This window comes from Macaca mulatta, chromosome 11 (genome assembly GCF_049350105.2).
Source record: "Macaca mulatta isolate MMU2019108-1 chromosome 11, T2T-MMU8v2.0, whole genome shotgun sequence".
Lineage (NCBI taxonomy): Eukaryota > Metazoa > Chordata > Mammalia > Primates > Cercopithecidae > Macaca > Macaca mulatta.
This window is the reverse complement of record NC_133416.1, coordinates 53,481,993-53,626,171: the sequence shown is the minus strand read 5'-3', so window position 1 is coordinate 53,626,171 and position 144,179 is coordinate 53,481,993. Positions and strand designations below refer to the sequence as shown.

At 38.7% G+C, this 144,179-nt stretch overlaps 2 long non-coding RNA genes across 2 annotated transcripts; one reads left to right on the top strand and one right to left on the bottom strand.

The window, feature by feature from the left end:
* Positions 1–61,104: 61,104 nt before the first annotated feature.
* Positions 61,105–143,455, top strand: LOC107000841 (uncharacterized). Its single transcript, XR_013400970.1, has 3 exons — positions 61,105–61,343; positions 110,663–110,738; positions 142,751–143,455. It is a non-coding gene; the product is annotated as an uncharacterized LOC107000841 (long non-coding RNA).
* LOC144332824 (uncharacterized) lies at positions 63,749–88,671 on the bottom strand. Its single transcript, XR_013400971.1, has 4 exons — positions 88,009–88,671; positions 77,207–77,256; positions 65,906–65,993; positions 63,749–65,738 (listed from the first exon to the last, which is right to left on the bottom strand). It is a non-coding gene; the product is annotated as an uncharacterized LOC144332824 (long non-coding RNA).
* Positions 143,456–144,179: the final 724 nt, after the last annotated feature.

Below are 144,179 nucleotides of genomic sequence, written 5' to 3'. Positions count from 1 at the left end.
AATGGTGCAAACTCGGCTCACTGCAAGCTCCGCCTCCTGGGTTCATGCTTTTCTCCTGCCTCAGCCTCCAGAGTAGCGGGGACTACAGGCATGTGCCACCACACCCGGCTAATATTTTTTGTATTTTTAGTATAGACGAGGTTTCACCATGTTAGCCAGGATGTTCTTGAGCTCCTGACCTCATGATCCACCCGCCTCAGCCTCCCAAAGTATTACAGGCTTGAGCCACCATGCCCAGCCCATCGTCCACTTTCTAAAGTCAGAGGTAACTAGCTGTTTGACCCAGGGGCCTAGTTGTTAACTAGTTTCCATTTCCATTTTCATCTCAAAACCCTCTCTCAGTTAACATTTTATAATACTCAGAAAATGATCCCAAGGGACTTGTAATGTTCTTAACTATTGAAAACAGCTTTCCCCTGTGCTATCCTTTTGATGCAAGAAAATAAACTTATTTTAGAAAGTTTTTCAACAAAAACAAAAGCCAAATGTTTTCTGCTTAAACTTAAGCTGACTAAAAAATTAAATAAGGCTAAACAAAAAGCAGCAGAAACCTCAGCAGAGGTAAATGCCCCTGACAGCTTTGAAGAGAGCAGTGGATCTCCCAGCATGGAGGTTGAGATCTAAGAATGGACAGACTGCCTGCTCAAGTGGGTACCTGACCTCTGAGTAGCCTAACTGGGAGACATCCCCCACTAAGTGCAGACCGACACCTCACACCTCACACGGTGGGGTACACCCCTGAGACGAAGCTTCCAGAGCAAGAATCAGACAGCAACACATGCTCTTCAGCAATATTCTATCTTCTGCAGCCTCCATTGCTGATACCCAGGCAAACAGGGTCTGGAGTGGACCTCAAGCAAACTCCAACAGACCTACAACTGAGAGTCTTGACTGTTAGAAGGAAAACTAACAAACAGAAAGGGTACCCACACCAAAACCCCATCAGTACACCACCATCATCAAAGACCAAAGGCAGATAAAACCACAAAGATGGGGAAAAAGCAGTGCAGAAAAGCCGGAAATTCAAAAAATCAAAGGGCATCTGCCCCTCCAAAGGAACACAGCTTATTGCCAGCAATGGAACAAAGCTGGGTGGAGAATGACTTTGACAAGTTGAGAGAAGAAGGCTTCAGTCGATCAAACTTCTCAGAGCTAAAGGAAGAACTACATAACCAGTGCAAATAAATTAAAAACCTTGAAAAAAGAATGGATGAATGGAAAACTAGAATAATCATGCAGAGAAGACCTCAAAAGAACTGATAGAGATGAAAACCATAACATGAGAACTACATGACAAATGCACAAACTTCAGTAACCAACTTGATCAACTGGAAGAAAGAGTATCAGAGATGGAAGATCAAATGAATGAAATGAAGCAAGAAGAGAAGTGTAGAGAAAAAAGAGTAAAAGGAAATGAACAAAGCCTCCAAGAAGTATGGGATTATGTGAAAAGACCAAATCTATGTCTCATTGGTGTACCTGAAAGTTACAGGGAAGTTGGAACCAAGTTGGAAAACACTCTGCAGGATATCATCCAGGAGAACTTCCCCAACCTAGTAAGGCAGGCCAACATTCAAATTCAGGAAATACAGAGAATGCCACAAAGATACTCCTCAAGAAGAGCAACTCCAAGACACAAAATGGTCACATTCACCAAAGTTGAAATGAAGGAAAAAATGTTAAGGGCAGCCAGAGAGAAAGGTCGGGTTACACACAAAGGGAAGCCCATCAGACTAACAGCAGATCTCTCAGCAGAAACTCTCCAAGCCAGAAGAGAATGGGGGCCAATATTCAACATTCTTAAAGAAAAGAATTTTCAACCCAGAATTTCATATCCAGCCAAACTAAGTTTCATAAGTGAAGGAGAAATAAAATCCTTTACAGACAAGTAAATGCTTAGAGATTTTGTCTCCACCATGCCTGCCTTTCAAGAATCCTGAAGGAAGTACTAAACATGGAAAGGAACAACAGGTACCGGCCATTGCAAAAACATGTCAACATGTAAAGTCCATTGATGCAGGAAGAAACTGCATCAACTAACGAGCAAAATAACCAGCTAATATCATAATGACAGGATCAAGTTCAGACATAACAATACTAACCTTAAATGTAAATGGACTAAATGGTCCAATTAAAAGACACAGACTGGCAAATTGGATAAAGAGTCAAGACCCATCAGTTTGCTGTATTCAGGAGACCCATCTCACATGCAGAGACACACATAGGCTCAAAATAAAGCGATGGAGGAAGATCTACCAAGCAAATGGAAAAGCAAGGGTTGCAATCCTAGTCTCTGATAAAACAGACTTTAAACTATCAAAGATCAAAAGAGACAAAGAAGTCCATTACATAATGGTAAAGGGATCAATTCATCAGGAAAAGCTAACTATCCTAAATGTATATGCACCCAATACAGGAGCACCCAGATTCATGAAGCAAGTCCTTAGAGACTTACAAAGAGACTTAGACTCCCATACAATAATAATTGAGAGACTTTAACATCCCACTCTCAACATTAGACAGATCAACGAGACAGAAAGTTAACAAGGATATCCAGAAATTGAACTCAATCTGCACCAAGCAGACCTAATAGACATCTACAGAACTCTCCACCCCAAATCAACAGAATATACATTCTTCTCAGAACCACATCGCACCTATTCCAAAATTGACCACATAGTTGGAAGTAAAGCACTCCTCAGCAAATGCAAAAGAACAGAAATTATAACAAACTGTCTCTCAGACCACAGTGCAATCAAACTAGAACTCAGGACTAAGAAACTCAATCAAAACTGCTCAACTACATGGAAACTGAACAACCTGCTCCTGAATCACTACTGGGTACATAACGAAATGAAGGCAGAAATAAAGATGTTCTTTGAAACCAATGAGAACAAAGATACAACATACCAGAATCTCTGGGACACATTTAAAGCAGTGTGGAGAGGGAAATTTATAGCACTAAATGCCCACAAGAGAAAGCAGGAAAGATCTAAAATTGACACCCTAACATCACAATTAAAAGAACTAGAGAAGCAAGAGCAAACACATTCAAAAGCTAACAGAAGGCAAGAAATAACTAAGATCGACCGGGCGTGGTGGCTCAAGCCTGTAATCCCAGCACTTTGGGAGGCCGAGACGGGCGGATCATGAGGTCAGGAGATCGAGACCATCCTGGCTAATATGGTGAAACCCCGTCTCTACTAAAAAATACAAAAAACTAGCCGGGCGAAGTGGCGGGTGCCTGTAGTCCCAGCTACTCGGGAGGCTGAGGCAGGAGAATGGCGTGAACCCGAGAGGAGGAGCTTGCAGTGAGCTGAGATCCGGCCACTGCACTCCAGCCTGGGTGACAGAGCAAGACTCCGTCTCAAAAAAAAAAAAAAAAAGAAATAACTAAGATCAGAACAGAACTGAAGGAGATAGAGACACAAAAAACCCTCCAAAAAATCAATGAATCCAGGCGCTGGTTTTTTGAAAAGATCAAAAAAATTGATAGACCACTAGAAAGACTAATAAAGAAGAGAGAAGAATCAAATAGATGCAATAAAACATGATAAAGGGGATATCAATACCGACCCCACAGAAATACAAACTACCATCAGAGAATGCTATAAACACCTCTACACAAATAAACTAGAAAACCTAGAAGAAATGGATAATTTCCTGGACACTTACACTCTCCCAAGACTAAACCAGGAAGAAGTTGAATCCCTGAATAGATCAATAGCAGGCTCTGAAATTGAGGCAATAATTAATAGCCTATCAACCAAAAAGAGTCCAGGACCAGACGAATTCACAGCAGAATTCTACCAGAGGTACAAGGAAGAGTTGGTACCATTCCTTCTGAAACTATTCCAATCAATAGAAAAAGAGGGAATTCTCCCTAACTCATTTTACGAGGCCAACATCATCCTGATACCAAAGCCTGACAGAGATACAACAAAAAAAGAGAATTTTAGACCAATATCCCTGATGAACATCGATGCAAAAATCCTCAATAAAATACTGGCAAACTGAATCCAGCAGCACATCAAAAAGCTTATCCACCATGATCAAGGGGGCTTCATCCCTGGGATGCAAGGCTGGTTCAACATATGCAAATCAATAAACATAATCCAGCATACAAACAGAACCAAAGACAAAAACCACCTGATTATCTCAATAGATGCAGAAAAGGCCTTTGACAAATGCTAAAAACTCTCAATAAATTCGGTATTGATGGAACATACCTCAAAATAATAAGAGCTATTTATGACAAACCCACAGCCAATATCATACTGAATGGGCAAAAACTGAAAGCATTCCCTTTGAAAACTGGCACAAGACAGGGATGCCCTCTCTCACCACTCCTATTCAACATAGTGTTGGAAGTTCTGGCTAGGGCAATCAGGCAAGAGAAAGAAATACAGGGTATTCTGTAAGGTAAAGAAGAAATCAAATTGTCCCTCTTTGCAGATGACATGATTGTATATTTAGAAAACCCCATTGTCTCAGCCCAAAATCTCCTTAAGCTGATAAGCAACTTCAGCAAAGTCTCAAGATACAAAATCAATGTGCAAAAATCACAAGCATTCTTATACACCAGTAACAGACAAACAGAGAGCCAAATCATGAATGAACTCCCGTTCACAATAGCTTCAAAGAGAATAAAATACCTACGAATCCAACTTACAAGGGATGTAAAGGACCTCTTCAAGGAGAACTACAAACCACTGCTCAGTGAAATAAAAGAGGACACAAACAAATGGAAGAACATACCATGCTCATGGATAGGAGGAATCAATATTGTGGAAATGACCATACTGCCCAAGGTAATTTATAGATTCAATGCCATTCCCATTAAGCTACCAATGACTTTCTTTGCAGAATTGGAATAAACTGCTTTAACGTTCATATGGAACCAAAAAAGACCCTGCATTGCCAAGACAATCTTAAGCCAAAACAACAAAGCTGGAGGCATCATGCTACCTGACTTCAAACTATACTACAAGACTACAGTAACCAAAACAGCATGGTACTGGTACCAAAACAGAGATATAGACCAATGGAACAGAACAGAGCCCTCAGAAATAATACCACACATCTACAGCCATCTGATCTTTGACAAATCTGACAAAAACAAGAAATGGGAAAAGGATTCCCTATTTAATAAATGGTGCTGGGAAAATTGGCTAGTCATAAGTAGAAAGCTGAAACTGGGTCCTTTCCTTACTCCTTATATGAAAATTAACTCAAGATGGATTAGAGACTTAAATGTTAGACCTAAAACCATAAAAACCCTAGAAGAATATCTAAGTAATACCATTCAGGACATAGGCATGGGCAAGGAATTCATGTCTAAAACACCAAAAGCAATGGCAACAAAAGCCAAAATTGACAAATGGGATCTCATTAAACTAAAGAGCTTCTCTGCACAGCAAAAGAAACTACCATCAGAGTGAACAGGCAACCTACAGAATGGGAGAAAATTTTTGCATCTGACAAAGGGCTAATATCCAGAACCCATAAAGAACTCAATCAGGTTTACAAGAAAAAAACAAACAACCCATCAAAAAGTGGGTAAAGGATATGAACAAACCCTTCTCAAAAGAAGACATTCATATAGCCAACAGACACATGAAAATTGCTCATCATTACTCACCATCAGAGAAATGCAAATCAAAACCACAATGAGATACCATCTCACACCAGTTAGAATGGCAATCATTAAAAACTCAGGAAACAACAGGTGCTGGAGAGGATGTGGAGAAATAAGAACACTTTTACACTGTTGGTGAGACTGTAAACTATTTCAACCATTGTGGAAAACAGTGTGGCAATTCCTCAAGGATCTAGAACTAGAAATACCATTTGACCCAGCCATCCCATTACTGGGGATATACCCAAAGGATTATAAGTCATGCTGTTATAAAGACACATGCACCTGTATGTTTATTGTGGCACTATTCACAATAGCAAAGCCTTGGAATCAATCCAAATGTCCACCAGTGACAGACTGGATTAAGAAAATGTGGCACATATACCCCATGGTATACTATGCAGCCATAAAAAAGGATGAGTTTATGTCATTTGTAGGAACATGGATGCAGCTGGAAACCATCATTCTCAGCAAACTATCACAAGAACAGAAAACCAAACACCGCATGTTCTCACTCATAGGTGGGAATTGAACAATGAGATCACTTGGACACAGGAAGGGGAACATCACACACTGGGTCCTATTGTGGGTAGGGGCGGGGGTGAGTGATAGCATTAGGAGATATACCTAATGTAAATGATGAGTTAATGGGTGCAGCACACCAACATGGCACATGGATACATATGTAACAAACCTGCACGTTGTGCACATGTACCCTAGAACTTAAAGTATAATTTAAAAAATTAAATAAAAGTTAAGTCTTCATTCCCCAAATATTTCAGTTAATCATGGTTTTCTAGAATCTTCATGCAGCATGGAAGCTGAGTGAAACAAGAAGTCAGCTTATCCAACAGACAATTATATCCCCATCTTGACATAACTAACTGAAGATAGTTGTGCTTGGCATAATAATAATGATCCAAAATTGTCTAGCATTAAATTCCCATTCCAGTGATACAGAACATTATTCTAATGACCTAATTTGATTTTTAAAAATTACCAACCTGCACCTTGTGCACATGTACCCTAGAACTTAAAGTATAATTTAAAAAAAAATTGGTTTGGCTATGCTTCTGGTTTATACTTTAGAGGAAAACCTCTCTCAGATTTCATGGGAGTTGGATTTTGTAGAGAGTAGGTGTTCAAAGAATCCTGTTTTAGGAACTAAATCATATCCACATGTTCTAAGAGTAGCAAAAAAGCAAGAACATTTATGTCTGTAATATGTTCATGTGACTCAGAGCAAAATCAGAGAGGAATGTCTAAATGTCAAAGAGGACGTTGGACAGAGTCTGACTTACAAATTTGTTGGGAGCTGCTTTACAGGAAACAAGCTTTAGGATCTGATTTGAAGACAAGGCAACAGGAAAATTACTAATAACAATAATAATAATAATAATGGCAATAGGGGATTATTGATAGAATTGAGCTCCAGAATTTTAATTTCCCCAAAATAGTTTCCAGATGGTGAAAACTATCTTTCTATGTACGATATTTTCAGGCACTAAATAAAACATTATTTATTTAGTAAATAAATTAAAAGTTATACATTTGCCTACATGTTAATTTTTCAGTAAGATAGCACATTAATTTTAAATACTGTCACTGTTGATACTAACCATTTGATGCTCAAGACACCTACCTGTCTGGGGGTGAGCAGTATGTTCTAATTTCATCAGAGCTTCAGATTTGTCACCACCCCTGGGATGCAGGACTTTGAGTCATGAGGATATAACAAACCTGTGCTTTAATATCCACTTTCCTCCCAGAAGGAGAGTCCTAACTAACTGAAGATGCTCTCCCTTCTTCTTTCTGCATCTATAGGATGCAAGTTATGAAACTATTGCAGGGGAAAAGAAAGGAAAACTACTAATGAGGGAAATAAGGTGGCATTTACTGATTCTCCAAATCCTTTGTCATCTTACCAGAAGCAGACCCAAACTGGGACTCAGAAGACTGGAGACTCCTCCTCAAGTCTGCCTCTCTGCTAAGTTAATGAGCTGCTTTTTACTCTGTCAGTCTTCTACTTTCTTAATAGAAATTTACTAAGAGTATGAACAACCCTATTAAGTACAGGTGAACTTATTAAGAGACTATTATATAAAAACATTGACTTGCAAAAGATCATTTTTATTACCAAGTCATGTACTTATTCATTCATTCATTTGACAATTATGTTTGAATGCCTACTATATATCAGAGAATGGGTGCTGGAATTTAATAATGATGGAAGCACAGTCCCTATCCTTGTGGAATTTAAAGTCTAATAATGAAGACAAGGGTTGATTGAATAACCACAAAACAGAAAATTACAAACTGAAAAATATAGAATTATAATACATAATTATCATGATCCAGAAAATACTGTATTTTCACTATTGAATGCTATAGTTTGTTCTCTAATTTGTATATCAGTTCATTTTAATCATCATGGGATTCCTGAAAAATACTTTTGCCAGTATAGCATGCTATTTGTAAGTTGAGGCTTTTAGAGAATGATTAGAATTGAGATTTACAGATGAAACTCAGTCCTGATTTTGTGAAATAGAAGAAATGTTGGTACAAATTTAAAACCAGAAGATAGGAAGGCAAGACCTAAAGGACTTTTCCTAGAAAGACATGGGACATATTTACAGGAAAACCGTCTTTCAGTCCTTTTAATATGAAGATCCTACATCTAACCTGAAGGACATAGCATTAAGTGAAATTAGCCAGGAAGAGAAATACAAATACTGCATAACCTCTGCTTATATTTGGAATCTAAAATAGTCAAACACAGAAGCAGAAAGTAGAATGGTGGTTACCAGGAGCTGGAGGCAGGAGTGAGGGGAAGATTCAGGAGATGTTAGCCAAAAGATACAAAATTTCAGTTAGACAGGAAAAATATGTTCCAGAGCTCTATTGTACAACATGGTGATGATAGTTAATAGCAACATATTGTACACTTGAGAGAGATTTTGTGTTCCCACCACAAAAAATAAAGGATACGTAGCTGAGGTAATATTAACTTGCTCAATTTAGCCTTCCCACAATGTGTACATATCCCAAAACATCATGTTGTACACCATAAATATATACCACTTTTATTCATCAATTAAATAAATAATCCTATATCTGTGGTGATAGTAACAGCTTACCCATTACATATGCCAAGATAATGTACCAAGCACTTTATAAATATTAACTTGTGTAATCATTGCAATAACCCTCTGAGATAGGTAGTGTTAGTGGTAGTGAAATTATCACCATGTTACAGATGAGGAAATTGAGGTACACAGAGATTACACATAGCCAGATTCTGGAGCAGATCCTGGATGCAAACCCAGTCTGTGCTCTTATCCACCGTGTTCTATGGCCTCTTATTCATACAACTGTTCTGCTGAAACATGTCAAAAATTATGGTTTTTTGGTTCAATGAACTAGAGAGCATATTGCAAATATATCATATATCTCTACCTCTTTTCATATTCTACGAATAAATTCTACTTGATAATTCCTGATGGGAGTGATATTCAAAACAAAGCAAAATAAAACCTTCAATTATTTTCAATGAGAAATTTAGTCTACTTGGATTTAAAAAAAAAAAAAAAGATGATTTCTTAACTACTTTTCAAAAACAAGAGGCTCAGTTCCTCATGCTTTAGCAAAAGGCTTCTTTATTATTGCAGACTACGTTGCACATAGGTTTGATAAACATTCTACTGTGAAGGAAATGATTCTCCTAAAATTGGTACAGCACTATGTGAAATGGTGCCATTAGTCTAAAGTTTAGAATATAGATTAATGTGGAAAATCAGACCAGAACTGGCCCTGCTCTATCTGCATGTCATTTTGAAGCTAGAAATGCATCTACAGAAGGTGTGTTGATGACTAAACCCTTGTCATCTCAAATCATGCTGCTTCCTGGGTTTCAATCATTCCAGAAGATTTCAAGGAAGGAAGAAAAAGAAACAAAGCAAAAGAGACACCAATTTAGTGTGAAGAATGCCTTTTGATTTTTTTGATGGTAGAAAGATTATTTTTGAGATGAAGATTAAGAAATGATTAGGAATAAAAGTCCTTATTTGATTTGAGAATTAGCACAGAGACTATTTTTGGAAATTAAAATATCAGAAGCCCATATTGAAATAAAGAATTACTACAAATACTGTCAACCATTGATACGCTTGATACTGCTTATCAAACAGACAAAATAAGCATCTTTGGGGTAATTGCTATCAAGCTGTGTTTGAGAGCAAGAGTTTTACTACTAGACAGGAAATCGAATAGATAGAAAATTGCATATACTTGTTAAGATACGTCACCAGCTGAAACAAAAGTAACAGCTAGAATTTTATAAAGACTTTTCTTCTGGGTAGATATTATTCGTTGGGTCCATGAAATACATCGAGTGCAGTGATTATTCCTCATTTTGTAGATGAGGAAAAAACACTTAATTCAAAAATGACAAGTTAATACTTCAGGAAAATGAGTATAGTGGAATATGTGAATATACAGTTATTCCTTAACATAGAACTCTTACTTGCACCTCCTAAACTTGTTAGGAAAACGTTAGCTTTAAGCAGGTGCATCCTTCTCAGGAAGGGGAAGGAGCAGGCTAAGCAATGGCGATTGGCTGTCAGCAAGCCATATGTAAATGAGGCAGATAAAAGGAGGAGCCAGCACTCTGTTCCTCTACCTCATTATCACCTTAAATATAAGTGTCTTCAGATAGGTCAGAGTTGCAACTGCTGGACTATGGGTGATATTCAGGCCACCTTACATGTCCTTCACCCTACTCTATAGTACCGTACCATAAAGAACTTAAAATGCTCTAAGCAGGATACACTAAGTTTTTTGTTTTGTTTTGTTTTGTTGTTTGTTTGTTTGTTTGTTTGTTTGAGACAGAGTCTTGCTCTGTCACCCAGGCTGGAGTGCAGTGGCACAATCTCGGCTCACTGCAAGCTCTGCCTCCTGGGTTCACGCCATTCTTCTGCCTCAGCCTCCCATGTAGATGGGATTACAGGCACCTGCCACCACTCCCGGCTAATTTTTTTTTGTTTTTAGTAAAGACAGGGTTTCACCGTGTTAGCCAGGATGGTCTCGATCTCCTGACCTCATGATCCACCCTCCTTGGCCTCCCAAAGTGCTGGGATTACAGGCGTGAGCCACCGCACCTGGCCCAACACACTCCTTTTCATGAAGGCAAAGCTGTTTGCCCAAGTGTTTGTTCGTTTGTTTCTTTCTTTCTTTTTAGAGTTAAGGTACTGAGGTTAGAGCAACATAAAAGACTCAGCTTTTCTCAGCCGAAAAGGGGATAGGGATGATGTAGGAATTAAAAGGATACCAAAGCTACTTATTCTATTTTGTCGACGTATAACTAAGTTTAAAGGTCTTAGAACACAGAAATCTAGTGAGTAGGTTTCAATTTGAAGAGAAAAATTATTTAGAATGAAATGCAGTCAGTCACTGCATTAAACGATTGACAGTCCATTGAGGGAGACCTCCATCTTTTAACAGAAGACCTAGGAAGTGATACAAAATAAATAAAAGTTCCCATCTTTATGCTAGAGGAGCTTATCAATTGTCTGGGAACTGCCCACGAAATAGTCACAAAAATTTTCAAAGCAGTAAACCATAAAAAGCAAGTGCATATGGCTTCATTAAACTGGGTAATGAATCACAGCCAGTATTTGTCAAATGTCAGGTACTGTATGATGTGCTTTATGTACATTTCATCCCCATTTCACAGGTGAACAAATTGAGGCTCTAAAGGGCTTATTTACCTTGTGCAAGGTTACACATATGTTGGCTACAAATTCTACTCTCTCCCTCTCTCTACTATCACTCACTACCCATAAATAGTGTACTACCCTTACTGAAAATGAAGGTAGTATAGTGGTGTAGAAAGTTACAAAATATTGTTAAATGAAAAAAAATCATACAAGTTGTATACATCACAACCATGAAAAGTTTATATGCAGGTAGGATAGACTTGGAAGGAAACAGAGAAGTTTAAGAAGTTGTGTTAAGGTGGTAGGATTATGGAGGACATTTAGAAAGTTCTTTCTATCTTGTTGCAAAATTAGGTAAAGTGTATTTAAATTAGATAGAAAGGTGTTGATATCCATCAGGGAAGACTTCCTGGATAAAGGCACTTTTCATCACTGTTTCAGAAGGAAGGAGGGTTTCATGTTGGCTATGAGGAGAAAGAAGTCGTCAGAGCAGTGACAAGACAGTTAATTCAGCATTTCAAAGTATGCACAATAGTTACCTCCTTATTCTCAGTTTCAGTCACCCAGGATCAACTGCAGTGTGAAAATAGTAAATGGAAAATGTATAAACAATTAATAAGTTTTAAATTGCATGCCATTCTGAGTAGTGTGATGAAATCTTATGTCATCCTATTCCATCCCTCTCAGGAAATGAATCATCCCTTTGTCCAGTGCACCCATGCTGTACCGTACGTATGTACAGGAAAAAGCACAGTATATATAGGATTCGGTACTAACTGCAGTTTCAGGCATCCACTGGGGGCCTTGGAACATATCTTTGTGGTCCCAGAGAGATTCATGTCAAACAAGTCTGCCATAACACAAAGATAGTTGTCAGGAAGGGTAAGCTGAGCTGTCTGAATTTTAAAAGTTAGAAAATGAGGAGTAACATGATGAAAGGATGTGAGAAACTTTATTCTAACTGCTGTGGAGCATGGTTGAGAGGAAAGAGAGAACAGAACAGGGAGCCCACGAGAAGACAGTGAAATGAGAATGAGAAAGACGTTTGGATGTGGTGTGAGCTGAGCATCAGAGCACAGCTATCTCAACTACCCCACAAATAGTCTCAGATAAATGTACCCACTGCTCAAAATTTCCATCCCCTCTCCCCCGCTTTTTTTTTTTTTTTTTTTTTTTTTTTTGAGACAGAGCCTCACACTGTCACCCAGGCTGGAGTGCAATGGCACAATCTCAGCTCACTGCAACCTCCGCCTCCCAGGTTCATGCGATTCTCCTGACTCAGCCTCCCAAGTAACTGGGATTACAGGCACACACCACAACACCCAGCTAACTTTTTATATTTTTAATAGAGATGGGGTTTCACTATGTTGGCCAGACTGGTCTGGAACTCCTGACCTTGTGATCCACCCACCTTGGCCTCCCAAAGTGCTGGGATTATAGGCATGAGCCACCGCACCCGGCAAAACTTCCCCTTCTTTAAAGTGAGGGTAGGGAACCTACAACCTTGGTAATCCCATGAGGCTGTTACCATATTACACCAAGGTTGTCATAGGCATAAAGCTCTACAGGTACACAAATAATATGAAGAGAGAATACTCAGAGTACTTAAGTGTTGCCTTCCCTCTGCTCTTGAGGAACCCAGGAAGATTTCGAATGAGTCTTATATGAGTGGGCATGCATGCCACACCTGTTAAACCAACAATATAGTTAAAGTGAAATGCTCTGACTTGCATTTCACCAGTCATCAGCAGATAAAGCAGAGCTATCAGTTTGTCTTCCTAGGATGGTGGGCAAACTGTAAGAGGTAAATATATTAAAAAAAAAAAAAGCTGCTATTTTAGAATCACACAACATAAGGGCTTTGTACATTCCCTTTTGTGTGACTTCAGACCATGGAATAAACACATACTTCAGGAAGACGTGCTCTTGTTCTAATTATGGAAATGACTGAACTGATCAAATTACTGGCAGCATATCTTGCGTTACACCAAAGAAACGATTCCAACAAAGGGCTTTGATTTGATGATTGAAAATTGCCAGCCTTTTCTGTGGGACTTTGAAGAAATGGAAAGCTCAACTGATGAGAAAAGCATAAACAAGGGCAGTGGAAGGTCATTTAACCTTTATTATCACTGTGCTGGTGGTTGTTTTAGCTTTAGTTACCACTGCCTAATTCAAAGAAAAATAACTATTAAGAAAAGGAGTTCTGTTAATTCTCTGTAAACTTTGAACAGAAATCCTGATTTTTTTTTCTGATTATTCTTCTAATAGTTGGATGTTCGATTTGTATCATATTTACTAGATTTTAAAACAAGCACTTTTCCCAATTAAAAAGATTGAGGGAGAGGGACAAGGGAAAAAAAAATGGCCTGATGCTGATAATCTGATTGGCTCGTTCCCTGTGTCCCATTTCCTGCCAATAACAACAAAAGATTCACTCTTTGCCTAGATTGGAGAATAAAAGGCGAATTGCCTGTGGGTGTTTGGTTGAGGGAGGTGGTTAGTAAAGCAACCAGATAAGGCAACCCCTCAATCATTCTTGAAGCAGAAATGCTTGGTATTTTTTCCGGGAAATAGAATGAGACTTCTGGGAGTGCCTAGGGGCATGAAATAGAGAACTCAGCAGCCCAATGAATATAATACACATTCTTGTCGTTTCATGTTCTAGACAAGGTAATTAAAATATGCATAAGATTTTCTGCTCCCCAGTTATTTTTACTTCCAGGTAGATTGAACAGGCAGCTGATTCATCTTGTTGGGCAATGCCCATTCATTCTTGACACTCTCCTATTCCCCATCCTGTCCATAATCCCTCCTCACACACGAGCACATGCCAAAAGGTGAGATAGCAAAAGTAATAATATGTCCATTTAGCACTAGTATGCCTCTAGAGATGTTGAATTTTCAGTGGCAGATCTACAAACTATCCAGTTTTTCCCAAAGGGGTAGCTTCTGTCAAGTGCAGAAGGACACCAGGAAGTCACATCTCTGAATATGTTTTTCTTTTTGCCCTTTCTGACTGGCCTATATGACAAAGAATGATGAAAAAATTCATAAATTAAATTTCTATTTGTCAGTACGTTACTGAGAAACCTGTACTGACGTGCATGAAAACGGCATATTGGTTAACCCTCATCAGTTAGTTTGTATATTCCTGCCTTCCAGGCCAGCCTTCTTCGTCTCTCTGCTGACAGAAATTTCATTCCTTCCCTGCCCTACTCTCAAAATGTGTTCACAAGATAGAACCCAAAAGACTGATTCTTCTTCAGGGAAGAAATAATTAATGGGACTTTAAGTGGGTTCTTCTTTAGCATAAAGGACTTCATTTTGAAGGGGCAGAATGAATCTATGATTGTAGAATTTCAGGTTTAAAAAAAATTAAAAAGCTGAATTTGGGGGAAAGGTCTTCCTAGTGCCTCTGAAATCATGCCCTCTTTACCCAAGAGTTCACATTCATTCTGGAATTGACTCAGGTGCCTAATACCCCAAGAACTGACAGCAGTTCATCACTTGTATTTTATTTGCATCTGCTCCACTGATACTTACTGGTTGTGTGGGCGTGTGTTTTTTTGCTGTGAGTTCAGCAGTTACAGGAAGCTTACGGGGTTAATGTGCTTAACCATGAGATGAGATGTAAGCTGCCTGTCCACCTCTATGGAACCCTGAGCTTCCTTGTCTGTGGCTTCAGACACTGGGTCCCTTTCTCTCTTGGCATTCCCACTAAAGCTAGAAACGCTGACCTAAAGAACCCTGCTCCTTTATATCTCCTTTATCAGCAACTACTCTGGAAAGGGCAGGAGAGAAACACCATGAGGTCAACAGGATGCTTGTAAAGGGTACCTTCTCGGCTCCCTCTTCACCTCCCACCCCTCCCACCCCGCCAATTCCTCCAGATAAGAAGGAAGGAAGCACTGCTACTCCCATGCATTTTCATGCAAGCAAAACCCAAAATAGTTGGATATTAGAACACATAATACTATGTGATCACCATCTCCTCCCTTCCCTCTCCAAACCTCTTCCTGTGGTGTTCAACACAGGAAGTGCCTGTGTGTGTGTCATAGTAATTGTTGACATGGGCTTGGGAGCCTGCACAAATCTCAACACCACCGCTTACTCCATATGAGACACTAGGCAGGCTTCCTAATTGCTCTGAGCTTCACCTTCTTCATCTATAAAATGGAGAAAATAACTATTTTGCAGATTGATATGAGGATGAAATAGAATAATGCATGCAAAGCACTTAGCAGTATGCCAGGTACATAATGAGCACTCAGTAAATGGTACCTATTATTATTAATGGAGCCACCATATATCTAGTTGCTCAAAATTGTCAGCTACCTTAGACATCATTCCTCCTTTTTTTCCCTGTAGCCAACCCGATCTTAAGTCCAGTGAATTCTACCACCTAAACACAGCTGAACTCGTTTCCTCCTCTCTCTCACTGCCTTAATAGCTCAGGCCCATATATTTCCCTCCCTGAACTACCATTATAACCTTTTAACTCTACTGGTATATCCAGCCTCTTCCTATTCCACCATTCTGCACATTTCCCAAATGTGAATTTTTGAAAATAGAAATGTGCTCCCAACACTCAGTTAAGATCACTCAGGGACTCCACACCTTATTTCTGCAAACCCAATTCCTCAGCACAACTTTCAAGGCCCTGCACCCCATTTCCATTCACTATGCACTTTTTTCTCCCAGTGCCATCTGAGCTTCTTAAAACAGCCCTCTTGTCCACATGTCTTTGAACATGCGAATTTCCTTCCTTTCTTTACATTACTGACTCTCACTCATTCTCTAAGACTCAGCTCTCAGAGTTCTTTTCCAAGAAATCTTCTTGACTCCTCATTCATGTTCTACATTGTTTCATTTTTTATATACTTATCCTTCTCCTTCTGTTTAGAACTGAGTTTCTTGAAGTGAGAAACTGTACCCGGCTGCATTGCAAGTGGTTAACATAAATGCTGATTCAATTTGTTCAACAAACATTTACTGAGCACCCATTCCGTGCAGTACACTGAGCTGGGAGTTAGATGCACATGGGCCATCAGTGCACGGTCCCCTGCTGTTTTGTGATATTGGTGTCATGGGAAATTGGGAGCAGAGTCTGACTACTTTAGGTAGAAATACTTGTGTATAAATGTCATCTAAATTTATTCTCACAACTACCTTGTAACATAGATGTTATCTCAGTTTTGCCCATGAGAAATGCAAAGCTCAGGGAGATTTAATGACTTGCCCACATCATCCAGCTGGTGATTGGCATTAGGTATTAGGGGAGGCAGTGTTGCCTGTTGGTTATGAGCTAGCTTTTGGAGTAAGACCAACTTGGGTTCAAATCCCAGCCTTTTCACATATGACCCATGTAATGTTACCAAAATTACTTCACATGTTTGAGCTCAGTTTCCCTTCCTAGAAAGAGGAGGAAAATAATACCCACTTTCTTAATCACTCTGTGGTCCTTATATTCTGAGAAAGCATTGGGACTGATTGAAGAAAAGTAGATTCTCTCTGAAATTGCACAGGGAGCCTAAGGCTCAGACTGAGAATGCCCTTGTTTCTAGCAGTCAAAGACACCAAGAAAATCGCCTGTGTGTCAACTACATTGTAGATATTCCCTAGAGAATTCAGATCTTGCCAGCCATCAAATAATGAGACTTTGAGAAATGTGAAAGTGCTTTGAAAAATGCAAATAGGCAGTATTATTTTTATTGCTAACTGTCTAAGATGGGACTCTGTGTGACTCCAGTGAACTTGTCAGCTTGCCTAAAAAATCATTTCCTTCTTTCAACATTTCTTTGGCTATTATAATCATGATTTTGTAGTCTCTTGAACGCATGCTATATCTAGTATGTTATTAATTCTTTAGAGTACTTTGATCCCATTTTGCAAAAATAAGGTAATCCAATACAGATGTGACAAAATGGAATAAAATTTGCACAATTATAATAATAATGGGCAATTATTAAATAGTAGACAGTAGTAATCATATTAGGTGTTAGGTACTGGGGTTTAAAAAATACACTAATTTATTTAATGGAAGAAACCCAGTAAGAAATCTGAGATTTAAAGGGGCTTAAACTCCTTGCCTCAGGCAGGTCACATGCTGTGAGCACAGAGCAGGAATCAAACTTGTCAGAAGCCAACTCCTCATCAGCCATCCTGTACTGAGCAGCTACTATATAGAAGACCCTGGACTATCAGAAACCAATGTGAACAACACAGTGCCCCATCCTCCAGGGACTTATCATGTAACTCCAACATAAACTCCATCTTGCACAAGATGGGGGATAAGAAAATACATGGGTAGATGTAACGGAGTAGTCAGTCACTAGATGTAGTCTTTCCTTGCTGAGTCCGCTGGCACAGTCCTGCAATCAGATGATAAAAAGTCATGTTCTGGAAGTTCTTGACTTCTAGACCTATAACATATTGATGGCTATACATCAAATATTATTCAAAGTGAGTAAATTGCTGCCTGAAGTGAAAGATAAATGAAGTAAGAATGAAAATCACAGCTGGAGAACCAGGAAAGACCCTGTGAAAAACATGACATCTGAGATTGCGTAGACCTTGCTAGCCATGTCTTAGCTCCCAGCATCACTCTGCTATTCTCATTAGAGTTTCCATTCTATTAATAATTTTGACCTAAGTCCCAGCACCTGTTGGAACTTTATCTCACAATCAAAGTAAGAAGATCTGGCTTGCCTTTCTGTCTTCATTTTTGCAAGTTTGTTCCCTCTGAAACATTACTGCGCCTTACCCTTGACATTGTGTGACTGCCACCAGGGTCCACAGGTCCATAGCTTACTGAGTCTGAGCCACAAAGACGTTTCATGTGAGGGCAAAAGGGACAGCAAGAGCTCTTGGATTCAGTAGGATTTGTCTTCCTTCTGAAAACAATGGGGACCTTAGATCAGTGTGTCTTTTGGGTTCAAACATAAAACCATTTTGTGAAACTGCCTCTAAAACACAGGCTTCATGTTGAGACCAAGGTTTTAGTAAAGTTAAAGCCTATCATTTGGTGCCTTTGAAAGTGACCTTTAAAAATACCAACATTATGATTCAGTAATAGGATAGCAATTACTTTTGACTCGAGTTTAACAAAATTTTACCTTATTATTAGTTCTTGTGCTGATGGGCTATTCAAATGAGTTAATAATATCAATATGTTCAATAGGAATATACAAACAAGAGCACTTATGCATAATCCTATCTAACTTATCCAAGACTTAGATCATTGCATTCCCTGATGCTAACAGGTCTTCCTGGCTTTGAGTTACAGTTTAAAAAACAAACATCTGAAATGCAGACACAAGAAAATATCTGCATGAGGTTCTTGCAAGCTATAGAGACACAGGTTTTACACAGTCCTCTTTGTAGGGTACTCTCAAGCACTAGGACGTGCCCAGAAACACGAGATGGTCAAAACTGTGCACCGCTGCCCCGTGATCAGTCTCTATGCACTCCCTCCCACCAATCCATAAACTTCACGGTGACCAGGGCCATCTCTCAATAATACAAATGTGGTCAGGTCCCTTCCCTGGTTAGGACTTCCCTATTGCTTACAGAATCAAGTCTTAACTCCCTAAAGAAGAGGGTCTTCCACAGTGTTTCAGCCTGAGTTTCAGCCTCAAGCCCCATGCAAACTCTTTCTTATGCCTGCGCCCTCTGCTCAGTGATATGGTTTGACTCTGTATCTCCAGTCATATCTCATGTTCAATTGTAATCCCCAGTGTTGGAGGTGGGGCCTAGTGGGAGGTGATTGGATCATGGGGGCGGTTTCTCATGGTTTAACACCATCCCCCCTTGGTGCTGTCATCACAATAGTGAATTCCAGTGAGATCTGGTTGCTTAAAAGCATGTAGCACCCTCTCCATGCGCATGGTCCTGCTCCTGCCGTGTAAGATGCCTCACTTCCCCTTTGCCTTCCGCCATGATTGTGAGTTTCTCAACACCTCCTCAGAAGCCCAGCAGATGCTACCTTGCTTCCTGTACAGCCTGCAGAATCATGAGCCAATTAAATCTCTTTTCTTTATAAATTACCCAGTCTCAGGTATTTCTTTATAGCATTGTGAGAACAGACTAATACAACTGGGCTGCCTCTCAGTCAATGCCCTTTGCCCAGGCTGTCTCTCAGCCTACAGTGGCTTCTCATCTGGGTAAACATTCCTATTTATGTTTTAAGAACAAATTCGGACATCACCATCTCGGGATGGCTCCCTGTGACCCTGCCACACACACATCCTCCTCTGGGATCCTCCCCTTCTCGTTGCCTGCTCCATCTGTGATACTTCTTACATAGTGCCGTTACTACCTGTTGACAGGGTAGTCTCCCCTACAGTCAGAACTTCCAGAAGCCCAATTATTTCTTCCCCGGCCCTTAACAAAGTGCTTCACACACAGTAGATTCTCAATAAATATTTGTCTAATAAAGATATGAACCAAATAGGTAAAATTTATCTGTAGGCTTCCGCTCATCATCAGCTGCCTTTTCTCAGCCTTCCCTCCCTCTTCCCCCCATTGACCCCACCACTGTTAATTCCCTGTCTCCAGCCCTAGCTGTCCAGTTTTATCCTAATCATCAACATGAAATGCTGCTCCCAGGAAAGGTTTTGATAAACTCACAAGGCTGACTCTCACACAGGGTTTTTACAATTTACTAGTTGACAAAATCATAAGCCAAAATAATAGATCTCTGATTGTGGGATTTCTTTAGCCTTGTAAGAGGCCCTGTCACAGTCCCTCTGTTTACACTTTGGCATTTTGTGTAGGGCTGCCTTTTCGTGATTATTAGAGGCGCCAGAATCTCTATAAACCCTTGTCTGTATGATCTGGGTTCCTAGTAAATCTGTCTGCTTCAAACTGAACGGTCCAGCCAATCTCCAAGAACTGCCAAAGTATTTTGCTTTTATATTGAAACTGCTTGAAAAAAATATATCTTTCTGATAAGGCTTCACATCTGACATATAAGGAAGCCTTTACCTACTAAACGATTTAAACTCAGCAGATGTAATTTAAACACTGATTGATTTTATCTTTCTTATTTGGTTAACTATTTAACATGCAGTTATTAACAATTCCTAACGGGGTAAGTAAGAAAGACATCATTAAAACCCGAATAGGAACTGAGCAAAGAATTCTTTCCAGTAGTCTTTCAGGAGATAACCAGTCAAATGCTGACAGTGAAAAAAGATGATCTCAGAAAAGTAACAGAGTTCAATAAACATCCAGCTCAGTTTCCTAGGAATTCTGCAAGCTCCCGCTGAGTGTTTTGTAAGAGACCTTTTTAGGAAGATGAAGGATAGATGGTGAGTTCTATGGTGCCTGCACATCAGAAGAGGGAGTGACCCACTTGGGAGTGACACACACTGCCCAATTTTCTTACACGGAGATGAAATAACTCATGTTTAAAATACATAAACAGGATTCTGCCTGCCCAGCTACCCTCATGACAGAATGGCCCTGTGAATCCCTGCTGCCAAGCAGAGACAGAGAAAGAATCATCTAGCCATTAGGCTATGAAAGTTTTCAGTCTGCTAAGGCAGAACTGACAATAAGTCAGTAGATTTTACCTTTTCTGGCTGAGTCAGCTTCATGGTGGTACAGCCGTGCACTTAGATGGTACAAAATCATGTTCTGGAAGTTCTTATCTTCCAGACCATAGCAATATGATACCATATTGAAGACTAGAAATCAAACGATACGATGGGTGAGGGGACACCTTTAAAACCCCGAACACTTTATATCAGATGGTGGCATTACTATGTGGGGGTACACAATGCCCTTGACTGATAAAGTTGATCTGCTACATTGTCAAACCCAGGACAAACCAATATAAGCCACCTCTTCCCCTACCCAACTCAAACAGACTATGATTCAAGAAAACAATGTTATGTATTTTAATAGCTAGCAGACATTTGGGCCACCAGAAAAGGCCACTTAAGTCATCTGATTATAATATATGTTATACTAGATTATGTATTGATTTGGAATGGAAAATGGTTCTGAGTTCCAACTCAGGATCTTGAGTTTGTCTACACACCCCTTTTAGTGAGGATAAGATTCCTTTGCTTCCTGACTTCCCCATTTCCCCAGAGTGAAACAAAGGTCTGGAAGCCGAGACATATTTCCTGAGATATTTAATGCTGGAAGAAAGATGAGGAGTCTTCTAGTCCAATTCTCTGATGCAGTGTAGTAAAAATTAAGAGAGCTCATACATGTAGAGCCTGTAGCACAATAACTAGCATACACTAAGCCCTCAGTAAAAGTTGCTATTAATAGTACCAACAGTAATATCTCAGAGCTGTTTAGTGCAACTGGAACCTGTCTGTCTAGATGCTCAACCTTTGCAATAAACCCAGTGGCCTCCCACTGTGAAAGGACTACCTAGAGGGTGAGGCTTTGAAAACCTGCTTTAGAAGAGCCAATTATTTCCAAGCAATTTATTTTATTGTAAATCCCACCATTTTTATGCTCAGATAGTCCAGTCTAACAGTATCAACAGATAAAGTCTGATTTATTTTAGATTCCCAAATTATTTTCCCATTTCCTTTAATAAAAGGAGTCCAGACATACAAAGCAAATGTGCTAAAGAAAATCCCTAAATGATTGCTTTCATTAAAATTGTGTTTACTTGAAAATTAGACAATAAACCCTCATATCTCAGGGCTCCAGCCATACAATTTGACAAAAAACGGCACCTACAGATATATTTCAGCAAACACACTCCCACAAGATGCTTCAGGCTTTACAAAATGCCATGGCTGCTGGGAAACAACTTGGAACCAATGACCTTCTAAGCCTTATCCAAAAACAAAGGAAAACAAAATGAGGAAATTACTCCATCCCCCAACACAAGAACAGTAAAATATTTTCCTGTTTCCTGCCTAAAGCAATGGAGGACCTATCCAACATAGTTACTTTTACTTTACTCAGTCATTAAACAAATTGAATGGTTTGAATCTACCAAACCAGAAAAGTTAAGTGTGGCTTCATAATCTCTCTGCTTAAAGGGCATCATTATTGCCTGAAATAAATCAAACATTGACGTTTAAATTTAAGTGGCAATAATAATAACAATAATAATGATAATGGCCAGGACTACAGAGAGGGATATTGTTGGGGGAAAAAAGGTTCCACAGTCAAAATAAGTTTCAAAAACTCTTATTCAAATGTAGTTAAACCGATAAAATTGGCCACGTTTCTTTACCACAGTATACTCCAAGGCTTCAGTTCCCTAATGTGAATTATTTCACCAGGAAAGTAAAATATTATGCAGCAATTTGCAAACATTTCTTTGCAGAGAATCAGATGGAGCTGGTATTTCCTACAGCCCATTGTGGAATACTCTTAGATTACAGGCAGGCATTGAAAAGCGCCTTCTAATATCAAAGTAACCATACTGTATGGAGTAAATTCTCACATTAGATCTTTAATACCTACCAGTTATATAATGTTAAAATATATATTGCTAACCATTGTCTATAGAAATTGAATTCACATTAAAAGTGAAAAGAAAATTCACCGCTTCTTACCAGAAAGATTATAGCTTGTTTACCACATACATTTAATTATTTTAAAAGGTTTTCAATATTTGGCATGAAGAAAATAAACACTTTTTCCTTCTTCAGGTCACTGCAATTAAAGTTGACCTTGTTGAGCTAATGTAAGCATCAGTATAGATTTTTAAGTGTATTTTTAAGTTATTTTCTTATGAAAGTGCCTATCTACTTATTACAGAAAGTTTAGCAAATGCAGAAAATATTTTTTAAACAAAATAGTAACTGATCACTAATAATTTCACAGCCTAGAAATAAACCTTGGTATGTTTTCTTTCACAGTTTTGTCTTTTAATTTTTTCACATACTGAGCATTTTCCCTTGACATTAAAAACTATATAGATTTGAAAGTATGTTATCCATGGCTAAACACGGTGGACTGAAATCATGCATTCATCTTCTTTGTCTCCTATTAAAAATTGAAAAGTTACAAAGAGAATTTTAGAGTAGGCAATGCCATTTTTTTTTTTTTTCAAGATGAAAAGTAGATGAAAGCATGGTGATTGCCTTAGTAGAACAGAAAAAAACTGAAACTCAGTCTCTACGGCTGGGGATTTTATCTAGATACAAAAAAATTCACTCCAGAATCTTATCCAAAGAGTTCCACAGAAAGTGGAGATGAGATATGGAGCAGAAAAGGACTGGCTTCAAATCTGCATGGGATTAGATGCCCAATCCCCACTGACTATTCCTTCTCACCCACCAAAACATAGATGGTTCATTCTTTGGAGAAAATAAACCAGAGAACCTCCTAGACAAGGAATTGCCCAGCCCAGAAAAGGTCAAGACAGAGACTAAAGATGATCCAAGAGACTAAAAGTGGGAGGTTGAGTGAAAGTCTGTAAATAAAAAGAAGAGACCCCACCACCATCAACCCCCATCAGAACACTGGCAACTAAGCTGATACCTGCAAGGTAACAAATTGGAGAATCCTTCTATGAATAAACAAAACTAAATAAACCCACATACTTACAAAGCCATTTTTACTAGTATTTGTGGCCCAACTAACAGAAAAGCTAACTCTCTGTCCTATTGTTACGGGATCTTTGGGTCATCACTTTTCTGGCTGGAAACCTCTGTGCAGCTGCTACAGTAGAACAGGCAGCTCCAAGTGCCAGCATGGGCACCGGCTCTCTGTCAGGCTACAACTGGTCCAGACAAACCACCAGCAGCTTCCACGGCTGGCACCAGGGAACATGGTGGCACCTGGAAGCTTGGAGACACCAGGGCCCCAAGGAAGGAGTCACAGCCCTGGCTCAGGGAACTCCCAGGACTGGGCACACCAAAGGGCCACAGCTCTTCTCTCCTTCTCTTCACCTGCAACATGCCAAGCCAGGGGCATGTCTCAGCCCTGTTTGTGTTATAGCTCTTTTAACCTCACCACTCACGAGTTCTTGTCCTGCAACCAGGAAGAATGAGTTACACAAAGAAGTAGAAGGTGAGCAAGAGGAAGAGGAGTTTTATTGAGCAACAGAACAGCTCAGAAGGGAACCACAGTGGGTAGCTCCTTTCCACAGCCAGGGTCTCCCAACAAGTATTCAGCTCCTAGAAGAGAGGGTAGCTCCTCTCCGCAGCTGGTCGTCCTGTTGTCTCTCTGTCATCTGTTCTGCTCTGGCTGAGCCCAGGGTTTTTACGGGCCTCAGAGGAGTGCCTGCCAATTAGTCCATGGGTGGCCATGGGAGGTCCTGGAAAAGGCACCACAAGTCCCCACTCCAGTCTGTGGGACTGGCAGCCCAGTTCCCAGCCTTCAGGCCTTCCCTGGCCTGAAGGTGGGGCCTCACTGAGGACTCACACCCTTCTACCCAGGAGCCTGTCTGCTTCCTGCCACTGTCCATGGCACCCAGGCTGCTCACACCAACGGGCAACTGCAAGCCAGCTCCCTGCCGCCTTCAGTGACCCCCTCAGTTTCCCTGCCCTCAAGCTTGTCAGTGCTCAAAGTCCGGAGGGAGCCAAGACAGCAGGGGGCTGTTGCGTCAGCACTTCCCTGAGCACACGCACACCCAGCTAGACTGTGACAGTGCCCAGGCTCAGCCCCAATCCCTCTCCAAGACCTGAGAGGATAGTGGGAGTGGGGAGAGGCCAGGCAGTGGGAGCAGGCACTTCAGGACCTGCAAGGGCAAGGTTGTGGCCTTCCTGAGCCCCCAACAGTGCCAAGAGGCCCAGTCCACAACCAGGACTTGGGAGGCTGCAGCTACCCAGAGGTCGGGAGTTGCAGGGAATGGGGGGACGGCTCCTGCCTGATCCCAGCCCCCTCCAGCTCAGTGGGCACACAGCCATAGCTACACCCCCTAACAGCCTTGGGTGGGCACTCCAAGTGCTTGCTATGCCCTGGCCAGCATCAGGAGCAGGGGCCCTATTGCCATGAGCTCCCTGATTCCCCCAGCATTCAGGGGTGGCCCAGGGCTTAGCGGATTGAGGCCCTGGCCCAGCCATTGGGAGTGTCAGGCTCGGCAGTCACCCCAAAATGGGATGGACCTTGGGGACACAGAGCTGGATGGCCTTGAACACAGCCTCCTCCTGAGGTACAGGAACCCGGTGCCCTCCATGGGGTGGGCATAGTGGTTGCACCATTGGCCAGGTCCCCAAAGCAGGCACCACTCCCACTTCCCACCCTGGGCCTCCAAAGCATGAGCCCAGTTCCACACCCTAGGGTCAGCTCTCACACTCCATGCACAAATATGGCACCACCCCAAGCCCAACTTCACCTCAGGGCCCCTGTCTGCCCAACCGCACTGCTCCCCTGCCACACTGCTCCCCCACCAGCAGGCAACCCAGCCAAGCCCCATGGCAGTAGCCCCCAGTGCCATGGGCTGCAGGAGGGCTGTCCACCTACCTCCTCCCTGCACCCTCCCTGCAGCCACTGATATGATAGCAGTGGCTTCTCCAGGCAGCCTGCAGCTGCCATCACTATCATCTACAATAATACTCTGAACTTAGTTCCCAGCCAGCTTTATGGTGCCTCACTCTTAACTATACATGGAGAGACAAAAACTCCAGACATGGGAGGAAAGCTTGAAATGTAAACAATAAATAGACATTAAAAACTAGAACTTAACAGAACCCCAGATATTTCAGGAAAAAGGATGAAACATAAAAATAAAACCATGATAAACATCAACATATATACATAAGAAACGATACTGCAACCATGAAATAAAAAACAGAATCTGTGTCAGGGGACACAGGGAGTGAGGGGAAAAAAAACTCAGATTTGTTTTTTATTTATTATGGAAATTTTAAAATACTACAGCAAACAAATCAATAGAACTTTGGAATGCAATGAGCTACTTCCCAGAAAGTAAAACAAAAAGACAAAAAATATGGGAAATGGAAAGAAAAGGAAATAAAATTAGAAGGTTAAGCTAAGAAGTTCAATACCTGACTAGTAGGATTGCTAGAAAAAGAAATGAGAAAACAGGACAAAGAATGCATAGGAGAGAATAATAATTATATTTTTAAATAGATAGGATTTTTTATTAAATATACTATTTTCCAGAAAAGCTTTAGGTTCACAGTAAAATTGAGCAGAAAATACAGAGATTTCCCGTATATTCCCTCCTCCCCTATACACACACATACACACTCCCTTACTATCAACCTTCCCCCACCAGAGTGGTACATTTGTTGCAATCAATGAACCTACATTGTCACCCAAGGCCCATAGTTCATATTAGGGTTTATCCTTGGTCCTATACATTCTATGGGTTTTCAAAAGTGTATGATATGAATTAATTATGATAGCAACTTACAGAGTAGTTTCACTGCCCTAAAATCCTCTCTTCTCTGTTAACCCCATGCTCCCCACTAACCCCTCAAAACCACTGATCCTATTACTATCTCCATAGTTTTGCCTTTTACAGAATGCCGTATAGTTAGAATCACACAGCATGCAGCCTTTTCAGATTGGCTTCTTTCACTTGGCAATATGCATCTAAGATTCCTCCATGTCTTTTCATGGTTTGATAGCTCATTTCATCTTAGCACTCAACAATATTGCATTGCCTAGATGTACCACATTTTATTTACCTGTTCACCAACTGAAAGATATCTTGGTTGCTTCCAACTGTTGGCAATTATGAATGAACCTTCTATAAACATCTCTATGCAGAGTTTTGTGTGAACATAAATTTTCAGCTACTTTGGGCAAATACCAAGGACAGTGATTGCTAGATTGTACAGTAGCAGTATGTTTTGTTTACTAAGAAACTGCCAAACTGCCCTCCAAAGTGGCTATACCATTTTGTGTTCCTACCAGCAATGAATGAGAGTTCCTGTTTCTCCACATCCTTACCAGCATTTAGTGTTGTCAGTGTTCTGGATTTAAATAAGTGTGCAGTGGTATCTGTTGTTGTTTTAACTTGCATTTCTCTGACGACATATGATGTGCTGTATCACTTCACATGCATATTTTCCATCTGTATATCTTCTTTGATGAGGTCTCTGTTAAGTTCTTTGGCCAATTTTTTAGCTAAGGTGTTTGTTTTTTATTGCTGAATTTAAAATGTATCTGTATATTTTGAATAACAGTCCTTTGTCAAAGATGTATTTTGCAAATATTTTTTACCAGCCTGTGACTTGTCTTCTCATTTTCTTAGCAGTGCAGAAGTTTTTAATTTTACTAAAATCCAGCTTACCAATTCCTTCATTTATGGATCATGCCATTGGTGATGTATATAAAAAAAAACAAATTATTGCCAAACCCAAGGTCACGTAGATTGCCTCCTATGTTAATCTAGGAGTTTTAGAGTTTTGCATTTTACTTTTAGGTCTGTTATCTCTTTTGAGTTTGTTTTGTGAAGGGTGTAAGAACTGTGTCTAGATTCTTTTTTTTTTTTTTTTTTATTGATATCCATTGTTCCAGCATCATTTGTTGAAAAGACTATCTTTGTTCTACTGTATTGCTTTTGCTTTTGTCAAAGACTGGTTGACTGTATTACGTGGGTCTATTTCTGGGCTCTCATATATGAACATGGAATATCTCCCCACTTATTTAGTTCTTCTGTGATTTCTTTCACCAGAGTTTTAGTTTTCTTCATAGAGCTTTTGTTCATATTTTGTTAGATTTATACCTAAGTATTTCATTTCCTTGCATGCGAATGTAAATGGTATTGTGTTTTCATTTTAAATTCCATCTGTTTATTGCTAGTGTATAAGAAAGCAACTGACTTTTGAATATTAACCTTGTATCATGCAACCTTACTATCATCACTCAGTTCCAGGATTTTTATTTATCTTTATTTATGTTTACTTTTTGCTGGTTCTTTCAGATTTCCTTCGTAGACAATCATATCATCTGTGAGCAATCTTTAATTTCTTCTAGATCAATCCATATATCTTTTATTTCATTTTCTTCTTGTATTGCATTAGCTAGGACTTCCAACGTGATATTAAGAAAAGCAGTGGTGAGAAGGAATATCCTTGCCTTGTTCTTGATCTCAGTGGGAAAGCTTCGAGTTTCTCAGCGTGAAGTATGGTATTAGCTGTAGGGTTTTTGTAGATATTTTTTATCAAGTTGAGGAAGTTCTCCCTCTATTCCTAGTTTTATGAGAGTTTTTATCATGAATGGGTGTTGGATTTGGTCGAATGCTTTTTATGAATCTATTGGCATAATTATGTAATTTTTCTTCCTTAGTGTGTTGATGTGGCAGTGTTCCATACAATTCCTGGAGAAAAGTTGTATTCATACATTGCATTCTGTAGCAGTACTACCTGCTGGGTTGTCTACCTGTCTCCTGGCCAACTGCTTTTGCTAGGAAGCCCAGCTCTCTCTGTGCCCAGGAACACCCAAAGGTATTTTGTTATCTAACCCATTATCAAAACAAAAGTTCTACTATTATAGATTCAGTTGGTAAATAACACTCTCCCACACAAGACTTTAGACAAAAGGGCTAGCACTCTGTTTCATAGCTTCCTTGGTGTCCTAAGCCACAGAGCAGCCCCTGATTTTGTCCTCATTCAATTTTTAAGTGCTTCCAAACTTACTAGACCAGAGTAGAAAAAGGACGGTAAATAGTTTTCATTCCTCTACCAAAACCAGTCAATTAGTAGAGCTTACTAGAGCACTACGTTGAAAGAATTCTGAGATCTGGTCTAGGCCCTGTAGAAAAGAGGGCACACCATGAACCTGCAAGAGAGTATCTTTTTTATATGGAGCAATTCTCAATTTGATTTAACTGTGATACCTTCTTTTCAAAGAACTTATCTTGGGAGGAGTTTTTACAGAATATAGTCTAGAAAATGATGTGCCTCACATTGTACACTGCTCCATGTCTCAATAAGCTCATCCCTGGAGTCACAAAGGAACATGGCACATTTTGTAGCAATTCATATGTTGGAGGGGTCACGATCATATATAGAGACTGTCTTGCCATTAAAAATAAACCAAAGTGTTTTAAGATTTTGCTGACACTCTTTGTAGTAAGATATTACTCTTTATGATGAAAACTTCAGTCCCTGAGCTCTCCTCACTTATTGTATTCCTAATGGAGAGACCTGTATTCTGGGGAACCCTTCGTAAAGATTGAGAAATAGAGAAATTGGGGACTTTTCCTACTTAATTAGCAGAACACAAAGATGTCTCTAGACATTTTTCTCAATACAATATGATTTTTCCAATGAAAATCTAAAGTGCCCAAAAGAGAAGAGCTCACTTTTCAGAAGTTCACACATGGATTAGTCCCTGTCATGTAACATTAGATTTGCATGTTTCAGTAGGTCAGCTGTTAGCATTGCTGCTCTAGGGGCAGATAGAGCAGGGGGCAGGGCCAGGGGGGTGGGGAGGTGGCCTCTCAGCTGTTGCATTTGGCATTGCACCTGTGCGCCTACTCAGAGCTTTTTGAAATGTAGCCCCATCCAGAATACTGCTAGTTACTTGAATGCTGGCAAAGACAAATGCATCGCTTTTTAGTTTTGAAAAAAAAAATGCCCAAAGGCATTTTTCTTCTTGCTCATTTTTCTTCTTGGACTGTAAAAAACACTCCTTTTCAACTCTTCTGGAATTCAGGCAATCTTGGGGAAAATATATGGATTTATTTTCCACCTTTTCTTGGCACCCTCCAACCGAGCTGTATTTTTTTCTCTAGCAAAGGGGTCCTAAATCCACATGCCCAGACAACCCAGATGACCTGAACTTTTCAGTGAATCTATGCTACACTCAAATCCCGGAACATGGCTGCCTTCCTATGCCTCTCTCTTCCCATTCTGTCTGACTTAGAGTCTCGTCTTCTTTCTTTCTCTCTTCCAGACCTCTAAGTGAAACTTCTTTCTTTTTTTAATTGTTTGTATCCTCTTTATTATTTTTAGCATCTCAATCTGGAGAATCAGCGAATGGTAGCAGAACTTCCATGAATATTGGTATCAGATAGTCTGGGGCTCAGACTCCAATTTATCCACTGTCTCGATTTGGGCAAGTTATTTAATCACTCTGAGCTTCAGTTCCTTCATCTATACAACAGATATTTTAATAGCTAATTTGCAGGGCTTGTGGAGAAATAAATGTGTGCAAAGGCCTAATGGTAGGTGCTAAATAAATGGTGCCTATTATTGTTGTTACTTTAATTATCATGCTTCAATCTGCCGGCGACCGCTTTCTACGGACTTCCCCTCCTCACCATGTTGCTGTCCATCACCCTCTCCCTTCACTGTCGTGGGTACAAAAGCAGTGATCTGAAACCTGAATTGCTAGTTCTCTTGTCCAAGACCATTTGGTTACTGCCCAGGGAAGAAGAAAAGCTCCCTTCCCATCCACTTGGCACAACGGGTCACATTATTTGCTAAAAGGCAACTAAATGAGACGAGGAGATCTTGTCATAATCAAGCTACCACCTCCCCAAACCAAAGTGAAAATGTGAAGACTTTTGGGCAAGACCAGGAGTGAGGACTTCAGGTATTTATCAATTACTTCAAGGGCTAGGCCCTATTCCAGATATCTTCACAGCAACAGACTTTCTTTTGCAGTTTAACTGTAGTCAGTGACTCCAAACCATTCCTCCTTGGGGAGAACGTGGAGAGCTCCTTGTTTGGTTCAGGATTTGCAAACCTGGGGAATCCTCGTCTTTACTAACATGTTGCCTTGGTCCAGCTCTCTAGAGATCTCAATGTCCCATGGGAGAATGAGGCACAGCTGCAGCTTGCAGTGAGCAGCTCCGCCAGGCAAACAGCCACCTCCCTTGTCAGAACAGAGAGGAAAACCAGGCCCATGGGGCTCTGAGCCAGAGGAATTTAGAATGTATTCCCCCTCTTGGGTCAGCTGCTTCCCTGAGCCTAAAGGACTTCCCACGCCTGCTTTTCTCTGACCTCTCTGAGGAGTCACAGTTCCTCAACAAGCTAGCCACACTGATTTAGCATCCTTCCCCACCTGAGCTATCTCCGTACCAGCCTCCTCCCATTTCCATCCCGTCTCTTTACTTGCTCTTTCCTATGAATGGAAAAATCTGGCATAGTCCTTCCCATTCTGACCTTCTGCCCTGAAAGGCACAGATGGAGAAATACTTCTTTGCTGAGCAATTACTTTGACACCAGTCACAATTTGGGGAGAGAAGTGGAGACACTACCAGTTTTTAGGACTTCTCTACTTCTCTACAATTGGGTCCTTGTTATTAGGACTAAATTACTGGAACTGCCAGCAGCAGAGTTGTCAAGTCTCTCAGGAAAACTGTACTAGATATTCCTAATCTTCTCAAGAAAACCCGCTCTGTCCACTGGTCTGAAAGAAGCAGCTCTGTGCTCCCATATAACTCTAACTGCATGGGCCATGACTGAATCATGATGAACAACTGACCAAAAAGAACTCAATCCTTTAGCTAGACAGTGGCTTATGACTCATATGGTCCAGCTTAAACAGATGAGCTGGGCCAATCAGACCCTCACAAATTGTGTATCAAGACACACACAAGCCAGTTGCTATCAGTGCTGTCGGGAAGGCCACTGGAGTCATACGCAAGATGAATAAGCAGAGGAATTTGGTCAAGATGGGGCAGGAGGGAGCAGAAGCATAGACCGAGGCAGAGATGGGAAGGCCATGATGATATGAAGAGACAGAAGAGCCCCAGCTGTGTCTTCTAGCTCCCAGCCCCACCCTGTGAGGCTGACTCTACCTTTCATCTTTGTCCTATGACTTTCATTCAGTCCCCTTCTGGTGGAAGCTAGTTTCAAACAAGGTTTCGTTTCTTTACAGCTAAAAGAATCTTGATGTAAGCAGTTTCTCCAGAATAGATTCCTGTGTCTAAACATTCTTCCGGACGTGCTGCATTGTAGTCTGAGTCTCCTGTTAGTTTGTCTAAATAATAAACATAGCCATCACTTTCTGAATGCTTACTTTGTTCCAGGCAGTGTGCTAAGAGCTTCATGCACATTATCTCATTTTTTCTCATAGCGATGTAGTAGTAGTATTCTTGTTATAACTAAGAATTAGAAAAGCTAAGCAAAATTGCCCAAGGTCATGCACTTTCTAAGTGGGAGACCCAGCATCTGACTCTATGCTCCTAACTATCCCTAGGATGTTGTCTTCAGTACAGTCAGACTGACAGGATTAAGCACTGCAGCTGCAACCTGCAGGAATGTGGCTGTAGGCTCCACAGGCTCTCCTGGGAAGGGCCAACATCCTAATGCTACAAACCAACAAGGATGTCCGAGGTGGGACTAAGAATTATAGAGGCCACCACAGACACTGGTCACAACACCTACTGTCCCACCAGTGGGTCTCAAAAAAGATCAGAAGCTTAAATTCCCTTTCCCATCTCCAGCTCATTACAGGATTCTAAGAGGAAACGCAAAAATGAAAATAGGAAGCCAGACGCGGTGGTTCAAGCCTGTAATCCCAACACTTTGGGAGGCGGAGGCATGCGGATCACCTGAGGTCAGGAGTTCAAGACCAGCCTGGCCAACATGGTGAAACCCCATCTCTACTAAAAATACAAAAATTACCCGGACACTGTGGCTTGCTCCTGTAATCTCAGCTACTCAGGAGGCTGAGGCACGATAACTGCTTGAACCTGGGAGGCAGAGGTTGCAGTGAGCAGAGATCGCGCCACTGTACTCCAGCCTGGGCAACAGACTCCAGCCTGGGCAACAGACTCAAAAAAAAAAAAAAGAAAGAAAGAAAGAAAGAAAAGAAAACATGTTAGGAAAGGCAGATGTGACTGCAAACTTACCTACAGCCCTGATGATTTTTTGAGGAATAATTCCTAAATATATTAAGTAATACAGAGGTAAACTTGATTTTTAAAAAAATCCTTTATTTGTCCCTTGGTAACCCTAAACATATTTCTAAATGAACATTTTTCTAAATATAATGTCCTGGAGATTATTTTTAGGCTTCTGCTTCACTGATACACAATTCACAAAACACATTTATTTGTACAGGAAAAGATAAAAATCAATGCAGGTTGACAGTTAATGAAGTATAGATGGCAGCATGATATTTACTAAGTTGTCCAAGCCCCAATTATGATCAAGCACTATTAGTTATCCTCCAGAGTATCTGCTAGGATAATAGGAATGACATTAAATAAAGATGTTTTATTCAATAACTCATTTACCTTTCCAGGACAGATGAATGACTGACATTGGGGTCAGTGTATAACACTCCTATGGTAAGAATGACAATGATAAGTGCAAATAGCAATTAAATGTGCTCTAGAAGTTGTCATGGTTTTGTGCGTGTGTGTGTGTGTGTGTGTTTAACTAGAGCTGTAATTACGGGGCTACTAAAGATGTGAAGTATATAGTTAAGGTTTCGTCAGCACTTTTATTGTAATACTTAGTGAGATTAGCCATTTTAGTTGTTCTCTTTGTATGCCAAAAATGGAAGACAGCTGTTTGTGCACTAAAAACTGCTTTTTAAAGGATAGTTCTCTCTGGTTATCAAACATATTTTGCCATCAGGGAAACATATTTTAAAGCTTTTGCACTGTCAAAATGAAGTGTGTAGGAATGATTGCTTTAGCTGTTACTTCTAAATAATGACAGGAAGACTTAACATGTGGTAATACTGCACAAGGATGATACAAAATATCTGGCTAGATTCACAACTATTCCAATTCCTATCTGTTCCTGCAAGATGTATTTCTGATGGTACTCATCAGACCCTGAATTCATTTCCTGAGCTTGAAAGTTCTGCAGAAGTGTTTAGGGCCAGTTCTGTGGCAGCCCTCATGGAAACAAAGAGAAGTCTAAGGGCTGGTAACCTACATCACAACCAGCCCATCACCCAAGAACACAGCCAGCTCCTTTTGCAACGTTGTACCTATTAGTCAATCAAATCTAAATCTGAGAGTTGTGACTGGCTTAGACCTATTCATCTTCCAAAGCAGAAACCTCAAGAATTTGTTTCCACCAGTACATTAAATATTTGCCATCTAACAGACCAAAAAGCTTGAAGCTTAACTAAATTTTAAATAAAGCTCATGTGTATCATTTGTTCTTAGTTGCAACATGTCAAGTTACCAAGAGAGGTAATATTTATCTCTCTTCTGTGGATGTTTTGAAGATCAACATCTTTTTTATTCCAGAGGCACTCAATTATTTTCTTCCCCTATTCAACCAATAACCTAATAGGAAATCTACTGGGCTGCTTTGCAGAATGATTTTTTTTTTTATGGTCCTGACTCTTAAAGTTTTACTGTAGTTATTGAATAAGACCTAAAAACATAAAACAATTAACCAACACTAATCAATGTACTAAAAGATGTCTGTGGCATGGATGGAGAGGTACAGCTCAGACCTGCTCTTAAGAGAAGAGTCACTGCTCATCTGTCAGGACTGTGGGGAACAGACAACTTCCAGCTGTTAGCCTCTTCAGCTTGCAAGCCAAGGTCACACTCTTCTCAGGAGGCACCCAGACAGTAACTGAGCAAGGCAGTACTACAGGACCTGGCCATTTACACCCAGTGAGTGCTCCTCTAACAAGTTATCTGCTACAGGACTCTCCATTGGGCTGGCAGGAACTTTATCAGGTCTGCATGCCATTTGATGGTTCCTGTGCCCAATCCTGCTCTTTTTCTTTCACCACAAACACTTCTCAATAAATCTTTGGCAGTCCTAACTATGTCTCAGAGTCTGCTTTCTGGAGATCCTAAGCTGCAACAGGGTCAAAATATTAGCCAAAGTCAAGAAAGGGTTGGGACGGGACCAGGACTCTGCCATTATCAGAGATGAAGAGGAGTCGGGAGAGGTATTAAAGTTCGCCAGGGGAATTGTGACAATTAATGAGCTTTGAGCCCCACTGCCTTAAATGATACCTGCACGTGGAAGGCCAGGGAAGATCAGGAACTAGTGAAAGAGAGTTCCAATAAGACCACTCCGGTGTAGGTTAGGGAGGAAGGGCACTCGAGGAAGGAGGAGGTGGCTCTCCTCCATTCCTCTCCTGAGAAAGAGAGCTTTATAGTGATATCATGGGGGAAATTCATACCTTGCACTGAGAAAACTTCAACTGGAGTCCTAGCTCTTTCACTGATAATCTGTGTGACATTAGACAGCCCACTTTACTTTCCTGGATGTCCTTCTTTCACTAGGTCTGATGTTGGTTCTCCTGCCCCCCTCAGAGGGCAGTGATGTGGAACCAAGTGAGACAGTGACAAAAAGCATTTTATTGGCTGAACAGCCCTGTGATCACTACGACAGGGTAAGGTCTTGTTACCACGCCACATATGAAGGGCTGGGAGGAAGAATATATGATGGTGGCCAAGGGGCATCACCACCACCTCCTTCAGACACCAAGTGAGGGTGTGCAGAGCTCATCCCTTCTGAGGATGTCCACTCCCCCACTCCTGAGCATTGGACCCAAAGTCTACAGACTTATGCTGTAGATACATTTAGCAAATCTATTCCTTTTCAAATGTGTATCATTTATTCATTTTATTATTTTCTTCCTGATATATTTATAATTTAATCTGGTGATGCTAGGACAAAATATACACTCAACAAATATTTGGGCTGAACTGAATTGATCCCTTAATTATTTATTCTAGTGGTCTTTAAATGCTTTGTGATAGCTTTCACAAGCTGCTTTTTAATATGGTAACAGCCTATTCTCTATATCAGAGTGAATGTCACTAGGTGTTAAAGAACATGTTAGCTACCACATTCAATAGGAGAGAATGGCTTAGGACAGCAGAAAAATAAATATTCATAGCCTTTAGCTTGTATTTCATGAATTTTTTAAAGACAAAATTACCTGTGACGCTGTTAGTTCCTATGATGTATAAATTGCATTCTGGGCATGGGGGTGGGGAGACAGATAATGCCCTTTATTTTGTTTTTGTTTTGTTTTTCTTTTTTGTGTTCAGTGTCTCTTTTCCAATTTCTTCTCATAATAACACTCCCACTTTGGGCAGAGACTACACTCCCTATCCCCAGTTAGTTCTAGTGGAACTGCCAATCACAGTAACTATGGTTGGCCAGGATGGGCCCACAACCAGGATGGGCTCCATCGTGGTACTCATCCTCCCGGCCTACATGACTGACCCAGTAAAGTAGATATAACTCAAGCCAGCTAATTGAATTAACTTATAGATGGATACTCAAAAAGTGGTGTTCTTTTCGAGAGAGAAGAGGAGAGGGAAGAAAAGAAGAAAAGAGGAAAGAAGAGAAAGAAAAGTAAAGATGACTGAGAACAGTGTATAAATATACTACAGAATCAACAAAGTGAGATGTTTCAGTATTATCATGTTGACTTACTAGCTAAACCCCAAAAGAATACTGAGAAAATACATCTGTGATTGAGAAAATAACATACTTTTCTAGACTGGAGGGTACAAATAATCATATAGTAATTTTAGGATCATTAACTTGAAAACTTTTGAAACACTACACAAAATCAGCGATATCACTCTTTTTCCACATAGGTGATTAATTAGGATTCTTCAGTCAGAAACTATGTCCTTGTACTGCTGTAAGTGCCTTCAGCATAGCAAGTAAACAATATTGTGAAATTAACATAGAATAGATGGATAGAATAAACACAGTGAAATTTGGGGGTTCTCGAATCACATCCCCAAGGCTGCAGCTAAGGCATTACAACAAAGTGAGGAAACACATCTGTCTTTGGCTTTCTCTGCCTCCTCTTTCTGGACACTTTTGTCCCTTTTTGCTACCCCACACCCCAACATTTTTTCCACCTCTCGTATAATAAAATCTGCTTTCAAAAGACGATTTGACACTCCTGATAGTGTTGTAAACGACCAGTAGAACTTAATGGTCCATTCTTCACAGGGTCCTTCTAAGGGTCATTTTAAAAGGAGAACAAAGAAGCAAAGTTTTCAAGTCACAAAAATAAATATTTAATTCTGGAATTTCTGGCCTAAGTGAGCAAATGCTGGGAGCATTTGGGAGAACGGCACAGGAAGGAATGGGTCTCCTGGGACTCCCCTGGTCACAAGGGTGGCTATTTACATGCTAGTCCTGGGTGCCAGTAACACAAAGTCAGGGTTCAGGCGAAGAATTTCTGAAATTCTGACCACTAGGCCCTCAAAGGAAGCCAGTCTGCTTGTATCTGATTTCATTTGCTTATGTTTTGCATTTTTCTTGTCGAAAAATAAGGAGTTATTTTGGTCACATTATGCCACTGAAATCACAGAACATTTCCCAATGCTTTTAATGGCCATCCTGAAAAGAACAAATTTATCACTCTCTCACAACTTCAGAGAGTTTTTCAGAACCTATAAACAAAATATTTCATAATAAACTCTCTCTCACACACACACACACACATACATACACACACCACAAAGGAAGGAGTAACTAAAAATGCTCCATTCATCAATGATCAGTTTTGGTCTTACTACAGAATCATTTTAGTCGCATTTTCCTTGATTTACTGGTGAGTAAAAGCATGCCTTTCCTTAAGGATTTCCATGTATTTTCTGCTTTTAGGCTAGTGATGGTATAAAATGTTTATCTTGGTTGCCAACTCCTATGGATTGTTAGTGGCTGACTAACGCCCATGTTGACAAAGTTGCTGAAGCCATGTCCAGGAACAATGAGAAAAAAAGTACTATAATTGATTCTCAATGTTTGCCATGCATGCAGAGGGAAAAATAATCACATGCCATCAACTGTTTTTATCACTTGACATACATTGCCCCCTCTCCTGGTCCCCCTTGAAGCAATCACTCCTCCAAACTAGTTCATACTTTAACCTTAGAGAATAAAACCAGGTCTAATCTAATTAATATTTCACATTTTCTTGATCATAACGATAGTTTTATGGATACTCAAATAATCCAGTTAGAGGCAGTAAGACTTTAGTGGGGGACGCCACACCAAAGACTCTCAATTTTTTTCTGCAGCATTTCAGCTTGGGAGGCTTTTGTGGTTTCTAGTAACTATATTGCAACCGTAAGAGAAAGATCATCTGAAAATGAAAGCAACCCAGAGGTAGTGGAAACAAAATTGATGAGAGGAACTCTCCAAGGCACATCATTAATCCCTATTGAAAACTAGGCTTAAGCTACATAGAAATGTAGTGGGGGTGGAGTGGCCAAGATGGCCGACTAGAAGCAGCCAGCATGTGTGGCTCTCAGGAGAGAAATAGAGGGGCGAGTTAAAACAATGCCTTCAACTGAAACATGCAAGTACTCACATTGGGATTAATCAGTGTGAGTACTTTGTTTTCTCGGACACACAGAAAACAAAGAAAAGCAGGACACTGAACAACAGCCCACTGGGGAACAGCACAGAGCCAGGAGATCCTCCCCAGTCCTAGAAAGCAGTGAGTGAATGAGCAACCCTGGGATTGCTTCTCCAACAGATCTTTGCAACTCTTGGATCAGGAGATCTCCTTGTGAACCCACTCCACCAGGGCCTTCAGTCTTCAGTCTGATAGATAGAGCCATCTGGAGTCTCACCAGAACGGCCACTCAGGCATGTGTGGAGAACGTGGAGGTTTAGGTACTTGGGCTTTCTGGCAAAAGTAGCTGCAGCTCTGGCAAAATCGGAGGTTAGACTCCAGTACCTACCCTTAGGAAAGAGGCTGGATCCAGGGGGCTGAGCAGGAACAGTCCACAGGCCCCACATCCTCACCACCTCACAAGCTAAGACCCACTGGCTTGAAATTCCAGCCAGCTACCAGTAGCAGCATTGCACCTCCCTAAGGAGCTTCTTGGGGAGGAGTGGGTGGCCATCTTTGCTGTTTGAGTGCCTCAGTCGTTCCAGCCTTCAGGTTTTGGAAAGTCTGAGGCAATCCAGGGCAGAAGAGATCCCCTAGCACAGAACAGCTGCTCTACCAAAACACGGCCAGTCTGCTGCTTTAAGCAGGTGCCCGATCCTGTTCCTCCCAACCACTCCCACCTGAGAGGGGCCTCACTGAGTGGAGCCTCCCAACCAGGGCCTCCAACCACTCCCACCTGAGATCTCCAGCCAACAGAACTTTGAATTCCCCCTGGAATAGTGCTCCCAGAGGGAGGGGCAGGCTGCTATCTTTGCTGTTTGGGCAACTTAACTGTTCCAGCCTTTGGGCTTCAGAGTACCTGAGGTGACTGGGGGATGAAGTGAACCCCCAGCACAAAACAGCTATTCTATCAAAACGTGGCCAGACTGCTTTTTTAAGTGGGTCCCAATCCTGTTCCTCTTCACAAGGTGAGACCTCTCAACCAGGGTCTCCAGCCACTTCCTACAAGTGTCTTTGGGCTGACAACAGGTTCATACCTCCCTGAGATAAAGCTCCCAGGGGAAGGGACAGGCTACTATATTTGTTGTTTCACAGCCTTCATTGGTGACACCTCTAGGTTTGGGGAAATCCAAGGCGACTGGGAACTGGAGCAGGCCTCAAGCATACCATAGCAGCCCTATAGAAAAGTGGCCAGACTGTTACTTGGGTGCCTGTTCCCGTATCTCTTCACCAGGCAGGTCTTCCAGGCCTGGGCCTCCAGCCATCTCCTGTCAGAGCTAATCAAGCCAGCACCAACTCAGCAACTCCCTGGACAGAGCCTCCAGGAGCAACTGAAAACCCCTCAGCAGAGAACTGCCCTTGCTACCCTTAGACTAATAAAGGAGGAAAGACCCTAAGTGCCTTATCCACAACTCCATCAAGCTGCAGTTAATCCAAAGAGAGGAGGCCAGACTGTCTCCCATAGGTCCTACAATATCCTCCTTCCATGGCTAGTCACCAGACAGGGAATCTCTGGCTTGGGCTCATAGCACAGACCCTCCATCTTGGACTGACTGTACTGAGTGATTGCTAACCTACTTCTCTCTGGGGTGGAGCTCCCAGGAGTCAAGCAAATGACCCTTGGGCACACCACCACTAAGATCTCTTCCTCTATGGCCTCTAAGCTGAGGAAGGAATATAAACACTGAGATTACCCCAGAACTTGGCCCAGAAGTGCCAAGTCACAAACTACAGCCAGAACTAAAGGGTGGAGAGGTATCCACACGTTCAGATCACTAAGAGGGAACACAGCTCCAACTGTGAGGAAACATAGGGGAACCACACAACCAAGCAAGAGTCTACCAACTGACCAATAGGCCTAAGTGTCACCTTCTGGATCACACTCCAAAGCTTCAACACCAAAAATATCTCACTAACATAACCCCCTCTGAAACCACAGACAAGAAGTCAGCTTCAAATTAGATGCTCACAAAGCCTTGGCCTAATGCAAACATCCAGAAAAGAAGTCTATTTGACTGTACTCAGCGTACACTGCAGTTAAAGGGACACCCACATGCAGAGATGAGAAAGAATCAATGCAAGAACTCTAGTAACTCAAATGACCAGAGCGTCCTACAGCCTCCAAATAACAGCACCAGTTGTCCAACAAGAGCTCTTAACCAAGCAAGCTCGAACTTGCTGGAATGACAGCAGTAGAATTCAGAATATGGATAGGAATAAAGATCAGCAAGATTCAGGAGGATGGCAAAACCCAATCCAAGGAAAATAAGATCACAATACAGTGATACAGAAGCTGAAGGATAAAACAGCCAGTATAAAAAAAGAACCTAATGAGCTGAAAGAGCTAAATAACACAATACAATAAATTCTCAATTCAATCACAAGTATTAACAGCAGAATAAACCAAGCTGAGGAAAGAATCTCAGAACTTGAAGACAGGTTCTCTGAAACAAGACAGTCAAAAATAAGGGGGGGAAAAACAAGCTAAAAAGGAATGAACAAAACTTCCAAAAAAGTATGAGATTAGGTAAAGAGGCAAAATCTACAAATCAATGGCATCCTTGAAAGGGAGGAGGAGAAAGCAAACGACTTGGAAAACGTATTTCAGGATATCATCCATGAAAATTTCCCCAACCTTGCTAGAGAGGCCAACAGTCAAACTCAGGAAATACAGAGAACTCCTGCAAGATTCTACCCAAGATCATTCCCAAGACACATAATTGTTAGATTTTCAAAGGTCAAAATGAAAGATTGTTAAAGGCAGCTAGACAGAAAAGGCAAGTTACCTACAAAGGGATCCCATCAGGCTAACAGTGGACCTCTCAGCTGAAATCCTACAAGCCAGAAGAGATAGAGGGCCTATATTCAACATTCTTAAAGAAAAAAATCTTCAACCAAGAACTTCATATCCAGCCAAACTAAGCTCCCTAAGTGATGGAGAAATAAAACTCCTTTTCAGATGAGCAAATGTTGAAGGACTTCATTACTACCAGATGTGTCTTACAAGATATCTTGAAAGAAGCACTAAATATAGAAAGGAAAGACCACTACCAGCTAATCCAAAAACACATGTAAACATACAGACCAGTGTCACTGTAAAGCAGCCACACAATCAAGCCAACATAATAACCAGCTAACAGCACAATGACAGGATCAAATCCACACATATTAATACTAACCTGGAATGTAAACAAGCTAAATGCCCCACATAACAGGCACAGAGTGAGAAACCGGATAAAAAAGAAAGACTCTATGGTATGTATGCTGTCTTCAAGAGACCCATCTCACACGTAATGACAATCATAGGCTTAAAATAAAGAGATGGAGAAAAATCTACCAAGCAAATGAAAAACAGAAAAAAGCAGGGGTTGCAATATTATTTTCAAACAAAACTCATTTCAAATCACAAAGATAAAAAAAGACAAGGAAGGGCATTACATAATGATAAAGGTTTCAATTCGACGAGAAGGCCTAACCATCCTAAATATATATGCATCCAACACAGGAACACCCAGTTTTATAAAGCAAGCTCTTAGAGACATACAAAGAGACATAGGCTCCCACACAATAACAGTGGGAGACTACAACAGTCCACTGACAGTTTAGATGGAACATCCAGGCAGAAAATTAACAAAGATATTCAGAATGGTAACTCAGCATTGGACCAAATGGATCCAACAGACCTTTACAGAAGGTTCTACCCAAAACAATGGAATATACATTTGTCTCATCACTACATGACACATACTTTAAAATCAACCACATAATTGTACATAAAACAATCCTCAACAAATGTAAAAGAACCAAAATCATACCAAACACACTCTCAGACCACAGTGCAATAAAAATACAAGTCAACACACTGAAAATTGCTCAAAATCATAAAATTACATGGAAATTAAACAACATGCTACTGAATGACTTTTGGGTAAATAATGAAGTTAAGGCAGAAATCAATAAGTTCTTTTAAAATAATGAGAACAAAGATACAGCATATCAGAATCTCTGGGACACAGCTAAGGCAGTGTTAAGAGGCAAATTTACAGCACTAAATGTCCACATCAAAAAGGTAATAAAAAAAAATCTCAAATTAACAACCTAATTTAACAACTGAAAGAATTAGAGAAACAAGAACAAATTAATCCCAAAGCTAGCAGAAGATGAGAAATAACAAAAATCAGAGTTGAACTGGAGGAAATCAAGACACAGAAAAACATTCAAAAGATCAACAAATCCAGGAGTTGTTTTTTTGAAAAAAAAAAAAATCAATAAAAATAGTCCACTAGCTAGACTAATTAAGAAGAAAAGAGAGAAGATTCAAATAAACACAATTAGAAATAATGAAGCAAATGTTACAACTGACTCCACAGAAATACAATCATCAGAAACTACTATGAACATTTCTGAACATACAAACTAGAAAACCTAGAAGAGGGCCGGGCGCGGTGGCTCAAGCCTGTAATCCCAGCACTTTGGGAGGCCGAGACGGGCGGATCACTAGGTCAGGAGATCGAGACCATCCTGGCGAACACGGTGAAACCCCGTCTCTACTAAAAAATACAAAAAACTAGCCGGGCGAGGCGGCGGGCGCCTGTAGTCCCAGCTACTGGGGAGGCTGAGGCAGGAGAATGGCGTAAACCCGGGGGGCGGAGCTTGCAGTGAGCTGAGATCCGGCCACTGCACTCCAGCCCGGGCGACAGAGCCAGACTCCGTCTCAAAAAAAAAAAAACGAAAAAAAAAAAAAAAAAAGAAAACCTAGAAGAGATGGATAAATTCCTGGACACATAAACCCTCTCAAGACTGAGTCAGGAAGCAATTGATTCCCTGAACCGATAATGAGCTCTGAAATTGAATCAGTAATAAATAGCTTACCAACCTAACAAAGCCCAGGACCTGATAAATTCACAGTCATTTCTACCAGGTGTACAAGGAAGAGCTGGTACTACTCCTATAGAAATCATTCCAAAAAATTGAGGAAGAGGAACTTCTCTGCAACTATTTCTATGAGACCAGCATCATCTTGATACCAAAACCCAGCAGAACACAACAAACAAAGAAAACTTCAGGTCAGTACCCTTGATGAACACCAATGCAAAAATTCTCAACAAAACACTTGCAAACCAAATCCAGCAGCACATCAAAAAGCTAATTCACCACAATCAAGTAGGCTTAATCCCCAGGATGGAAGGTGGGTTTGACATACACAAATCAATAAATATGATTCATCCCATAAACAGAACTAAAGACAAAGACCATGTGATTATCTCAGTATATGCAGAAAAGGCTTCTGATAAAATTTAACATCCCTTCATGTTAAAAAAACTCTCAACAAACTAGGTATTGAAGGACTATACCTCAAAATAATAAAAGCCATCTATGACAAACCCACAGCCAACATCATACAGAATAAACGCAAGCTGGAAGGATTCCCCTTGAAAACTGGCACAAGACAAGGATGCCTTCTCTCACCACTTCTATTCAACGTAGTATTGGAAGTCCTAGTCAAAGCAATCAGGCCAGAGAAAGAAATAAAGGACATCCAAATAGAGAAGAGAGGAAATGAAACTATGTGTGTTTGCAGATGACATTATTCTATATCTAAAAAGCCCCATAGTCTCAGCCCAAAAATCTCCTTCAACTGATAAACTTCAGCAAACTTGCAGGATACAAAATCAATGTACAAAAATTACTATTATTCCTATACAACTACAACAACCAAACAGAACCAAATCAGAATGGCAATCCCATTCACAATTGCCACACACACACACACAAAATAAAATAACTAGGAATACAGCTAACCAGGGAAATGAAAGATCTGTACAATGAAAATTACAAAACACTCCTCAAATAAATCAGAGAAGACACAAACAAATGTAAAAACATCCCCTGCTCATGGATAGAAAGAATGAATAGTATTAAAATGGCTATACTGCCCAAAGCAATTTATAGATTCAATGCAATTCCTATAAAAATACCAATGACATTCTTCATAGAACTAGTAAAAATACTTTAAAATTTATATGGAACCAAAATGAGCCTGAATAGCCAAGGCAATCCTAAGCAGAGGAGGAATCACATCACCCAACTTCAAGCTATACCACAAAGCTACAGTGACCAAAACAGCATGTTACTGGTACAAAAACAGACACACGGACCAATGGAACAGAATAGAGAGCCCAGAAATAAGGCTGAACATCTACAACCATCTGATCTTTAACAAAGATGACAAAAACAAGCAATGGAGAAAAGACCCTATTCAATAGATGGTGCTGGGATAACTACCTAGCCATATGCAGAAGATTGAAGATGGACCCATTCCTTGTGCCATATACAAAAGTCACCTCAAGATGGATTAAAGACTTAAATGTAAAACCCCAAACCATAAAATCCCTGAAAGACAACCTAGGTAATTGGCATACTGGACCCAGGAATAGGCAAAGATTTCATGACAAAGACACCAAAAGAAATCACAACAAAAGCAAAACTTGACAAATGGGATCTAATTAAACTTAAGAGCTTCTGCATAGTGAAAGAAACTCTCAGCAGAGTAAACAGACAACCTACAGAATGGGAGAAAATATTTGCAAACTATACATCTGACAAAGGTCTAATATCCAGCATCTTTAAAGAACCTAATGATGTTTATACAGAGAAAAACAAACAACCCCATTAAAAAGTGAGCAAAGAACATGAACAGACACTTCTCAAAATAAGACATACATGCAAACAACAAGCATATGAAAAAAAGCTCAGTGCCACTCATCATTAGAGAAATGCACATAAAAACCACAATGAACTACCATATCACAACAGTCAGAATGGCTATTTTTAAAAAGTCAAAACATAACAGATGCTGGTGAGGTTGTGGAGAAAAGGGAATGTTTACACACTCTTGATGGGAGTGTAAATTGGTTCAACCATTGTGGAAAGAAGTATGGCAATTCCTCAAAGAGCTAAAAGCAGAACTGCCATTTAACCCAGCAGTCCCATTATGGGGTACATACCCAGAGGAATATAAAGCATTCCACCATAAAGACACATGCATGCAAATGTTCATTGCTGCACTGTTCACAAGAGCAAAGATGTGGAATTAACTTAAATGTTCATCAATGACAGATTGGATAAAGAAAATGTGGTACATATACACCATGGAATATCATGCAGCCATAAAAAAGAATGAGATTATGTCCTTTGAGGGAACATGGATGGAGCTGGAAGCTATCATCATTAGCAAACTAATGCAGCAAGAGAAAACCAAATACTGCATGTTCTCACTTATAAGCAGGAGCTAAATGATAAGAACTTATGAACACAAAGAAGGAAACAACAGACACTGGGGTCTACTTGAGGAGGGAGAAGAGCAGAAAAGAGAACTATTGGGTGCTGGGCATAATATAATATCTGAGTGATGTAACAACAACAAACAAACCCCTGTGACATGTGTTTATCTATGTAACTGTGAACCCCAAAAATCTGAGACAGGTCTCACTTAATTTAAAAAGTTTATTTTGCCAAGGTTGAGGCCACACACCTGTGACACAGCCTCAGGAGGTCCTGATGCCATGCGCCCAAGGTGGTCAGAGCACAATTTAGTTTTATACATTCCAGGGAGACATGAAACAACAATCAACATATTCAAGCTGGACACTGATTCCATCTGGAAAGATGCGACAACGCAAAGTCAGGAAGACTCAAATCAGGGAGGGGGCTTCCAAGTCATAAGTAGCTAAGAGACAAATCGTTGCATTCTTTTGAGTTTCTGATTAGCCTCTCCAAAGGAGGCAATCAGACACGCATTTATCTCAGTGAGCGGGGGCGTGACTTTGAATAGAATGGGAGGCAGGTTGGCCCTAAGCAGTTCCCAGCTTGACTTTTCCCTTTAGCTTAGTGATTTGGGGGCCCAAAGATCTGTTTTCCTTTCACATAGCAAACCTTCATATGTACCTCCAAACCTCAAATATTTTGAAAAACAATTTAGAGGTCTCTTCTGCAATTCTGGGACCACAAATGCCAGAAAACTTCCAAATACTTCACATTCACAGAAGTATGAGCTTTAAGATCTGGACTTTACCCTACTGGGTATCCCCATCCATTCTAAGAAATAAGAAGGAATTGCTAAAATATGAGGGGTTTCTGACAATAAACCTCAATATAATCAGTGAATACTTCCTGAGCACCTGCCTCTTGTCAGGCTCTGGTCAAGGAACTGAGTGTACAGAGATGAATATAAAATGTAATCTCTGACATCGGTGATTTCATTAGGTAGCACAGGACACTAAGCCAATATCTGCCACTTTATCTGCCTTCCAGCTATGTCTGCTCTGGCCTTTAAATGAGAGAGTGTCCGGATAATAAATCAAATGTTTACATGTGTGGAAGGAAACAGTACCACTAGGGATTTTTTTTACTCTTAGTCACTCATTTGAGCACACGTAGTACCTGGAAAGAAAAAAGAAATCTCTTCTCTGCCTTTGCATCACCAGAAATTTGCTTTGCAGGAGGAAGGGTTTCCTCCGTAGTTTAGGTTTGCTTCAGTTTCACCAGTGATTGTTCTCAAAGGTCCCGATATCAGAACCTCTCAACATCTTTCCCCTAAAGAAACTATGATAACCTTGTATCTTTATGACATGACCACTTATGCATCCCAACAAAACTGAGAGAAATAATAGTTTTCTTTAACTAAGAGAACTCTTCTCTACTCTCATTGACTCCCAGATATACAGCTCTATCCCAGATCCTTCTCCTGATCACCAGACATGTAATGACTGCTAGACACCTCTATTTGACTGTCATGTGCCTGCTTAAAGTTCACCACTCCATAGACTGAACTCACTGTTTCTACCCCACCTTGATCTTTCTATTCTCGGTGACTAGCCACATTGTTCACTGGTTCCATCGTCTTCTTCACTCTTTACTCAGTACTCTTCATTTCCTATAAAATAACCCCATAACGCCCTACTGACTTCTTGTATTTATCCACTTCTTTCAATTACCACTAGCACTGCTTTGGTTCAGTCCACCGCCCTCTTTGGGATTATTGTTATTCTCCCAATTAGTGTCTCCACCTCTAGTCTTACCTGCTCTAGTCCAGTCTCCAAAGTCATTTTTATCATTTAAAAATCTGAGTATTTGAAGCACTTTAATAAGACTCTCTTTATCTTCAAATAAAATCCTTCACATAAATCACCATGCTTTCATTATATGACCTGTTTATCTCTCCAGCTTCACATAATGACACTCCCCACCTTATTGTCCATAATCCACACTGTTCCAATTGTAGTTCTCCCACTGAAAAAAAAAATTCTATTGTCTCTGGAATTTTTCACATGCTGGCCAAAATATTTATTCTTTGTCTTTTTTGTCTGTGCTCTCTCCCAGTTCCACTTTCCTTTTTTCCTAAAAAAAAAAATTTTTTTTTTACTCTTCCAAAAAAAAAAAAAATTCCCTGACACCTAGAGGACTACATCTGTGTTGGTGTCTCTGAAATTTACTCCTATGGGGTGCTTGACGTACCCAATATTGTAGCTCAAACCCATTGAACTGACTGTAAATGCTTTGGAAGGCAGAACCATGATATGTCTGTTGTTAAGTTCCTGATGACTAACATAGAGGATGGCACAGAATCAGACATCAAGAAAGATGAATCAAAGGAGAATGACATCAGTAAGATGGCAGAGTAGGAACCCCTGGACCCTCCTTCTACCTACAAACACAAATTCAGCAACAATTTATGGACAAATTCCCTTTGTGAGAAATCAAAAACTAGTTAAAAATCTCTTGGACCCTGGAACAGCATAAAAACAGATACAGCAAAGCCTATGGACAGATTCAGGATACTGTATTGTCGGAGACCCTTGCCCACAGTGCAGGGCCATACATTCAGGAAGAAACCCTGTAGCTTCCAGCTTCGTGATGTGGAGGTAAGGGGCTGGTTTGCACATTCAGCACCCCAACATTTCCAAGGGGGTCCCCAGAGGTTTGCCTTCTTTTTGTTAGACCTGGAGCTCTAATAGGTCTGGTATAGTCTAGCTGGCCAGGGGATAATGGAGGTGGTTGCTTGGGTTGGTAGACAACATTGATTTCCTTCCCCTCCAACTCTAGTTGGCACAAAGTGAGCAGATGAAAACTTTCAGTCCTTAACTTCCCCCAGGGAGGAAAAGAGTTGATCTGTGCAACCAGAGCTCCAACTTCTCCAGGACTGCTCAAACTATTGGCATCTGTTTCACCAATCTTGAAGCTCTGATGTGTGCAGTACAGTCTAACTACACAGGAGAGAACAAATATGGCAATTTGGGTTGGTAGATGCTATAGCTTCACAACCCCACCCCCCCCCTCCAGCTCAGCACAGAAAGAGTGAACAAAACCATAGTTCCTGCTTTTCCCTGGGGAAGTAAAGAGTTAGTAGATGTCCACAAGTATCACTGGCTGGGTTGATGGGGGATGGGGGTGTCTTTTCCTGTGTGAAGTCAGTTCATGAAGACTATGATAGCTGCCTGTTTTGTCTAATAACCCTCTGATATCAATACAGAGAGTCAAGGAAATTAAAGAATTGGGTAAAGATATTTTTAAAAAGGGAATAAGATACACTTCCAAAGACTAACCCTAATGAACTGGAGTTACAACTTCATAAAGATGTGACTGAGTGAGTATAACATGCATTTAAAAAGTGAGGATTTCAACAGAGAGATAGAACATATTTTAAAGTGCTAAATAGAAATAGAAATGCAAAATAGGTGAGCCAAAAAAATTCACTGGAGGGGTTCAACAGCAGACTAGATCATGCAGCAGAAAGGATCAGTGAACCCAAGCACAGGTCACTAGAAATAATTCAGTCAAACAAGCAATAAGAATTAAAAGAAAAAATGAAGAAACTTAAGGGACTTATGGATCACCATCAAGTGGGCCAACATACACGTTAGGGATATTTTAGAAGGAGGAGAGAGAAAGGACCAGAAAGATTGTTCAAAGAAATAATGGCTGAAAACCTACCAAATCTTGGAAAGAAAATGGACATTCAGATCTAAGAAACTCAAAAGCCACCAAATAAGATAAACTCAAAGAAATACACACAAATTTGTAATCAAGTTGTCAAAAGTCAAAGACAAAGAGAACTTTAAAAACAGCAAGAGAAAAGTGCCTTGTCACATACAAGGGAACATTATAAGACTACCAGTGGGTCTTTAAGCAGAAAGTTTTCAGGACAGAAGGGAGTGGGATCATATATTCAACATGCTGAAAAAAAAAACTGTCAATCAAGAATACTATACTCAAAAACAACTTCTATAAAACTGACAGAGAGTAGGAGAATTCTGGAAAGGTGGTAGAGTAGGAAGCACTAGGAATAGGAATCTGTCTCCCCACCTACACAAAAATTGCCCTGGAATAATCTGTCTAATGTAATTTTATATATATATATAAATACATATATATTTTGGATAATAGTCATTCTAACAGGTGTGAGGTAACATCTGAATGTGGTTTAGTATGCATTTCCAAGATGATTAGTGACATACCCTGGAAGTCACTTTATCCAGAAAGGAAGGGGCTTGGAACAATGGAGGGAGGTCCAACATTGGCCACTACCTCCTTGTCTACACTGCTGTGATCAGAAGCAGCAATCAGAAATCACAGCACAGATACCAGATATTTGGTACCATGACTCTCAAAAGCTTTGTGAAAGTTACTCCAGGATCATGTGCATGGCTACTTCCCATGGTGAGACAGTGTGGGTGGAGATGGGTAGCTGTTATTGTGTTAAGAGCTGAAATTGATGGACATTAACCATATTTATCATCCAAACCTTCCCCTGGAAATTGCAAGCCTTCAATGAACTTTGGAGTTTCAAAATAATTACATTAGACAGATTATTCCAGGGTAATTTTTGTATGTGTGTATATATGTGTGTGTGTGTGTGTGTGTGTGTGTGTGTGTGTGTGTGTTGGTGATGATGTGGAAAAATTGGAAACATTTTACATGGTTGGTGGAAATATAAGTTAATACAGGCATTATGAAAACAGTATGGAGACCGCAAAAAATTAAAAACAGAACGATCATACGTTTTAGCAATCCCACTACTGAGTACATGTCCAAAGGAAAGAAAATCAGTAGTCAAAGGAGTATCTGCAGTCCCATGCTCATTGCTGCACTATTCACAATAGCCAAAGTATAAAATTTACCTAAGTGTTCATCAGCAGATGAATGGATAATGAAAATGTGGTGTATATACACAATGGAATATTATTCAGCCTTAAAAAGAATAAAATTATGTCATTTGTAATAACATGGAGGAAGCTGGAAGACATTACATCAAGTGAAATGAGGCAGTCACAGAAAGACAAACACTGCATGATATTACTTATATCTAGAGTGTAAGAAAGTCAGACTCATAGAAACAGAGAGTAAAATGGTGGTTTCCAGAGGCTGAGGGGTGGAGAAGATTAGGAAGATGTTAGCCAAAACACACAAAATTTCAGTGAGACAGCAGGAATAAGTTCAAGATATTTATCATACATCACAGAGACTACAGTTAATAAAAATATATTGTATACTTGAAAATTGCTAAGAGATTAAAGTGTTCTCATCGCAAAAAATATATATATATAAGTATGAGAGGTAATGCATATGTTCAATAGCTTGATTTAGCCATTCCCTAATGAATACATATATCAAAACACAGTGTTGTACACCATAAATATTTACAACTTTTACTTATTAATTAAAGTATTTTTTAAAAGAAAAGAAATTCTGATGTGTGCTACAAAATAAATGAACCTGAAAAACATTATGCTAAGTGAAATAAACCTGTCACAAAAAGACAAATATTGTAGGTTTCAATTTATATGGAGTATTTACAGTAGTCAAAATCATGGAGACATAAAGTAGAATGGTGGTTGCCAGGGACTAGGGGGTGAAGGGAATGGGGAGTTATTTTTTAATGGGTACAGAGTTTCAGTTTTGCAAGATTAAAAGTGTTCTGGAAATGAATGGATGGTGATAGATGTACAACAATATGAGTGTACCTAATACCACTGAATGTATACTAAAAATGGTTAAGAAGGTAAATTTTATGTTACATGGATTTTAATACAGTAAAAAATGGAAAAACTTAAAGTAGAGATAAAGATTTTCCCAGACACACAAAAGTTAAGAGAGTTCATCTTCAGTAAACCTGCCTTACAAGAAATGATAGAGTCCTTAGAGTTGAAACAAAAGGACACTAAACAGTTACATGATAGCATAAGAAAAAGTATAAAACTAATTTGTAAAGGTAAATATGTAGACAAATACAGAATACTGCATTACTGTAATGGGGTGGAAAATCATCCCATTAATTCTAACATAAGCACTAAAAGACAAAGTATGAAAAATAAATACAATTAAAAACATGTTAAAAGATATGCAATATGAGTACACGTAAATTGTGACAAGAATAATATATGAGGGATTAAAGTGTAGAGTATGTGATTGAACTTAAGTTGCTATCAGCTTAAAATAGACTGTTATAACCATATTTTATGTAAGTCCCAAAGTATGTATGTAACCACAAAGAAGATAATTTTTTATGTAACCACAACAAATTAGCTATATAAATTACACAAAGAAAATAGAGAACAAAATCAAAACATATTATCTTAGTTTATTTGGGCTGCCATAACAAAATACCTTAGACTGGGTAATGTATAAATAACAGAAATTTATTGCTTACAGTTCTGGGGACTAGAAAGTCCAAGATCAAGGCATCAGCAGATTCAGTGTCTGGTGATGTGTCAGTCTCTGCTTCACAGACGATGCTTGCTCACTGCACCCTCACATAGTAGAAGGGGTGAATAAGCTCCGTTAGGCCTCTTTTATAAAGGCACTAATCCATTCATTAGGGTGGAGCCCTCATTATCCAATCATCTCCCAAAGGTTCCATACTTTAATATTATTGAATTGGGTATTAGGTTTCAATGTATAAATTTTGGAGGGAAACAGATATTCAGATCATAGCACATATTAATACAAAACTTTACAAAACACAAAGAAAGACAGCAAGAGAGAAAAAGAAAAAGGAACTACAAGACTGAGAGAAAACAACTAGCAAAATGGCTATAGTAAATCCTTTCCCATCAATATTACTTTAAATGTAAATTGATTAAATTCCCCCAATCAAAAGACAAACAGTGACTAATGGACTTTTTTTAAAGACCCAACTACGTGCTGCCTACAAGAAACTCACTTTAGATATAAAAACACACACAGGTTGAAATGAAAGCAAGAAAAAAGTATTCCATGCATATGGTAATCAAAAGAGAGCAAGAGGTGGCTGTACTTATATCAGAAAAATAGACTTTGAGTCAAAAATTGTCAAAAGAGACAAAGAAGGATATTATATGATGAAAAAGGTCATTCCATAGGCTGTAATACCAATATAAGAGCACTTAAATATATAAAATATTGACAAAACTGAAAGGGAAAATAGACAGCAATACAATTATAGTAGAACTCAGTACCCCACTTTCAATAATGAATGGAATATGCACACAGAAGATCAATAAAGAAACAGAGGGCTTCAATAGCATTATAAAACAAATGGGCCTAACAGACACATACAGAACATTCCATCCAGCAGCAGCATAATACACATTATTTTCAAGTACACATGATTCTTTCTCCAGAACAGCTCACATGTTAGGTCACAAAATAAGTCAACAAATTTGAAAAGATTGAAATCTTACCAAGGATTGATCATTATGGTCAACCTTTTCTGACCACAATAGAATGAAACGAGAAATCAGTAGCAGAAGGAAAACTGAACAATTCACACATATATGGAAACTAAACAACATACTTATACTCATAAACAATAATTGAGTCAAGAAGAAGTCAAAAGGAAATTAGAAAATATCTCAATACAAATAAAAATGAAAATACAACATACCACTGCCTATAGGGTGTAGTAAAAGCAGTAGTAAGAGAGAAGTTTATAGTGATGAACTTCTACGTTACAAAAGACAAAACATCTCAAATAAACAATCTAACTTTATACCTCAAGGAACTAGGAAAAAACAATAAATTAGTTCCAAAGTTAGCAGAAGGTAGGAAATAACAGATCATTACACAGAAATAGATGAGAGAGAAAACATAAAAGCAATAGAAAAAAATCAATGACACTCGGAGTTGGTTTTTTAACAGATAAATAAAAGTGACATACTTGTAGCTAGACTAAGAAAAAACGCTCAAATAAATAAAATCGGAACTGGAAAGAGGAAACATTACAACTCTTGCCACAGAAATAAAAAGGATCCAAAAGACTGCTATGAACAATATCCAACAAATTGGATAACCTAGAAGAAATGTTAAATTCCTAGAAACATATACCCTACCAATACTAAACTATAAGGAAATATAAAGTCAGAACTGACACGTAACTAGTACAGAGATTGAATCAGTACTCAAAAACCTCCTCCAAAATAAAGCTCGATACCTGATAAAGTCACTGGTAAACTCTACCAAACATCTAAAGAAGAACTAATGCCAGTCCTTCTCAAACTCTTCCAAAAAATTAAAGACGAGGGAACACTTCCAAATTATTTTATGAGGCTAGCATTACCTTCATTCCAAACCCAGACAAAGACAACACAAGAAAGAAAACCTACAGGCCAATATTCTCGATGAATATAGATGCAAAAAAGCCTCAACAAAATACTAGCAAACTGAATTCAACAGCACATTAAAGGAATTATACACCATGACCATAGGAGACTTATCCCCGAGATGTAAGGATGGCTTAATGTCCAAAAAGCAAGTAATTTTATATACTACATTAACATAATAAAAAATAAAATCACATCATCATTTTAATAGATGCAGGAAAAGACATTTGACAAAATGTGGCATTGTTTCATGATAAAAACTGTCAACATACTAGGTATAGGAGGAATCTACTTTATCATTATAAAGGTCATATATAAGAAGTCCATAGCTCACATTATATTCAATGGTGAAAAACTGAAAGCTTTTCCTCTAAGATCAGGAGCATGGCAAAGATGCACACTCTTGCCACTTCTATTCAACAAAGCACTAGAAGTCCTAGCCAGATAAATTAGACAAGAAAAAATAAACACAAAGATTCAAACTGGAAAGGAAGAAGTAAAATTTTTCCTACTTGCAGATGACATTATGTTATATAGAGAAAACTATAAAGACTCAATTAAAAAAAAACTGTTAGAATAAGAAGTTATTAATAACAAACAAATTCAGTTAAGTTGCAGTTAACATACAAAACTTAGTACTATTCCTATATTCTAACAACAAAAAACACTGTTCGAATAAAGAGTTAACAGTAATAAATTCAGTAAAGTTGTAGTCAATATACAAAACTTAATAGCATTCCTATACACTAACAACAAATATCTGAAAACAAATTTAAGAAAACAATTTCACTTACAATAGTGCCAAAAAGAATAAAATACATAAAGATAAACTTAACTACAAAGGTGGAAAACTTATACTGAAAACTACAAAACATTGATGAAAGAAAACTAAATAAGATGCAAACAACTGGAAAGCACTCTATGTTTATGGATTAGAAGAGTTAATATTGTTAAAATATTCATACTACCCAAGGCAAACTACAGATTCAATGCACTCCCTATTAAAATCCCAATGGCATTTTTACAGCAATAGAAAAAAAATTTTTTTAATTAATGTGGAACTACAAAAGACCATAAATAGCTAAATCATTCTTGAGAAAGAAAAATAAAGCTGGAGGCATCATAGTTTTTGACTTCAAAATATGTTACAATGCTACAGTAATCAAAACAGTATGGGACTGGAATTTTTAAAAAGACATATAAAGCAATGGAACACAATGGGGAATCCAGAAATAAATCTATGCGTATACAGTGAAATGATCTTCAACAAGAGTGCCAAGATACACAACAGGGAAAAGACAGTCTCTTCAATGGTGTGGGAAAACTGGATATCCACATCCAAGAGAAGAAAATGAGACCCCTATTTTATACTATACACAAAAATCAACCCAAAATACATTAAAGGTAAAACCCCAAACTGTAAAACTCTCAGAAGAAAACATAGGAGGAAAAGTCCCTAGACATTAGTCTTGGCAATAATTTCATGGATATAACACCAAAACTGCAGGCAACAAAAACAAAAATAAACAGTACACCAAACTAATAAGCTTCTGCATATCTGAGGAAACAATCAACAGAGAAAAAAGGAAACCTACAGAAAAACCAACCTACAGAATGGTATTTGCAAACCATATATCTGATAAGTGGTTAATATCCAAAATACATAAGGAACTCCTACAACTCAAAATTCAATAGTAAAACAAAAACAAACAAACAAAAATCCCAACTAATAACCCAATTTTTTAAATGGGCTGAGGACTTGAATAGCTATTTCTCTACAGAAGATTTAAAAATGGCCATTAGGTATATAAAAAGTTTTCAATGTCTCTAAACATCAGGGAAATACAAATCAAAACAACGACTATCACCTCACACCTGTTAGAGTGGTTATTATGAGGAAACAAGACTACAAGTATTGGTGAGGTTGTGGAGAAACTGAAACTCTTGCACACCACTGGTGGGAGTGCAAGGTGATGCAGCTGCTGTAGAAAACCATATGGAAGTTGCTCAAAAAAATAAAAATAAATAAAAATAGAGCTACCATATGATCCAGAAATCCCACTTCTGGATATTTTACCTTTGAAACATTTAGGAGTGCTAATATATTGTTTGTTTGTTTTTGAGATGGAGTTTCACTCTTGTTGTCCAGGCTGGAGTGCAATGGTGCAGTCCTGGCTCACTGCAACCTCTGTCTCCTGGGTTCAAGCAGTTCTCATGCCTCAGCCTCCTGAGTAACTGGGATTATAGGCACGTGCCACTATGCCCAGCTAATTTTGTATTTTTAGTAGAGACGGAGTTTCTCCATGTTGGTCAGACTGGTCTCAAACTCCCGACCTCAGGGGATCCACCCACCTCAGCCTCCCAAAGTGCTGGGATTATAGGTGTGAGCAACCAAGCCTGGGCAATACACCTTTGAGATCCTAATTTCACTTCTTTTGGTTGAGTATTTTTGCCAAAAGAAATGAAATTAGGATCTCAAAGATATATTAGCATGCCTATGTTCACTGCAGCACTATTCCCAATACCCATGATGTGGAAACAGCCTAAATGTTTATTGACAGATTAATGGATAAAGAAAATGTGGTACATATACACAATGGAAAACTATTCCGTCTATAACTAAAGGAAATTCAACAATGTGCAATGACATGGGTAAGCCTTAAAGATATTATACTTAGTGAAATAAGCCAGCCACAGAAAAACAAACACGGCATGATTCCACTTATATGAGGTATCTAAAAATAGTCAAATTCATAGAATCAGAGAGCAGAATTGTGGTGCCAGGGACTGGGGGTTGTGGGAAATAGGGAGTTACTAATCAATGGGCATGAAGTATCAGTCAAGCATGGTGAATAAGCTCTAGAAATCTGCTGTACAATATTTTACTTGTAGTCAACAGTAATGTATTGCACACACTTAAAAATGTTTTAAGAGAGTAGTTCTCATATTAAGTGTTCTTACCACGATAAAATAAAATTGAAAATGAAAGAAAGACAAATCAATTCAGTGAATAAATTAACAAGTACTCTTGAGTCCCCATGGGTGAAGCCAAGGACATATATAGATTGGGGTTTTGTTGTCACGGGGCATTTTGACTTGTATATGTGTTTACCTACTCAGTGTGTGTTACGGCATATGTTATTTCCCATTTCCTACATTTCTATTCCAATGACTTCATGGTAAGCATCTGACGAAATGGCGTGGCTATGCTAGTGAAGATAATATTCCTTGAAAGTACTTACTTGATATTGCAATAATTTCTCCCTACAAACATGCTAACTATAGCTCCTGAATGTATAAGAAACCATGTGGGGTTTTTTTTACCACATATGTGTGCATGTGTATAAACATTTCACGTAGAAATTGGAAGCTATAATTTCTAAATTCACTAATATGGTGGCTGCCCAGCTATAGTAAATTATATGCCTTCTTCTTGGGGCCAAGCCTGAAGTGCTACGTGCTATGTGATATTTAGTGCCTCTCGCGCCATAACTCTTTGATCCAAAGTGGCCCACATTGGCTCATTCAGACTTTCTCCTAGAAGAATTGGGAATCTGCTGCTAAAAGACCCAGCACCCCTAGAACTGAATCATTTGACACGGTCTGTACATTTCCATGGCATCTCATGTTCCCAAGACCTATCTATTCAACTCTTTCTTAGATCCTGTGAGAGTCTTCCAGATCATTTTAACAAATTCCCTATTTTTAAAGTCACTTTCTGTGATTTCTCACCAAAAGAACCTCCTTAACTAATACAGCAGTGGTGTTATAGAAAACTATCAGTATTATACTTTCCTTATTGGTTCAAATTTCTCAAAGGTAAAGGAAAAGACAATACACCCTGAGGTCCCACTTTAATGATTTTCTTAGGTACCATGCTGTTGGATCTAACAAAACTCTAGAAGAAGAAAGTGGACTGAAGGAGCTACAGGATCTTTCATGCCAATAGAGCAATTCTCTCTCTATACATATATATCCGTAACATATAACCTAGTCCTAAGTGAAAAAGCCTGTGATGCAGTTCATCAGGTTCTTCCAGCAGTGGCCAGCCGTGCTTTGAATACCAACCGTTTTCTCAGAATCCTTTCTAGATTGAGAAACGATATACACTGTCATGTGTCCCTTAATGACGGGGATATATTCTAATAAGTGTTTTGTTAGGCAATCTTGTCATTGTAAGAACATCATAGAGTGTACTTACACAAATATAGATGGTATGGCCTACTACACACCTATGCTATATGGTATGGCCTATCACTTCTAGGTTTCAAATCTGTACAGCATGTTACTGTATTGAATACTGTAGGCAATTGTAACACAGTGCTAATTATTTGTGTATCTAAACAGATATAAACATAGAAAAAGTACAGTAAAAGAAATCTAAAAGATTAAAAATGGAGGCCGGGGGCAGTGGATCACACCTGTAATCCCAGCACTTTGGGCGGCCAAGGCGGACAGATCACAAGGTCAGGAGATCAAGACTATCCTGGCTAACACGGTAAAACCCCGTCTCTACTAAAAACACACAAAAAAAGTAGATGGGCACGGTGGCAGGTGCCTGTAGTCCCAGCTACTCGGGAGGCTGAGGCAGGAGAATGGCGTGAACCCGGGAGGCGGAGGTTGCAGTGAGCCGAGATAGTGCCACTGCACTCCAGCCTGGGAGACAGAGCAAGACTCCGTCTCAAAAAAAAAATCAATCAATCAGTCAATAAAATAAATAAATTAATAAAATAAATAAAGATGAAAAATGGTACACCTGTATAGGGCATTTACCATGAATGGCACTTGCAGACTAGAAGTTACTCTGGGTGAGTCAGCGAGTGATCATGAAGGCCTAGGACATTACTACACACTACTGTAGACTTCATAAACACTGTACACCTAGGCTACACTAAATATATTAAACAATAGTTTTCATTTTGCAATAAGAAGTTAACTTTAGTTAACTGTAATATTTTTACTTTTTAATTGTTTTAACTTTTTGACTCATAATAGCACTTAGCTTAAAACACAAACATATTACATACCTACATAAAAATATTTTTTCTTTACATTCTCATTCTATAAGCTTTTTTCTATTTTAAATTTTTTAACTTATTAAACTTTTTTGTTAAAAACTAACTACAAACACACACATTAGCCCAGGGACAGGGACAGGATCACCAATATCCCTGTCTTCTACCTCCACATCTTGTCCCCCTGGAGAGTCTTTAGGGCAACAACACACATGGAGTTGTCATCTTCTACGATAACAATGCCTTCTTCTGGAGTACCTCCTGATGACCTGCCTGAGACTGTTTTACAGCTAACTTTTGTTAAATAAGAATAACAATAAAAAGTGTAGTCTATTAAATATATAATCCAGTAACATAGTTGATTATCATTATCACATATTATGTACTATATAATCACATTGCTATACTTTTATACAACTGTAGCACAGTAGGTTTGTTTATACCAGCATCACCACAAACACGTGAGTAATGCATTACATTGTGATGTTACCACCACTAGTCCATAGGAATTTTTTAGCCCCATTATAATCTTAGGAGACCACCATCATATAATATGCAGACTGTCTTTAACTGAAACATTATTGTGTAGCACATGACTCTCTCTCTCTCTCTCTCAAATATATATATATACATATACTTTTATGTCATTGATGCTAAAGGATCTTTTAAGTGTCCTTAAAACTGACCTTTTTGCATCATATATCAAAATCCCTAGTTAGTTGAAATAATCTTACTAACAACCAATGTTTAAGGATAACTTTCAGTATCTAGTATTTAGTGATACAAACACAAGAAGAGAAATTTTAATTCTGCATGTATGAGTTAATATTTTATTTTTTAAAAGCCCCATTAAACACCTGTAAATCCCAGCACTTCGGGAGGCTGAGGCAGGTGGATCACCTGAGGTCAGGCATTCGAGACCAGCCTGGCCAACATGGTGAAACCCCGTCTCTACCAAAAATACAAAAATTAGCCAGTCCTGGTGGTGTGTGTCTGTAATTCCAGCTGCTGGGGAGGCTGAGGCAAGAGAATCACTTGATCCTGGGAGGCAGAGGAGGCAGAGGCTGCAGTGAGCCAAGATCACACCACTGCATTCCTGCTTGGGCGACAGAGGGAGACTCTGTCTCAATAAAATAAAATTAAATTAAAATTAAATAAAATAAAGTAAAATAATAAATAATAACCCATGAAAATCTTTCCTCTATTTATTTTTAATAAATATGCAAGTAAAAAGACATTAAAGTTTTATTAGATTTTTCCTTTGGTAATTTTGGTTTCGATTTGAAAATGCTTAAGATGCTTAGAAAATTAACGCATCGTACTCTGCAGCAGAAAATAGTAAAAGTAACTTAAACTTGCAAGTCTTGTGTGTTATCAGTGGCACCAAATGTATCCATGAAACTGCTCTGCTCAGGATGATGGACAAAAGAACTCATCCTCACCATCAGCACTAGACTCTTCCCCAGCCTCCACTGAGCATACCTGTTGGCAATCCTCCTGATTTCTACAGCAAATGAATTTTTAACAATATCCCATAAGATTTGCAATAGAATATACAAGTAGCAAAAATTTTCAACAAAGCCTTTGTAGATAAGAGTGAGTCTCTTTCTGGGTTAATGGTAAGAGTCCCATGAAAGGAAATTTGCCATGGACTTCCCGAAAATGAGACTGCTCTTTTCCACTAAGAGAGACTAATAATGGCCTTTGAAACATTAACTATTTACTTAAATTTAGAGAAATCGGCATTACCAAAAACTTTCAGCAAATAAAATTGAATCTGCTTCAGAGAACAGTGATACTGGATGAAAACCATAGTTTACATTCCATCTTCAAAGTGAGATAATGCAGGAATGCCAAAAATTCAGCAGAGCCTTCTCAAGTAACAATTTTGTCCTTAAGAAACCATTGGGATTTTGAGCTGTGGAATTTTCCACCCATTTATCCTCTCATTATCTATCTTTTTTGCTTCAAATGTCAATTGACTCCTCTCACTCACAGTTGTACAAATTACAGGGCTTTTTTTTAATTGTCATAAAACAGATACATTATTCATCTATTCAGTTTCATCTGAAGGGAATCCAACAAAGAAGAAATTTTATTTTCCAATAAAATATTAAAGCTGCTTTACCCCACAAGAGACAGAGCAGAAATTCCATCCATGATCTATGTAAGTACAAAACTTTTTGCCTATCAGAGCATGTGTGAATTTAATTTTATGAAAATATAGACCTGTTTTTTCCTGTTATGCTTCATAGTACTTGTGAATGAATATGTAACAATTTCAGTGTTTTTATTAGTTTGTGAAGCCTTGGTACCATGATGATAACAAGAACATCCCGTGCTTTTCCTAGCAAATATTGACTTAGAAGGACACTGTTGACATTTGTGCTGCATCCTTGATAGAAAGCATGTACGTATTACAGGATTTGTTTCCCTCTGATGTAAATATAGTGGAGCAGAAAATTCAAGCATTGATTATACATAAGTCATTACCTTTGCCTCTGGGTTACAGATTGAACTAGAACCCAGGTGAAGGTCATCATGACCCCCACTCCCGCCCCCACCCCTGGCCCTTAGCAGGCGCTTCTATCACTAATGAAAAGAGGGTGTGCCAAGCTCAACACACACACACCTTTCTAACTGACAGAATCCAGCTCTGATTCATAAAAGTCCTATCTAAAAGGAAGGGAGAAATGATGTTAGCATTGACACTGATGTTAGCACTGACACACGTCAGCTCAGTGCACAAACATAGGTAAATTATGTAAGGATAAATCTTTCTCTTTTCCAGGAGACAGTTCACCACACCCCCTCTGTAAAAGGATTCTGGGAGACACATAAGTAGTAAGGCGAAACCTTCATCTGTCTCCCAACCAACCTCTGTGTCCCCATGTTCCATCCAGCTCTCTAGGATTGAATAATTAAGCCCTTAAATAGTTACCATATGTCCTTAAATAGGTACCATCAACCTCAAATGAAAACATTCAGCAAAAAAACAGATGTGGGATCAATGCTCTTGGTCCAAAGATAAAAGATACATTATGAAAAAGATAGGAATGACTTTATAAACAAAACAGAACTTTCTCAACAATCTCATTAACCAATACTCTTTCATCGTAAGTGATCACGGTTATTTGGCGTCAGAAGCAAAATATGGAGAGATCTTTCTGCAGACAAGTGGAGACAAGGCACCATAAAGGGAGAGCTAGGTGTGTAAAGAAAGTGACGAAATGGACATACTTTAGTGTTTAATTCATAAGGAAGAAAATACATCAACTAAAGCAGGGATTTAACCCCTTCTGGGTGGAATATCAAATACACATATAAACAATTACTTCTGTTCCTTTCGGCATCAAAGCACTCTATATAGTTTGAACTTTTATCTCAGTACTTGGGTTTGTTTCAAGGCTTGGTAAATGCACCTCATAAGATACTTTTATATATGAAAAGTTACAAACTCCAACGTCTGTAACTGTTTGAAAAGCTCATTGATTCCGAGTCAAGGAAGTTACAATTTGTGATGATTCCATTTCAAACCATACCCAAACCTACCATTAAACTCACAGCCTGCATCTCAAATGGGCATCTCCCCATCTCACAAATGGGGAGAATTTCTGGGACTCACGCTTTATGGAGGGTGAGAAGGGTGGTCCTGAATTAGCCGATATTAAATGGCCCTCCATTCAAACACAGTGAACCCAGACCACATTCCAACAGCATTACCCAAGTGGTGAGGCTGAACTCTTCTGCAGATGCTTGTACACAAGACTTGATGTTTATTTTGTGACGTCACCTTCCTCTTTCCCCATTTCAAGTTGACCTTGTGTCAATTTTAACCTGGTTTTGTCTGTATAAACACAATGGGATAAAGGAAAGAACTGTAGGATTTTTGAACCTCATATTCCTTAGTAGAGGACTTTGTATTACCTTTGACAAACGGGTTTGCTAAAACAAGTATTTTAAGAAGTGGGAGAGAGAAAGGGGGAGAGCAGGAGTGGTTATTTAGTTTCCTTGTTTTTCTCCAAGTTAAAAAGTCTTGAAGGTCTAGCTCATCTTATGTTTATATACAAATAAAGCTGATAAAAATGTGTGACTTTTGTTTATCCCTGGAAATCAAGCAAGGCAGGGAAGGAAGGGAATTGAATGTGATAGGACAGCCTAGGTCCACAGAGCATAAGAAGGATGTGAGAGGATGTGATAAATTGGTAACCATGTAGAACTAGAGCAAACCCTCAAGGTCAGCCACTTCAACCTAATTGTTTTAGAGTTGAAAACTGAGGTTCAAGGAAGGAAGATCTTTGCCCCAAAACAAATAACTGAACAACTAGAGTTATTATATAAAAATGATCATTGTAAACATTTTTAATAAGAACAACAAAAATCTAAATGTAAGTAACTCATTGGCCATTTGCTAACTGTGCTACGTGGAGCAAGTTACTTAAGCTTTCTGTGCCTCAGTCTCAACATCTGCAAAATTGAGATAATAATGGTGTCTATTCATAAGCTTGCTGGAAAAATTAAATCAGTTAATACCTGTAAAGTGTCTAGAACAGAACCTGGAAACAATAAGTGTTTGATAAACATCAAGTGTTTATTATTATTATTACCACCACTGCTACTGATTTCAGACAAGCCTTTCTCAAGTAAGTGAGATTTTGTTGATAAACTGGAAAATTCAATCCATTGTAGATTGGAATGTTGCTGTGACATGAACATCAGCTTTTAAGGATACACTAGGGCAGAGTCCAGCATCAGCTTAACGCCAAACAAATGAGGGAAGTAGAGACAGTCTTAACTCCGTGACTAATACTCATTTTTAAAAATACTTAAATATCAATTTTTATGTTGCATTTTTAAAAACCCCAAGAATGGAATTGAAAACCCAACCTTTTTAAAGTCTGTTTCAATTTTTAGAAGCCTTGACCAAGCCACTCTCTCTTACTTGGTGGTTTCCATATATGGTGTAAATAACAAACTTAACTAGGTGTGGTGTCTCATGCCTGTAGTCCCAGCTAGTTGGGAGGTTGAGGTGGGAGGATCAATTGGGCCTGAGAGGTCAAGTTTGCAGTGAGCCGTGATCATGCCACTGCACTCCAACCTGGGCAACAGAGTGAGACCCTGTCTCAAAAACAAACAAACAAAAAAAATTAAATTACATAAAATAAATAAATAACAATCTTTACCTGAATTGTAAAGATTAAATGTACTTGAAAGCATTTCTGGGTTATAAATTTTATAGAGAATTGTACATTCTTTAAATGCACTATGCATTACAATTATAAAATATTTATCTTACCTTGAGATCACTGGGGGGCAAAATGTCATTTTTGGTTTTTTCCAAGTACTTAGCATTGACCATGGAATTAGCATATGTAATCAGAATATTCATGGAGAATCTGTTTAAAAGAAAGAACTCCGAGCTGGGAATTGGAGGTCTGGGTTTTAGCCCCAGTTTTCTCATGGACACCTTCATATAGCTCTGGGCAAGTCATTTAGACTTCTTGGCACCATTTCCTTTTCTGGAAAACACAGGGTGCATTAGCTGATCTCTTACCCTCTAATTCTACAATTCTAAATGTCATGCATATGTTTGCATGAATCCATGAGTCACTAAAACCTAATCAATTTCAGAAAATTCTTTAATAAACAAAATGTCTTATAAGCAATTCAAGAGATCTTGGAACTGACTTTCAAAACATTGCATAATTGTGTTCAGGCAAAGACTTCAAACCCAGAAGAACATCTTGGAATTGTTTCATCATTCTGCAGTGGAGAAAGGCTGGGAATTCACATATTCACACTCATTTAAACATCTCTCATTAATCTCTGAGGGCACTTAATAAAGATAAAAGGATATTGCCTCTTTCAAAATGAAATGAAAGTATAAGAATGTGCTATATTTCTATAACATTCTCAGCATCTTACAATGCTGTAATAGCAATGTTACCTTTTTTAAATTTCTCTCACTTCTGATTTGATCAATGTAACAACTTTGTGAAAGAGGCTAGACCCAGAAATTATTGTACCCATATTACAAATAAATATCCTGGGGACGAAATAAAATAACTTGCTTCCCACTTGGAGCTGCTGGTCCTCACATTTGGATCTCCTAACTCAGATGACACCTGACCCAGCTGAGGAGTGACCTCTGCACTCCAGCTCATATGCACGTCGACCATGTGCCTGCCGCATCACTGTGAGCAAGATCAGTCCCTAGTAAGGCCTGGCTTAGCTCCCTATCAGAAACAAAAAGTCCTCCTCCTACTTTCCACCCCAAGTCACTGTCTGGGAACCTCTACAGAACTGAAAGGGTGCAGCCTTTTTGAAGGACTTCCATGAACAAAAATGTTTCCAGATAAGAACAATAGACTTATTGATGGCCAGATCTGAACCTGCTTACCATGCTCTGTGCTTTCTCCCTATAAATGCTTTCCCCATAATCCAGTGGCTGCTGTGGGAGAGTTTTCCAGAACACTTTCATCAGGGCTATTTATTCATCCTATGATTTTGGTCGTCATCCAGTTTATTTTTTTAAAAAGAGCAGCCAGGAGTAAATCACGTCCTAGAGAAAGAAAAAAAAAATCCTACAAGGTTAAAAACATTTTACATTCATGGGAATAATTAGGAAAATTCTAGAATTATACCTGTTAGCCAATTAAGGAGTGACCAACTTCAAATCACAAATACAGGTTCCTGAAAACAACATGTAATTTTATGTAACTGACTTACCGGCCTGGGGATAGAAACAAGACCATGATGCATTTGAAGGGCCTGCCCAGGGCTTGGTTGGTAACTGGAATCCAGCAGAGCTGGTGGGCTTGGAAGGAAAGGATTACACAGAGATTAGCTACACCAAAACATGCCTGTGTTTGCATAATATTTATGTTTCCGCCCTCATAATGGCTTCATTTCATTTATTCTCCAAACTGAATAGCAGAGACAGCTACTCATTGTGGTACACATGGTTACATTGCTCCTTCTGCCAATTCCACGAGAAAATCATTGTCACTTTTCTCTGGCTATTGAAAACAAAATAAACATAGGTCTGAATCTTTGACTCATTTTTCACTTAGAATGGAAGATATTGGCCGTCAATATATCATTTCACTTAATTCAGATCCACAAATATTGAGAAACTTCTATGGATAAGCCATCATGTTAAGTGCTTCAGGGACCTAAATCTGAGCAAGACACAACCCCAGTTCACAAAACACTCAATGAAGTGGGCGATTGCTGGGAAATACTGTGGGAAACTAGGGATCAGAAGGAGATTGTGGGGAACCAGAGGGGATGGCAAGTCTTCAAATTACTGTTTAGAATCAGAGGTCTAACAGAAGTAAACCTCATGATCAAATACAACATAGATGTAAGGTTAGGGACCACGTGAAATTTTCTTGCTCTATATTACTTAAAATAATTTTTTTAAGGTAAGAAAGAGAGGCACTTTGAAGTTTCCAAAATGGAATGGCTCTTAAGTCAAAGAGATAAGAATTGGTTTCATGAAGGAAGTGGCATTGAATAGAGCCTGGAAGGTTGAGTAGATGTTTAATAAACTGGTAATACAGCTATAGATACAGATATAAATTCACAATTTTAAATGACACTTTTGTCTACATCATCCACTTTTGCATACAAAAAGATGAGGTTCCTCAGTGTCAGAAGCACCCCAAGGTAACACAAGGACTAGGAATTATCAGACAGTCATAGGAACTAGTATATAATTTTCCATGCACACAACAAAACTTTAGTGAGTAACTACTATGGTCTAAGTGTGAAGTATAGGTGATACAAGGATTTTGAGGCACAGATGTCTGCCTTCAAGTGTAACACAGTCTGTAGGAAAGGCTGCCATATGTGGCTCATATATGTCAGATGGTATTAGGAGATAAAGGTGGGAGGCTATGCCAGCATCATGCTAAGAGGGTCCTTAAAAACAGGCTAAGGGTTAGTATTTAATTCAGTGACAATAGAGGATCATTAAAGATGTTAGGCTAAGGAGCAATATCATCTGGGTTGAGTATACAGTTTATTTACAGTAAAAATATAGAATTAGGCAGGGCGTGGTGGCTCACCCCTGTAATCCCAGCACTTTGGGAGGCCAAGGCAGGTGGATCACGGGGTCAGGAGTTCAAGACCAGTCTGGCCAATATGGTGAAACCCCGTCTCTACTAAAAATACAAAAATTGACCAGACACAGTGGTGCATGCCTGTAGTCCCAGCTACTCAGGAGGCTGAGGTAGAAGAATTGCTTGAACCCAGGAGGCAGAGGTTGCAGTGAGCCGAGATCATGCCACTGCACTCCAGCCTGGGTGATAGAGTGAGACTCCATCTCAAAAAAAAAAAAAAAAAAAAATATATATATATATATATATACACACACACACACATACACACACACACACATATACATACATACATACATACATACATATATGGAGAGAGAGAGAGAGAATTCATTCAGAGCAAGATGGAATAAGGAAAAAGACTAATTTAGAGACAACTGCAAAGTACCCAAGCAGGAGGTAAGAGGAAATATGGTAAGAAGTGAGAGTAAGTATGGTAACACTCAAGGGAATTAATGAAAAAAAGAGGAACTCAACTAAAATTAACAGTGTAGAACATTGACTTGTTTCAGAGGAAAGGAAAACATTTGATACGGGCCATGCTGAGTTTGAGATGCTATTGGTGTCTAGCCATCAGCTGGACATTCGGGTCTGAGGTACTCGGTCCTGGCAAGAAAGATACCTGTGGGCACTGTCCTCATGGGAGTGATGGTTAAGGCCACAGGATTGAACAAGATAGCTGAGGTAGCAAGTGTAGGTCTAGATGCAGGAAGAAGAAAATATTCCAGGGGACACGTACACGTATAGAGAAGTAGAAAGAGAAGCATGTAAAGAGAAAGGAGAACTGAGAAGAGAATGCCAGGGAAGCAGAGAGGGGGATGCTTAAACAAGAGAAGCAACAATCAAATGCTAAGGAGAAGCCAGAGAAGCATAGCCTGAGATGAGCACTTGGATCCAGTGCATAGGTCAACAGTTGCCTTTGAAAAAGACACGTCAATAGGGCTGAGAATAGAAAAGTCAGCACTCAAGATAGTGAAAAATGAGTGAGTATACAGCAAGGAAGTGGACTTCAGGAAGTTTGACAGAGGATTATAGAATGAAGATGGAACTGATGAGGGAAGGGTTGTTAGGGAAAGGTCAAGGGAATCAGGCTGGCAGTCAGAGGGGCTAATCTGACAAAGAAAAACGACACATACTCCTCAGAAGCAAATTAGTAGGAAGAAAGCATAGGAAGGGGCAGTGAAAATACAAAGATTCTCTCCCTAGACCTTGTCGCCCACGCCTATGGGCACAATTACAACTTCTCCTGGAATGACTCACAAATGTCTGTCTATTGGCTGCCCTAACCCTCCTCATGAGCTCCTCAGCTATATATAAAACTGCCTATTAGAAAACACCTGGATATCTTCAAGGCACCTCAACTTGAACCTGCCCAAATCAAATTCATGAACTTTTCTTCCAAACAGTGTCATCCTGTACTGTTCCCTGCCCGATAAATGATATCATTATCCATCAAAACTGCCAACGTCCAAAAGTTAGGACTTGCTTCTACACCTCTATTGTTCTCAACTCCACCCTCAACCAAAAGGCTTTTAACCTATCTCCTCAAATCTGCTTGTGCCCCCTTTTAAGGTCTGCACTGCAGCTAGAGTGACCTTTTCAAAACCAACTCTGATCATGTTCACTCCTGCTTAGATCCCTGCAGTGACTTCCTCTTGGGAAGGGCCACAGTCTGACGTGACTGTTCAGGCCCTATGTGGCCTGGCTCTGCCCACCTCCCTGCCTCAGCCCACATTCTCCCCCACCCACATGCCCTGGTTACTCTGTCTTCCCTGTGCTTCCTCACATAATTCCAGTTCTCTTCCACCACTGGGCTCTGCACATGCTCTTCCACCTGCCTGGTACTTCCTTCCTACCATCCTTTCCACCTGGTTAACTTCTATTTCAGGGAGAATAGGCAACAGTAGTATATCATGCTGATTAGGACTCCAGGCTTTGGAATCAAGCTGTTCCAAAACCCACTCCTCCACTCACCCACTGGCTGATCCTAAACAAGTTATATACTGTATCTAAGCCTAAGTTTCTCACCTATATGTTAACATGAGTCCGTACTTCACAGAGATTATTCAGAGAAAGCACTAAAATCTGAGACTGGTACATAATGCCCAGTTTGTGAATGTCTGCAATTTTTTGTTAATCTTTTTTCCAGCCATGGGTCAATCATCACTTCTTAGAGAAGCCTGTGCCCAGGTCACCATCCCTTCATCTGCACCCACAGTCTCCTTTGTTGTACCCAACACAGATTTAATTCTGCACTTATGTATAAGATTTTTAGAATACACCTGTCTTCTCCACCAGAAGGCTCATCGAGAGCAGGATTTGCCTACTTTGCTCATGCAGAGAGCCCAGCCTCTAACACAATACCTGACACAGAGTAGACACCCTACCAGTACTTCCTCAACAAACGAATGAATGAATGAGCAAACCACGGTAGCCCAGCTGTGGTTAGAGCGGGAATCAGTATATCCAGCTTGTCCTGTAAGCAACAGCCCAGTATTTGGTCATTTGGCCATTGCATCTTTGCATTAGCAGTTTGTCATCTCATTTATGAATGCCAGTAAATCATTATTAGCAATATTTATTTTTTGAAAACTAGGTGAGCCTGACCGCATGTTCTCACTCATAGGTGGGAGTTGAACATTGAGAAAACTAGGACATAGGAAGGGGAACATCACACACCAGGGCCTGTTGTGTGGTGGGGGAGGGGGGAGGGATAGCATTAGGAGATATACCTAATGTAAATGACAAGTTAATGGGTGCAGCACACCAACATGGCACATGTATACATATTAACAAACCTGCACATTGTGCACATGTACCTTAGAACCTAAAGTATAATAAAAATTTTTAAAAAATTTTAAAAACTAGGTGAGCCTGAGGTAAAATTCATATTTATGCAGGTCTCATTGGCCAAGGACATTTGATCTTCCCTGGTTGAGGCTGATGAAGATGATGACAGCAGGGATGATAATGTTGTAATTAACAAGGCTTATGAATATTAGCACATTAAACCCTAGAACACTTTGGTCTAGTAAATGGAACATACAGAACAGAAGCTCCTGAAGGTCATCTCACATGCCAAGTGAGAAATAGTGAGAGAGCCCTGTCACTTGCTCTCTTTGGTCCATCTTAATTTTCTGTGTTGTAGATACATACACACATGCCTCACCAGGTCCCTGTGCCTGGATGTGACCTTCCATGGTCTTCTGACTATTAACTGTGACATTTGAAATTCATGGGTCAGACCCCATAGTCTGCATCCCTGCTTCTCACTACGTGACCCTCTCTCCCCTCAGGTCTTTTCCAAAGAAGACCACCGAGTCCGCTCACACTTTATTTTAGGGAATATTTTGGGAAATTCCTACACAGTTCTCAACAAATTTTAGGAAAAGCAAATGAAAGGTCTCTATAACTCTTTATACATTGCCTTTATAGCATGTAAACCCTTTGATTAACATATCCTGGCTGTGAGCAGTGGCTCACACCTGTAATCACAGCACTTTGAAAGGCTGAAGTGGGAGGATCACTTGAGCCCAGGAATTGTTTTGTTTTGTTTGTTTTGTTTTGTTTTGTTTTAATTATACTTTATGTTCTAGGGTACATGTGCACAACGTGCAGGTTTGTTACATATGAATACATGTGCCAAGTTGGTGTGCTGCACCCATTAACTCGTCATTTACATTAGGTATATCTCCTGATGCTTTCCCTCCCCCCTACCCCCACCACACAATAGGCCCCGGTGTGTGATGTTCCCCTTCCTGTGACCAAGTGTTGTCATTGTTCAATTCCCACCTATGAGAGAGAACATGTGGTGTTTGGTTTTCTGTTCTTATGATAGTTTGCTGAGAATGATGGTTTCCAGCTGCATCCATGTCCCTACAAAGGACATTAATTCATCTTTTTCATGGCTGCATAGTATTCCGTGGTGTATATGTGCCACATTTTCTTAATCCAGTCTGTCACTGGTGGACATTTGGGTTGGTTCCAAGTCTTTGCTATTGTGAATAGTACTGCAATAAACATGCATGTGCATGTGCCTTTATAGCAGCATGACTTATAATCCTTTGGGTATATACCCAGTAATGGGATGGCTGGGTCAAATGGTATTTCTAGTTCTCGATCCTTGAGGAATCATCACACTGTCTTCCACAATGGTTGAACTAGTTTCCAGTCCCACCAACAGTGTAAAAGTGTTCCTATTTCTCCACATCCTCTCCAGCACCTGTTGTTTCCTGACTTTTTAATGATCGCCATTCTAACTGGTGTGAGATGGTATCTCATTGTGGTTTTGATTTGCATTTCTCTGATGGCCAGTGATGATGAGCATTTTTTTACGTGTCTGTTGGCTGCATAAATGTTTTCTTTTGAGAAGTGTCTGTTCATACCCTTTGCCCACTTTTTGATGGGGTTGTTTGTTTTTATCTTGTAAATTTGTTTGAGTTGTTTGTACGTTCTGGATATTAGCCCTTTGTCAGATGAGTAGATTGCAAAAATTTTCTCCCATTCTGTAGGTTGCCTGTTCACTCTGATGGTAGTTTCTTTTGCTGTGCAGAAGCTCTTTAGTTTAATTAGATTCCATGTGTCTATTTTGGCTTTTGTTGCCATTGCTTTTGGTGTTTTAGACATGAAGTCCTTGCCCATGCCTATGTCCTGAATGGTATTGCCTAGGTTTTCTTGTATGGTTTTTATGGTGTTAGGTCTAACATTTTAGTCTCTAATCCATCTTGAATTAACTTTTGTATAAGGTGTAAGGAAGGGATCCAGTTTTAGCTTTCTACTTATGGCTAGCCAGTTTTCCCAGCACCATTTATTAAATAGGGAATCCTTTCCCCACTTTTTGTTTTTGTCAGGTTTGTCAAAGATCAGATGGTTGTAGATGTGTGGTATTATTTCTGAGGAGCCCAGGAGTTTGAGACCAGCTTGAGCAGCATAGTGAGACCAATATCAATCAAGAAAAATGACGAGACAAGTCTCAATCATTTTAGGAGGTTTATTTGCCACAGTTAAGTATGTGTGTCCAGGAAACAGGTTTATGCCTTTCTCTGAAGATGATTTTGAGGTCTCCAAATTTAAAGGGGAAAGGGTGGGATATTGAGAAGTACACAATTTTCATGTAAGCGGGGCGGGTAGGGAAAAATAGTCGTTCATGACTTTCTCCGGCTCAGTGAATCTGCATTTTTTAATGTAAGGTGATATAGACAAATGGGGCAGAGGAAAAATGCAGGGAATCTGCATTTTACGTAAGATAACATAGACAAAATGGGGCAGGAGAACAATCAGATATGCCTTTGTGTGTGGTGGGCAGGCGGATGATCGCACCTATAAGGATAAGCTATAAATTTACATTGCCATGGAGAAATTGTGACATTTTAACAGAAACACCTTAAAAGATCTTGAAGCTCACTAGGAATTTCCTTGTGGGTAAAATATGGCAGAGGTGTATAGATTTTCATCTTGTAGCCATCTTATTTAGGAAGCAAAAAGGCAGAAGCAGGTATGCATCATCCAGTTCTCAGCTTGGCTGTTCTCTTTGGCTTAATGAGTTTAGGGTCCCAAGATTTAATTTCCTTTCACACCCCCATCTCTACAAAACAAAATTAAAAATTAGCCAGGCATGTACTAATAGCTAAGACTACTAGCACGCACTTGTAGTCCTAGCTATTCAGGAGGCTGAGGTGGGAGCATCCCTGGAGCCCAGGAGTTCAAGGCTGCAGTGAGCCATGATCACGCCACTGCACTCCACCCTGGGTGACAGAGCATGACCCTGTCTCTTAAAAAAGAAAAAACTCTCCCTTTGTATCTAATGACAAAACGGTCTTTCCTTTGGTGGAATAGCTTAGGAGCTTTGGGAAGACTGAATGCACAGTAGGTTCTGCATTGTCATTAGAATCGATGCTAACATTATCAATGGTCTTTCTTTTATTGAGTACCTAGTAAATGTAGAAAACCAAAGGCCCGAGATGCATTTACTTTACTTGCCATTAAATTAGGCAGTAGCTTCAATGCCATAAGGGTAAAAACGAATGAGCTTTGTACTCTTTTTAGAACAGGTAAGGAGAATTGAGGTCTCAGCATTCACAGATGATGATATGGCCCTTTGGGTCCTAGGACTGTTTATCTTAGGAGCTCTGTTTGACCCCTGGCAGACTGTTGTCTTTAGCTAAAACAGTAAAGTGTGATTAACCACAATATGGTAATGTTGGGAACAGCAAGGAAAACCTTTCGTTTCCAGAACTTAGTGGCCCTTTTTGAAGAAATCCATTATTGTCTAGTAATTTTATTACAAAAGCACATTGGGGTTTAAAAATGTGAAGTTGGTGTGGAAAAAAAAAAGGCTTATGTAACATTAGATGCAAAAAATGATTATAAAGATATGTCTATGCTAAGATTGTAACTATATGAAAATTAGATACATATTGACAGTAACTGGAAGGAAACATTAAAACAGCTGATTTTAGAATGGTAAGATAAGAGACTTCTTTTTCTTTTCTTTTTTTCTTGATTGATTTCTGTTGTTACAGTATTGTTTGTACAATACAAGATTGTCAACTAAACATGTATACTATGCTTAAAATTATAATTCACTTATACTACAGACATTAAAAAATTATACTCCACCTTAAAATTGAATGTAGAAAATATGGAACTTTTCTACCTTATCTTTAAAAACTATTATTTAAAAACTATTATTTATTCTGTGACATTAAAAAGAGAACAACTGCCGGGCACGGTGGCTCAAGCCTGTAATCCCAGCACTTTGGGAGGCCGAGACGGGTGGATCACTGGGTCAGGAGATCGAGACTATCCTGGCTAACACGGTGAAACCCCGCCTCTACTAAAAAATACAAAAAAACTAGCTGGGCGAGGTGGCAGGCGCCTATAGCCCCAGCTACTCGGGAGGCTGAGGCAGGAGAATGGCATGAACCCGGGAGGCGGAGCTTGCAGTGAGCTGAGATCTGGCCACTGCACTCCAGCCTGGGGGACAGAGCGAGACTCCGTCTCAAAAAAAAAAAAAAAAAAAAAAAAAGAGAACAACTGCTAGCACAATTCTTAAAACTAGCAGAAAACAATTTATCTTCTTTGCCATCACAGCCTAAAAAGTTTTATTTCTTTAATGAGAAATGGTAGAACAAAATAACTTGTTATTAAATTTTCTTTCTCATTATCTAGTAGGCCAGAGAACATCTCTGAAAAAAAAACCACCATACATTTGAGGAATCTTTACTGGGGCTAGACCAGAAAAGACTTCACCTTATATTTGCCTGGTGACTACTAGTGCTTAAAAACAGAGAATGCTGGCTGGTTTCTAACAACCAGAATTAAATCCCTAAATTATAGGTCTACAAATTCAACTCAGAAAATAACCATACAGTTCCCCTGTTTCTTAGCCCTCTATTCAGTACTTAAACCCACAGGGACCTGTTGCCTATAAACAAAACTGAATATAGAATTAGGATAAATCTCACCCAGAATCGGCATTTCCTGCTGTCCAGAAATTTCCATTTATTTTTTTAAATCAAAGGACTCCTATCCATAAGATTTGGGTGCCTTTTCCTTCTGGTGTGTCATTAAAACTCAGGTCTTTCTTTGTATACCTTCCATGCAATTCAATCCAACAAAAATGTATCCAGTTGAGTGGCTTCCCAGAGCTGTTAGGTCAACAAGCTCTACCAGGAGGCAATGGAAACACCTATTGGCCCTTGAACACTGTGTCTCATCCATTGGTTAGCACAGTTCATGCTAGACATCTGAACAGTTCAATCAGGAATTACTGGACTGCATGTTCCTAACCTTCCTCTTTGCATGACTGGTTACATGTGGTGAGAGTTATCAGTGGCAAAAACAAGTAAGTCAAAGCTACAATATAAGCAAACTTCTGAGCAACAAATGAACTACCCAGTATTAGTAAATTGACTGCCATGCTAAAAAGAGTGAACTCCATTCTAAGAGCAATGGGGACCAATGGGGAATGACTTCGATCTAATAAAGTTCCCCAATTGGGTCAGTTGGAATTGGAATTGTTGAACTGACCCAAACCAAGGCAATGATGGTAGGAATAGAAATGGGATAGATAATAGAGTTTAAATGGATAAAATGATGCAACAAATTTGATGCAGATTAATGAAGAAAAGCATAGTATAAAGACAGTTAAGAAGACATTAGAGTTTCTAGCCTGGATTACTGAGTCTGAGTGATGCCATTAATATAACTGAGGAACCAAGGGGAAAAATTGGTTTAGGGAAGACAATGAGTTTGATTTTGGATATAATAGGTTGAAAGTGTCTGAAAGGACATCGATGGGGAATGGCCCAGCAGACCATTAAGATATGCCAGGGCTAGAAAAGAACATTTAACAGTACAGACTTTGAAATTAAATTCTGGTTCTGCCACTTAGATTAAGTGGCCTTGTATGAGATATTTAAACTTCTGAACCTTCTATTTCTTTATCTAAAAAAATGAAGATAATTACGTTATAGAATTTTGTGAGCACTAAATAAGAAATGTGTGGAAAGCACTTACAATGTCTGACACATAGTAAGTACTCAAAAAAAAAAAGATCTCCCATTGAACCGCTGCAATAATCTCTTTCTATCCTCACTGTTTCATACTTTGCCTCCTTCAGTCCACCTCTGCATGGCAATGGAAGAGATCTTGTCATAACAAAGATGAAATCTCTATCACTTCTTTGCTTAAAATCCTCTAAGGTATCCCTCTGAACCATGGTCTATAAGATATGGCATTTCTATTCCTTGGCCTTTGACCTTTCGCTATTAGCATCCTTTTGCTATTAGATCATATGACACCAACTCATGGAAGCTTTTTGGTGATTGTTTTTTCATCTATCCCAGGTACCATCTATCCTGTTACTCTGTTTTTATTTTATCTATAGAACATTACTATTTGAAATGAAAAATTTAAACATGTTTACAGGCTGTTGTCTGTTCCCTCTGTTCAGTAAGAATATCAGTTCCTTAACAGCTTATCTGTCTTATTTCCCACTCTATCCCCAGTACCTGGCATAAAGTAGTCTCTCCATAGTCATGAATGAATGAATGAATGAATGAATGAATGAATGAATGAATGAATGAAAATATATGGAAGAATTGTGGACCCTTAAATATAAAGTGTGCATTCCAACTCCAGTAAGATGAAACAGTCTGACTCAGAAACATAAGCCCATGATGTTGAGCTACTGTAATCTGGATGTCCCAATGAGGTAAGCCAATTAACCTCTCTGGCCCCCATTGTCCTCACTGTAAAAGAATGAACAATTGCCACTCCCTTGCCCAAGACGGATGCAGTGAAGAATAAGTGAGATGAAATCTGGCCTATGTCTGGAGTTTTACAAGAGGAAGACATTCTATTTAACTGTTCAACCCATCATAAAGATGACTGGCACAGGCCAAAATGGCATAATCAAAATTCCTGCAGTCACATCAAATCACTAGACTATGATTCCCCTAAAGGTCCTGAAACAATAGTCTATCAGAATTTCCACTGAGCTACAATGATAATGTAAATCCCAGGATCACAATTCACTGTGGTAGTTCCTGAAATATTATGAGAAACAAGGCCACTCCCCAGATGCATTAGTAATCCCAAAGAGAATGCAAAATGCCTCCTGACAGAGCATGATCAACACCTCAATTTCCAGACTCCTGGATTCCCTCTCTCTGTGGACACCATCAATCACAGGAGCCCAGTGCTGGAGCATTCAGTCAGCACCTACTAGGATGCTTACTCTTAGAAAAGCTTTTTGACATACAACCAAACAAACTGAAGAAAATATCGAAGCCTTGAGCTCCATTTCAGGCCCAGGAAATGGAAGCTGGCCTTATAGGTGAACAGATAATGGTTCAGCTCAGGATGACTCTGACTTAAGCAACATCCCTCTCTAGTTACTCACCTTCTGTGAAGGCTCTATAAGAGCAAAGAGATCCAGGAAGCTCATCGTACCTGGTATAGAAATTAAAAGAATTAGTGTTTCACTTAGGTGGCCCCAAGTTATTTTAGTTTTGTTGCTTAGGAGTTGCATAACTTTGGGCAAGTTATTCTAAACTTGCAGGGGCTTCAGATTTTAATTTGTAATGTGAGGATAATAGTGCCTGTCTTTAGTTGATTGTTTTAAGGATGAAAGAGATAGAATAAAACATTAAGCATGATCAATGAACACCAACTATTCATATGAACCAATAGCTAATAATAATCAATTATCATTAATACCTGAATCCAAATTATTTCTCTTTAATTCATCCAGCAAATATGAATTGGGCATCTGCTTGATGCAAGGATTTGTGTTAGAAGCTGGTGACGCAAAAATGAACATGGTAAACTGATCCCTATCTTTGTGCAGTCAACATATTTGTAAATAGGTAATTATGGTGTGGCATAATAAGTGTTACCATGGGAAGAGTTCAGAGTGTACTGAGAACATCCGGATGGGACATCAAACGTGGCCCAGGGAGTCAGGAAGGCTTCTTGGAAGAAGTGATACTTAAGCTATGGATCAAGGATGTCATCCAAAAGGTTGGGGACGATGGAGTAAAGAAAATCCTATGCAGAAGAAATGCTATTTGCAGATACCTGAAGAATAGAGAGCAAGGCACTCTCAAGTTGCAGAAAATAGGTTTGCGTATGGTAAAGAAGGGCTTTGTAAATTCTTGTTTTTATTTTATTTTATTTTTTTTTTATTTTTTTATTTTTTTTAATTTATTTATTATTATTATACTTTAAGTTGTAGGGTACATGTGCATAACGTGCAGGTTTGTTACATATGTATACTTGTGCCAGTTGCTGTGCTGCACCCATCAACTCGTCATTTACATCAGGTATAACTCCCAGTGCAATCCCTCCCCCATCCCCCCTCCCCATGATAGGCCCCGGTGTGTGATGTTCCCCTTCCTGAGTCCGAGTGATCTCATTGTTCAGTTCCCACCTATGAGTGAGAACATGCGGTGTTTGGTTTTCTGTTCTTGTGATAGTTTGCTAAGAATGATGGATTCCAGCTGCATCCAAGTCCCTACAAAGGACTCAAACTCATCCTTTTTTATGGCTGCATAGTATTCCATGGTGTATATGTGCCACATTTTCTTAATCCAGTCTGTCACTGATGGACATTTGGGTTGATTCCAAGTCTTTGCTATTGTGAATAGTGCTGCAATAAACATATGTGTGCATGTGTCTTTATAGCAGCATAATTTATAATCCTTTGGGTATATACCCAGTAATGGGATGGCTGGGTCATATGGTACATCTAGTTCTAGATCCTTGAGGAATCGCCATACTGTTTTCCATAATGGTTGAACTAGTTTACAATCCCACCAACAGTGTAAAAGTGTTCCTATTTCTCCACATCCTCTCCAGCACCTGTTGTTTCCTGACTTTTTAATGATTGCCATTCTAACTGGTGTGAGATGGTATCTCATTGTGGTTTTGATTTGCATTTCTCTGATGGCCAGTGATGATGAGCATTTTTTCATGTGTCTGTTGGCTGTATGAATGTCTTAATCTGAGAACCATCTGAAACATGGTTAGATTTAAGCCGAAGAGTGACTTGGTTGTATTTATGTTTTAGAATGATAACTCTGGCTGCAGTGTAAAAAAATAGACTAGGCAAAGAAACCACTATGAGTCTATGAATTAAAGAGATATCCTACGAGGATGTAGACCAGTGGACATATTCTACAGATATCTTGAAGGGACAATGACAATGACAATGACAGGACTTTGCAATTGATAGGAAGGTAGAAAGAGGGAGAGAATGGGGTGAAAAATGAACATCAGGTTAAATGGTAGTGCCACTCACTGAAATAGGAAGCACAGAAGGGGAACAACTTTTGAATGTTCAGTATAGGATAAGCTGAGTTTGAAATGCCCACAGAGCTCTCAGTTGGAATATTCAGGAATAAGGTGATTAATCAGGCCCAGTGATATGGTTCAGCTGCGTCTCCACCCAAACTCCATCTTGAATTATAGTTCCCCTAGTCCCCACGTGTCATGGAGGGACTCAGTGGGAGGTAATTGAGTCATGGGGGCAGTTACCCCTATGCTGCTGTTCTCATGATAGTGAGTGAGTTGCGTGAGACCTGATGGTTTTATAAGGGGCTTTTCCCTCTTTGCTCAGCACTTTTTTTAAAAGACAGAGTCTCACTCTGTCACCCAGGCTGGAGAGTGCAGTGGCATGATGCTCACTGCAACCTCCGGCTTCCAGGTTCAAGTGATTCTCCTGCCTCAGTCACCCGAGTAGCTGGGATTACAGGTACCCACCACCGTGCCCGGCTAATTTTTGTATTTTTGGTAGAGACGGGGTTTCGCCAACTTGGCCAGGCTAGTCTCAAACTCCTGACCTCAGGTGATTCATCCACCTCAGCCTCCCAAAGTGCTGGGTTTACAGGTGTGAGCCACCGCACCCGGCCAGGAATTTCTTAATGAAAATTTGCTTGTATATATGTGTCCCAGGTGGCATTATAAATTGTATTATTTATTGTATGTCACAGTTAAAAAAAAAAAAAAAAGTACCTGTACCTGTAATATAATATAGGCTCCAATGTGTTTGTTGAATGCATAAATGAAGTGATTTTATAAAATATATTTGATTTAATAAAATCTACTCCCAACTACAGCCTTGTGAGGTAAGAATTGTTGTGCCCATTTTAAAGATGAGAAAACTAAGACTATAAGGGATAAGTGACTTGTCCAGATAACAAAACATGTAAGAGTAGGAATTGAGAGTAAAATTCAAATGTGGCTGGCTCTAAATTCAAGGATCTTAACCACAGATAGGTTGTTCTTGAAGCACTGGACATGGGCTGGCTCACATAATGTCAGGAGAAATGAGAAGCTCGGAGGGAACCCCAAAGAAGCCCGGTGTTGGAAGATGGACAAAGGAGGAAGAGTCTCAGAGACATCAGAGGAGCAGCCAGAGAGGAGTCTTGGGAAGGAAGAGGAGCACACCAGGAAGGAGGGAGAGGTCCCAGTTGTGAAACGGCCCAAACTTCAAGAATATTAAGACTGAGCATTTGTTAAAGATGTTGGCAAGAATCATTTCAGTGAACTTATAGAATGCTGAAGAGTGAGAGTAAAGGAGAGGTAAATATGGACAACTCAGGAAGTTTGGCTATGAATCAAAGAGAAGAAGACACAGTCAAGGCAGGGTTTCTGCATATTTATTTACTTGTAAGACAGAACATTCTGAGGGTGACTATATATTGATGTAAAGGTTGATATACTGAGAGAGGATAGTTAAAGGAGCAGGGTTCTTGAGAAAATGAGAGGTGACAAAATCCAGGTAAGAGGTGGGGTGATTGGCCTTGGATAAAGGAAGGAATGCTCTCTTGTTTAATGAGAGGGAAAGGGAGAAAAGGTAAATGCACAGAGACAAACTGCAAGGCTCTATTGCAAGATGTTGCCGGAGCTCCTCTCTGATGGCCTCTTTTTTCTCTAAGCCACAGAACGAGAGCTTGTGCTGTGAATGAAGAGAAGGCAGGGAATGTGTGGAATTGCCCCCATTTAAAAAAAAATAAACAAGGTTGTATTTTCATTTGAATGAGCATAAACCCTCAGAAGCCTGTTCCTAGTTTTCCAAAAATCAGAAAGCCAAAACTTCTCTCCATCACAGGGCACTGTAGGAATGGAAATACAAAATGTTGATAGACATGTACTCCAGTCAGTTGAGAACAGAGGAGAGGGCAGACCAGGAAAGCCGGATTATGAGGCAGCACAGAGGGTCCGGTTGAAGGTGGAGCCCATGAACTTTTAGTGACACCAGTCAGCAAATGTCCTGGAAATGACTGGAAAATATCTTACTCTAATTGAGCTCTTTAACACATCAGGACTTCAGTAATGAGAATCTTACTTCATCCCTCCTGTGAACACTTAAAGCTGAAAGAAACAAACATCCAGCACAGACTAAAAGAAAAATATAAAAACATAGCCATTTTATGGGACTTATTGGACCCTCAAGTGTATAAAATCTAAAGCAAAGTTGTAGCCTTTTGGCACCACCCTCATTTGAGCCTTATGCATTTGTTGGAAGTTCCCAATCTTGTATTTATAGTGCATAAGATGATGTTAGTATTACTTGATTTATTTGAAGTTAGATAAACATAAGCCCTCAAAAACCTGTTTGGAGTTGTCCTAAATCAAATTTTTAAATGCCCTCTATCACTGTGTAGTGAGGTAACAAGGATACAAAATATTGAAATTAATTTCATTCCCAATGGTAAAAGCAAGTTCTTATTTTTCTTTATCTGAAATGCTTGACTGCTCCATTTATACCACCATGCTCATAGCCACTCACCCCCACTCTGTTCCAATGAGTCAATATTCTCCTCTTCCCATAAGGCTCCTAACATTTCTGCAGAGCCCCCCAGTGCCTTTATTGCAGACACACTGGCAATGGAATATGCCCTCCAGAATCCAGTGTAGCTCTACAAGGCAGGGTTACATCTGCTCTCCAGTCACACCCTGCCTAACCCAGGGCTGACCTAAATATAGAGCTCAGTAGACATGCTGAAGGACCTCGCAACCATCTGGTGGGAAATGTTGGATCCCTACCTCACTCCACATACCCCCAACATTCCAGATACACCAATGTCAGAGACATGTGAGCCAGAGCAACTCCATCTTGAATAGGAGCTGGGTAAAATAAGACTGAAACCTACTGGGCTGCATTCAAGTTAAGGCTTTCTAAGTCATAGGATGAGCTAAGAGGTCAGCACAAGATATAGATCATAAAGATCTTGCTGATAAAACAGGTTGCAATAAAGAAGCTGGCCAAAACTCATCAAAACCAAGACGGCCATAAGAGTGACCTCTGGTCATCCTCACTGCTTACACTCCCACCAGTGCCTTGACAGTTCACAAATGCCATGCCAATGTCAGAAAGTTACCCTATATGGTCTAAAAAGGGAAGACATGAATAACCCACCCATTGTTTAGCATATGATCAAGAAATAACAACAAAAAAAAAAGAACAACCAGCACCCTCAGGGCTGCTCTGTCTATGGAGTAGCCATTCTTTTATTCCTTTACTTTCTTAATAAACTTGCTTTTGCTTTGCACTGTGGACTCGTCCCGAATTATTTTTTGGGTGAGATTCAAGAACCCTCTCTTGGAATCTGGATCGGGATCCCTTTCCTGTAACACCAAGATTTAAAATGGAAAAATAAAGCCATAAGAGTACCAGGAGGGGAAATAATTGAAGAATTTTTTCATAACCTCAAAAAAATGGAAAAGGCCTTTCTAAATTTTTCCATAAAATTCAGAAGCTATAATATCAAATATTAAATGCGTCTGACTACATAAAAAATAAAAGTTTCTGTATACCTCAAAATACCATAGATAAGATCAAAAGAAATTGTACTTTACATGACAAACCAAGGACTAATTTATTCCCCGAATAAAGAGCTACTATAAATCAATAAAAAAAATTAAAGGAGAAGGATTGGAATACTCCACAGAAAAGGAAAAAACAAATGACTTAGATTATGAATAGGTACTATACTATTCATAATAAAAAAGATGTAAATTTAAGCAGATCGAAATATTTAACACATTGTATTGGCAAGTATTTATAGAAAAAGGCACATTCTTGCTTTGCTGGTGGGAATATGAATTGTCATAACCTTTTGCAATTTGACAATAATCACTAAAATTTAAAGTACACATATTGTTAGAACCAGAAATTGACTTCTGGGTATTTATCACATAAATATATTCCCACAGATGAAAATGCATCTTTGTAGTAGCAAAAGATTGAAAATAACCTAAATGTCCCATGGTGGAAGATTAAGACAATATTAATAAATATTGAGATGGGAAGATCTCCAAGACATGGTTAAGGGGAAAATAGTGTGGTTCAGAACAGTATATAGAGAATGCGATCACCTGTACTAAAAAATATATGCACATATCCTTATATATGCATATGATTGTAAATATTCAACATACTCCCATAAGTATATATGAGAAACCATTAACAGTGATTGGGAAAGGAATAAGATGGTTGGAAAATAAAAGAAAGAAGGATATTTGTATTCAACATATTGTATGTGCACATTGTGAATTTTTTAACAGATGCTAACAAGTTAAAAATATCAATATACAGCAAACTAAATGAAGATACCGCCAACTCACATACAGATAAAGCTCACTTAACACTATAAAACTGTGGGAAGGCTGATCAATGATCAGGTGAAATCACCTCCGAAAGTTTTTCTCTAAATATTAATTCTGGGCTGGGCACGGTGGCTCCCCTCTGTAATCTCAGCACTTTGAAAGGCCAAGGCAGGCAGGTCCCCTGAGGTCAGGAGTTCAAGACAAGCCTGGCCAACATGGTGAAGCCCCGTCTCTACTAAAAACACAAAACTTAGCTCAGCGTGGTGCCTCATGCCTATAGTCCCAGCTACTCAGGTGTTTGAGGCAGGAAGATTGCTGGAACCCAGCAGGTGGAGGTTGCAGTGAGCCAACCTCCACCAAGCCATCGCACTCCAGCCTGGGCGACAGAGCCAGACTCTGTCTCAAAAAAGAAAAAATAAATAAATATGAATTATGGATGAATGCTTAACATTCTTGTGGGCACAGAAAGCACACATGCAGTGGCAACAGCACCATTGCTCCTGCAGAGAGGAACGGAACAATTCAAGTCACTGATGTATGAACCCAGGAGGTGCTTTGCAGGCTATGATTATGTGATTCTGGCTTATTTTCCATCTTAATTAACTGCTATTTTAAAAAATAATTTGTAATGATATCATTAGAAAAATTAAAATAAAGAAAGAAGTCCCTAAATGGTCCTGACTCAAACTTGAGAAGTATTTCCTCTGGCCTCACTCAAGAAGAGAGAAAGCCGAAATGGCCTCGGATAAGTTTGAGTCTGATTAAAAGCTTGCTCCTAAAACCATATTTAGGCCCTTGGTGGGCTGTTTGTCATCAAAGAAATCTGGCACATCATGCAGAAGAGAAGGATTAATGTGACTACCAAGTAAACCTAACAGTGAAATCCAGCCATCATTACTCAAGTTGATGAATGGTTTGGAGTGCTGGTACACTATTGTAAAACACAGTTGACTGTTTATAAGACAGAGCAATTTCTTTTCTTACATTTTCTCCTCCAGCATTTCTGAGCAATTACATTAGGAAGTGGCTGTTTACCCTGGCAGCTGGGCTCCATATCTCCACCAGTGGAGAGGCAATTCCCCTGGCTACAAATACCCATAGAGCTGACTCATTACATAAAAAGGAAGTTCTGTTTGGTAAGAGAGTTTAAAGAACACACTTTAGAACATGTATTAAACACTAGTGTTAATCATTGCCAGAAAGGACGAGTAGGCTACAGGTGAGTTGGTGAACTTAAACCCAAACTTATTTTGATAAAATTTGGTACCTTGAACTCTAGATCTTTTGTGAAAACTGAGGCTGTAGGCCCAGCACTAACGAGAGTGTCAGGAACTTTCTATTTCCAATATAATTCTAATAAATGTATTAATATCTTAATGTGGTAAGTATGACACTTCTCTTCGCTTCCTCATCTAAAGCAATAAACCTGGCCTACTTAACTATATTAGGGGTGATGATGAAATTCAGTTAACTATGCCTAACACCCTATAATCCCTGGTGTGGATAGTTTGAAAAATAAATATCTTTTTCTTAATTGTAAGCAAAAATGAGAAAGTAGAAAATATCTATTAATAGTTTCATCTATCACAAAATGTTATAGCCATAAAAGACATCTATGGGGAGTGTATATCCAGGGCAACTTGAATCTATGCTCCCTGATGTCTAGCAGCTATACTCACAAGTACATATGTAGTAATTTTTTCCCAATTTGCTTGTACATTTCCTTTCTTTGCTATCAAAAGACAGAAAAAAAAAATTATCTCTGGACACCTCCCAAAGTGGATGCATTTTTTTTTTCCTGTCTGGGCACACAGCCAATAGAGATTAAACTAGGAAGGGAATTGATATGTTCGTGGGTGAGTATATTAAACCCTCTGGATGCCAGTTTTATTCTTTGTAAAATAAAAACTGGACTAATAAGTGGTTTTCAAACCTCAGTATATTTTAGGGTTACCTAGGAAAGCAGGTCTTGGCCATCAGGTTAGGATCTGTGCATTGGTATTTATTTTAACAAACCCCCAGGAGATTCTGATGTACGCCAAAGTTAGAAAATTTCTAAATCCAAGTATTCCTAAAGTCACTTCTGGCTCTAACAATCACTAATCCTTTTTAAAATATACCTTCTTTGCATATATAGAAAAAATTTTTAAGTGTAAAACTGCAATTATATACATACTTTGGGGCCATTTTTTTCTCTTTTCTATTTTTGTGTGGCTTCCCCTCCTGCTGATCCTCCCATGGGCCCCACGGTAACAATCTATCAATGATCTTTATAAAGCAGGCACAGGCCTTCCTGGTCCCATATTCTAGATTTGGGATGCTGAATCCCAAACTTCAAATGTATTTTTTAATCTAACTGAAAGTATCAATTATGTGCAAATCCTCTGTTTCCTCTCATTCTGTCTCCCTTGCCACCATCCAGATAACCTTGTTCCAACTGATTCTGCACAATCACGATTGTCTGCCTCTGTGCCTCCAGGGCGAGCTCAATGCTTGGCGGGCACTTAGGAATTGTTTGTTGACTGACTAACTGGCTTTGGAAAGGGAGAAACTCAATCTTTGCTGCTGATTGCTTGGTGACTGTTAGTGAGAGGTTGTCTTTACTAGGAGTAAGAATATCAGAGATTCATGGAAGCAACGAAGCAGTCGAAAGCCAGAACTCAAGTCTCCCATGAGTCCACTGAACTCTCTCAATTCACAGGCAAATGAGACTCTGAAGTTGTACCTTGCATATATAAAAATAAAGGGAAGAAATAATGGCTTCCTTCAAAATAGGTAAATAGAGACCTACCAAAGATCACACACCAGTCCAAATAAATACCATGTGGAATTTCATAAAAGTTCTTACGCTTAGTCTATTTGATTATATTTGTTAAATTTTCACAGAAACTGGATCAAGTAGAGAAACTGAATGTATTGTATGGTGTTCTATTTGAATAGTAACAAGAATAATACAGCTAATTTGTAATTTGGAACAGGCAAAAAATTAGTAAGTTTTTGCTGATGGGTGGAAATCTTTGTGAGACTGAAATTTGATTTATTTGCTTATGGAACCAAAACACTGGGGAAAAATGTTCCCAATGAATCACTATGGATGAGAAGCTGAGATATGATTTACCACCTTACAATGCATTAGCGGTTCCCTGCATGTTTTACTTTATGTTCATCCAAAACACACAGATTAATAACCAGGCACAAGAGTGTATATAACATCACAGTGCCCATCTCTGAGGTGCCAGGAAGAATCGTGCCAAAACCATCCGGAAAATGGATTGTGCTGCCTCCGGCAACACAAAACAGTATGTAATAAATCTCCTAGTCAGTTTACCCTTCTGTTGCCATTAATGTAGATTACAAACTTAACTAAGAATTCAGCAAAAGATCCAAAGGTGAACAGAGCATGGCTGACTACCCACCCTCAAATCTATAAAAAAATTAATACAGAGCATACACATCAACCTGTTCTTAAAAACACTCCCAGAGATGTCACAAGTGCTAGATAGTTCTCCACAGAGAAGACCTTGGTCTTCAGGATGTCAGGCAAACCTCCTGACTCAAGCACTGAAATAAACACAAATCACCATTATGAAGTCAAATCTATAAACAAGCTGGGAACACAACCCCAAATCCCTCAGATCCACACCTATACACTCAGCGACTCATGTCTATGAGCCATGGTGACCATGTCCAGGGTTGGGGTCAGAAGAATTAGGGGAAATGCAACAGCAAGGGGACTCTTCCACAGCCTTTTCTGAGGGTTCTTCAGTCCTTGGTGACTCTGCATTCCATTTATGATGCCTGTGAGGATTACAAGAGGAGCTTCAAATAAGCACTGGATATATGAGCCTGGCGCTCACAGAAGTCAGAGGGGGATGGACATGTGGGAGTTTTTAGCATGTGGGTAACCATAGCAGAGCCTTGCAAATTAATAAGGGCCCCTTTAGATCAAAAAATATTTCCATTATAATTTTGGCCAGCCTTCCCAAAATAGACTTTCTGCATTATTACAGTATTTTAATTTTGAAATTTTTATAAGACTTACTCTGTTGCAAATTAACTGTTAAAACTTACACAAGTCATTTAATTAAATTATTAGGTTCTTGGTTTCTTCAGCTGACAAGCTGAGATAAATAATAATTATAAACTCTAACTTCAAACATTAATCTGAGGATCGAATGAGAAGACAGATAGAAAAGCACTTAGAAGATTTAAAACATTATCCAAATGAGACATTTTATTTCTGTTAGGGTTTTTTAATTTTTTAATTTTGAAATTTGTCATAAGATTTACTTTGTCAATTCCTCCTAATAGTGTCGATTTCTCCTAAGTTTGCCTTTCAGTCTTGGTGTTTGTCCTTTGAGACCAGTCCTCTCCTTCCGCCTTTCACGCCCTGTCTGGTCCACATCTGTATGAACTACACTCAGCTGATGGGTGTTACTTTCCTACCCAACCTGCTCCTAGAGGAAAGTCAGGGTTCACAGAGGCTCCCTCCAAATGCACAGCCATCAAGGAGAAACAATATTTGTCAGCTTGGGCTGCCATAACAAAATATAGACTGGGTGGCTTAACCAACAGACATTTATTTCTCACCATTCTGGAGGCTGAAAGTCTGAGATGAGGAAGCCAGTATGGTCGGTTTCTGATGATGCCTCTCTTCCTGGCTTGTGGGCAGCTGCCTTTATAATGTGTGCTCACATGACCTTTGTGTAAGAGAAAGTGAGAGAGAGCTCAGACACTCATATCTGGGCCCCACCTTTACAACCTCATTTAACCTTAATCATTACTTTATAGGCTCTATCTCCAAATTCAGTTTCATTGTGGGTTAGGGGTTCAACATATGAATTTTGGAGAGACACAATTCAGCCCATAGCAGACAATGCAGACAATGAGAATACTCTAAAGCTAGTCCCAGAAACAAAAGTAACCTGAGGAGATTTTATTTAATCCAATATTAATTTGCTCTTACCTTCCACTCTTTCTTTCACCTGCAGGGTCTTTCTCATGAAAGTGGGAGGAGGGTATGCAGTATTCTCTTCGCAAAATGTGGTCGCATTTTAGAAATAGAATTACTTGCAAATGCAGAGAAAAGCAATGGAAATGTACTCCCCAAACTATAAACAATAAAGAGTTCCCAGGTGGAATTGGTAGAAAGATAGGGGAGATGGAGGGTTGGTACTATGGTGTTTTCTATTCTACATACTTTATATTATCCATTTTTATATCATGAGAATGGACATGTATTACTTTGCAATTGAAAAGAAAAATAAACTGTAAATGGAAAAAATAAATTGAACCAAAATGCTGACATTTAAGGAAATGTGTTGTGAATATCAAGCCTAAGGAATAAAAAAGTTGACTTTTAGCATACTCTTTAGGCAACTCTGAATCACACTCCTGAATTCTCCTACTTGTTTTTTCTATGATTTTAAGCTGGAAATAGATTCCTTAAGAACTTTAATAAATTATTAATTGTTAATAAACAAAAAGTTGAAAATCTTTAGAAATAAGCTTGCCTTTTTAAATTACATCTCTCATTTCTTTGTGTATTATTTTAAAGATCTAATCTAAACTTCTATTTTTTTAAAGACTTGGCAAAGCATAAGATTATTGTCAAATTATTTAAGAATATCTATTTAAAATAATATTTTATGTGTTGTGGCTATTTTACATTATTCTAAGTCATATAGTCACACATGACATGAAAATGACTAATGAAGAGGGGTAGGTTGGGAAACAACTCATCTGGCTCATCTGTGGAACTCTGATCAGGTGATCCCTCTGTCACCAAGGGTAACTCATTTTTTCCTGACTAGAGAGCAGTCGGTTTCCCTATATGTAACATAGGGACTGTGAGAATTTAGGAAAATTTGTCCTTAGTAGAGTACGTCCTTGAAAAACTTTGACTGCTCAAGAGAGTCCTATACATAGTAGGCATTCAATAAATATATAGTAAACAAATAAAATTGGTAAAATTACTAGCCACACTTATAGACAAATGACATATTTAACAATTAACCTTCTAAAAATTGTAACAGCTAAAAAGATACTCTTTCTAAGAACTAGGTTTATTCTGAATTGTACCTTTTTTGCTAGATTCAAGAAGGATTGGGAGGATGGAAATCAACTCTTAGACCATAAGAGCAGGCAGAAAAGAATCAGGAACATCTTCATAAGCACCAAATCCAGTAAATGCTTTTTAATTGAATCAAACAGTTTGGAGTTGTTCAAATAATTTCACTTCTCTTAATGTTCCACTAGTAAACACTGAACAAAGTGCAGCCACTGCTCCTCAGGATGAAATAGATTTCTCCTACCCTTTGAACTCAGCCAACTTTCTCCCAGTATATTTTTAGACTGCACAGGAAATACTAAAGACTAAGGAAGTTGGAATGTGACTGACCTTTTACCTGTAATGATACCAGCAATGCCAACATTCGCCACCAGTGATGTGGGGACAGAGCTGACAGGAACGCTTTGCTACGGAACTGAACGGCTTCTTTTCACTTGAGTTGATATCTATTCCTGTAGTTTTGCAATGCCCTATAATTACTTTAGACATCACTGATTTTAAAACAGGGTATGCCACACTTTATAATCTACTCCACTTAAAAGAAACCATAAGAGGCCAGGCACAGTGGTTCATGCCTATAATTCCAGCACTTTGGGAGGCCAAGGCGGGCTGATCACAAGGTCAAAAGATCAAGACCATCCTGGCCAACATGGTGAAACCCTGTCTCTACTAAAAATACAAAAATTAGCTGAGCATAGTGGCACACGCCTGTAGTCCCAGCTACTCAGGAGGCCAAGGCAGGAGAATTGCTTGAACCCGGGAGGTGGAGGTTGCAGTGAGCCGAGATCACACCACTGCACTCCAGCCTGGTGACAGAACAAGACTCCACCTCAAAAAAAAAAGGAACCATAAGAATACTATCATAATGGTGTTATCCTTGACTGAAGATCCAAACAGATTAGTGAAATAAGGCTCTAGCAAGATTATCTGCAGCATATGCAGCCAGACCGTTCTCTATACTTTAACATGGGGCCTCCCTGTGCAAGGTATCTTGTGAGGGTAGCCTGAATAAAATGTCTAAATCATTAAAATGTCTGGTCATTTAACATGAAGCAATTTATCAACATTTTGGTCACTAACACTTAACAGTGCAGCATAATTATGCTTTGAAAGCCTTTCACACTCAGCCATTAAATAACTTTGAACCTAGTTCATAGAAAACTTTATAAAATATTTCCTTCCTTCATAGTTCATAGTTGTAAACCAACAAAAGATGACGACATCATCTTCCTTTACTCTCATTTAATTGTATGAGTCAGAATCAGGCTTTTAATTCATACCAGGTAACAAGTATCCAAAGGCACCTACAGACGTACATATTAATTGAGAAACAGAAATTTTTCTATTACTCCAAAGTTTCCTTGACAGGATTCAGAGGTAGCAATCACCCAGTTCTGCCAAGAACACCTCCCAGACTGCTCGTCTCCCCTCCCAGAGCCACTGCTCTTGTGGTCTAAGCTACTACCATTGCTTGCCTAAATTACTGCAACTGCCCACTAACCATCCCTCCCCTAATGTATTCTCCATTTCACCAGAGACAGCTTCCCGAAAGGCAAATCTGATAATGCCTCTCCCCAACTTAATACCCTTCCATAGATTTCCATTGTTCCAAAACAGAAGGCTGATTCTTGAAGACGGTAAAAATGATTGCACCCCTGCTGCTTTCTCTGGTCTTACTCCTCTATTGTTAAACCAGGGAGGGTTCTCACTTCCTTTAGCATTCACAAAAAAAGAAAAAAAAAATTACCTTCAAGTGGTAGCTTTTGTAATAATAGAGATGTTGCTACTTTTATATTATAATACAGAAAGAGGGATTCTTATCAAACTTATCAGTCCCTAGCCAGCCAATCATTTTTGTGAAAGAGACAAGCATGTGGCAAATAGGCATAATATTTTAAGTAACTAAATGATATTATAATATAGTATCTAATGTAGTATCTATATTTTTGAATTTTTAATATGTACCAAACATACATATGTACTTCCCATTTATTAAATCTCATCTAATTCTCCCAGTAGCCCTTTGAGGTGGGTAACATACCATCTCCATTTAACTATGAGATAACTGAGGGCTGGAACTATGGATTTGTTCACTCAATTTCCATTCATTCTCACTGGAGAGGTTGCAAAGACAAAAACAACATTTTCAAGATCTCCCTGCAGCTAGAGTCCTGGAAGGAAATTGGGTCCCAAAAGGTGGATACACACAAGTGTGGCATGAAGATATAGAAGGCAGACACCACCTTCCTATCCCTTCTTGGCTATTTCTGCTGACAACCAGGGTAAGGCCTATCCCTTCTTGGCTATTTCTGCTGACAACCAGGGTAAGGCTCCTAGCACCACATTCCAGGACCTAGTGTTCGGAAGCCATGGCAGCGATAGTAGCAGCATTAGGTTCTTGACCCTGACATAGCTCCATTGCTGGTCTCAGAGTTGGTAGCTCCCTTGGTCAGTCAGTTTTGTAAAATATCTTTCCATTTCAAATACTTAAAGTTGTTTCTCTTTTCTTATATTGAACCTGACAGTGTGCAGAAGCCTATATGTTCATTAGACCACAGTTAAGCTGCTGAAACAAAGACACTCAAAAAATAGAGTGGCTTAAATAAGAGAAATTTATGCTTCTTTATGTAACAATACAGAAGTGGGTGGTATCACAGAAGTGGAGTGGCTCTATTGTTGTCAATATGCAACATCTCTCTTTGGCCCAAGGCATCTCCAGTTGTTTGCTATTTCTCAGCCAGTTGCAGAAAGGGAAGTGGAATAAATACTCAATGATGTTCAAACACTTAAAAAACTCCCATTCGTGTACTACGGGCTATAACTGAGTCACATAGCAATCCCTAATCACAAAGAAGGCTAAGAGAATATAGTCACTAGGTAGGCAACCGTGTGCCCTAAAACTAGGGTGGTTTGGGGTGCATTTTGCTAAAGAAAGGAAGAGTGGTTAGTTACTAGGGTAAATTATCAGTTTCTGCCATGTCTACCCCTCCTCCCAATATCTATGCACACACTTCTTTTTGCAAATAGACACCACAGTCACCCCTATTTTTTACTAGGATTCTAATCTATTAGATTCTATGTGGAAGTCAGAATAGCCAAAGTTTGTCCCTGGTCACAGTTTTTAAGCCAAGTCTTCTCTTTTATCTCCTGGTCTCTGTGCTCAGCTTGTCTCTCTTTCCTTTCATTTAACGTTGGCTAACTTTAGTGGCAACCATGTGAAACTGGAAGGCAGCATCTTCAATGCAATCTTTGCTCTGGACTGGCTTCAATTGTCCAGCCAACTGAAGGCACTTAACAGTTGGAAATTGAATATTTAACAGAAGGCACGTGAAAAAGGCCTCCATCATCAAACTTATCTACTGCTGTTTGTGATACAAACAGATTTTCCAACTCTGCATGACTGAATCTTTCAAGCACATTAGATTACAAGCCATAAGTAATAAGAACCTCCCTTATCAGAGCTATATTCTCTTCTGTCTTTTCTTGCTGGCTAATAATTCCATAACTTCCATTTCTTCTTATAATACATTGTTAAAAGTAGTGAGGACTAGCCAATACATATCTATATGCAAAGTTTTTCCCATTGAGCTAAAGGTCAGTAGGTGCATAGCTGTATTTCAAGTTATGACAGGTAACTGTTTTAGCAAATTACATATCACAGAATAACAAGTGTTACCAATGTTTCTAGATCAAATTTCGTGCCCATGTCACCCTCTGCCTGTTGCTATTCAATGACACAAAATTTAGCTTTTTGTTATGGTAACACCCCACTTCTGGTTCAAATTTCTATATTAATTAGGGTATATGCTAAGGTATTCTTTAAAAAAAAGACCCCATCCAAAGTATAGTGTCTTCATAACATAGAAATTTGTTTCTCTCTTACTTAACAATCCACAGGTGAGCAGAGATTCTACTACAGATATGGGACTCACTTACAGACTCTCTTCAGCTGTTCTATTGTTATCATTTCCCAGTCAGCACAAATTGTTTTTTAAAAGTGAAATCCACAAGATGCCTGCATTACTTCTGGTCACTTTCCATTGACAAGGACTTAGTCTTGTAGCTCCAAAGGATGCTGTGAAATATTATATCTAGTCAAGTAGCCATATGCTTTGCTAATACTCAGGAATTCTATTACTAAAAGAAGAAGAAAAGGGATACCGAGACATAATTAGCAATCTCTTCCACCATGAGAACTGGAGGATTACAATTGCATGACTCCAAATCTGAAAAGCAAAACTGCTTCCAAATAGTCTTCATTTATGTACAGAGTGTTAAGGCTCCCGGAATTGCTGTTTACTCTGCTGGTACATATTCTCTAGAATAAATTGTGATGTCCTGGTTTGTCATGATGTTTTAACTTAATCATTCACTTATTCTAGCAGTCATCATTTATTGAATGCATACTATGTGTCAGCCATTTAGTTGTATAATAGGAATATAAAGATAATGAAGACAGAATGATCTGGGTTCATCATTCAGAATTTCTTTTTATTTGGATTATTTATTTAGAAAATTTGTCATTCTTTTCTGAACATTACATAAAAAATAAAAATTTGCTTGAAAACAATTTCAAAGGAAAGCACACAAGGGAAAGGGTTTTATTTTTCACTCTCCTCAATTTTGTATTATTTACATCAATTGGCCTAACTAAAATTATACTTTGCTGTAAAATGTAGTGAATCATTTAAGGTACAAAAATCTTGGCAATAAGAACAAGTTTCAACCTAATTACACCTACACACTCTTACTAATCAAGTGCTATATTGATACCAGTTTCCATCATTAAAATGAAACTGCAATATGCAAATTCCTTTTGTCCTCCACTGAGGGCCCCCAATTTGGAATCCTACTTCCTGTGTATCCAAAGCAACATATGAATATTTCCCATAAGAATCCAAACGCAACGAGTACCTATTGTGTCAGTCCATTTGTACAAAATGTAGACAAACAGGCGAAAGCTCATCTATGCTGTACGCTGTTAGAAGCGAGGATCGAGGTACCCCGCTGGGGGCATGGAGGAGGCTTCTGGAATGCTGATAATATTCTCTGTGTATACATCAGGGTGCTGATTGCACAGGTGCATTCAGCTTGTAAATCCCATCAATACCCTATACTGAAAATTCTAGTAGTAGTTTTTCATTGTCCATGCTATTTAGAAGGCATTTAAAGAAATCAATGGGGTGCTAAGCACTGTACAAGCCACCGTGGAGGTTTCAAACAATATGTAATATATGTGCTCTTCCCTCAGAGAGGTACCTTTCTATTTTCCCATCAGAATAAGGCAGCTGTGATGTGGGGGGAAAGATTGAGAATCTTTGAGAAGTTCTGGCACTGCATGTCCATGCATCAATCCAGGCCGAGAGTCACCGCCCTGATCTTCAACTTTCTGAGTTATGTCAGAACTCTTAAGATTCTCTGCTCTATACTTCTCTTCTGGTCAAATAGTCATGGTTGTCATTTTGTTCTTCTATTCTAAAGAAGTCTTTTTGGCACTAAGAATATCAAATTAGGTTGACACTTGAAACAAATGTGATTAAATCATAACAAAATCTGTGTAGCTTTTTACCAAAAGGCAGGGCTGTAGGACTGAAAAAGGCTGGGACCCGGCACCCTGACTGCTGGTTTATGTTCAATGCCCTGTCACTAGCTTGCCTGGCCTTAAGCAAGGCTTATCATTTTTGTGGTCCTCAGTTTTGTTATTTGAAAGTCAAGAGGGCTGGGCTCCCTCCAAATCCCTTCAGTTCTAAATTTCTGTTTCTGAGTTAATTTGTTGAAAACTAAGAAGTAGCAGGACCAAGACTGGTTTTCTGGCTTAAGCCCAGCTTTCTTTCTACCCATATGTATGTTTAAAAAGTAACCTAAATTCAGATTTTAAAATTAATGTTGCCCAGTATGTGCTGGACACTACCATGTGAGGTAGGTAGTGATTCCTTTTTTCAGATGAGGAACTGACCACCAGAAAGTTAAGAGACTTGCCCCAGTGTATGCGCCTGATTGGTGCCAAAGGCAGGATCAAGGTCCTTCTGGCTCCAGAACTTCCCTCTCCCACCGGGGCTTGTAATACATCCAAAAATCAACAAATAGGCCTAAAATAAATCCAATCTTAAAGCAAAAAGTCTTTCTTTTTCTAGTTGCCTCCAGTTGAGAAAGAAAAACAAGAATTGGGAGTTTCATTTATAAAGATAAAATTTCATGTCATTTGTTAAATTTACAAAACTATACACAGTTTGTAAAAGGTCTTGTGACACCTCCAAGTCCTGGCACGTTTTAATACTTGACAAATGTGTCTTCGTTTGTGCCGCACTTCACATTTTATCTGAAGATCTTAATTCTTTGGGGATATAAAAAACTTTAATGGGCATAGAGTCAAAGATCAACAAGGATTTTCTGGGATTTGCTTTAAAATTTTACTGCCAAATTAGAAAGACTTACAGATAGACCACTCAACCTGCCATGACATCCTTTGCCAGGTATCATATATGCTTTGCAGAAGTTGCCACCATGAAAACAACTGCAAGATGCAAAGGAAAATAGCTTTGCGGTGAGGTGCCATGGACAACACTCATAGCAAACTTAGAAACATTTTTTATGTTGTTTCAACCAGGCTGATGATTGTTTTAGAACAAGTCTCCTGCCATGGCCTGACACTTGATCCACAGAAAATCTTAAAAGACACTGGGCCAGGCAAGCAGTAATATATCATATGCCTGACAAAGGCACAAAACATCCTGGACGTTGCCATAACTCTCAAGGAGTTGTTAGAGTGGCTAGAGGTCACTTAAAATACAATGGTATAGCCTTCCTGGGCTTATTTCTTTTAGACACTAGACCATCAATTAATATTTGAGAAACATGTATTATAAAAGTTTGCTCTGAGAAAAATTTACAGTATTTAGTCAGTCTTTATCATGTGATTCTTCTGGGCTGAATCTCCCATTTGATTTCTCTTCCCAGATTCTACCCTAAACTAAATACCAAGGTTTGGGGTTAACACTAATAATGAGACTGTTTTCTAAATCAAGCTTTATGACCATGCATATTTGTTTTTTCCTGCGGTTGTAAATTAACAATATGTTCCCACTACACTTGTGTTCTCACGTATTCCTGCCCCCGCCCTGGCCCAGTGTACTGACCTTACTAAGTGCACAAATAGTGTCTCTTGGAAACTTACGTTCAATAGCACTTTCTAGTGTTCCACGTATCATTTGTTAAACATGCTTTTAGAAGCTATCATGCCAGAGGCTAGGAGCTACGGATACAACATTAAGCAAATTGGACATAGTGCTGTCCCCACAGAACTGACCACCAGAGATATGACCGGGAGATATGACCAAAGAGATACGAACAGGAGCCCTGGGAATACCAAATGGGAGGGAAATCAAGGGTGCAGCAGAAACAGAAATAGAGAGTCCAGCAGAAGAGGAATATTCTCCCATATACAGGAATCTAAATTCTACTTGATATTCTTGATATTCTATCTCTTATAAGCACGTGTAGTTCACACTTCCATTTGGGATCCCTATAGAACACAGAGAAAGAGGGATGCTCTACTTCCCACTCATTTGCAAGCTTGCATTTAGGGAGCACTCACCATATGGTGAGTCTGATGTATGCTGTAAATAGTAACAGTATACATACCCTGAGCCAGATGCTGTTTTAAGCATTTTACATATATCTGTGAATTTTTTCATTTAATTCTTACAACCTCTCTATGAGGTAGTATACAGTAGTGTCTCTATTCTACAGATGATGAAACTGAAACACAGAGAAGGTGAGTAACTTGCCTGAGTTTACACAGCTACCAACTTAGCAGCAGCATTTAAACTCAGACAGCCTGGCTCCAGCCTGAGCTCTTTGGCCCTTCCTTCCACGCCGCTCTACCCCAGCACATAGATCAGCAAACACACTATGCCTTTCTTTCCTGCAGGAGCTCTCACTCCACTGGCAAAAGTGGGTATAAACACCGACACAGAGTACAAGGGTTACCGTGGAAATATGAAGCACATGACTGCAACTCACAAAACAAACTTCAGAAGACAGAGTCCACAACATTTATACAAAACAGAACCTATTCTCCAAAAGAGAAATGGCTACCACTTATTGAGTGCCCCCCGCCAAGGTACCTAGCACTTCATTTAAGTCATCTCATTGCCTTCTCATAGCAACCAATGCAAGGGGCATAGTATCGCTTCATCTTACAGAAGAGGAAACTGAGGCTAAAAGAAATTGTGTGACCTATTTTAGCTGAAGCTGAGGTTCTTTCCCTATTTATGTAGTCTCCTTAAAACACAATGCTTTGTACTTACTCCTAAAAAGAGACACCAATGTCAGGTAACTTCATAACTTCTTTTTGATATAGAAAGTAAGGGGAAGTGTTTCTGTTCAGGCAGTTACCAGATTCACTTCCCAAATTCTGCAACAGGAAGCTGGTGCAAACACACCAAAATATCATGCTCGCAGCAGCCTGACTGCTTAGAGACCTCCAGCTCCGGATTACACCATCCAAGGCTGACAGAAGCACTGCTGAAGGCACTTGCAAGGTATAAGGGTGCCACATTGGAGCGCTCCATCCCCGAGGCGAGGGTGATCCCAGGGACAAAGTGTTTGAAGAGCTCAGAAAATCATAAGGGGGAGGAAGAGGAAGAAGAGGGGAGGGGAGGGACTGGGATGGGATCCTTCCACCAAAATCTTCCTTCAACAACAAGGGTTGCCTAACCCATCCTGATCAGCTCAACCTCCACTTTTGGCTGCAAAGTGTCCTGGAATGGAAAAGAGAACTTAAAACCAAGGATTTGTATCCAGGATTTTAGAAGAGGAAGAGAAGTACATTTTAGCCCTGAAGTGTGAGATATATTGCTTCTAAGAATAAAAAAAGATAAAAATTATAACTTTTTAAAACATATACTACAGTTTTATAATAACAGCTTCTTTCCTCCCTCCTCCATCCCCCTTCCGCATAGAAAACACACTAATTGTACTAATTAAATCCACAGTAATAGAAAGTCAACTTACTATTAGTTTTTATTTATTTTTTTAAGACACAGTCTTGTTCTGTCACCCCAGCTGAAGTACTGTAGTGTGATCCCAGCTCACTGTAACTTCCACTTGCCAGGTTCAAGCGATTCTCCTGCCTCAGCCTCCCAAGTAGCCAGAACCACAGGTGCATGCCACCATGTCCAGTTCATTTTTGTATTTTTAATAGAGATGGAGTTTTGCCAGGCTGGTCTCGATCTCGTGGCCTTATGTGATCTGCCCACCTCAGCCTCCCAACGTGTTGAGATTACAGGCATGAGCCACTGCACTCTCTGTAGGGGACAGAAAAGGAGCAAGTCATTAGACTTTCCAAATAGTAGAAAAAAGAAAAGAACATGGCAAAAGAGCATTTGGTTATCAGCAGCAGCAATGACTCAGATACAAGCATAACAAAGGAAGGGATGTGTGGTTGAGTCAAGAAAGTAGTGACTTGTGTGAAAACCAAAGAGGAGTGAATACGGTTCCTTCTGGCCAATGAATGCAGACAGTCAGCGTGCTTGGAGCCTCATGGCATCCTGCTTTCCCCTGGGGCTTCTAGGGTGATTAGGTAAATATAAACGTCTTCAAATAACACAAGATGTAAAAAATAGAAAGCACAGCAAACTGGAATAGTCATCAGATGATATATTTAGGAGAGCTTATTTTGCAAGCTAGAATTACAGAGCAGAGAGATGTGGTCAATTAAGAGTATTTAAGGATGAGTTTCTATGATGGGATTGGGTGGCAAGATGGAGTTGTAATCCAGGACAAAGAATCAGAAGAGACCACCATTCTCCAAAGACCAGGTGCTGATTTTAATAAACTGGCTCATGTGCTATCACCCCAACAGCTAGTTTCTATATCAAAACTAGTTCAAGATTTCAACAAGAGGAAGTGGTTTACAAAAGAATTACCAAGAACCCAGAAGTGTTTAGTGGGAAAAAAAAATGCTAGTGAGGTAAAAGTTGATTTGTGTACTATTTAGGCTATCCATCTTTTAAAAGGCGGGTGTCCTACCAGCAGGTAGGACCATTTAAAAAGACACTGCTGCAAAATTCCTACGCTCCCGGAGTTCTTCATGGCCTGCGACACACTGTCAAGTCCGTATCTCCTAGACTACAGCCTCATAGTTACCTACTTAGATCATGCAGGAATTATGCTCATTTTACAGATGGGAAACTGAGGCACAGAGAAGTAAAACAATTTTTGAAGGGTCACACAGCTAGTAGGTGACCGAGTTAAGTCCACCCTAGAGACTGCATTTTAAATGAGTCACTTGGTGCAATCACAAAAACAATTATTCTATGATCTGGGTTTTTTTCCCTACTGATTATTGAGTTATAAACACTTTGCACGACTTTCTTATTTTAATCCTCACAAAAACACTTTGACATTTGTAATATTGTCCTTTTGGCACCAGCATTTATTAGGCTCTGTAACTTTAACAGCATCACTTAAAGTGAGGTATCTGCTTCAGTTTCCTCCTCTCTTATTTTAATCTTCAGTTATTTTAAGGATTCAACTCATTTATTCATGAAAAGCACTTGGAATAGCACCTGGTACATGGCAGGGTTCTGTTGGTGTAAGCCGTTATCATTACTGCTGACCTGGTCAAAAACCTGAATTGCAGACATTCCCTTATTACCATACTAAGTCACATCAATTTCTTTCTAGTGTTTACAATGTGCTTCAAAACAAATTAATTTGCCAAATATAAAAGAAATATGCCTAAATGAAATGTATGCCTTTATACTAATGAAATGTAATTGTACCTAGAATGGTGACTGGCACAAATTATTAGGTCATTGAATATTTCACAAGTGTATTAACAAATGAATGGGCAGCCAAATAAAGGAATAAATGATCAAAAGTTCAAACAAGAAAGTGAATAACTAGTGCCTGGGCGTGGTGGCTCACAACTGTAATCCTAGCACTTTGGGAGGCCGAGGCAGGTGGACTGCCTAAGCTCAGGAGTTCAAGACCAGCCTGGGCAACATGGTGAAACCCCATCTCTACTAAAATACAAAAAATTAGCTGGGCATGGCATCATGTGCCTGCAATCCCAGCTACTCGGGGGGTTGAGGCAGGAGAATTGCTTCAACCAGAGAGGCAGATGTTGCAGTGAGCAGAGATAGCGCCACTGCACTCCAGCCTGGGCAACAGAGTGAGACTCCGTCTCCAAAAAAAAAAAAAGAATATGTAGCAAACAAAATTATGAAAGTTAAATTAATCTGCAGAACCTGGGAATAAATAAATCAAAAAGGAATAAAATGGAAAGCAACATTTTTTTTTATTTTCTAAGAATTGTTTTTCAATATTTCACTTAATTCACTGTAAACCATGTATCTATTAAATGCAATTAACATTTTCAAATGTAAGCAGTATGAAGTCACACAAAAAGCTAATAAAATCAACATCCAATTATAAGAGAACCTCACTGAAATCTTACTCAAAATTGAGGAAGGAAGTCTATAGTCACGTTTTTATTTCATCCTTAATTTCCCACGCTTTTCAAAGAGCCGTATTATAACTCTTTCTCAAATATTTGCGAGGAAGTATTTTGATTGTGAAAATAGATGCTCTGAGAATACCTAAGCTAAATAAATATTTACATTCTGCCTTTTTAGTTGAACAATTGTCTTTGTTCTTCAGCATTCAGGTCAAAATACTTAAATGTTTTAAAACATCAATAACAAAAGGATATGATTTTTCACCAGATAGTCTAAACTTACAGGTTTTAGCAAAACCTTCACAAGAAGGAATTGAGTAATTTAGAAATGTTAATGTACACACACCGTAAAAATAAAAAAGGGGGGATGTTGGCCACTTATTTTTTTTAACTCAAAAAAAAATCTCTCTTCCTCTTCCTTGTGTTTATGTAGTTAAGCCTTGGTGAGCATTTACATCCACTTACATCATTATAATGATAACCTCAATTTGCTGACTTTATGTAGGATTTATATCAAAGGAGTCTTGGAGCTTAGTATGCCTTAGTTCATTTTCAGAGCATCCTTGTATATCACCATGTGACTAGTATCTTATCTGTATCATACAAAATTAAAACCAGATGTACTAGGAGACAAAGCTGCTTTTTCAAAGGAGATAAAGTCACGTAATTATCAACTTAATGAAACTTGGCTTCAAACTCATATCTTCTCTTAATACAGCCAAGTTTTTCCCCACTAGATTATTCTTCCTTTACATAAATTTATGAAGTCACGGTGGCAGCTGAGCAGAAAGAACTGACTACCTGGAAAAACTCCAAGGTTTTTTTGAGGTTGGGCTAACCTGACCCAGCAGAAGCTCTGAGACTTGGAAGAAAGGGAAGCCAGGCTATAAGAACTATTCATGTTTTTTGACAGTGAGTAACACGTAAATTACTGATAACAGGTCAGCAAAATGAAAGTGTAAAAAAAGGTGAGAAACGTCAGTGTTTCATAATAAACTTTCATCATGGGCTTCACCGGAAACTCTTGTTAACCCTGAGCTGTATATCCGAGCCTTGGAGCAAACCCTCCTTCCATTTGAACTCTCCTTTGAGTTGTAGGAACTGCTCCTGTGGGTGCTAGAAAACAAGGTTCTCCTGAAGTTGACTTAGAGCAGGTGGCTTGTGTGAGGAGACTGCAGAGGTGTGTCAGGTGTGTCCAGTTGCACTGAATTGTTCACATTTTTGACACTGGAATTTTGCACATTCTTTGGAAATCAGCTGTTCATTTGGATTCCCATAGTCACCTCTCTCAAGCCTGACTTGAGCTGCCAAGACTCAGTCACCTTCTCTCCTCAGTGGGTCGTATTACTGTTGGCAGGTTCCACCTGTTTTAATATTTGCTTGATAACAAAAGTGATCCTTGAGAGTTGAGTGACAGGGGCTGCTGAGCAGGCTTCCAAACCAATTGTGGGAGAGATCAAGATAACCAGTCACCTACAAGAGGAATTATGAAGACAACTAAGCCAAAAAGAGAGTGTTCTAATAGACACATTTGTCCCAAGATCTTTCTTGGGATTAACCAGTGTTGGGCAAGGTATCAGTTTAAACGGAAGTAGGAGAGGAAGTAAGCTTAAATTGCAGCAGAAAGAATGCTGGTCTGACAGACTGGAGAACTTCAGACCATGTTGGAGGAAAAAGAGTAGATCTCTACATAGATCTCTAAAGTAGACACCTGGAAATAATATCCATCACGAGCCTGTTCAATACTAAAATTCTCTGGGAGGAAACAGGCTTCAGCCAAATGAAGCACCTTTAAGAGAAAATCCAACCCTTAAGTTATTTCATCCTTGCCCTCCACGACACCCTGCTAACAATTGTTTTGCAAATAAATTGCTATATTCCTGAATATAATGCCAGAAACCAATTTCTTCCAGCACAGCTTTTCACCCTACTTAGCTTCTCAAGAGCATCACCCCTTTCCTACCCATCCCATCAGTGGATGAAGTGATAGTCCCACTTAATAATGATTTAAGCAGTGGGCAAAGTTCTCAGTTATGCTCTATCTTAACCTTGCAAATCCAAGAAAGGGTTGTCAGCTCTTATAGAAGCAGGAAACCATGTCAGGGTGTGGTAGAGAGAGCAAGTAGTTAAAGAGAAGCTCAAAGCCAGGCAGGATGGTGTGCACCTGTAGTCCCCAGCTACTGGGAGGCAGTGGAGGGAGAATGGCTTGAGCCCAGGAGTTCCAAGTTGTAGTGCACTATGATCACACCACTGCATCTGCACTCCAGCCTGGGTAACAGAATGAAACTCTGTCTCTAAAAGAAAAAAAAGAAGAAGAAGCTCAAAGGACCTGGGCTTTCATTTCATCCTTGCCACTTGCCGTTTGTGTGGCTTTGTGTTAGTAACTCGACAGCCCTCTACCTGCTTTCTCCCTCATCAAAACCTGCTAATGTCAGAATGTGGCACTTGGCAGATTGTCTTTCTTCCTCCTACACCTGGAAGGCATCAATAATCAACATTTCCATGAGTCACTCGAGTTAAAGGTTTCATGTCATTCCCCAATGACATTTTTATTTCTAGAATATGTATATTCTGATCATTGTGAGCCCAGGAAAAATCCAAGAGATGGTCAAGGCCATCAAGTTCAACACTCAATTTGCTTAAAGTCAACCCTTTATAAGTCAGCCGACATAATGTTAATAATATTCATATATATGTGTGTGTGTTTACGTTATTAACATTATGTCGGCTGACTTATAAAGGATGGACTTTAAACAAATGTATCTATGTATATCTGTATATGTATAAACATGTGTATATATATGTATATACACACATGCATATATATAGACGTGCGTGTGTGTGTATGTATATATCTGAAATCTAGCCTCTCGTGAAATAATTCACTTTAAGGGACAAGAGTAATTTTGTGATTGAAAATTATTTCATTGTAGGAATCATCAGCAAAATCATTTAAAATGTAGACTTGGGGTAATTGTGTAGCATGTCAGTCTATGTCTGAATAATCTGTTATTTTCTTGATACTTTTCTTCAACTGCAATAAGCAGTGATATTTACATGATATTAAAATACCTGTATTTAAACCAGAACATTAAATGCCATCCCAATTCAGCATTTCTCTAGTTGAGGAAGAGGAAGTTGAAGGAAGAGGAGGCTGAGTTTTCATTAGATGATATTTGTGGTCTTTTTTATGATCATTGTGCTTAATCATATTATTACTACATTGTTACTAAATTTTTATCTTCTATAAAACTTTGAGATCATGAAACAGCCAGGAAGGATGCAGGGATCGCTATATCTTCATCAGCAATTGGGAGGAATGGCACTGGAAAATGCAAGAGTTTATCATAAATCACAAATATAGGTTTCTGAGATAAAAAGAGAGAACAGAATTACTGACCCCAAGCATGAAATCGCTCTCTTTTACTGTAACACATGTTCAAATCGATCTAGTCCAGTGGCCTTTTCTCCATGCCTCACAAGAATCAGGCATTGGAGAAATTACATTGTTCTTCAATCCCCTTATGTTTCACAGGTAATACTCTGAAACCCACAGAATGTATGTGACTTGCCCAAGATCATGTGTTAGTAAGAGAGAATGAACTAGGACCTAGGTCTCCCTCCTACCTCCTCAACATGGCCCTTTCCAAGACACTACACTGCTCAGTTCCACATTCCATCATAGAGCAACTGGACTGGACTGGACTGGCCCATTCACTCAGCAAAAATGTACTGAGAACACACCTAACATGCTAAGTCCTGGATATAAGACAAAAAATGTAAGATTCCATCCTCCCCCTTCCCAAAGGAAGAAAAAACCCAACAAAATAGCCAAAATAAACAGGTAAATAGGTGAGGACAAGACTTAGCACAGGCTTTAAGATTGGACAGACCTGGACACATAGCCTGACTCTATGCTTTACTAACGGTGTGACCTTGAGCTTCTGTGTTCTCTTGTATAAAATTGTGAAAATTTTTCAGAGGTGGTTTGTGAGGATTAAATGTGATAGCATTTATTTTCTTAAAATAGCATAGTATCTGGATATACTATGACTATACTGCTATTACTCTAGTAAGGGGCTCAGCAATGGTGGTAATTACCACTACTACTGGTTGACATGAGGCTGACAGAGGGAGGAGTACTTGTGGCCCCTTTTCTTCATTCTCCCATCAGATAGCCTAAAGTCCTCATCTTCCTGCCATCTGTACCACACAAATGGGGAGAGTTATTGGTAAGTTACAAGGGGCCCCGAAATGCCTCACTTAATGGGTTCTGCCTGCAGCAGGACTTAGTATAATCTCTTTCTCTCTCAATTTTTCAGGCTGACTTTCTCAGTAAACCACCACTATTTAATTCTTCAGAGTCAATGAGTCATCCACCAGTCCAAACTTGTGCACGTTCCTGCAAGATATAATTTGGAACCTTTGCCTAATAAGTTTTTATTAATAGTAAGATGATCAGACTAAGATGAAAATTGCTACACTAAAAAACAAAAAAGTATATTGAGAGCTTTCCCAGATATGCCCTTTATCCATTGTCTTTATAATTCATTTAACTTATAACAATGTAGGGCATTACATAAAAAAGCAACATGGTATCCCTATCCTCACAAGCTCTCCTGGAGGAGGCAGAAGAAATACTGGTAAACATCAAGTAGTGAACATGGAAACACAAAGGCAGTTAGGGCTATATAAAGAGAGGCACGTCAGTATTCAGGAGGGAGAACATCTATAAGAAACAAGAGTTAGCAGAATGTCAATCAGAAATGAAGCAGGACAGCACCTGTTTGGAAAGACTTCAAGGGAAGAGTTCTGAAGGGCAGTGGGTGATGAACGGAGAGGTGGCTTCAGGTTTGAAAAGAAACAACGAAGCAGGGATATCAGGAGATAACAGGGAAAGTAACCCTCTAAGAGCAGACAGCAAAGGTGAGGGGACTTGCAAATTCCTCCAGAACACTGCAGGACTCATCCAGTCAAAGCTAACTAAACAAGAGTTAAATAAATCTGATTTATTAAGGCAGATGTGAATTATATTGCACTCTCCTCCTATTACTTGTTTATCTGTATTAATCAGGCAATGAGTCAGCTTTCTGCTCACGGTTATCACAAATGGGAATGAGAATGTCCTAAAGCCAAACCCCAGCATATAACTTCAAAGGTCCAGAAGTGAATCACTGGCCTTATAGAGATCTCTGAAAGGTTAGAGACATCTAGGAATAATGACAGGAATTTTTAAAAATTATTAAAAATTATAAGAAGAGGATCTAGAAAATTACAGAAATACTTATTTTTTTAAATTCTAAATGTTTTACCATGTCTTGCCACATATGATGGCAAGTTTTTAATAACTAGAAAGTTTATATTTTTGCTTTTTGTACAACGTTTACTACAACAGCACCATGTTGTCAATGGATACTTTTATAAACATTTGTTGACTAACTTGGCTGTGCTTCTTACTACAGTCATGAGACTCACACATCAAGAAACCTTGATTCGCTCCTCTACAAAGTCACTGCAGGCCACATGGGTGAAATTTATACAGGAAAATGATAATTCTCATTTAGCAAGTTTGTTTGATGTGACAGGAACTATTCTAGTGCTTTACTTATCATTTCCAATCCTTGATGATTAATGAATATCACTCTGTGATAAAGCAGATGTCATTACAGATGAGAAAACAAGGGCTTAGAGAAGAGAATCAATTTCCTCAAGGCACACAATTAATAGGTCACTGAGAGGAAACTACAGCCCAGCTCAGCCTAATGTGAAAGAGAGAAGAAGGAAAGAAAGAAAAGAAGAGAGAAAGAAAGAAAGAAAGAAAGAAAGAAAGAAAGAAAGAAAGAAAGAAAGAAAGAAAGAAAGAAAGAGAAAGAAAGAAAGAAAGAAAGAAAGAGAGAGAGAGAGAGAGAAAGTGAGAGAAAGTGAGAGAGAGAAAGAGAGAAAGAAAGAGAGAAAGAAAGAAAGAAAGAGAGAAAGAGAGAAAGAAACAAAGAAAGAAAGAAAAAGAAAGAAAGAAAAGAAAGAGAGAGAAAAGAAAAGAAAAAGGCAAGGAAGGAGGGAAAAGAGAACTATACCTCAAATTTTGAAAGAGACAAACAGAGAAAAATAGATAGATCTAGAAAAAGGGAGAAAAAAATTATAAAAACAACTCACCCTTCTTAAACAAGGCACAGCTGGAGGATTCAAATCAATTCTATTTCCCAACCCAGAAAATGTTTAGTAAACCACAGATTTTTTAGGGCTCCAACATTATTCCACAGCACCTCTTTCCAAACACCCTTTTTCTTCTATTACTATGTATTACTGGATATTTTTAGAAAATATTGGTAACTCATCAATGAATCTCTCCCTTCTTTCCCAGCAAGCAAGTGAGGGAGAGAGGGACGGAGGGAGGGAAGGAGGGAAGAGAGGGAGGGAGGGAAGGAGGGAAGGGGGGAGGGGGGAGGGAGGGAAGGAGGGAAGGGGGGAGGGGGGAGGGAAGGAGGGAGGGAGGGACTATCTTTGTAGACCTCTACCATAGTTTTTCAAATGAAAAATTAAATATCCAGGAAATAATTCCCAACAGTCACCACACAAGATTGAAACCAGACAAGATCTGAAGCCAGCTAAGAGCCCTTTTTCTCCATTTACCAAAAAACAGTGATCACTGAGTCAGATATCTTCAGGTTACCTACACACCTGTAGCCATGTGCCAGGAGTTCTGCTACAGAGATAAAATCAGCCAGTTTGGAAATAATTGCAGCATAAGGTCTCACTTTATTGTCACTGATAGAAGAAATCTTAACAGTCCACAAAATCTCATAGGAACAATCCACAATGCCTCTTGAACTTAGAAAGGTAGATGTTGTATGGAGCATCCCATCCTCTCCCTGCCCATCCTCCAGCTTGGCTCACTTCCAGTGGGAAGTGACCGTGTCTGGAAAGGAACTGGCCAAGTTTGACAGCAGCCTCAACTCCCACAGCACACTGGCTCTGTGTTCTTCAGGATGGTGCCCTGGCTGGGCCACAGGAATAACATCAGCCTCTACAGAAGCAGTGGGGAAAGGCCAGTTGCACTGACATTGTTGTTTCTGGACTGGTTAGCATGTCAAGAAACATGAGGCCATGCAAGGACTGAAAGAGGCTCTTGTTGAAACACAGCTGCCTCTTTTCTGTCCCCACATTACTTCAAGGGGGAAGTGCACTGCTCCTGTGCCCCACTCATCTTCTTATCTGAACCTCCAAGAGATGACAACTACAACTTTGAGAATCTACTGTGACAGCAATGCCATGCAGATGATATTTTCAGCTGAATTGGACACTCAGAGCAATGCCCAAGGAGCTGGTTAAGTAAGAAAGCCCATGTGAAGAGCCTAGGTAAGGTATGAAGCACTACAGAAACTTGCCTTTATGATATAAGCAGAAATAGGAGACTGATCAGGAGACAGAGCTCAGCCTAGACAAAACCAAAGCAATGTTCATCACAATAGAAGGAAAGAAATCAAAATTCCAGAAGAAAGCCGGGTAGGGGTGGGGTCGGGGGAGAGGGCGGGGGTGGACTTTAAAACATCTTACCCTTCTTAAAGAAGCCACAGCTATGGAATTCAGATCAATTCTATTTTCTAACCCAGAAGATGTTTAGCAGATCACGGATTTATTTGGGGCGCCAGTATTATTCCACGGCCCCTTTCCAAACACCCTTCTTCTATTACTAAATGGCTAGGTTTCTTTTAGAAAATATTGATAACTTGTCATTGAATCTCTCCTTTCTCTCCCAGCTTGAATCTCCAGGGGAAAAAAAATAACAAAAGAATAAAAAATAAAAGAAAGAACAGTGTTTAAAAAAAAAAAAAAGTGGGGACAGAGGACCTGAAGTGTCTTAGATCTGAGATCGGACTTCCTCTTGCGGGCATGTTTTCTTTATAAACTGCCTTTATGAACACCTGCTTAGTGGTTTCAAGATCCTGCAGCCTTTCACTGTGGCACATGCCGACTTTCATATGCCACAAGTTTCCCCTTTCCATCCCACTCACAATGCCTGGGTTCAATCCCTTGTCACCTTTTGCCTCACTGAGAGAGCGAACCCTCCACTGCCCTATCTCCAGGCTCGGTCTCTCCAAGCCACCCTCTACTCTGCCACCAAGTAGCATCCTAAACTTTAAATCCCTTCATGTTCTCCTTTGTAAAATTCTTCATTATCTGTTCATTGCCTATAGCAGTGGTTCTTAATGGTTTCTTGGAGATCTGATTACAGCTTTGGTCACTATTTTTTATCCCTTGAAAACAAATCACCCATAAGCAATAAATCCTGAGTTAAGAACCCTTGGCCTAGAGCAGAGGTCTCCAAAGGGGTAAGCACCAGATGATACATATGGTACAGAAAAACAATATTAGCATTCCGATTTTTCCATATTCCTACTCTTCAGCAAAACTAAAAAGAAAGTAATTAGAAAGTAATTGAAATGTATGCATGTTGAGTGTATGGAATGATACTGATGCCCTCACCTAACCCAGCTGAGTTTCCCTGAAGGAAGAACTCTTACAGGGTCCCACAAGTGAGAGGTGATGGGGGGAATCCACATTCATTTCTTCACTCTCAGAATATTGGAATGGATTGCATTCTACATGCTAGAGGATGTTATCAATAGTTAATTTGATAAAATTAAGCCCTTTATATATAAAGAAGTTTCTTGGCAAGTCTTCTAAGTTAGTTGAAAAAGTTTATCGAACTTAAAAGACTTGCCAAGAACCTACTTTATGAAGGGCTTAATTTTATCAAATTAACTGTCCTTCCTACTTGGTTAGTTATTTTGTATCCAAATACTTAACAGTTATCCAACTAAAAGTGGACTTGCACATTTTTCTTTTCCAAAGACAAGGCTCCCAAGTTGTCTAACCTTTCCTGTGATGACTAGTGGCTACCAGGATTATGCAGATATTTTCAGAAAAACAGATATGCTTAGTATGTCTTTTCAAGGTAAAGATAACATTTTAATAGTGAATAAGAAAGTAATTGCTTTTCTAAATTAATTTGTTGCTTTGAAAACGGGTGTGGTAGCAGCTTCTGAGGTTGCCCCTGCTGATCTTCTCTTCCTGGTATCTATATCCTTGTGTAACCCCTCCCCTAGAATATGGACTGTGACTTAGTAACTCTAATAAATAGGATTATGGAAAAAGTTACTTCGGAAATTATGTTACAGAAAGGCTGAGACTTATATCTTATTCACCCTCTCTCACTCTCTATGGAGAAGCCCTTGGCAAGGAACTACCACCTCTAGCCAACAGCTGACGAGGACCTGAGGTATGTCAACAGGCACGTGAGGGAACTTGGAAGCAGAGCCTCAGTCAATTTCGCCTTGAGCTGACTGGAAGCCCGGCCAACCCCTCAGCCACAGTGTTGTGGGAGATTCTGACCCAAAATAATGCAGCTAAGCCACTCCTGAGATCTGTGACCCACAGAAACTATGAGATAAAAAATGTCTGTTGTTTTACAATACTAATTGTGGGGATGATTTGTTATGCAGCAAGAGATAACTCATACAATTGGGGGAATGTTTCCTCATCATTGATTTAATGGCTAAAAGTAATGTGACTGTGTCTTATTAAAAAACAAAAAGATACCTCTCCTATCTGACCATTAAAAAAAGATTAGAAACAGATTTTTCTTTCTTTCTTTCTTTTCTTTTCTTTTTTTTTTTTTTTTTTTTTTTTTTTTTTGCCTCCCTTCCTAGTTCATTATGAACAAACTATCAACAAAAACCATCCTGTTCAGCCAGTTTCTCAGAGCAACCGTGGGAGTCAAAGCAGGTAAAGTGGACTTCTTAATTTGCAAACTTTTAAGGGTTGTATTATTTATTACTTGGTTTTTTTTCTCAGGGGAGGACTTAGGTAGAAATTACCTTGATATAGAATGAAAAATGTTTGCCTGGAAAATGTGTAGGATGAAGAGAATAGAAACCAGTAATTAAAATATCAATTGGTATGTACTATAATAATTTCAATAATGCAAGTAAGCTGTTGGTAAATATACTATGATTTTCGTTTCAGTAATTTTACTGGATACTAAGTATTAACACCAGCTAACAACATTAGGGAAGATTACAACTATAGGAGTGAGGTTTTGGTGTTTTGTCCCTTCTTGTTTCTTATTGTCTGTTAACTTACACATGTTGTTGAGTGACTGCCCTTCAGAGATGGGGTCCTACTATGTTGCCCAGGCTGGTTTTGAACTCCTGGGCTCAAGTGATCCTCCTGCCTTGGCCTCCCAAAATGCTGAGATTACAGGCATGAGCCACCACACCTGGCTATTTTAAAATATTTTATTGAAAAACTCTTGGTGTTTATTCTTTCCCTTGCAAGCATTCTTTACTAACTCTTTTTCTGGCATCTTCTATAATTCTGCTTTTAAGGTTTTTTTTCTTTATTTTTTATTATTATACTTACATTATATAGGGTACATGTGCACAATGTGCAGGTTTGTTACATATGTATCAATGTGCCATGTTGGTGTGCTGCACCCATTAACTCGTCATTTACATTAAGTATATCTCCTAATGCTATCCCTTCCCCCTCCCGCCTTCCTCCACCCCATGACAGGCCCCAGTGTGTGATGTTCCCCACCCTGTGTCCAAGTGTTCTCATTGTTCAGTAACCACCTATGAGTGAGAAAAGGCAGTGTTTGGTTTTCTGTCCTTGTGATAGTTTGCTCAGAATGATGGTTTCCAGCTTCATCCATGTCCCTACAAAGGACATAAACTCATCCTTTTTTATGGCTGCATAGTATTCCATGGTTTATATGTGCCACATTTTCTTAATCCAGTCTGTCATTGATGGACATTTGGGTTGGTTCCAAGTCTTTGCTATTGTGAATAGTGCCACAATAAACATACGTGTGCATATATCTTTATAGCTGCATGATTTATAATCCTTTGGGTATATATCCAGTAATGAGATGGCTGGGTCAAATGGTATTTCTAGTTCTCGATCCTTGAGGAATTGCCACACTGTCTTCCACAATGGTTGAACTAGTTTACAGTCCCACCAACAGTGAAAAAGTGTTCCTATTTCTCCACATCCTCTCCAGCACCTGTTGTTTCCTGACTTTTTAATGATCGCCATTCTAACTGATGTGAGATGGTATCGCATTGTGGTTTTGATTTGCATTTCTCTGATGGCCAGTGATGATGAGCATTTTTTCATGTGTCTGTTGGCTGCATAAATGTCTTCTTTTGAGAATTGTCTGTTCATATCCTTTGCCCACTTTTTGGTGGGGTTGTTTGATTTTTTTTGGTAAATTTGTTTAAGTTCTATGTAGATTCTGGATATTAGCGCTTTGTCAGATGAGTAGATTGCAAAAATTTTCTCCCATTCTGTAGGCTGCCTGTTCACTCTGAAGGTAGTTTCTTTTGCTGTGCAGAAGCTCTTTAGTTTAATTAGTTCCCATTTGTCTATTTTGGCTTTCGTTGGCATTGTTTTTGGTGTTTTGGACATGAAGTCTTTGCCCATGCCTAGGTTCTGAATGGTATTGCCTAGGTTTTCTTCTAAGGTTTTTATGGTTTTAGGTCTAATATTTAAGTCTTTAATCCATCTGGAATTAATTTTCATATAAGGTGTTAGGAAGGGATCCAATTTCAGCTTTCTACATATGGCTAACTAGTTTTCCCAGTACCATTTATTAAATAGGGAATCCTTTCCCCATTTCTTGTTTTTGTCAGGTTTGTCAAGATCAGATGGTTGTAGATGTGTGGTATTATTTCTAAGGGCTCTGTAGAAACAGAATTTTCTAGCCCGTGTCTAAATAATCCAGATGAAGAGTATGAATTTCAACCAACTACTAAAAATACTAAAATGCAACACCTTCCAAAGAGTTTACAAGAATGACTAAATGATATCAGGAAAAACAAAAAGTTACTGATTACATTTCAAGAAAAACCTAAGTACATTGTTTAAGACTGAAAAAAAACTGCAAAAACTGCATTATGACTTAGTTAGTCCTGCCAATAAATACTCCTTCAATCAGAACTGTATTTCTTTATGAAGTGTCTTGATTTAACTAAAACTAGAAATCGAAATAAACTGAATTTAGAACCAGTCCTTTAAATTACCCCATCACAAAGTGTTAAATCAAAATTTTCAAAAACGTATCTGCATTTTCATACACATTGGTCTTTCTAATGTTTAAGAAAATTTTATAGGCGCAAAAACTAACATGTATCTTTAAATATTTCCTATTTAATCACATCTGTGTGTATTTCTGAAGGGATATAAGAAACTAATCTGATAGTCCATATATATAAATAAATATATCCAAATAAACACATATTTGAAGAGTATATGCTCAAGTTATTTTTGCTGGTAGGTGTACACAATTAAAAGAGTTTATGTAGCCTTGACCTCAAAGACAATTCCAAATGCTTTCGCTCAGTTTGTACAACCTATCTTTTTAGTCAGGCTCTTAGAGCCACTTGCAATTCTCAGGACACCGTTGACTGAGCTTAGAAGTCGATCCTGCCGCACAAGTCCCTTTCTACACCACCACTCCTATACTCACCCCCAAGTCCATGGAAGAATTCCGCCTCATATTTCAATGCCTCGCTTACTTGTCAAACAATTCATGACATTTCCTCCCTCTTTCTCCTCCTTTCACCTCTTAATGCTCTCAAAGTTCCCTTTTAACCCTTTTATTACAGAACTTACCATCCTATGCTATATTTTAAGGATTTGTTTCTGTTCCATTTACTCTTAACAAACCGAGGGCTTTCTACATAATTTGCTTAGTAGCAGGTGGTATGCTGAAAATGCTGTTGAATACATGAATAAATGGATGAACTAATTTTTTCAGAACTTTTTTCCTGTGGTTCAAAGTATAGCAAGTTGGAAAGGGAATCTCCTATCATTTTATTCTACTCAGATACCTGTATATCTCACCACCAACATTTAACTTAATAAATATTTTTCCAAAAAAATTTAAAAATTAATTTCAGCATTTCTGAGCAGATTTCTTTCAACCGTGTAAGCAGCATTATTCTATGGTAAGGAGCCAGACTGTGTCAGGTTAAATCCACCTTTGGCACCTGTTAACTCTGTAATCTTGGACACATTAAATATCCTCATTGCATCTCCATTTCCTCATCTGGTAAAATGGGGAAAATAAGATACGGCACAGACCTTATCTTATTAAAGGTCCATAAATGTTGCTTGTTATCCTGTTGACCTTTTGCAGAGGTATTAAATAAACATTAAGTGCTAAATATACTCCCAGATTAAGCCTCCCTGGACCTCCAGTGAATGCACACAGCACACACAGAGATAAGCATGTTAAGGACAGGAGCTCTGTCTACTTTTATTTTCATTGTAGCCCCGGTACCTGGCACATAGTAGGTGCACAATTACTGTTTGTTGATTGATTTCAGAATTCCCCATACATTTCTGCCTTATACAGATTTGAATCCGCATTGTAGTTTCAGACCATACTTTCCAAAAGCATTCTCAGGATGACTATTGTCAGAATCAGGATGTGGAAAAACTGTTAATGTGACTGTGTTGCAGGAAAACCTGAGAAGAAGACCTGAGAGGAGACCAACATTCTATCAGTAAAATAATGGGAAATGATTCATAAATGCAGTATTTATACACAAGTACAAAATGTTCTAGTACTTCAGAAAGTAAAGAAGGTTCATTTAAAAACAAACAACAACCTTGGCAGACTCTAACACAGAATAAAAACTTTTAAAAATTAAACCAATTCTATTGTCTGAATTCTTTTGATTGTCAGCAGACTAGAACAAGATTAACTAGTATAAGAAAGAAATTGTGTGGGGTCACATAAGTGCCAAATTTAGAAGACTGTCTCGCCAACTTAATTCAGGTGAGCCCGTCCATCTCTGTACCCCTTTCTCCATATATCTGTTCATCCCTCTGACTCCAGCCTCTCTCTAGATTTTTAGTTTTTTGTCTCTTACTAGAGGCAAGTTTCCTCCCTTCGGCAGTGGAAAAAAACAGGGAGGCAAGGCTGCCAATGACTGCAGGCAAACAGCATCTCAGCTCACTGGCCAGAGGTGAAAGGTTTCCTTTCCTCTTAGCTGCATATAGGGTGGGAAGGGATGCTGGGGAGACCGGACAACGTCCATTCACCACACCCAAAAAGGAAAACACGCTCAGAATTCTACTACCACACACAAACTACATCCCATCTTCACACTTCCTTCCAACATTAATGAATACCTTTTAATTACTATCCTGGTACATATTTTTTCTTTTGGCTTTTTGTCTTAAGCCTTTTACCTGTTCTTCCAAAGACTTTATAATGACCAGATTTAAGTGTCTAAAAGTCATTATGCAATAATTCACCTATCATTTCCTTAATGATTAAAATTTATGTAATTTCCAGATATAGCTACATTTAAAAGATATTATAATTATACTCCTCTAACCTGAAACATGTTTCTTTAAAAAAGTATCTCCTTAAGATAATTCTCAGAAATGGAAATAATGGGTGCAATGTTAAGAACATTTATATAGATCTGGTTCTTCGGATACATTATCAAATTTTTATTCAAAAAGTTGTATTAAATTTCAGTGTCTCCACAATACATACATGCTGCAGCATCACCGTGTCTTTATCAGCAGTGAGAATCATACGCAGATAAACGTTTCTTAAGTCATGGTTCCTAAACATTCTCACTAGCTCAGAACGCCGTCATTAATCCTACTACATTTACGGCCTGACTTCCTCACCTGGGAAGACACAGGAAATTGCCAAGCATAGTTTTAGCACACAGTAGGCCCTCACTAAAAGTTAGGTAAAACTGCAACTGAATGTATTATGTTCCTATTCATGTTTCCAGGGAAGATCGGCTTTTGAAATGTTAGCTTTGATCATACTAACTACAGAAAAAAGATAAGCAAAAAAATATATATCTTCTGGTTATTTCTATGAAAACCTAAGACAGAAGACACAAGACTTACCTTTTTATCTGTCTACTCCCTTGATCTTCTCTTATCTTTTTTTACACAGAAGCGTAATGCAATTAGCACTGGTCCTTTGTAAAGACTATTGCATTTTTAAAGATTAACCAAGTCCATCATTGCTTAATTAATGTTGTGGGTCAAAACCCTGGATGCCCATCAGAATGACCTGTAGTGGGATTTTAAAATGTAGATATCTAAACCTCTTCCCAAATCCTCTGATTTAGAATCCCCAACAGGTGGAGCCAGGTATTTGTAATTTTTTAAATCTCCACAAGTGATTCTGACATAGAGCCATGGTTTGAGAACCAAATAAATCAACCAGTAATGAGGCATGAGTATTAATGTCAGTTATTCTTAGCCCTTCAATTTAAATTGCAAGCTAAATTTATTAGGGGTTTTTCCTTCTCCCTTTCTGCTGTCTCATGCATCCATGTGGAGAAGGTTCCACAATAGCAATACTCCCCTCTCTCTCCTAGTGCGATTGCTCAGCACCTCTCCCTGCCCTCTACATACCAGCCTGCTGCACCCATTCTGTCCCCCTACCCCAGGAAGACTGTAGTTCTTTAGGTTGCCAATGGCTGGTAACTGGGGATGTCCTCTTACTGCCTGACTGAAGGACTGGCAAGTCCCCTGAACTAACACATCCATGCCACATTCTCCAGAATCTACTGACCTCTGGGACCCTCTCTCAATCTCCTTGTCACCAACTGGGCCAGGAAAAGCGTGCTTATTTCTTGGGCTCCCTCAGACTCCACCTCTAGTTGTCTATCTATGCATTTCATCTTCCTTGTTTAAACAATATGCTCATTGAGGGCAAGTTTGCACATCTCTCCCTATGGTTTGTAAGGCTCAGAACTTAGCACGTACAGATACCGGATAGGTATGTGATGAGCGAAGCATGAGCAGAAAACTGACGTCCAATCTACACCTACGCCATGCCAAACACCACATGAAGCCTTTATCTACCTTAGTTCATGCTACCCGTACACACTCCTATGAGGTAGGATTTAACATTCCCAAATTGCAGGCAAGAATAGAAATGGTCATCAAATGAAGATCATTCCATCAAAGACTGTAGGCAGGAGCATTAAAAAAGTGGGATTGCATTGCTCTATTTCTACCTGCTGCCTAGTTTTCTTGAGATAATTTACTGTAAGCACACAGCTAGAAGTCCATCTATCTCTTATATGACAGACATGTAGTTATCTAGAGATGTGTTCTCTGCTGGAAATTGTCTAATTGATGAGATCTGACCCAGACAAGTGTTTTCTTTTGATGTTGTTCATTATTATGCGATCTTGGTATTTTAAATAGGATTATGCTGTTTGGACTGGGCACTTAAAATTTCCCTAAGGGCCAAGGCTGAGTAATTTTCAGGTAATGAGCTTTAACGTCCAAGAAAAGAGACATCCTGAATCACCTTCTGAACCTGTGCCATGGATCTGCTGTAAAACTCAGTATCAGTAGTTCTAGAACGTCACATAATTGATCTTGTGACTTGAAATTGAATCACTTTCAAGGTTTCTTCCAAAGTGGTTTTGCCCTCCTGAACCATACTCTATTATAGCTACACTTATCCAGTCAGCTGAAGAAAAAGAAAATGATAATTCTCTGGTGTTCCTGCCTTTGTTGAGCAGCCTTAAAAGTCACTCTGAGCCCATTTTACCCTCAAGAGCAGAGGCATGCCAGAGGCGAACTCTTCCAGCCTGAAAACACAAACAAACAAACAAACAAACAAACAAAAAAAACACTGAGGTAAAATGCAGAGGAAAAGGAGACCTTACTGCTCATGAGTCAGACTTAGGGATTCAGTCTTTCATACTCCAGGGGCTCTGAGTCACTGTGCTGAGGAAGTGACCTGAGTTATATAAACCCTTCTACACATCACCAGAGAGAAACTCTATGTCAGTGTGAAATATTCGTGTGCAAAGTATAGTAAAATTTGTGAAGCCAGACTCCACTAGTTCAAAACTAGGGATCATAAAACCTTATACCTGGCACTCTCTCCTGTTAGATGAGTAAACAGGCTCATAGAAGTTGAATGACTTGCCAGAAACCACATGGGTATTGAGTAGCAGGACAGCAGTTTGAAGGTAGTTCTCCAGAATTTAAGTCCAGTACTCTGTTTTTTAAGAATATTTCCTGTAAATGCAGGGAAAGCTGAAATTTAACTTTATTCTAAGAAAATATCATTTATAATCTAAAAATGCATAACTGAGGATAAAGGTGAGGGTAAACGGAAAGAGACATGTTTTTCCTACTTAAAAGAGATTACTGGGCTTGAGGAAGAAGTAGGAGGTAAGAATTAGAGGTCCACTCTTGAATTTGCCAGCTAGCTAATTGTGGGGAAGTTAGTTGACTTTCTAGTTGTGAATGTCCAGTTTTTGACCTACAAAATGGACCTACTCACAGGGTTATCACGATAATTAAATGAAACAGTACAGATAAACTAGCTGAAACTTAGCAGGTGCTCAATAAATGTTACTACCCTTCCTTGAAACAACTATACATTAACACATTATTCTTATCCATCCAGTAGAGAGCTCTCCCAAGGACTCTTACTTCATGTTTTTTGACCTTTTATTGGGTCTACTTATTTGCTTAATTGTTTATTGTCTGCTTCCTCCTACTAGAAGGTAAGCTAAAAGATAACAGGCCTTTTTCTATCCAGTTCCACTCTTTATTTTCAGTTCATAGGACAGGACTTGACTGATAGCGACAATTAGAAAAATTTGCCAGGCCAGGCACGGTGGCTCATGCCTATAATCTCCACACTTGGCATATTGCTTAAGCTCAGGAGTTCAAGACCAGCCTGGGTAACATGGTAAAACCCTGTCTCTACAAAAAATACAAAAATTAGCTGGGCTTGGTGGCACATGCCTGTAGTCCCAGCTACTTGGGAGGTTGAGGCAGGAGGATCACTTGAGCCTGGGAAGTGGAAGTTGCAGTGAGCCAAGATCACACCACTGTACTTCAGCCTGAATGACAGAGCTAGACCCTGCTTCAAAAAAAAGAAAGAAAGAAAGAGAGAGAGAGAGAGAGAGAAAGAAAGAAAGAAAGAAAGAAAGAAAGAAAGAAAGAAAGAAAGAAAGAAAGAGAAAGAAAGAAAGAAAGAGAGAGAGAGAGAGAAAGGAAAGAAAAAAGAAAGAGAAGAAAGGAAGAAAGGAGAAAGAAAAGAGAAGAAAGAAAGAAAGAAAGAAAGAAAGAAAGAAAGAAAGAAAGAAAGAAAGAAAGACAAGAAAGAAAGACAAGAATGAGAAAGAAAGCAAGTTTTGCCAAGTGACATAAAAGAATTAACAGCTTCATAGGGAGAAGTGAACCCACTTCCCCCTACCATAATCCTTTTAAGAAAAGAACATTTCACGAATTCTTTTATACTAAATTTTTTCTATGTGCAGAACATCGTTTTATGCATATTTTAACTTATGTATGTATACACATATATATCCAATACAGTATATGCAAATATAGTAACTTACATATTTAATCATCTATATGTTGATATCAAAATAAAGTGTATACCCTTTATGAGGTAGTTGTTGTCACTGAAGAAAGAATAGATACTTGGGGAGAAACAAAGAGAAGCTCAATATTAATCTACAAATGTCTTATTTCTTTTATATTAAAAATGATAGACAAAGTCAAACAAGAGCTAATTTAATCAGAGGGGTAGAAACTGAGTTTGGGAAACAGGCATTGATGTAGAAGAAATAGAAAGTGACCCTGTCCTAACAAATTTATGAAGTAAATAGTCCTATTCTAAGTTTACAAATTGGGAAATTGAGGCTTAGCAATTTGTCCAAGATCAAGTAGGCAGCAAGCAGCTGGACCAGGTGGGGAAGCGAGGACAGGGCTTTAGCCATTTAGACCCAACTCATGCCTGGAGGACTCAGTTTGATTTCCCAGCAGATCAGATTACCACTAACAAAATTCCCAGTGTATCTGCCTCTGGAAAAACCTATATAATCATCATTATTAGAGCAGTGTCATTCCCCAGAAGAGTGAGATAACTGAATGTCCTTTAGGCAAATACTGTATTTGTGAATCATTGCCCTATTATAAATAAAAGCACTGTGTTAGCCAGCTTTCACCCAGTTTTGGTCATTAATAGCCCCCAAAATTCTCAGTGGCTTTTTAACAACCAAGATTTACTTCACATTCACATTTCATGGGTTGGCCATGACTATGCGCCACATGGCTTTTTCATTCAGGATCCAGGCTTGAAGAAGGAACTCCTCTGGGGAACATGTTGAACTTGTGGCAGGGGGAAAACAGAGTGCCAACTGCCATGGCCCTTAGAGTATTTGCCTGGAACTTCCACTCAGACATGGCTTACATCACATCCTTTCACTCCATTGGCCAAAGTAAGTCACATGGCCACGTGGGAAGGCTAGATAGAGTCCTTCCTCAGGGAATTACTATAAATTGTATGGCCACCTTGCTACCAGCAGGCATTATACAACTCTTAAAGGGTACAGTGAGTAGTTGTGAAAAATACGGTAATACAATATTCCATGGATACCATGTTCTCTGCTTTTGTAATCAACAGGTAGGGTTTCTGTTTTCTTTTCCAACAAACATACTAACACTTGCTTTTTATCGTTTCCGTAAATTATTTCTTTCAGAGGCAACAGGCTGCTGGAGAAAGTATTTAAATATTCCCTGAAGTTCCCAGAAACTGTCCTTTTCTGGGGGAAATGTAAAACATTTACTAAATATTAAACATTCATGACTCATTCTAATATAGTTCTTCCAAAATTGTCATGGCCACACCAGGCTGATTTGAATATATTATTGTAGACCCTTAGATTTTTGCTACATAGTAATAATACTTCAAAGGACACAAATGGCATAAATGCCCAGAGTGGGTTCATTTTGTTAAACAATGGTTTACAATTTTACCATTGTGGGTATTACAGTCTAAGTAGAAGGAAATTCAATTAGAAGTGTTTGTACTTTATCTAATGCTCAGGTGAAACCATCTTGAAATTCTTCATAGTTTTTGAACAAATGATCCACATTTTCATTTTGCACTGGACTCCTCAGATTATATAGCCAGTCTGGCTTAGAATAGATATTCCCTCTTCTGGAACATTTCCCAACACTTCCGGTGAAACCAGGCACCTCTCCTAGGTGCTCACATAAGGCCCTGTGATGATGGCCCTTGATGCCCTTTACTGAAATTGGTATACTGTCTTCCCGTCTGGTCTGTGTGTTCCTTGAAAGCAGGAACAATGACTAATTCAGCATTGTATTTTCAGCATCTACTATGCAACAAATATTTGATGAATAAATGAGTATCAGACAATCAGACGTTAGTGTACCTTTGTAAAATTTCCAGTTTGTGAAACTTTTTCTCTGGCAGCTGAAAAACTGCTCATTGCTGCTCTGGTGTTTTTCCTGTGCTCTTTGCCAGGCACTGCCAAGTAAACTGAGAGCAGCAGAGTGCCATTTTCTGCTGTGACTTTCCCTAGAGGGACCTGAGCCTTCAGCTGGAGTCTCACATCACTTGGATCTGTCCTGCAGATTGACTTTTTTCCTCCCATACAACATAGAAAATCATATACTGTATTTCATTTATGTTTAACACTTGAAATCTGTGGCTACTGCCAAAAGCATAGGACTATAGGGACAATTGCAAATTACCATAGTCCAAAGGAAAAACTAGAAATTTACAAAGAATGCATTTTTTCACATTCCACACAGTAATTAATGGGTCTATTTTCAACTAATAAAGTATTTCTGATGCACAAGAACTAAGTACAAAATAAACTTCGGCAAACCATAAAAGGATCTACATTTCTTTATATACACTTATCTTTGAATAAAAATAAAATGGAGCATGTGTTACTTATGTTGAAACAAATCTGGACAGTTAACCAATAGCCAAGTTGGGGGAAATGTCTGTAAAATCAGCGCTCTGTAGATAGACGTATGCAATACGGTAAAGCACACAGACGTGAAGTGCAAACATCTGTGAGTTCAAATCCTGACTGCTATTTACTGGCTGTGTGATCTCGGGTCATTTGCTGAAACCTCTCTGATCCAGTTTCCTCATTTGAAAACTGTGGATAATAATGTCTACCACCTCATTGGTCTGTTACAGAGATTAAGAAGAAGATATATATGCAGAGTACTTAGCACAGAGCCTGGCAAACTCAGAAAGCCTGAAGGAGTCATATTCACACCCCTTCAGCAGCACTAATGCCCTAATTCCCACGCATTCCCTCCTCTGCCTCTGTCCCATTCATGTTCTATTCCTCTCTCCCCCTTCTCCAGATTAATCTCTAATTATAGGTTTGGTTAATCCCCAATGCACAGCAGTCAATAAAATATCTTTTTAAAGGAATATTCTCAACCCTTTGGTTTTTGTGGAGTTATTTCTTCAGTAATGGAAAATTTTGTGTACTGTTTTTTGAAAATATATGAATAAACATACATCAAGGATGCCCTCTCTGACATCAGTAACTCAGAGATATCAAATATGTAAAAATGAAGATTTGCTTTGCTTTACCAGAAAAGAAATGATATCACTAATAACTTTCTGATAAGAGGTACATTATATATAACATGAACCTCTTAGATCATCCAAAGAAAACTGTTTTCTATGACATTTTTCCTCTCCAGTTACCCCAACATTCCTCATAAATAATATTTGACAGAAAAAAAACTCATAGTAAAGCTATAAAAAAATCTGTCTTCAAATATGCACATCTAATGTTTGCTACTAGGTTTAATTTTCTATGATTTCATCATCCAATAACTCAGGGAGAAAAATGCCTTAACACATCAATTACCAGGTACCTGCCTTGATCAAAATAGCCAGATGGTTACCAAAATCTTAATCTCACATAGAATTATGTGAATAAGTAAAGTAATGATAATATTTAACAACACCACAATTTGCTGTGAATGAAATTTCCATATTAGCAACAAACATCAGTTGAGGAATCATTCTATATAGACTAGAATATCGTGCTACAGTGACACAGGTACCAGAATCTGAGACCGCAAAAACCCAGCCAGCCACTTTTTAACTCCACTCTGGAGATTCTAAAGACTGAAGAGTAGAATGGTCCTTTAGAGTGAAGGAGACTGAGAATTAAAGTCAGCGGAGCAGGATTTGAATTCTGGTACAAGCCCTCTGGTCAGACAGGCCTTGAACAAATCATGTAATATCTCTCTGAGTCTTTAATTTTCTCACTATTAAAATGGAAATAAATATTGTATATCTTCTTTATTTCAAGAGGTTAGGATGCTTGAATGGAATTATGCATAAGAAAGAATTTTATGAAACATTATATGAATACAAAGTTGTTTTGTTTGAAATGCTGAAACGAACTGAAGTCCTGTGTCACATTCAAACGTTTGTTAGAGTCACTAGGTCCAGGCCATAGTCAAGGGGAGGGGATTACACAAGGACATGGATGCCAGGAAGAGGGGATCAGTGGGGGCAACCTCAGAGGCTGCTACCACACCCATTTTCAAAACAGCAAATTAAGTTAGAAAAGCAGTTACTTTCTCATTCACTATTAAAATGTCATTTTTACCTTGAAGAGACATATTAAACATATTTGTTTTCCCAAAAATATTTGCATAATCCTGGCAGCCACTAGTGATCACAGTTAGACAACTTAGAGTTAGACAACTTAAGTTAGACAACTTAGGAGCCTTGTATTTTGTAAACGAAAAATGTATAAGTCAACTTTCAGTTGGATAACTTTTAAGCCTTTGGGATAGGTCTGCATAGACCTGCTCACCGTGGAACATGTATAAACTATGATTGTGTTGCAAAATTGTATTTAATGTGTGTATCTATCTACATATACATTTCATTGTATCTATCTACATATACATATACATTTCACATATTACATAATTTATTGTAAATAGCCTGAAATATATACCAAAATGTTAATAGTAGTTATCTTTAGATGGTATAATTATGGGTTATTTTTCATTTTACTTTATTTTTATTCTTGTTGGTTTTCTCTTTTTTAGTTGGTGCTGTTGTCTTATGTTTTTGCTTTTGAAATGAAATTGTATTATTTCTGATCATAAGAATATAAAACATTGTAGACAGTATAAAAAGACATAAATTAAAAAGTGAAAATCACTCACAATCTCACCCCTGGAAGATACCACTGTTAACATTTTGATGCTATCCTTCCAAACTTATTTCTACACATCCTGCTACACACACACACACACACACACACACACAATAAAAAGAGGATCATATGTGCACTGTTTTTGACAGACTTTATTTCTTAGACCAGTTTTAGGACTACAGAGACATTAACCAGAAGGTATAGAGAGTTCCTATATATTCCCATTCTGTTCACACCAATTTTCCCTATTATTAACAACTTGCTTTGGTGTGGTACGTTTACTACAATTGATAAACTAATACTGATACATTACTACCTAAAATGTATATTAAGATTCATTTGTCTATGGGTTTTACCAAATGTATGATGTCAGGTATCCACCATTACAGCATCATGCAGAATAGTTTCATCACCCTAAAAATTCTCTACACTCCACTTATCTATCCCTCCCTGACTTCCCTCCAATCCCTGGCAACCACAGATCTTTTTACTATCTCCATGGTTTTGCTCCTCCCAGAATGTCATATACTTGGAGTCATAGAGTATGTAGCTTTTTAGACTGCCAAATGCTATTTTTTCACCTAGCAAGATGCATGAAGGATTCTTCAGTGTTTTTTCATGGCTTGATAGCTCATTTATTCTTATAACTGAATAATATTCCATTGTCTGGATATACCAGTTTGTTTTATCCTCATTTACTTGAAGACATCTTGGTTGCTTCCAATTTTTGACAATTATGAATAAAGCTACTGCAAACACTTATGCGCAGGTTTTTGTGTGGAGTTAAGTTTGAGTAAATACCTAGGAGTACAATTGCTGGATCATAATGATAAGAGGATGCTTAGTTTGATAAGAAAGTGTCAAACTGTCTTCCAAAATGGCTGTAGTAGTCTGCCTTTTAATAAACAATTTATTGTGGGCATCTTCCCATATAAATAAATAATAACTGCATAGCATTCCATAGCATTCCACATTGCATAGCATTCCACTGTAGCTTATTTAACCATTTCTCTATTAATAGACATCAAGATCATTTCCAGTTATTTACTATTGCAAACAATGCTGAGATAAACAATTTTGTACATACATTCTTATCTTTGAACACTTGTTCAATTACATCCTTTTAGGGAAAATAATCCAAGGAAATTTAAAAGGCACAAATATATTTAGTTTTAATGAAAGGTTGTACAAGTTCACACTCCCATTAGCAGTAAATGAGAATGCTGTATGTTCCCATTGCCTCTCATAACAATCCTCTTAGGGCTTACCAATCCAATGGGTAAAACGTTGCACCTCAATGCAATTTCAGCTGACCTTTCCTTTTTACTCAAAAGGTTTAACATCTCTTCCCTTTTGTTAGTTATTTGCATTTCTTTCCTTGTGAACTGTGTTCATACTCTTTTTACTTTTGCTATTGAGTATGCAAAAAAAATGTTGCTTTTTAAATCTCTCTATATACCTTAGTCTGCTCTCTAACAGGCAGTTTATTAGAATATATCATATCAATTTAATAGTTCCTAAGAGCAAGGAGAAAGAGACATTACCACATTAAATGTATACACTAACGTCAGAAGGAGGGCAGGGACTAGAATAAGGAAATACAGTATTTCTGTGATATGTATTTTTTTAATTTAACTTTTATGGGTGGTGATTTTAATTTTTTAATTCATTTTATTTTTGCCACCTCAAACTTTTATATGGTCAAATCTGTGGACCATTCTGTTCATTTTCTGAAAGAGAGTGGGGACTAGAATAAGGAAATACAGTATTTCTGTAAGATGTATTTTTTTTAACTTTTATGGGTGGTGATTTTATTTTTTTATTTATTTTGTTTTATTTTTGCCACCTCAAACTTTTATGTGGTCTAATCTGTGGACCATTCTGTTCATTTTCTGGCTTTATTAGGCTTTAAGAGGACTTCTCTAGTCAAAGGCTGTATAAAAATACATACTTAAATATTCTTCAGCTGTTTAATGTGCGTGGTTTAACATGAAAACTTTTTATCCATTTGAAATTTTTGTCTGGATATGGTGAGATCCCAACTTACCTTTTTCCCCCAAAATGACTAGCAAGTTGTTCCAGCACTCTTTAAAAACGGTCCATTTTCTTGGCCACTTCATCACATGCTAAATCGTCACATATATTTGAGCCAATTTCTGAACTCAATATTTTGTTCTATTTTTCTGTGTGTCTTTGAAGTTAAGACCACACTGTTTTAATTACTGTAGCTTTTAATATCGATAGCCACATGACTCACCTTCTCCGGGTCTTTACTCAAATACCACCTTGTCTGTGAGATCTTGCCTGATCTATTCACCTATTCACCCTATTCACAGTTGCCACTTCTGTCCACTTCCATCCCCTGTCTGAACCCTGGAACTCTACAGCCTCTTCTTTGCTTTATTCTCCTCCTTAACATTTTGCACCATCTGACATCCTATCTATTTTACTTATTTATTTGCATATCATTTATATCTCCAAATGAGATAATAAGTTCCATGAGAACAGAGATTTTTGTCTTTTTGTCTATCTGGTGCCTAGAACAGTGCCTAGAACACCACTAAGCACAGAGTAGATCCCCAAATATATTTGTTGAATGAATCAATGTCTGGTGGAGAAAAACATTCTACGTATAACCACTATCCTTCTTTGTGAGAATTCACCAACTCAATTCACATACCAGTTTTCCATGAAATATAGGATTAAAGATCCTATGAATTTCATATTAAGAATATTCTTAATAATTTTGTGATATTTTGTTACCATGAATTCATTTACATAACAAATGTTTATGGTGTCTACCATGTGTCAGACCCTGTTCTAGGAGCTGGGGATGCAGCTGTGAACAAAAATGGTTTCTGTCCTCATGCAGTGTATGTTCTAGTGAGAATAAATTTCTTTTTCCCTTACATTTTATTAATGGTAATGTTTGGTATATAAGAAAGCTATTGATTTGGCCGGGCGCGGTGGCTCAAGCCTGTAATCCCAGCACTTTGGGAGGCCGAGACGGGCGGATCATGAGGTCAGGAGATCGAGACCATCCTGGATAACCCAGTGAAACCCCGTCTCTACTAAAAAATACAAAAAAAAAAATTAGCCGGGCGAGGTGGCGGGCGCCTGTAGTCCCAGCTACGCGGGAGGCTGAGGCAGGAGAATGGCGTAAACCTGGAAGGCGGAGCTGGCAGTGAGCTGAGATCCGGCCACTGTACTCCAGCCTGGGCGACAGAGCCAGACTCCGTCTCAAAAAAAAAAAAAAAAAAAAAAAAGAAAGCTATTGAGTTTCATATATTTTAACTTTTAACTTGTCTTTTTACTAAATTTTTTATTGTTTCTAAAAGTATTACAATTGATTTTCTAGTTTTACTAAATAGACAATTGTATCACCTACTGAGAGTGTGATAATTTTGTCCTTTCCTTTCCAAAAGTACATATCTCTAGCTGATTTTCTCCTTTTATCCGTTAGCACAATGAAGTATTGCATTATAATCTCTGTATTTACCACACTTGCATTTCTGGAAACTAAATCCATTTTTAAGGTCTGAAAGAAAGTCAGAAATTTTTTTTTAATCTTCAGGCCCATATAATATATCAGAAGTTTTAAGTTAGGTGAATCAAAATATCTGATAGGATACAATTTACATCAGTTGTATGTAACTGATACAAAAGTCATTCTCAGGAAATATTAATTTTGTTCTCATCCCTGGCAGTTTGTTGATATAAAATTGAAACAAAAAGGAAGAGAAGGATAAAGCTTATTTATGTTTAGGAGGCTATGTAATTCATTGAATCTGCTACTGCTGAATCTAATTTAAAAATATATATAACCATATTTCTCCATTGAAAATCAGAAAACATTAAATCTACTTATTTATTTTATATTACTTTCTATTTGCCAATTATCTGTGCAAACATTGAAGTGCTAAATACTTAACTTGCATACGCAAGCGTACTGAAATAAGGCTGCATAAGTAAAGTTTTACACCACGTCTGCAAACTAAAATTTCCTCGGGTGTTACATTTTTCCTAATAAAATAAAACAGAGGTTAAGACATATGATTCAGTGGCCATTTCTACATATGAAGAACATGACACTGAAGCCCTAGGTTTCTTGCCTATGCTCACCTAGCAGATGGCGGAGCCTAGACTCAAACTCTGGTTTTCTGCCACACATCAAGTATTCCTTCTACAGTGCTCTTCCTTTCACTCAGCATTATCTACATAATTAGAAACACTCGAATCTCTTTCCCCATCTGCCTGGAAAATTTCCCCAATTATTACCTTTGCATATTATTTTAGTACAAAATTATCTCTTATAAAACTCACATGTAGCTTTCAATTTTATGGCATTCTTTTCCTGCAAGTTCAAATAATTAATACATGTTTGAAACCAGTAAATTCTTAAAACAGGCGTATGTGTAGAGAAGCAGAAACGATGAGTCTTCTATGATATAAATCAACATTCTAGTAGTTAAAAAATAGGTGCACCCATTCATAAGTGTCACAAAGCACTCCACACTGAATAGGAAGGGATATCTGAGTGGCACTGATAACAGCCAAGCCTGAAGAGGAGGCATAACAGCTCATTACAAGCTATTGAAAAGTTCCATAGGAAAAAAAAATGGCATACAGCAGGAAATTCCTGACCAGTAGTGTAATTTCTTACATAAATGTGTTGGCAGATGAATGGATTTCTATGACTTTGCTTACGTCCGCTGCTTACTGCCCTTTTAGGCATGTCACCTTGCAAATGTATTATAACTTCACTCTAACTCTATTTAATGTTATGATTCAATAAATTGTAGGTTCATCTTAATCTCCACAAAATACTCTTGGCCTTGTGCCCAAAAGTGAGGGAAGGAATTAGTAACTAAAATAGCAAGAGAAGCTTGCTGTCAGTTAGTATCCTGGAAAAGTACTACACCGAAGATTCAATATAGCAATACTGTAACTTACAAATATGGTATAGAAGGAATTAGACAGTGGAAAATTTAAGGTACAGATTAAGGTTACAGCTACAGGACTATAAACATGGCACTAAAAAGTAAATGAAGCCAGGTGCCTCATTTAGCTGGGTGTGGTGGCATGTGCCTGTAGTGCCATTTACTTGGGAGGCTGAGGTGGGAGCATCACTTATGCTCAGGAGGTCAAGGCTGCTGTGAGCCGAGATCACACCAGTGCACTCCAGCCTCAGCAACAGAGTAAGACCCTGTCTCAAAAAAAAAAAAAAAAAAAAAAAAAGGCCGGGCGCAGTGGCTCACGCCTGTAATCCCAGCACTTTGGGAGGCCAAAGCAGGTGGATCACCTGAGGTCAGGAGTTCGAGACCAGACTGGCCAATATGGCGAAACCCCATCTCTACCAAAAATACAAAAATTAGCCGGGCGTGGTGGTGGGCACCTGTAATCCCAGCTACTCAGGAGGCTGAGGCAGGAAAATTGCTTGAACCTGGGACGTGGAGGTTGCAGTGCACTGAGATTTCGCCATTGCACTCCAGCCTGGGCAACAGAGTGAGGCTCCATCTCAAAAAAAAAAAAAAAGGAAATGGACTAAATATGTATATCAAATTCCATGTATATGAAAATACTGGCCTACATGTCTTCTTTATATAATTTTCCATTATTTTTATAACAATACTGTAAAATAAGCATTATGCCCTCCTTACAACTCAGAAAACCGAGTTTCTATGAGATTAAATTACACAATTGATGCCCTCCCATTTCCTAGGTAGACCCAGATGTAGTAATACATGGCTCTTCCACTTTCAGCCTGTGTAATCCTGGGCAAGTCACTGAAAATCTGTGAGCCTCATTTTCCTCACCTGAAAAATGAGTAATGAGACCTACCTTACCACTCCCAAAAGTTATCACAAATACACTTAATAAACTACAAAACACAAGTGGTGGTTACTCTTATTAATACAAACAAATAGTTAATAAAAGAAAGTGATAGAGACTGATTTCTAAACTGTTTCCTGACACTTTGTTTTCAAATGCTTGATGATGCAATACTGAGCTGTGTTTTCCCAGCAAGGTCTTTGGGGTTGTCAATGAATCATTTCCTTCACATTCACATGAAAGATACGCCTGGGGAGATCAGGTTCCCACCCTGTTTTATCTTAACAACCCATACATTGCAGGTAAGCAAACAATTAGTATTGTTCAGAATTTCACTTACAGAAATCTAAGATTCCCTCTCTGCAGATATTTTCCAGCACAAAGAACAGGGACTTTTGGGTCATTGATCTACTGACACTGGGTTTACAATGACAAGTTCTACGTCTGCAATGTAAGAGGCAAGAAGACCTCATCTGTTTTCCATTTTTCTTGTTAACTAAACTGGGTTTTCAAAGAATACCTTATGTGGATCTACAACATAAAAAACAGACAGCAAAATAAATATTTTATTAGAATATTTAATCAGTTCAACTTTGTAACATATTTATTATAAGATTAATCAATAGTAACAATGTTTTAAGGAACATAAATTTGAAATTGAAGATTATTCGTGATAGTAATAACAAATCTAAAAATAACCTCAGTATTCAATTTGTTTTATCTTGCTGTTTAGTTTTTACTAAACTAAGTCTGATTCATAAGCAATTGCATATGAGAACAGTTTTTTAATATTTTGCCACATTTACTCCATTTGTTCATCAAACCATCCATTCATCCTTCTATTTTTCATTTGTTTACTGAACCATTTCAAAGTAAATTATAGATAACAGCATGCCTCCCTCCTAAACCTCTTGGCATGCATCTTTTAAAAATTAGGGAGTTTTCTTACATAGCCACAATACCATTATCACTCCTAAAAATTTAGGGAGTCCTATAATATAATAATATTTCTAATACCCAGTCCTTATTCAGAATCCCAATTGTGCCTCAAATTTGTTCTCTCAACAGGATCCAATACAGAATTACACATTGTTTTCATGTTTACATCTCTCAAGTTTTGTTTATCTTAATATGGCTCCCCCTGTGCTCCATCACCTGCTCTTTTTCCCATCCCACTGACCTGAAGAGACCAGAGTAGTGCCCCACATTCTGGATTTTTTTGAAGGTTATGCCCAATTCTTTCATTTATTTATTTACTTACTTTTAATTTTTAAATTCAGGAGGTATATGTGCAGTTTTGTTACATGGGTATAATACCTGATGCTAAAGTTTGAGCTTCTAATGATCCCACAAACCAAGTAGTGAACATAGTACTCGATAGGTTTCAGCCCTTGCCCCCTCCCTCTTTCCCTCCTTTTGGAATCCCCAGTGTCTATTTTTCCCATCTTTGTGTCCGTGTGTACCCAGTGTTTAGCTCCCACTTATAAGAACATGTGGTATTTGGTTTTCTGTTTCTGCATTAATTTACTTAGGATAATGGCCTCCAGATGCATCCACCTTACTGCAAAGGGCATGAATACATTCTTCTCTGTGGCTGCACTGTAAACCCGGTGGATATTTACCACATTTTTTTAGTCCAGTCCACCGCTGATGGGCACCTAGGTTGATTCCATGTCTTTGCTATTGTGAATAGTGCCATGATAAGCATAGGAGTGCAGGTGTCTTTTTGGTAGAACGATTTGTTTTCCTTTGGGTATATACCCAGTAATGGGATTGCTGGGTTGAATAGTAGTTCTATTATTAGTCCTTTAAGAAATCTTCGAACTGCTTTCCACAGGGGGTGAATTCATTTGCATTCCCACCACCAACAGTGTATAAACATTCTCTTTTCTCTTCAGTCTTGCCAGTATCTGTTGTTTTCTGAATTTCTGATAATAGCCAATCTGACTGGTGTGGGATAGTATCTCATTATGGTATACTTTTTTTTTTTTTTTTTTTTTTTTTTTTTTTTTTTTTTTTGAGACAGAGTCTTGCTCTGTCTGTAACGCAGGCTGGAGTGCAATGGCACAATCTCAGCTCACTGCAATCTCCAACCCCCAGGTTCAAGCGATTCTCCTACCTTAGCCTCCCGAGAAGCTTGGACCACAGGTGTGCACCACCACACCACACTCGGCTAATTTTTATATATTTAGTAGAGACAGGGTTTTGCCATGTTGGCCAGGCTGATCTCAAACTCCTGACGTCAGATGATCTGCCTCGGCCTCCGAAAGTGCTGGGATTACAGGCGTGGGCCACTGCACCTGGCCTGTGTCTCTCTTATGATTAGTGGTACTGAACATTTTTTTATTTGTTGGCCACTTGTATGTCTTTTGAGGAGCGTCAGTTCATGTCCTTTGCCTACTTTTGAATGGGGCTATTTGTTTTTTCTTGTTGATTTGTTTAAGTTACTTATAGATTGTGGATATTAGTCCTTTGTCAGATGCATAGTTTGCAAACATTTACTCCCATTTTGTGCGTCGTCTGTTTATTCTGTTGATAGTTTCTTTTGCTGTGCAAAAGCTCTTTAGTTTAATTAGGACCTAATTGTCCATTTTTGGTTTTGTCACGTTAGCTTTCAAGAACTTAGTCAAAAATTCTTTGCTTCGATCAATGTCTAGAAAAGGATTTTCTAGTTTTTCTTCTAGGATTTTTCTAATTTGAGGTCTTATATTTAAGACTTCAACTCATCTTGAGTTAATTTTTGTATATGGTGAGAGGTAGGTGTCCAGTTTCATTCTTCTGTGTATAGCTAGCCATTTATTGAATAGAGTGTCCTTTCCACATTGTTTTTGCTGACTTTGTCAAATATTTTTTTTTCCTTTTCCAGCTTTTTTTTTTTAAATTTATTTATTTATTTATTATTATTATACTTTAAGTTGTAGGGTACATGTGCATAACGTGCAGGTTTGTTACATATGTATACTTGTGCCATGTTGGTGTGCTGCACCCATCAACTCATCATTTACATCAGGTATAACTCCCAATGCAATCCCTCCCCCCTCCCGCCTCCCCATGATAGGCCCCTGTGTGTGATGTTCCCCTTCCTGAGTCCAAGTGATCTCATTGTTCAGTTCCCACCTATGAGTGAGAACATGCGGTGTTTGGTTTTCTGTTCTTGTGATAGTTTGCTAAGAATGATGGTTTCCAGCTGCATCCATGTCCCTACAAAGGACGCAAACTCATCCTTTTTGATGGCTGCATAGTATTCCATGGTGTATATGTGCCACATTTTCTTAATCCAATCTGTCACTGATGGACCTTTGGGTTGATTCCAAGTCTTTGCTATTGTGAATAGTGCTGCAATAAACATACGTGTGCATGTGTCTTTATAGCAGCATAATTTATAATCCTTGACCCAGCCATCCCATTACTGGGTATATACCCAAAGGACTTTGTCAAATATTAGTTAGTTGTAGGTGTGCAGCTTTATTTCTGGGTCTCTATTCTATTCATTAGTCTACGTGTCTGTTTTTGTACCAATACCATGCTGTTTAGGTTACTGCATCCTTGTAGTATAGTTTGAAGTCAGCTAATGTGATTCCTCCAGCTTTATTCTTTTTGCTTAGAACTGTCTTGATTATTTGGGCTCTTTTTTGGTTCCATATGAATTTTAGAATAGTTATTTCTAATTCTGTGAACATTGACTCACAATTTGACAGGAATACCGTTGAATCTATAGATTTGTTTGGGCAGTATAAACATTTCAACGATACTGATTCTTCTGATCCACAAGCATAGAATGTTTTTCCATTTGTTTGTGTCATCTATGATTTCTTTCAGTAGTGTTTTGCAGTTCTCCTTATAGAGATCTTTAACCTCCTTGGTTGGATGTATTCCTGCATATTTTATTTTTTGTGTGTGTGGCTACTGTAAATGGTATTGCATTTTTAATTTGGTTCTCAGCTGAATGTAATTGGGTATGGAAATGCTACTGATATGTGTACATTGATTTTGTATCCTGAGACTTTGCTGAGGTTGTTTATCTGGTCTAGGAGTCTTTTGGGAGAATCTTTAGGGTTTTCTAGGTATAGAATCTTATTGTCAGCAAAGAAAGATAATTTGACTTATTTTTTTTTTCCTATTTGGATACCTTTATTTCTTTGTCTAGTCTGATTACTCTGGCTAGGACTTCCAGTACTATGTTGAGTAAGAATGGTGAGAGTGGACATCCTTGTTTTATTCCAGTTCCTAAGGGGGAATGCTTCCATCTTCCCATTGAGTATGATGTTGGCTGTGAGTCTGTCATAGATGACTCATTATTTTGAGGTATGTTCCTTCAATGCCTAGATTGTTGAGGGCTTTTACCATAAAGAGATGTTGTTGTATTTTATCAAATGCTTTTTCTGCATCTATTGAGATGATCATATGGTTTTGGTTTTTAATTGTTTATGTGTTTTTAATTCTGCATGTGTTGAACCATCCATACATCCCCAGAATAAAGCCCACCTGATTGCAGGGAATTCACTTTTTGATATGCTGCTGGATTTGGTCTGCTAGCATTTTATTGAGGATTTTGCATCTATGTTCACCAAGGATATTGGCCTGTAGTTTTCTTTTTTGTCATGTCTTTGCCAGATTTTGGTATCAGGATGATAACGAGTTTATAGAATAAGTTATGGAGAAGCTTCTACTCCTTGATTTTTTGGAATAGTTTCAGAAGAATTGGAACCAGCTCTTCTTTGTACTTCTGGTAGAATTCAACTGTGAATCCATCTGGTCCAGGGCTTTTTTGCATGGTAGGTTTTTTATTATTTATTCAATTTCATTCCTCGTTATTGGTCTGTTTAGGATTTCTATTTCTTCTTGGTTCAATCTTGGGAGGTTGTATGTTTCCAGGAATTTCTCCATTTCCTCTAGATTTTCTAGTTTATGTGCATAGAGATGTTCATAGTAGTCTCCGAGGATCTTTTGTATTTCTGTGGAATCAGTGGTGATGTCACCTTTCTCATTTCTAATTGTGCTTATTTGGATCTTCTCTCTCTTTTGAGACTAGTTAGCAGTCTATCAATCTTGTTTATCCTTTCAAAAAACCAATTTTTCATTTCATTGATCCTTTGTATTTTTTCTTGGGTTTCAATTTTGTTTAGTTCTGTTCTAGTTTTAGTTATTTCTTTTCTTCTGCTAAGCTTTGAGATTAGTTCTTGTTTTTCTAATTCCTTTAGGTGCAAGTTTAGGTTGTTAACTGGGATCTTTCTATCTCCTTGATGTAGTCATTTAGTGTTATAAACTTTCCTCTTACCACTGCTTTTGCCATATGCCAGAGGTTTTGGTAGGTTGTGTCTCTATTTTTATTGTCTCAAAGAATTTTTTTATTTCTGCCTTAACTTCATTGAGGTCATTCAGGAGTAAGTTATTTAATTTCCATGTATTTCTGTAGTTTTGAGTGTTCCTCTTGGTATTGATTTCTATTTTTATTCCACTGTGGTCTAAGAAGATACTTGGCTTGATTTTCACACTTTTTAAAAATTTATTGAGACTTGCTTTATGACCAAGCATGTGGTTAATCTTAGAGTATGTTCTGTGCGCAGATTAGAAGAATGCATTCTGTGGTTGTTGAGTAGAGTGTTCTGTAGATGTGTATCAGGTCCAACTGGTCAAGTGTTGAATTTAAGTCCAGAATTTGTTAGTTTTCTGTCCCAATGATGTGTCTAATGCTGTCAGTGGGGTGTTGAAGTCCACCACTATTATTACATGGCTGTCAAAGTCTTTTCTTAGGTCCGGAAGTAACTGTTTTATAAATCTGGGTGCTCTAATGTTGGGTGCCTATTTATTTAGAGTACTTAAGCCTTCTTGTTGAATTCAAGTCTTTATCGTTATGTAATGTCCTCCTTTGTCCTTCTTTACTCTTGTTGGCTTAAAGTCTATTCTATCTGATACAAGAATAGTTGCTCTTTTCTTTCTATTTGTGTGACAGATCTTTCTCCATTCCTTTACTTTGAGCCTATGGGCGCCATTATATGTCAAATGAATCTCTTAAAAACACTAGAAAGATGGGTCTTTTTTTTTTTTTTATCCAATTTGCCACTCTATATCTTTTAAATGGAGGATTTACGCCATTTATGTTCAAGGTTAATATTGATAGGTGAGGTTTTGTTCCTGTCATATTGGTGTCAACTAGTTGCTCTGTAATCACAATTGTGTAGTTGCTTTATAGGATGCATGAGTTATGTGCTTGCATCTGGTTTTGTAATAGCAAGTATTGTTCTTTCGTTTCCTCGTTTAGAATTCCTTTAAGGATCTCTCGTAGGGCCAGTCTGGTGGTGATGAATTCCCTTAGCAATTGAAGGTCAGGGAAAGACTTTATTTCTCCTTCATTTGTGAAGCTTAGTTTGGTGGGATATGAAATTCTTAGCTGGCATTTATTTTCTTTAAGAATGCTAAAAATGGGCCCGCAATCTCTTCTGATTTGTAAAGTTTCTGCTGAGAGGTCCACTGTTAGTCTGATGGATTTCTCTTTATAGGTAATATGACCCTTTTGTCTAGCTGCCTAGATTTTTCTTTTTTCTTTTCTGTGATGCTGGTAGTCGGATAACTATGTGTGTTGGGGATGGTCATCTTATATAGTATCTTGGAGGGGTTCTATGGATTTCTTGTATCTGCGTGTTGATCTCTCTAGCGAGATTGGGGAAATTTTCCTCAATTATATCCTCAAACATGTTTTCCAAGTTGCTTACCTTATCTTCTCTCTCAGAAATGCTAATAAGTTACAGATTTGGTTGCTTTACATAATCCCATATTTCTCAAAGCCTTTGGAGAACAGGGTTTTTTTTTTTTTGTTTGCATGTTTTGTTTTGTTCTGTTTTGTTGTAGTGACATGTTTGGTTGTGTTTATGTTTAACAGTTTATATCTGTTTTCGGTCAAGCAATTAGCCAGGGAGACTTTGTTAGAGAATGTGCACATAAAGAAGTTAACCTAGCCAGCCAGGTGTGGTGGCTTATGCCTGTAATCCCAGCACTTTGGGAGGCCAAGGCAGGTGGATCACCTGAGGTCAGGACCAGCCTGGCCAACATGGTGAAATCTGTCTACTAAAAATTAGCCAGCTGTGGTGGTGGGCACCTATAATTCCAGCCACTCGGGAGGCTGAGGCAGGAGAATCGCTCGAACCCGGGAGGCGGAGGTTGCAGTGAGCTGAGATCACGTCATTGCACTCCAGCCTGGGCAACAAGAGTGAAACTCTTTCTAAAGAAAAAAAAGTTAACCTAGCCATACAACTTAGCATCACCATTATTTAATATTGTTTAGAGATATGTGCAGATAAAATGATTTCTTAGCTGGAAAACTCAAGAGAGTCAGCTGAAAAGCTATTACAAATAGTGAAAGAATCCAGTATGGGGCCTGGAAAAGAAATATAATATGGAAAAATCAATAGTGTTCTTACATTTGAACCACAACCAGAAGACAAAATAGAAGGTCCCATTCTATTCACAGAGAGGGCAAAAAGATAAATATTCCAAGAGACAAACTTAATGATAATTTTTAAAAATACTGAAGCAAATCGAAAGCAATATTATGTTTTTCATTTTAAAGACACGGCATCTTAAAGTGTCAATTCTAGGCCAGGTGTGGTGGCTAATGCCTGTAATCCCAGCACTTTGGAAGGCCAAGGCGGGCAGATCCCTTAAGGTCAGGAGTCCAAGACCAGCCTGGCCAACATGGTGAAACCCAGTCTCTACTAAAAACACAAAAATTAGCCAGGAGTGGTGGTCCCAGCTACTTGGGAGGCTGAGGCAGGAGAATTGCTTGAACCTGGGAAGCAGAGTTTGCAAGGAGCCTAGATGGAGTCACTGCACTCCAGCCTGGGTAACAGAGCAAGACTCCACCACAAAAAAAAAAAAAAAAAAAAAAAGGTTGATGCTTTCAGAGCTAATTTATAAATACTATATTGTGAATCACACCCCCAAAATTATTAGTAGGATTTTCAAATTAGACAAGTTGATTTTAAAGTTCCTACGTAAAGCTAAATAAGCAATAAGAGCCAGGGAAAAGCATCTAGGGAAAAATAAGAAGAGGAATAAAGAAGGACTGATAATACCAATTATTAAAATTGGAGAGACAGAAAGAGAAGGAACAAAGAGAGTGAGGGAAGGAGGGAGAAGAGAAAAAAGAAACCCTACCTTTTATAACTGCTATGTAGGAAATACATTAAGTGCAATTTTTAATACAAATATATTACCTTTCCCCTCCTCTCCACCTCACTGATATACAAATACCTCGTTAACTTAATGAAATAAATGAGCAATTATAAATGGAATAAATGAGCAACTAGCAAATAGTTTTTAGTCTTAAATTTCAGTACAATTTTAATTCAACTAGAAAATATAAAATCTACTAAAATCCTTAATACAATCCCTGGCACATAGAGGCATGCACTCAAGAAATACTTGCTGAATAAATAATAAATAGTAGAGACATTTGATAAATTGTCTTTTGGAGTCCTAATGCCATTGAATGGATTTAGACACTATGCTAATATATGGGGTTTTTTAAAAAGTAATTAATTAGTATTATTTTTTAAACTCAATTTTGAAAAGTTGAAATTATAGGAATCAGAACCAAAACAGTTTCAATTCAAAAGTAACCAAAAAAGGAAATACATTTTATATTTTTAAGTAAAGATAGCAAAAGTATTCTAATTGCTCTCCTGTGATCACTTGGTCATGCAAGATCCCCAAAATGTATTATAAAAAGTCACATCATTCATTGTAGCATTATAATTATAGTAGCAAAACTCTAAAAAAAAATAAAAAATAAATAAAAATAAAAAACCCTAAATATCCATCAATGGAGGACAGATTCTGAACAAATCCTGGTACATTTATGCAATGGAATACCATGTAGTTATTTTAAAAAATAAAGTAGATCTCTGTGTGCTGATGTGGAAGAACCAAGATATCTTGTTAATTTTCAAAAAGCATGGAGCTGAACAAGGAGCCATGGAATGCACCTTACCCAGGGCTCTCGAGTCAGTGTGTAAGGCTGAAATTTAATATAGTCCTAATGTCCCTCAAAGATCCCCCATGATAATGCCAGTTTGCAGGCATTATGAACACTCCCTCGGTAAATGTTGTACAGAGCTAGTGTTTCCTTTGGCACTAAAAGGCTCTTCTGGTTCTTCAGTTGCACACCAGATGAAGCTGGCTCCCACAGGGACCATGTTTGTGATAAATACAGTCTTTAAAAGTTAGCCTTTATCCAGCCTTAAAAAGGAAGGAAATCTAACCATTTGCAACAACATGGATGAACCAGGAGGACATTATCCTAAGTGAATTAACCCAGACACAGAAGGCCAAATACTGTATAATTCCACTTATATGAATTATCCAGTCAAACTCATGGAAACAGAGAGCGGAAGGGTTTCCAGGGGCTGGGGGAAGGGGGAAATTGGGAGTTGCTACTCAATAGGTATAAACCTTCAGTTATATAAGATAAATGATTCTAGAAATCTGCTGTACAACACTGTGCCTATATTGTATTGTATACTTAAAAATCTGTTAAGAGGGTAAATCTCACATTAAATGTGAGATCTACAGGCACAATGGCACATGCCTATAGTCCCAGCTACTCAGGAGGTTGAGGCAAAAGGAGAGCTTGAGCCCAGGTGTTTGAGTCCAGTGTGGGCAATGTAGCAAGACCTTGTCTCTAAAAAAAAAAAAAAAAAAAAAAGGAAAGATTTAAAAAATGTTTTTACCACAATTAAATTAAATTAAATTAAATTAATTTTTTTTTAAAAAAAGCTAGCCTCACCCCAGGCTCAGGGCTGTGCATGCTAAGAGTGAGTCCAGCTAAAGGAGCAACACGCTGGTGTAAAGTCTCCTGCTTAGTCATCAACTAGAATGTCATGTAGATCACCAGCACTGATTCTTTCCTGCTTTGGTTTGGTTTATTTTTTACTAATTTTGTTTTATCACATACATGCATTACAATAATGTAAGTCAATTCACCTACAGAACATCTCCACTGTAAAATTCTCTTATTGGTGTAAAATAAATAAAAGAACACGTATCCACAAATATACTCACCTATACACAGATTTTTCTAGAGGTGCACTCAAGAAACTGGAAATACAGGTTATTTTTGCCAAGAGCGACAAGGAATCTGGAGAACTGGAGTCAGAGGACATTTTACACTCTAATATTTTTGTATGATTTGAATTTTATCATGTATATGAATTACTTTTTTTAAAAAACCTACCAGTAAAAATACCATGTTTAAAAATACATAAAATCTAATGATTTAAGATATAAGTGTAGACTAAATACCTACTTACCTCCCACTAATAACAACTTACTCCATCTGTAATTCTTAACCTTTGTGGGTCTTATAGAATCTTTGGAAATTTGGTAAGAATTACGACCTTTTCCCCAGTAGAAGACATGTAGATATACACACATATAACCATGAAGTCCATAAACATTAAATTTACAGCTGTTGTGCTACAACATTTATCTGTGGGATTCTTGCCAAAAATGTTTAACCTGAATCTATTCATGAAGATATAATCTGATGAATCAAACATACAGGGCATTCTTCAATATAAACAGCTTAGACTCCAAAAATTCCATGTCATAAAACAAAGGAAACTAAAAACATAAATCCAAAAAGACTAAGAGACACAACAACTAAATACAATGTAAGAATATTGGTCAAATCATGAATTGGGGAGGGAAAAAAACCTATAAAATATATATTTGAAACAATAAGAGAAATCCAAATCTGGATTCTGTATTAGATGATATTATGGAATTATTTTTTGTTTTATAAGTGTTATGCCTGTTAAACAACTGAGGGGTGAAAAGTCATGATGGCTGCAACTTATTTTTATGGTTCAAAATAGTATACCCAGGGATAGTGCAAATGAATGTGACTAAAGGTTAACAACTGTTGAAGCTACATAAAGGGCATATGGGTACCTGCTGTACTATTTTTCTAACTTTTCTGTAAACCTGAAATTTTTCTATACACAAAGTTGAAGGCAAAAAAAAAACAGTTAAAATACTTCACTCTCCTATAAAACTTCACTCTCCTATAATTCTAACACAGCACCCACCACCAAATTTTCCCCTCTTCCACTTATTCTTCTGGCTTTCCATCTCCTTCTTTCTTGCCAAAATGGATTGTACTATTCAGGAAATCTAGCACTTGATTTGTTTCTTCCAAAATTATTATGAAGCATAAACAATGTCTCAACTTGGACTGTCCCTTTTTTGTCTGTCTCTCTTGGTTAAACTATGAGCTTGGTGAGGGAGGTCAGGAACTACACTTTTGTCGTCTTTATAACCCCAGTGTCAGAACACAATAAGAAGAGTCAATAAACATGAGGTGAACTGAAACTTTGGACCAGTTCACTGAACTTTAGTACCTATTGTGCTATTCTTTAGCAAACTGGGTAACAGATAATATGGAAGGATTTTTAAAATGCTGAAACTAAATCACTAAAATAAAATACTAGAGCTGCTTCTTCCTTGAGTATAGAGAAAATGAGCCTTGCTTATAAGTAGCTTTGTACCACATTAGCAAAAGTCTGGAAATACAAAACACACTCAAAGTTAATAAAGTTAAAATTTTCACACTGCCAGGCCGGGCGCGGTGGCTCAAGCCTGTAATCCCAGCACTTTGGGAGGCCGAGACGGGCGGATCACAAGGTCAGGAGATCGAGACCATCCTGGGTAACACGGTGAAACCCCGTCTCTACTAAAAATACAAAAAAACTAGCCGGGCGAGGTGGCGGGCGCCTGTAGTCCCAGCTACTCGGGAGGCTGAGGCAGGAGAATGGCGTAAACCCGGGAGGCGGAGCTTGCAGTGAGCTGAGATCCGGCCACTGCACTCCAGCCTGGGCGACAGAGCGAGACTCCGTCTCAAAAAAAAAAAAAAAAAAAAAAATTTTCACACTGCCATTTGTGCACGCCACTGGCCTTATCTGACTTCTACCTGTTAGTTTTTTTATTCTCTAATTCTACACTGACAACATTTTCTGTGATGATGGAGGTGAAGAGCCTGTCACTGGCAACACAGCACCATCCTCATTTAGAGTAAATAAAACTATTTAAAGCAAATTGGAAATTGAATGACAGAAAGTGCCACAGATGGACCACACTGGGAACAGGAGTGGAATGCCGCATTGCTCATCATCTCCACCATCCAGGAATGAAGTTGGCACCAAAATGCTGGCAGTAGACCAGAGTGGACCATCACTGTGTATGCAAGACAATCCAAATGAATTGTACTATTCTTTGAGATTAAGAAGCAGCTCAGGGACTTTCCACTAAAATAAAAATCAAATATATCAATTGCCATTAGTGTTTCACTTTTTAAAAATGTTTCCCCTTAACTTGAGTCATTATTGCTCATTATGTTTTCCTCTTTCCTTTCATGTACCTTCTTTTCTCTTTGGAGATGTCTCTAGAATGGAAATACATGGAACTCATCCAATTGACACTTAAATTCTGTAAACTCTATGATACAAAGTTACTCCATTTACAGTAAAGCTTAAGCACCCCAGTGCAGACTCTTTATTAAAGTGAAGATAATTTAGAAACTGAGTTGAACTTAAATAAATGTATTGCTAAAAGCATCATGAATGGCAAAAGTCTGAGGACTTCTTTCTTTCTAGGATAAAAGAATATTGGTCAAATCATGAATTGGGGAGGGAAAAAAACTATAAAAGATATATTTGAAACAATAAGAGAAATCCAAATCTGGATTCTGTATTAGATGATATTATGGAATTATTATTTGTTTTATAAGTGTGATGATGCTTAACAACAAAGTTTAACACTTTTGTTGCCTGCCTATAGAAAATTGCTTATTCTTTTAAAGACCGAGTATTCACTTTATCCTGTTCTCTTTCTTGCTTTCTGTTAATCCAGGAAGACATCAGAGGAGAATGAAAGAAGTAAGAAAGGTTTATGAGAACCAAAAATGGAAAATCATTTCTTTCACAGCAGTGCTCAGACAAGAACTCTACCCACTGAAGTCAACCGGGTAATTTACATTTACCTATACAGTAGTATGTCTACCCAGTCTTGCTCTGGATAAAATGTGTCAACTCTCCCAAACTAATGTATGGCCTGTTGCATAATTATCCCTCATTACATAATTGATCCTACCTCCTGCAATTCCTTTCCCAGTAACCACTATTCATTGGTCCCAGCCTGGAAGATCAGATATTCAAATTTACTAGCTCAGGCTCCATGTTCCTACCCGAACTCTTGACCTGGTTACAGGAAGGAAAAATAGTGACACTTTTCACTGCCTAAATGTTTCAGTCCCATTTCTTTCTGATTTGAGAGTCCACTGAAATTCATTATCTTGGTTAAGCAAAAAAAAAAAAATGAAGACACCTGTGGCTGGGGTAATAGCGGGGCATACTGGCTCAAGATGGGTTGTACCAAAAATAATTGGTGATGTAAAATATATTCCCTATGCTAGCCCACCCTTTTTTTAATCTTCAGTTTCTTTCTGTATTTTTCTGCTCTTTTGCCCTTTTTTCTCCCTTTCCACCCCTTCCACACCCTATGCTTGTGTCAATGACTGCCAAAGATACCGGAATTGGTAAAGTTATTTCTGTTCCCTTCTCCTTTTCATTCATCAGGTAATGGCAGCAAAAAAGGTTTAATCCAAGTCAGTATAATCAACTTATCTAAGTGCTCTGATATTTACTGAGTCGTGCTCTGTACTAGATACAGTGAAAGCGAAGAGGAGGAAGCCTTCATCCTTGTCTGCAAGAAGTCTACACTCCTAAGGGGGGAAACAAGCATGCAAACAACTAAATCTAATGCAAGAGATAAGAACACAGAGGGAAAAGCAACTAAATGCCAATGAGGAGACGGTTTCACTAATCCCTACCAGGAAATTATACTACAGAGAAATTTTTTTCTAAGAACACTTAGAAAGACAAAAGTGTAAATTAAGTTTCACTGGATGTCATGCAAAGGAATCCTCAAGCTCAAAGAGCATGTCTCCTTTCAAGTTTTTGCACAGGGTGGGGAGTTGTACAGTACAAATGCTTATTCTTTATTTTTTGGCTCAGTATGTTTTTATTTAATTTTTATAGATACATAATAATTGTACATATTTATGGGGCACACATAAAGTTTTGATAACTTACAATGCATAATGATCAAATCAGGGTAATTGGTATATTCATCACTTCAAGCATTTAATATTTCTTTGTGTTAGGAACATTTCAATTCTGATCTGATTTTGAAATATACAATAAGTTATAGTTAACTCAAATGCCCACTCTTTAGCACAAAAGTAACTGAATAGATAGAAAACCAGAGGAACTACTTATAA